A 115,125-nucleotide genomic window follows, 5' to 3' on the forward strand; every position below is an offset into this window, starting at 1 on the left:
CAGACATACATGTGAGACATGTACAGATATGTAGAGGTCATGTCAGACATACATATGAGACGTGCTGGTATGTGCAAATTAAGTGAGAGAAACATGTGGGACATGTGCTGGTATGTGAGACATACATGTGAGACGGGCTGGTATGTACATGTCATGTGAGACAGACATGTGCTGGTATGTACAGGTCATGTGAGATATAGATGTGAGACGTGCTGGTTAGACACGTGCTGGTATGTACATGTCATGTCAGACATACCTGTTAGACATGTGCTTTTATGAAGAGGTCATGTGAGGCATACATATGAGACGTGTTGGTATGTACAGGTCATGTGAGACATACATGTGAGACATGTGTTGGTATGTAGAGGTCATGTGAGACGTGCTGGTATGTGAGACATACATGTAAGAGAGGCTGGAATGTACAGGTCATGTGAGACATACATGTGAGACATGTGCTGGTATGTGAGACATACATGTGAGACGAGCTGGTATGTACTGGTCATGTGAATCATACATGTGAGACATGTACTGGTATGTACAGGTCATGTGAGACATACATGTGAGACATGTGATGAAATGTACAGGTCATGTGAGACATACATGTGACACATGTGCTGGTATTTGAGACATACATGTGAGACGAGCTGGTATGTACAGGTCATGTGAGACATACATGTGAGACATGTGCTGGTATGTACAGGTCATGTGAGACATACATGTGAGACGTGCTGGTATGTACAGGTCATGTGAGACGTGCTGGTATGTATAGGTCATGTGACACATACATGTGAGACATGTGCTGGTATGTACAGGTCATGTGAGACATACATGTGAGACATGTGCTGGTATGTACAGGTCATGTAAGACATACATGTGAGACATGTGCTGGTATGTATAGGTCATGTGACACATACATGTGAGACATTTGCTGGTATGTACAGGTCATGTGAGACATACATGTGAGACATGTGCTGTTATGTACAGGTCATGTGAGACATACATGTGAGACATGTGCTGATATGTACAGGTCATGTGAGACATACAAGTGAGACATATGCTGGTATGTGAGACATACATGTGAGACGAGCTGGTATGTACAGGTCATGTGAGACATACATGTGAGACCTGTGCTGGTGTGTGAGACATACATGTGAGACGAGCTGGTTAGTACAGGTCATGTGAGACATACACGTGAAACGTGCTGGTATGTACAGGTAATGTGAGACATACAGGTGAGACATGTGATGAAATGTACAGGTCATGTGAGACATGTGCTGGTATGTACAGGTCATGTGAGACATACATATGAGACTTGCTGGTATGTAGAGATCATGTGAGACATACATATGAGACATGTGCTAGGATATAGAGGTCATGTGAGATATACATGTGAGATATGTGCTGGTATGTGAGACATACATGTGAGACGTGCTGGTATATACTGGTCATGTGAGATATACATGTGAGACAAATGCTGGTATGTACAGGTCATGTGAGACATACATGTGAGACATGTGCTGTTATGTACAGGTCATGTGAGACATACATGTGAGACGTGTTGGTATGTACAGGTCATGCAAGACATACATGTGAGACTTGTGCTGGTATGTACAGGTCATGTGAGACATACATGTGAGACATGTGCTAGTATGTACAGGTCATGTGAGACATACAGGTGAGACATGTGCTGGTATGTACAGGTCATGTAAGACATACATGTGACACATGTGCTGTTATGTACAGGTCATGGAGACATACATGTGAGACGTGTTGGTATGTACAGGTCATGCAAAACATACATGTGAGACTTGTGCTGGTATGTACAGGTCATGTGAGACATACATGTGAGATATGTGCTAGTATGTACAGGTCATGTGAGACATACATGTGAGACATGTGCTGGTATGTAGAGGTCATGGGAGACATACCTTTGAGACGTGCTGGTATGTAAAGGTCATGTGAGACATACATATGAGACGTGCTGGTATGTAGAGGTCATGTAAGACATACATGTGAGGCATATGCAGGTATGTACAAGTCATATGAGACATACATGTGAGACTTGCTGGTATGTACAGGTCATATGAGACATACATGTAAGACATGTGCTGGTATGTACAGGTCATGTGAGACATACATGTCATTAAATGCTTTATTTAATTAAATACTTTCTATGTGCAGTCAGGACATATTAATATCTGTTTTGAATGATCTCACCAGTATTGCCAGTGCCCTCAGAGTGAGCCACCACTTGTCACAGGACATGATCGGTGATGCTGATCTCTCCTAAACTCATTCCACAACAAAACCTGAAAGTTCTACAGGCACCACCTGTGGGACAAAGAAGTGTTTAAAGGTCAACACATTCAGCATTATGAAGAAATGTTAAGTATGTGTACATAATTTTTAACAGATTCTTCACCACTGCCAGATGCCTGTCTTTCTGTCAGCGAATGTGCGGAAAAAGTTATGCATGGTGCACGGATTTTGACGCAAACTGGTGCACATACTGGCCTTGGCACAACGTCTAATATATAGCATTTTGGTGCTGATCCGGAACTGGATTCGGAAGTCTTAAAGCGATTCTTCACTACTGCGTTATACGACCCAAATGTACGGTATTACCTCTTTGTCTTCAGTGTATTGTACATTTGGCTGTTTCGGGGGTTTGCGCTCTCTCAGTGTCGTCTAGTGAGTTTGTGGTTGGTCATGAGCTACGGCCCAATACCCGCAACGGGATGCGTTTCAGAGAGTACAAAAACGCAGAGTATTGTAAATTTATGTCTACATTTGTCTAGGACAAAGGTTTGCACAATCGAATGGACATCTATTATTTTTACATACGCCGTACTGGAGAATTTTTAACTCATATACCAGCGGTGAGGTTTATGGAGGAAAACAGAGTACCAGGAGGAAACCGTCTCTTTTCGCAATGTATTCTCAGTTTACCTGAGAAAACTATACTGATTTCAAACCGTATAGCAGAAGCAGCGAGAATTGCGTTCGCAAATGAGCAAAGGCATGAGAGTCGCGGATATCCAGCGCTTTAGCCTTCTGAACAAGCGACGGCCCATTCACCTAATACTGAGGGGAACTTGAATACAGTGCGATGTAAAATGAGAGAGAGAGAGAGAGACCTCAGCCACTGCAGCACTTGTGTTTCATGGCCAATCATACTCCTAAAGATGTGAGGGACTACATGAGAGAACAAAAGAGTATATACTACTGAATCGCCGTGTTAACAGTGAGGCTTTCTTCAGAATGATAGGATTGACACATGAATACGCAAATCTACATGTAGCTCAAATACAAGATTTTACCTGACATGAAATTCATGCCCAAAAATTTATTAAACTTAGAATAGGTTTGAACTTGACCCTTTGCTACAACTGTAACATACAACTGATTCAATCTTTTGCTGAATGGGATATGTAGCTACCAAGAACAGTCCTATTTGAAAATTTGTTCACATAAATGTTAACTTTAGGGAAAAGCTACAACCTTATAAACAAACAGGCTGGTCAACTCTACCTGACCAAAAGCTCGGTGTAAGCTTGAGTGTATATTTATTTATTTGGTGTGTGTTCTACTCTGTACTCACGGTTTTTTTCACTTATACGATGTGATGTTATCATATCTACATGAAAACCAATTACGCTCAACGTAGGCCTATATGTATTTAGTATAACCCTGACCTGCGTCACGTGACTACGGTCAAATGAGCAACTTCTGTATAGACATGAATAAGAATTATAGCTTGCGCAATCACAGACTTCGTATTATGGCGTCCTACAGGTGCACATGTACCTACCAGCACCTGTAACACATAAGGCTACCTTGTTGAGATCAAATTGTGATATTTCCAGTCAGGTTCTGATATATATAAAAAAGACCCTGATTGACAGTTCAGTCATTGTGTCAGTTCAAATTGGAATTATCCTGACTTGTTGAAGACAGAATCTTTTGTTCTAATCAGATTTTAAGTAATTCTTAATCGAGAAATAAATATCTAGGCTGTATCCCTTTTCTTTCATGTCTCCGGCGTCAGTGTCTAAAGTTTTTAGGTAAGACATTGTCTCGCTTTTTTAAAGTGAAATGTCATGAAACAGTTTGCCTTACCCTTCCTTGCACTCCTTAAGTATGCATATTAAACTCTCGCCGTAGGCCCTTGTGTGTCCATTACTTACCTTAAACCGTATGGTATTGTAAATAGGTCAGCAGAGACTCTGATCCACTTCCTGACTGTCTGGTATTGGAAACGTAAAATTGTACAGGGCGTATTTACAGAAGCCTGATAAAGACATCTCGTCCTGCGCCTCGCCAGGATTCCGGCACAATCACCGTTCGGGCGACAGCCGTAGTGTCCTCCTTACACCACCTCGCGCCTCAGGTGTCGCCACATGTGACGGGCCACGCAAGGCGAAGACGCTACGGTTCTCATGTTGAATGAGTGAGTGCTTGGGGCTTAACGTCGCGCTCAACAATTTTTCAGTCATATGACGACGATTCTCATGTTGCGGGATAAATAGCTAGGGCATCACAGTTGGGTGATCGCATGCATCCGTTTGACGGAATTGGGCACGTATTTTGGGGGAAGCATTCTTAATCATACCATCAAGATGACAACCTGGGGATGGCACGAAGCACGGTGATGTGAAGTGAGGGCAAATAGCTTCGTGCCATAGTGCCATCATTTCGCACCATCGTGCCATCACTTCACATTACCGTGCTTCGTGCCATCACCTGACGATGGGACGATGGTACGATGGTACTATGATGGCCTTATTCGGCTTCCGTAGTTGACCCGTATAAACGCTGGTATTTGTTATCAGCATACCCTGTAATAGTTGGCAATTGGTCCCACGTAACCCGTAAAATTCGGCTTCTTTTCAGTTTAGCTTTAAGTTAAGAGTTTTATAATAACTATTCATGTAAGTGCATAAACAATAGCCTCTAACACACACATCCACCCCTATCACCATGTCGTGGGTAAACTTAAATAAACAAGTAATGCGGTGATGGTACATGCAATATATTAGACGGCACAGGGCCCAGTTTCACGAAGATGTCGTACATGTATGATAATCGCACATATAGGACAATGGTACGGTAACAGTGACGTACAAAATAGCATACGACACATGTACGATAAAAACAATGTCGCACGCCGCTTTGTGAAGCCAGGCCCTGGTTAAAGTGAATCAAGAATCTTACAATACATGGTTTCCTCATGGTCTGTCATAGGCATCATAATACTTTCTAGCACAAACGCCCTTTCCGGCTTCAAATACAGGCTGATTAGTAACGGAGGTTATAAAATGCGTAAATCAATCAAACAGTGCTTTAACGGATTGCGCCACCATGCTCTGATTGTTTTCGGAGTTATCAACTGATGTCACAGCTTTTAAGCTCTGGTGATCTTATACAGTTTAACTCTAAACAGTTTAACTTTAAACGGGTTTAATTCTACCAATAGCGGACGTCGATGTCTAGATTAAAGCAGTAGGAACTGGAATTGTACTCTGTGTCATCAAACTGATATAATGATGAGGACAGCGTATGTTAGATGCCATTCTACTGCTTGTCTTGTACTGTGGCTTATAGTGATATGACTGAAATAATCAAATGTAAGCACATTAAAGCACTGAAAGTAACTATCAAAAGAATCATTGTTTTTCTTCAGACAAATATTTTTGTTGCGGTACACGAATGTATTAACAGTTGCACAAGGTGGTATTTTCTGGTTCGTTTTCTAGTTCAGAACAAGTTATATGTTCCTTTGTTGATGTCGTCTCTTTCGGATCAGTATAAAATATTCAGATTCAGTTAAATGTATAGGTCTACTTTGTACATATACATTACATCGTTGTTTAGAAGCTGCATTTGAGCCTAATATTCAGATTAAACTGTAGGAAATTCTCGTGTTTTGGCCTAAAGAAAACACTCTTCTTACCACATGCGAGCTATCCTCCTACACTGAGGAGCGGTTTAAATATCTACCACCCTAGGATTGTTTACCTGTTTGTTTAGTTACCACGAGATTTAATATAATGCTTTTTAAACACTTAGGATCGTTGCCACCTTTTATATGTCACCCTAGGTTTGTTAGTCAGTTTGTTATGTTTGTTATTTTTTTTTTTTGGATATCCAAAAAGTTAAGTATTCAGCTAGAACCTAGTGTGGGTGAAGGGCACAGCCTTTTGCGTTGATCAGTCTAGTTGTTCACCGATTCGGGACGTATGTATTTCATTTGCGGTGTAACGACGTGGGATAGCCTTATGGTAGGAGATAACCGGATTGTCCGGAGTGAGCCACTTTTGTCAGTTGCCATACAATCTTCTTGAATCGAAGCCACAGCAGAAGCAGTGGTAGCACAATGTAACATTTTAAGGCCTCTAGCCTAATCACTATAGACATCTCTCTTATGCCGTGTAGACTTTAGTAATGTACAGACACCAGGCATATCTGCGCTTTACAAGATAAAGAAACCTGTGTCAGTGTTTGAGATGGCATCACGTAGAGAGATAAAAGGAGGGAGTTCCCTGTTTCATACATTTATTAACACCGGCTTAGGTACATGCACGTTCCTTTTACGATACTTTTCCAAGGTGAACAAAGGACGTCAGCGAGCATGTGATGTGTAGGGAAAAAAAAGAGACGGAGCGAAAGGGGCTCGCATAGGGGGCACTGACATAGCACACCTCATCGAATTATTATTATTTCATCGAATACTGGCAGAACATTTTTTTGTCTCACGCACTACACGAACTATTGGTATCTGTAGATTGGTGTTTAAAACCGTGCTCAGAAACATTTCACTAACAGGACAGTGGTTTATGAATTTAAGAAATCGGAGTGCTTGGAGTCATCTACGGATGTAAACCCCCTTGCTGCGGATGGATTCGAACGCACGATATCATTGGTGAAGAGCCTCATAGTCTGGAGGGCGACAGCTTTAAGCATTTAGACATTTGCAACGATCGCTGATTTCAGTGCATAAGCATGACCTCGCCTGCCGTCCGTTAATCACTATACAGCAAGTATTACATTACATCCTTTCATGTTTACCACTCTGGCATTAGTTAGATCTAAACAGTGTTGAAGAGGCCTTTAGACCCAACGCTTTCTGAACTATTCTGCTTTCATTAGTCTACAGTCGATTTCTTTTAGCAAATCGCCTATTTTCAGCTGTCTGTAAAGTCAGTCATACTGGCTACCAAAAATACTTTTCCTCAGTAACACCTCACACCACAAGCTCTACACCTTGAAATGTTGTAGGTCTACATTATTGCAAGGAAAATGCAGTTAGAATTCTTTTCCTAATTCATGGTGTTGAACTGCATTAGCTTTCTTTCAAAGGCAGGAACTCATCGCCTCTGGTGACGTCATAATTATTCAAAAACAAGTGACATGCTGGTCAATGAACGTGGAGAGATCAGTGGAGGTAATGCGGGTCTAGGTAGTGGACTATGGGCGCGGGGAGTAACCTGTTTTACAATAAAACGCAGAAACACAGCCCACACTTCTGTCTCAGCGAATAGACAACCTTGTTTTATTATCACAGAATTTCTTAACATCCAAGTCTTTAATCATATTACCATGAGATCATATACTACAAAAGATAAGATAAGATTCATTTATGAGTGTAATATTATACTAAAACATGCGAATAAGGTCAAATATGGCATTGTCAGAAACAATGTTTAAATTAAGTCGAGAACAGTTTAGGTGTGGAAATTCGTCAAAAAATATTAAACTCTTCCCAATATATCCAGCATGCCACTTATTTTGGAGTAAACATAACGTCACCTGAGTTCTTGCCGTCGAAACCGAGCTTGTGCATTTTAACATTATTAATTAGATAAACTCTTCTGATTTCATTTTCTGTGCAAGAATTTGGACTTCCAACGTATCCATGCGTACAGTTTGCTTAGTTACGTGTCACTGACTAAAATTTTGGTAGCGAATGTGACTGATTTTACATGCAGCTGAATATAGGCATCTGACTAAAAAAAGTAGACTATAGTGCAGGCAATGAAATTAATTTGTGGATGAACAGCCCGTGTCAGCTTGTGAACTCAAGATATATTAGTGCGCAGTGATAAGTAACTCGAGTATTCTGATTTTTGTGGACTGATGTTTAGCTTCGTGTTTTGTTTGACCCAGAGTCTTTACGAGGAACTATGTTCCTGTGAATGTATATGACGTATATTTGAGAACGAAATATTCGGCGAAACAATTTTATTTATTTATTTGACTATAGCTTAACTGATTTGGAAATTTAAATTTTCCTGTTTTCGGGCAGTACCTGTTGTGTCGTGCAATTGCAAAACATAATCTCATTCTACAACACTGAATATATGACCTGTGTCCAGCCGTGGTTTGAGTCGGTGAGTATATATTCAGGAGGACTGAAAAATAAAGAAGAACTGAAATAGGCAGAGACCCGTGATTATAAACGTTAAAACCTTATGTGCTGTATTAAGTTTTGTATGTTTTTGAATGTACTGCTAAATCAATAGGATTAAAATTTTATTTCTTTAATACATTTCTTTAAACGGAATCATTTGGTGCTAGTTTCTTTGACCACTTATTTAGTCATCCATCGCACCTCGTTTTGTCAAACACTCCAGGAGATCGCATGTGAGAACCTTTTATGTCTAGTGTTCCGGGATCGTAATACGACACACCGGTTGTTGACGACAGCTTAGGTGGCATATCGAAGTCTCTGTCATTTAACCTGACGTATCATATAGCTGGAATGACCTTTTGGACGCGACATAACAGACAGTGAAATAGACGCTGTTGCATATACTTCATCCTCAAGAAGTTTGTTTTTGTTACCCTTGTCTTGCTGTTCCAAGATACCTAATAGCACTACACACATCGATGTGTGATGGACAGCACGTAAAGTAGGTGCCGTTATCTGACATGTAGAATTGTTGGTATCAAAGCCGCTATCCTTTAGGATGAAGAGACGGCCCATCAGAGCTAGCTGACGACGTACATATGTGGTAAAAAGGCAAACTCAAGGCTTGATTTTCAGACATCGTACAAGGTTATTGAATGCTGAATTGTTCTACAAACAACAAACAGTAATTCTAAATTAAAAAATCTACCATGGAAACCCGCCTCGAAGTAGGGACACGGGGATCAAACCCGGATCGCGTCATGCACAAAGACTTCAAAAGGTGGTGCTTGTTGCTTGACCTTCAACACTGACAGGTTACAGGAAGAAAACAAAACCGGATGGCCCGGTATCAGTGTAATGTTATGGCGTTATTTCTGAAGTCGTCGGCAAAGAACAAATAACTTTTGGCAAATCTTCAGATTCCATCCATCAGACAAATTTACAATGGAACTTCGATTAACGTTCATCGGGTTAATTATTGTGATGAAACATGCTGAAAGACGTTCAAACATGTGACCTTTCTGAAAGATTGGAGATTATATCTCATTAATGTTACTGTCAGAGCAACTCTTCTGACCTTGAACCAATCTCTAGCTCTAGATCCACATCTAGCGATAGGTCAAGGGGAAATACCAATACATGTAGCTATCACTTTAATCGTATTGTCGGAGCAACTCTTCTGGCCTTGACCTGTTAGGGTATCGGTCTAATAAGCCAAAATCAATTCCCGATAATGAGCCTAACCTGGGTCAAACAGAGTAACATTCTCAAACACTCAACTGGTTGGTTTAACAATTTAATAAATCAAGAAGGAAAATAATGAGTTAAACTACAAATAGCAATGTACAGGATATATATATTAAGTGTTACAATAAATGGCGGCAGCTTACTAGTATGTATAAGAACTTCAGGCCTGAGTTACGCTACAGTCCTTAACTTGACTTTCCGTCATTGTCCTTTCCCGCCCTGGAATATTCCAGTCCTGTCTATGGACGTCCGTTTCTTCTTTTATGGCGCAGTTTGTTGATCTCCCCCAAACATAACACGGTTAAATCCTCCGACTCGTCTTACCAAGGGGGGTTGATTCTCTTCTGGTATCGAGACCACAGATCCTCCAGCAATCATACACGATGGTCACAGTTCGCAAATAGCAGAATGTCCGCCAACAATCATCCGTTAGTCCTAGTCCGGCTAATCCAAATTAGACCGGCTTTTCCACTCCACAGGTACTAACGATTTCTTCTGACAATAGCTGTGATGTATCGCCCGTAACTCCGTCAAAGAAGCCTTATAGCGCTCCAAATCTCTGTTGATAACTATCACTGACTCTCTCACTGACTGACTCTCTCAAAACCTACAAATCTGCCGCCTTATATACTGTCATCGAAGCTTTGAGAAAGAACAAAGAAAAAGATAAACACGGTCATTTTCCAGAAGCATCGGTCAGTCGAAACTGACTGGCTAGGAATTTACACGATGTTGTATATTTAGACTACCCGGCTGCGACTGAAATGAACACGTCACGTGACTAAGCCGCCCTAGAAAATCTACAGTTATAAACATGCAATGTATTGTTACATGACAGACCTAACCTCTAGCGCTAGATCCACCTCTAGCAATAGGTCAAGGGAAAATACCAATACATGTACAACTGTGTATCCGTAACCATATATCCTTAAATGTTTTAATGTTTTGTTTGACTACCCAGCTTCCAGTGTTCTAAATCCAGTCGAATCTGTTGGTGGTTCATTCCCAGCCTCTGTTGAAACCAGTTAGAATGTGAATATTCAGTCTAAAATTAATATGAGGTCACAATTATGGGTAAGGGACACTAGAGGTCCTATGGTAAACCACCGACCTTGGACAAATTACTGACAAAGTTTTCTAAGTGTGATGCATAGATCTGAAAACGTGGTCTTCATTAAAAAGTTAGTTATAAAGCTGTTTATATATCGTCACAAGGACCCATGAACAAAGAGAATGGGACTGAATGAACCCTCAACTCGTGTTCCTAGTGAAGTAGCTTACCGTGAGGAGCGGCTATGGTACCAAAGTAGACAGTAGTTTCCCCCAAGCGTATTCACAGAGAAAAGGTTCAGAAAACCCATGCCAGAGGCCGTCGCAGTCAGGATGTAATTTGACAAAGCTCTGCTTCAGAAAGCCAAGACACAGGGTATAAGGCTTGACATGGTTTCTGCCGTGCTTTCTTGACATACTCATGGTGGCGTTTGCTAAATTCATCTAGTGTCTTTCGAATTTCAGTTTCTGGGTTTGTAGCATGTGTGCCGTCTGGCTGACACATCATTTGCATCTATTTACCGTTGCGGCGTCATATGACTAAAGTTAGATTTTACCAGTTATGGTTTTTAACATTCACAGCCTAACATGGTCTGGTTCAAGTGATGTAGACAATTAAAAAAAGCAATATAGATCACTTGTATTCTTAGGTGTAATATTAAGTTCTACAAAGGTGCTATCATTATGGTCAATAACGTCAAACTTTCTTATAAATATCAGTCAAAATCCAATACTGTACATGAAATGTCTTAGTTGACCATTCCCACCCTCAATGATTTATTTATTTATCTGATTGGTGTTGTACGCGTACTCAAGAATATTTCGCTATACGACGGCGGCCAGCAGTATGGTGGGCGGAAACCGTCACCCTCAATGATGAATGAAGGACGATATCGTGTCTAATGAGCTCCGAGTTATATCATGACCCTCACAGTAATCCTCTTCGGGTTGATGGATTCTGTTCACATCGCGGATAATTCCAACACCAAAGGCGGAATAAGACTCACAGGACACCAAGAAGAATAAATGAGTGTAAAACTAACGAGAAATTATTTATTTCTAAAATCGTTAAAACTTTGTTTCCGACTTTCTCCTTGTTATCATATATACAGTACACATATAGTTGTAAAAGTGTATTTGCGATCCTTAATTACTGAACTAACTTACCAGCGATAACCAGCCGTCTTTCAGGATCTGCACGATTCTCTTCTAAATCCATCAGAGTCAGTGTGTAGTTTGTAGGACCAGAGTAAGGTTCTCAGTGAGTGAGTGAGTGAGAGCTTGGGGTTCAACGTCGTACTTAACAAATTTTCAGTCACATGACGACGAAGGAATCCTTAGAATGCATGTAATGTGCCTCTTTGTGGCAGGACGGATTTCCATCGCTCTTTTATCTAGTGCTACTTCAATGAGACGCCTTACCGAAGGCAAGTAAGCCGCCCCGCCCGTTAGTGGGGCCCGGTCAAGGCTCAGGGGGAAAGGTCATTGTAGCAAACTACCGTCAAAATAGACCATTAAGTACAAGCACGAAAAATAATAAACGAAAACAAATCAACGCAGTTTACTAGCTTTATTTAGGTAAAAGAAGACTTTCAGCGGACCTACCGATACATTAACACAAAAACGCAAAAAAGCAAATATCAAAACCACATACATTATAGAACAAGTCTAAAAACATGTAAGGTTGAATTGACATGACCATGTACAAAGCCATCTCGGATTTGCCAGTTAAAAGCTTACATTTTGTCATTCTTATGAACTCTGCACTGATATGATTTTCAAAATGGTGGAATACGTCGAAAACTACAGGGGGGGCAAAATTAACATTTAATCTCTGACTCTTTATCGATATCGTTAATTCATTTACCAATATTCGATAAATCATTTATCGACATCGATAAATAGATTAGCGATATCGACATAAAGTGTTCCCTGCTGGTTTCAGTGGAAATGACTGCTCCGTCTATGTTGCTACAAGAGGAAGGCTGAGAAAAATGCATGTATTTACAATAGCCGACTAAGGAGAGTCCACGAATAAGGCAGTAGAATCAAGGCTGTGTCACCTATATCCGTGATCCAATTCAACAGAACCACGGAAACACGAGTGATGCGGGTACTCGTGTAATACCTGTACACATTTGAAAATTTCCTTCGATTTACTCGGTTTAGCAAATTTTTTTAAAATCCGGCTTAATATATTACGAGATTTCAGGAAGAAGCAATCATTATAAGAAATACTCGTAGGCCTGTTTATCGATATCATTAATTCATTTATGAATTGATATGTATTATTCATTTATCGATATCGATAAATACCAATAAAATTGTATATTGTTTATTATCGATAAATTGTTTTTTGTTTTATTGACATGAATAATTCCTTTACGAATATAGATATATCGTTTATTCTGCCCCTCATAGAAAACATGTCGTGCGAATCACGTAATCACGCTTCTGTTAGTTAGATGTTACAAAATATGTAACAAGTAATTTGGTGGATTCGATTCAGCTTAAAAGCTGATTCGCCTTTAAGTTTCATTCGAACAATAAATATTTACCAGGGGCCGAACTGAGGGCAGTCTTTTTGTGTATTTATACTTCAAAAAATTTCTCTGGTAAACTGTCACAGTGACAACCACACTTTCCAACACCAAACAATAAAATAGCATTGAGAAACATTACATTTAGGAAACAGTGTTCTAAAGAAACAAAACAAAGCAAAACAGTCACTAAACATTATGTAAGGTGATATACAATGATTACATCTATATAATAAAGCATAAAAGATTGAAACAGACTCGGTCAGTTGTATGTAACGAGTTTGGGCAAAGTTCGGGTTTTGAGAATATTTGAATATCAACAGGTGTCTTTAAAATTACACAAAAACGAAGAATGCCTTTTCTTCTGCAGAACTTCACCTTAAATAAACCTATCCGAGCGTGCAAAATTTTGTGAACTACCATAAAAGCATTGTTTATAAAACCATATAAATTTATATATTCTTACAAACCATTCATTTCTGTAATATTACACGAATGTCTATCGAAAAAAAAACTTAGAATATACAGATGCAAAGCAAAACTTCGTCTCAATGGTCACTTGTGTCAAAATTTGCGAGCGTATTTAGGATAATGGTCAGAAACTGAAAATATATACAATAAAAAAGTAAACAAATTTCTAAATGATTTATGGCCAACAGTAACAATTTTTTTTATCAAAAATGCTAGGCCTACATGTATTATTGATTTTTTCCGATGTGTCAAATAGAACATTTCAATCTGTTCAATGCTATATAAAATAGTTTTCAACCATACCGTCGCAACGTTAAAATGTGTAAGAACTGAACGACGGGAGACAACTCCCATTAAAAACTACCAATATAGCCCTGTCGGAACGTACCTCAATACGATTTCATTGCTTCTCTCCGTTAGCGCGGGTAGCGATTTCTACCTGCAAAGCTTAGTTTATCTTAAAAATGTAACAAGTTCATTCGTATGAAGTGTGACATTTGTCATCCAGTCAGAAGGATTACATTTTTCAAAACATGCTTCAGTTAAAAAAAAAACATGGTTAATTTCAACAATGACACACATGGAGAATAATTATTTGCGTGTTTGCTTAATTCTAATATCTATGTCAAGAAAAGCATATACAGGTGAAAACCAGCAACCCTTGGCTTAAACGTCGTGTCAAAGACAAAATGAAGTAAATCTTAGAATTTTGACCTTTGTTGACGGCATCGGAACCCAACTTAAGGCAACAGGTCGTTTCTTTTGCCTTTGTCACAGAAATATCATTTTATTTGAAAACCTTGATTATAGTAAACGTGTTCGTCATCCGGGCAATCATCCAGCATTATCCGTTTGATGATTTCACACACACAGTCATGGATGAAGATGTACTGAGCCTGCAAAAGGGAAACATACACGGTAGAAAACAAGCCGCAAGCATTTTGTAAGTACTTTTTTCTAACCATTAAGTTTAATGAGCAGTCCAACAGTCTCATGGTTTGCAGGATGGTATTTTCCCAAAATGAGAGTCTACAGCAACTACAACTCATTTGTGCAATGTAAAGTTTGAGTTACGAGCATTAGTAAACTTAGACATCTGGAATTATTTTACATTCACTTGTTGAAACTGCTATCCAACAAAATCGTCTTCTTTAAGGTATTAAAATATCTGATTTGACTATGTGTGTCTTCTGAGGGCCCTCTTTGCGGTGTTGCCTGCTAGTGTGTTTGAGCTCAGGGCACGAGGCTAATTTCACAGGCATGACAGGGGCGAATCATGGTTCTGTTGCATTTCATACCTTTGGCAATGCTTGTCTTCCCGGCCAGTGAAGTATATATTGCTTGGTTTGTCCGCCAAAGATTTTGTCAGCGTTTATTTGTTATGCCTGTCTGCCATCGGCTTTGTAGAAACAATTATTGACTGAATTACCATGGCGCTACTAATTTTAAAGTATTCGTAAGGACAATTAGAATAAAATCCTAACTGGGATAAACTGACAAAAGACTGGATTGCACCGGTTACACCATTAAACAACTATCACACCATCGTGAGTGTGATGTCCTCCATGCTGTGGCTTTGTACTGAATGGAATTTTGGCCACAGCAATGGGTACCTGACCACTGTTTTATAGACGTAATACTCTTGAGATCAGTGTGAAGGACCACCTCAAAAAATTAATACATAGCAGTAATTCACTACATGGTCCACAAAGAAGAAAATGTTATTTTTCGTATGAGTTTTCGAAGTAATATCTTCATGCCTTAATAAACCGAGAAACCCAGTTTTAAACGCTCAGTGCACTGCTTGCAACCAAACCACAGTAAGTATAGTGCTTACCTCAGTCTGTACCATGCGTGGGCGGTGACCTCTCATGTTCAGAACGATGCCATAGATGTCAATGGAGGGATCAGAGTCAGCTGTAGGGTCACACATGTTCTCACGAATCTGATCGACAGCGATGAATGTTCCGGATCGTCCAACACCAGCACTGTGTATCAAATACATGTGTATTAAATTCATATAAATGTGATATTAATGCTAATTGTGGTTAATGTTACTACCAGTGGTAAGGGTAATGATAGTTAATGTTACTACCAATGTTTATGGTAATGGTAGTTAATGTTACTACCAATGTTAATGGTAATGGTAGTTAATGCTATTACCAATGTAGTAGTAACGGCAGTTAATGCTACTACCAACGTTAATGGCAATGGTAGTTAATGTTACTGCCAATGTTAAAGGTAATGGTAGTTAATGTGACTACCAATGTTAATGGTAAACCAAACGTGCTTCTACGGTGAGCTGTTTTGGCTGTTCTTTCATTCATACGGTGATACGAGACTCAACACAATCATATCATTACATATGCATTCACACACATTTGTTAAAATCTTAATATCTAATACTATTCTTGAGTACAGCGTACATCAAACGAATAAATAAATAAATAATATCTAATAACATGTGCTCTGTGAATGTCTTATTATTTTTTTTCGGGTGGGGGGGGGGTGGCAAATCCGACTATAAACTGCTGAAGACATGAGTATGTTATTACCTGCAGTGTACGAGGAGGGGTCCACTCATGTTCGGTCTGACATGGCTTCTGACATCCTGAAGGAAGTTCACCATATCTTCACAGTTTGACACTCCAAAGTCTGGCCACGTCAAAAACTGAAAGTGTTTGATTTTGCGGACAGTTGTATCCTACAAACACAAAACGGAATACGAAACTCGAAAAGCATACATTTATTCGTTTGTATAAATGTGGTAAACGTAATAGGTAATGTAATGGTACCACTATCGGAGAGAAAAGATGAAAAACAACTGGTTTGTTTACCTCTGAGGACAGCGATAGGCCTTACAAAATATCACACAAAGGCACACGAAGACGCTTGAATAAGTTCAATACTTTATTTTATTTATTTATTTGATTGGTGTTTTACGCCGTACTCAAGAATATCTCACTTATGCAACGGCGGCCAGCATTATGGTGGGAGGAAACCGGGCAGAGCCCTGGGGAAACCCACGACCATCCGCAGGTTGTTGGAAGACCTTCCCACTTACGGTCGGAGAGGAAGCCAGCATGAACTGGGCTTGAACTCACAGCGACCACATTGGTGAGAAACTCCTGGGTCATTACGCTGCGTTAGCGCGCTAACCAACTGAGCCACAGAGGCCCCTACTTATATTTTAACAAAACAGGCAAATAATACAACTTGCAATAACATACAAAACAATACAAATAATTAACAAATGTGTAGTCTCTTACTGATGAAAGTGTTGAAATCCGAATGGAATATTCCGGCTTCCAAAAGCGTGTAAGTAAACATAAATATGAATCCACACCTAACAGATATTTCTCAATCGAGGGATGACAGTCCGATCAGTGACAAGCTTTAGTGGCGGACAATGGTTTATTCCTCAACTGCCTGTGACGAGGTATCTTCTCAGAACAGTAGCGTTCTTGATGCTGAGCTGTCGATGTATGTTTCTCTCATAGGAAATATACATAATGTCACTTTTGGGGTAGACTGTGGTGAAATGTACGTAATCGCACAAAGAGACAATCAGCGATACGAGCTCCAAAATAATATCTCAAAAAATAGCAAGTGGCGACTGCTTTCACGTGAACTTGATTAAATGACTGAGACCTTCACAATTTCAACGCTCATATTTATAGACTAACGTAAAGAAAATTCTGGAAGGTTTGATCGTAAACATGTTTACAACACCAATACATATTTCCAGAATGTATACCGTATGCACAATGACACTAAACTTATCAACACCGAAACCTGGCGAACACTCGACTGAATCATAGTGCTGGCTATAACATACACAAAGGGGAAAATGTAGGTCAGGCGATAACAAATAAAAAAAAAATAATAATAATACAATGTTTAAAGACGGGGCTCGTAACAATTCTCCAACTAAAGAAAAGATAACTGTACAGTATGGTGATCTTTGCAATCAATAAGTATAACATATATACAATATTTACAAAATGATGTTATAAGGGATACACAAATGTCAATCAAGCTCTGGATAGCAGGTCAGTCACAATGTTATCCTTACCAGTCATATGTACAATTCCAGAACATAAGGCTGTAAGGTCAAACACCATCGTAATAATCTCTGATTTTTTGTTCTTTAACTTCTCTAAAAACACCAAATATTTGTGATCAGTATACACAGTGACATTACCAGAGCAACTGGTCAAATACACATCAAACTGTTGTAAAGCCAACCACGAGGCCTAATACCCCTTTCTCTATGGTGGAATAATTTTTTGATGCCCATTTAACTTCCTAGAGAAGTGACTCACAGGCTGTTCTATCCCATCCTCTCCTTCTTGGAACAAAACAACTCCTACTCCGATGTTACTAGCGTCCACAGCTATCTTAAAAGGACGGGTAAAATTTGGACCAGTCAACATAGGAGGGTTAGATAGAATGTTTTTTTTACCCATCAAAAGCTGACTGACAACAATCCGACCATACAAACCTGACATTCTTTTTAAGCAACTGAGTCAATGGTGCAGCAACATCGCTGAGATCGGGTACAAATTTGCGGTAAAAACCACACGCTCCAAGCACTCTAAGAATGTCTTTCTAAGAAGTAGGCACTGGTAAATCAGGTGTGGCCTGGACTTTAGCTGAACGAGGGACTACTTGTCCATTGCAAACCCTATGGCCAAGGTATGTCACTTCTCCTTTGGCATATTCTGTCTTCTTAAGACTAATCACTAAACTTAATGCAGACAATCTACAGAATATTTTCTCCCGGTGTTAACAATGATTTTCCCACGTGTCACTCACAACAAGAATGTCATCTATATACGCTGCATAGAATTCCATCCCTTCTACAACGTTACTGGCTAACCTCTGAAACGTCACCGCACTATTTTTCATGCCAAATGGTGTGACACGAAAGTGATAAAACCCCGAAGGAGTAGCAAAGGCAGATTTCTCTTTAGCCCTATCTGTTAATGGCACCTGTCAGTAACCCTTAAGAAGATCAGTCTTAGCAATAAACTTGGCATTTCCTACCATATCAATACAATTTGCAATACGGGGAATAGGATAAGATTCCGTCTTGGTTACAGCATTGGCGTTTCTGTAATCCATACATCGAGCTTAGGGAAAACTACAACTGGTGCAACAACACCAGCCACTCTGGCTAGGCTCTATAATGCCATTGTCTAACATGCGCTGTAATTTCCAAGATCAGATGAGACCGAAGTAGCCAAAGTCATATCCTATACCAACAACGAAATAGAATCCCTCCATCTATTCCAAAAACCCTTGATAAAGTGGACCTACATGGAGCCTGGACAGAAACAAAAGCTAGGAATCCTTTTCTTCTGGCGAATGATGGTAGAACCAGCAATCTTCAGCATCTGTGCTCAGCAGATAAGATATTCTGTGATGGGAGTTTTTATTCTACACGGAAATCCTTTAAGCAGCTCTATACCACTGATACATTTATCGACGGACATATGTTGCCGCTTGTTTTCGGATTGCTTCCCAATAAGACCCAGGACACATATGGGAGGATGTTCCAGTTTCTGAAAGATGCAGCTATAAAGCACGGCAATGTCTTCAGTCCTCCTTCCATCCAACTTGACTTCGAGACAGCTATGCACAGAGCAGCCATAGAAGCTTGGCCAGGTATAACAGTTAAGGGCTGTTTTTTCCCATTATACCCAGTGTATCTGGAGAGGAGTACAACATTTAGGTTTCGCCAGTCTGGTCCAGACTGGCGGCGACCTGCACCTATTTGTGAGACGAGCGGCAGTTTTACCATTAATGCCCAGAAACCTAGTTGAAGATGTTTGGCTTCAAGCTCTGGCATTCCCCAAACACTGCACCAGCTGGACTCTTTGCACACTATGTCACTGAAACTTTAATAGAGGGAGCCTTCGGTCAAGAGACATGGAACCAATATGACACAAACGGACCAAGAACTAAAGATCATTTGGAAAGACCATCGACTATCGAAAAGCTGAATCTCATGATGAAGAAAGCCCATCCGAACATTTTTTGAATTCATCACCATTATCAAGACCGAACAAGCAGCAAAATGAGGTGAAGATTTTGCAACTTGAAGGTCGGGCAGCTCCAGCCATTGTAGACCTACTACCCCCACTAAGTATCCGCATGCGGCGATAATCGAAGTTAATCATACCAGCTTATAGCACATCGGGGGTCGTAGGCGTTAGTGGAATAAACTAAAACACCAATCAAGTAGTTAAATAAACTCTGCTGTGAAATTTTCAGCATGGACGCTCTTACACAAAGTAACTTCTAATATGCAAATATAGCGAAACAAATGGATTTGTATGTTTTGAACAGACTCATCGGACCTGTCTGAATGCGCAATTCAGCAACTCGGCTGTGCATCATTAGACTGTGTTATAGGAATACTCGAGGCTGACATTCAGATATTTAATTATCTGCACTGTCAGTGGTATTAACTTACTAAATTTTGTGCCTGTGGGCTCGGTATTATTCACGCCCGACCATCTCACATTTGAAAACACGTTCCCATTTGCAATAATGAGGCGATACTTACATGTATATTGGTTATGGTGAATTCCCGTAGCTCATAGGTGTTGAGGTTGGAGTACGACAAGCGTTCAACAGCAATATTTCCATACTCATGATTTCCGTCTTCATCTTGCCAGTACTGCACGCACTTCACCTGTAACACGCCAACACATAAAATATATACATGTATCACATTTAATGGTTGGTTAATTCAAGTCTCCCGAATGGAATGATCTGCTATTTCATGTAAACAATAGCGTTTTAATAATGGTCTACCGAACAATTACATTAGATATATGGTGTCTTCGGGAAAACTTTAGATTTTGTCATGCCTCATATTCCTTTGATGGATATTGATTATAAATAGCTTATTATCTCTACCATTCCTTTCTCTTTCACTTTCGTTAACATGACGATGATGGTGACTTTCTGTTCCCAGATCATTCTCCAGAAATCCTCCACCGTCGTCTCCAAAGGACCTTGGGCAGCAATGTACTCTCTCTGGGAATGGTAACCCTGTAATGGAAGTCATATCATGGCTATTACAGAGTTAGGCAGCTTACGGCACACAACAACCTACGTACACATCAAAGCACTCTTTGTAGAAACCTTAAATCATACCTGTACTCAAATATTTTGTTCAGATCAAAAATGGTGCAGATTAATTACTTAATTTATTTATTTGATTGGTGTTTTATACCATATTCAAGAATATTTCATTTATACAACGTTGCCCATCATTATGAATGGAGGAGATCGACTACAACCCCTGGGAATCCACAACCATTCGAAGGTTGCTGGAAGAAATCAGTTTAGCCAGGCAACAGCCAAGTGAGAATTTCAGTGATTTGTCAACACCTGACTTTTAATTACTAAACACCATGGACTGAGATAAAGGTGATGCATTTTGAACTGTAATAAGGCAGTATACCGAATGCGATCCACGAAAGCACATTAGCAATATCTATATGTGATGGCCTCCCAGCACAATGTCATCGTATAGGTGAAATACCGTTGAGAAGGGCGTTAAATGCCAAACAAATAAATAAATAAATACATAAATACATAAACAAATATGTTTGATGTCTGTACAAATCGTGACCGCGTCCTCTTAAAACAATGTGTTTTTCTAGCGGACTTACATCAGAGGCGATCTGATACAGTTTATAATTCTGCAAAACTGAGTAAAACACATTAACAGTGAAAGTATAGGTTTCTGAGGCGACTGATGCGTGCAGGATCTCCATAAAATTCGAAAACAAAATGTGGCAGACGAAGACCAAACTGTAACGGCCAGGGACTACACAGGTTTATTGATTAATTGATTGACTGACTGGTGTTTAAAGAAAGACTTAAGAAGTTTTGCGGTTAACCTGGTATTAAATTCCAACACAACAGAGAATGGGAGTCATTGCTATATGCAAATGAAGCAAACAGGAGGAGATGGTTACGCTAATAAATATGATTTCGGATTGAATGTCTTTTAACTAAAACATAAGCCTTACCGGAATGTAGTTAGCATTGATATAATCTGACGCCTCGTCGTCTTCCACCGGTAGCAGTTTTACCCTGGTATCGTCAACTACATGTAGCCAAAAACCGTGATTGTGAATAAATATATGAGAAAAAAAGGCAAACATACATCCTAGAGTTTTTGGCATCAAAGTTTCGCGTCTAGACAATTTCGGTGGCTTTCAATAAAGTAACAATTTTAATTAACACGTAGATATTGGGTCAGTGAATGTTTGAACTGAAGCACAACCTGAAGTCTTATGATCGATATCAACCGGTTAACTTATTGGCATCACAATCGACACTGAGGTCATGTCATGTTAATCTGTGTAGAAACAATTTTTATGGAAGTTCTTGGAACTATATGGCAGTAAAAAGACTTGATTGCGCCTGTCAAGCCGAAAAAAATTTTGAAGTTTTTCCAATTGGAAATCCAGGGTCGTTGTGTAAAGACTAACCATCTTTGATTTTACAATTAATAATATATGAAATAAGATGCGGGTCAATCCCTTCTTAATACATCACCGTGACTTCATACATCATCTATGTAAATCTAATACGAATTTCTTACACGGCAGGACGTCTATGTAGCGGTTCTTCAGCATATTATCGTTCAGAACCGCAGCAGTGACAGGTAACTTGGGACTTCTTTCTTTCAGCCACTATGTAAACCAAGCAGTAAAGAAAGACACCATGGAAGCATTATATAGAAGAATTCATATTCATGTGCACATCAGTTGTACATAAAAATACGGACCATTGAATAATGACGCTGTAAATCGTTTCCCCTTTTCCATTCATCTTTAACATATGTAATCTTAACTTATTTAGAAAGATCGAACCTATTCGGAGAGATTGTGTACCACTGAAAACTGGTTTAACTTATGATGGTAGAATTTACTAAAAAGGTTACATCTTACCAAATATTGTCTGGAATAGGCTAAGTTTGAATCCCTGTGTAACTCTTCTACAGTCTGAAAGAGCTCAGCCAAGGGAATTGGGCTGCAAAAGGCAACGTGTCGACAAAATTAATTTTTTTATATATATCCTAGTGACAACTTGTTTATACGTGTCAGTGAAATTCCAAATATACGAACTGGGTATGCTCTTCGATGGCAAAGGCATGCTTCAGAAAAACCCCACAAATATCCTTATTCAATCTAATTTCACGACACGATGTATGTTAACAAAATGATCAGTTTCATCGATTCGCTATCAGTATTCATCCATTTTCCATGAAGACTAAGACAAGTCACAAGAACTGGGGCCGATTTCACATAGCCAGTTCTGACACAGGTCAAAATGTGAGGTATGATTTTAGAGCTTTATCTTAGGCATGCAACATAAAGTTTGACCACCTCATCAATGTTGTCTTAAGACGTATGGGTGAAAATTTCAACTTTCATAACAAAAACTAAGTTTAGTGAAAACGTTTTAAATTTTGATTTAAGACTGACATGTCTTTGTGGAATCGGCCTTTGTGGAATTGTGGTGCTTATCTTTAGTGCTCCGGAACATATATTACTTTTGCTGCTTTTAAGAATTTACACAAAGAGTTAGAATAAAACCCTAACTCAGGTAAAATGAGACCGGAGTACGTGTAAACATTTGCCTACTGTCACACAGTCGTTGGTGGTCTGCTGCTCTAGTCGTTTGGCATTTGATGAATATGATTCAGTAAAAACTCTGAGAGCTTGGCAAGTCTTACTTTGCTGTCTGGAGATCGTCGAGTGGTTGTTTGACTATCGGAGTGAACGGGACTGGGCAGTCACTGTCTGAACCAGAATCACTGGGGGTCCTGAAGAGAAATACCATTGTGTAAATTACGTTGGCACCTATCTAACCTTTATGTACGCTTATTTTCTTTTACGAGATTATGGATTTGGAATATAAAAATGGACCATTTTGTTTTTGGATCTTCGTGAGAAACACGCACAAACAGCATCGATGACCTCTACAGTACCAACAAAAGCACACATTAATCTCACACTCACATCAAAGTTATCTCCCCTGCGTATAATGGCACCATGTTCCTTACAGGGCATGTGCCGCTCTATACGCTCGTTTTACATCACCGATATGCCGAAATCTCGAACAACACCGACGTCACTGGGGTCATACTGATAAGGCAGGAAGTGATGTCAGAAAACACAAAATCTTTGTGTCAGCTTTTGTTTATATTAACACTTTACGCACCTGCATTCTCTTTTTCCCGAGTATGTTCAACATCATACTAACAATCACCTGACGCAATTTTATTGATGTAAAGCGTGCATCGAGAGCGGCACATGCGCTGTAAGGAGTATACAATGGCACCTTCTTAGTTCTGTACAGGGTTTCATTTTAAATAATGTCAAACACTTTCAACTTATTAAAAGTCTTATTTTGTGAAAACATAAAACGGAAATAAATGTGATTCTTGTAGATTAATCGTTTCTCTTTTAACTGAAATGCGTGTGGACGTAAAACGACCAACACTTTAAAATCGAATAATGAGCAAACACACAATGTAGGACATCATTTTAAGCTTTACCTCTCTCTGTTCTTCTGACGACGAGCTCGCTTGAAGAGGACAACGACGAGAACAATAGTGACGATAATAAGCACTCCACAAGATGCACTCACGGCTGCTGCTACTGTTACATAGGGCTCTTGCAAAGGACTGGCTGAAAAAATAAGTTCATTTTACAAGACAGTTGAAAACTACTTCAAGATTTATTTATTTATTTATTTGATTGGTGTTTTACGCACTACTCAGAAATATTTCACTTCTACGATGGCGGCCAGTATTATGGTGGGAGGAAATCGAGCAGAGCCCGGGGAAAACCCACGACCATCCGCAGGTTGTTCACAGACCTTCCCACTCACGGCCATTACTTTAAGAGGCAACGGCGGATGTACATGTATGTAGGTAGGTATTCGTGTATGTATGTGTGTGTGTACGTGTGTGTGCACGTGTACGTGTGTACGTGTATGTATGTGTGTATGTATGTATGTATGTATGTACGTATGTATGTATGTATGGGATTGCCCTTGTTACGTCACGGCAGTACACACCCTGCAGACATGTGGGGCTTCTCCATGTTCACAACACATACCACAGGAGACAATCACTGTACTTTTACAACTAATTTCCATGTCGACGTGTGACTACAGTAACACAAAGCAGGATACTTTTACATACATAGCCTAAAACAGCCTAAAACAGCAACAGAACCCAAACAAACGGAAAAGAAAAATGTACATTTTTCACCCCCGGAATGCAGAAATTGTTAAGTTGCTGCTTGTTTGAAACAGCAGGCTGTGTTACTGTAGGGTGCCGGTAGCCTTTCCCTACAACTGCCCTCCAGCTCACTTCACATCCCGACAACAGACCGCTGTGCACGCATGAGTGAATGTCATACCTTGAACTCGCTGATGCGAACCCAGGCTATTATCTCGATTGTTACAATCACTAGTGTTGATCGGCAGACTCGCTCGACTTGGGTATAAAAATTATGTTCTGTGGAATACGAAACCGTGCCATATTCTCCATGGGTACTACCATAATTCTATGGACGGCAGACAGTACCGCGTTTGTATCATCTACGGTGGCCGGTATTTATTTATTTATTTGATTGGTTTTTTACGCCGTACTAAAGAATATTTCACTTAAACAACGGCGGCCAGCATTATAGTGGGAGGAACCGGGCAAAGCCGGAGGAAACCCACGACCATCCGCTGGTTGCTGACAGACCTTCAAACGAACGGCCGTAGAGGAAGTCTACATGAGCTGGACTTGAACTCACACCGACCGCATTGATGAGAGGCTCCTGGGTCATTAGGCTACGGTGGCAAATCTGTTATCTTTAAAAAAAAATTGTTGTAAAACTGTTTTACTTAAACAATTTCCATGGTGCTAATTAAGAGGTGTACACGTGGAGGTAATTACAGATTAAGTCATACCATTGCTTCTGGAAAAGTGGGTAGGCCTAATGCATGGATTTGTCAGTGCATTGTGGAGCTTTTCAATACATAATTCCGGCAGGTTCTCCTGGCATGACGTCACCTAGCCAGCGCTCCGCGGATGGGAAGATAGGCAGACGGTCCAACTTTAATATTTTTGTTTAAATGGAACTAGTTAACATAATATTTTTAAAAAGGCTGTTAAAACAGCCTAACATAACGTAAATATTGCGCCTAGCAAACGCTTAGTATGAAAAGTCGTTAGGTATCTCTTTTAAAAAATTTTCGATTGAACATTAGATTGTAAATCTACTCATACATGAGGCTATGTAACTGCTCTAAGCAGCTAATTATTTAGGTAAACATAGGTAAGACACGCAACTGTATTACAATGGTAAACATTATGAAATTGTTATTGATATGTATTACAAGAATAGTACCTTCAGAAGTTTGATAGCCAGATTTGTACTCCGTTTCGGTGCATCCGCCATGAGTGCAGGAAAATGCCTTTACACTGTTCATATAAGTAAAACAGCTAATATCAAACTACATGTCCATCAGTTAAAGTGAATTTTGTGATGACTGCAATCTACGTAAGAAGAAATTTAGAAATTGCAAAAGCTTCTTCAACAATCCGGGTATAAGTCTGATTAATAATACATGTTAACCGAAATATAACAAATATCAGCCACATATGGAATCATTTACAACAACGGCTTTAACGCCTACTTTGGGAACACTCGGAGAAAAAACAATGGAAGCGGAAACACATTTCTTCCTGAACGCAATTACAGAATGCTTTCATTAGACTTTTATACTCTCGGCTAAAACCAATGTGGAACCTGATCAAGGACCAATGAATGAAATACGAATAATTTCGAAGAATAAATACGAAGAATAAATTCCTTGCACGAGTCGAACCGCTATGTGATACGTTACTTCATTTGATAAGTTAACATTTAATATCAGCCAAAATTCCAATTTTTATCACAGACACTTGTTAAACTTTCTGGAAGTTTCTTGAAGATAATTTTATGGAGATGACCTGTAACGCTCTAAGATAAAATATTACAAATTTAAACATTCATCAGGTAAATCTTATTTTCCTTGTGCATAAGTTAAAGCAAAATCCTTGCTGCCATATGAAATGTTGTTTTCCAACTTGTCAATAACATTACGTGGTTTTCTTCTTACGGTTACTATAGTAACCCATAACCAGGGTACTAAGAAAAACACCTCCTACTAGAAGTATTCATTGAAAATGCACCATCTTTTAAATACAAAGACAAAATTCCTAAGTATGCTCTATTATTCAAGCCTTTTTAAAGGCAAAAGTTAACACAATCTCACCATCTTTCGTCATCATATCACAGCTTTATGATTCATGCAAAATGACATACCTATATTTCGTTGCTGGCTTCAATGGACCATTACAAAACGTGTCAATAGATTCAGTACAATTTCCATCATTTCCAACTGTATACCGGAAAGAACCTGTTTCCCCTTCTGACCTGCTCATTATATCTAAACAAAAGTCAACAAGTAGGGATAACAGCGAACGTGTTGGATGCGTAAAGCTTAAAGTAATGAACATGACTACGAAACAGTGGCTTTGGAATCGTTATAATGTTTGCATGATACACAATGTTATAAAAATTCACTCCACAATACCCACAATTGCACAACAACCTCTGAACTAGGTATTAGAGATGCAGATTTGCTGACTCATTAGCCTAAAACACGTTTGAAAAGGGTTGTTCAAAGAGAAAAGTTACCACGTCGAATGTACCAATCAACCGGAGTAGCTCTGTAAGGAATGGTGAAATCTTTGCTATTCGCTTCGTGCCATTTCGCATAGTTCATGTAGAATGTATCCGCCAAACTCTTGGAGGTAGACTCTGGAAGTAGAGTATATGGAATGAACCGTCCGCTTCTGGCAAGTCACTGGAGAGCTTTTTCCACATATCACACACATTGCTTCACCCCACATCGGGACCAAGTTTCTCAAGCTGTACTATATTAACATAATTTGTTTCGCTATGATAATGACTCAAAAATAAGTGTTGTACTCGCTGTGAGTTTAAGTCCAACTCATGCTGGCTTCCTCTCCGGCCGTACGTGGGAAGGACTGTCAGCCTCTGCCCGGTTTCCTAACACCATGATGCTGGCCGCCGTCGTATAAGTGAAATATTCGTGAGAACGGCGTAAAACACCAATCAAATAAATAAATAAATAAATAAATATGTTTTGCAAAGACTGTGTCATAAGGGAAGTGTTTTATGAGCATATCAATTTATATTCAACAACGAGGGGCCTTCGTGGCCGAGGAGGATTAGCACGCCAGCGCGGCGCAATGACCCAGTAGTCTCCCATCAATGGAGTCGCTGTGAGTTCAAGTCCAGCTCTTGTTGGTTTTCTCTCAGGCCGTACGTGGAAAGGTCTACCAGTAACCTGCGGATTCTCGTGGTTATCTCTGGGCTCTGCCTGGTTTCCTCCCATCATAATGCTGGTAAGATAGTAGTGTAATATTTCCAGTAAAGTCAACATCCGCCGTGACCATGTTAAAATATGGATTGTCAGTTTTTAATTATGTATGATGTAGTATCCAGCATAATACTCTTGTATCTATCTTCAGACGCTTTTGTTAATAGTAAACAGTTAATATTTCAGCGTAACTTACCTCCTTCAACAGAACTCGTCTGGATTACGATTAACCCGGAATCGACGATTTTCCCATTGGTGTCATCAGTGAAGAAGTCCATCCTGAGATTCAGCTGAAAGATTTGGACGGATTGGGGGACGGTTTTTTTGGTGGAGACGTCCGGGCAAATAACGCACTCAGTAGGCACAGGAGGCGCTGTGTCAAGGTGAAAACATCGTCAGTTTACTCAATAAAAATATACAAGATTTACAATTAAGGAGTACATCTGCGTGGCTGATTACTGGCTGAATTAACTGAGAAAAATGTGTTGATATGTTAACATGATACAAGACTTACATCATCGACAGCAAAACCAGAAGCAGTGAAGCAGTGAAAACTCTCGTGAATTTTATTCTAACTGTTCGTGTAAATGTTTACAATTAGCAGCAAATTACACGCGCACCAAGGCTTAAGCAGATAGGAAAACATTGCAAATTATTAGGAACCATTAGCCACTTTGACAAAAAATAACAAAGTTTGATTTTCTCCATTTGTGAAAAATGTCGTGAAGAGCGATATGACAAATTGTACGTATGTACTAACGTCCACGAGGTGCTAAGTACTCGACGTAAAGTATCTCTCCCATAAATCTTTTGCTAACGGCCACCAGCTGTCAGAAAAAAAGAAAAATATATTTCAAATTCAAATGGAACGTTCATATTTATTTGATTTCTGTTTAACGCCATACTCTCCGGCGGTACGTGGGAAGGTCTGACAGCAACCTGCGGATGGTTGTGGGTTTCCCCGGGCTCTGCATGGTTTCCTCCCACAATAATGCTGGCCACTGTCGTATAAGTGAAATATTCTTGAGTACGGTGTAAATAACGCCATACTCAAGAATTAATTCCAGGAATAACAGATGGATTATTTCTATCCGGAACTACATTATTCAGCATCTACGTGCAAACAACAGTCCTCCCAATGTCTGACCCTACCAATTGTTCAACACAGAATCAGTTTAACTTCACATGAACTTCCGACTCGTTCTTGACTTACCGAAACGTTGTACTCTTCACCTGGTTCAACCTTCACTACTTTAGAATACACTTCATTGTCTGACTGTGACCAAGGGATGGTGAAAGACGTCACATTATCGGAGACCTTGGAAAGAAGCAAATCTTGTTTTACATAACACCCATCATTATTTTTACTTTATTCAGCCTCATAAAATTATGCAAATAATATCTGAGCAGGACACAAAGGCAGCTTAAAACTTCGTACATTTTTACTTTCTTATATCACCAGTGCATTTCGGAACGTGCACAGGGGGGCCAACACGTCTCTTTCACAGCTGATGAACTGTGGTTTAAACCGGTCTCTCCGATGTTCAAATGCCTAATCTGACCGTCCTCACATAACTGACAAATTCTGAACAAGGAGTAAAGTTCTTATTAGTCAATCAGTCACCCTCTTCAAAAAAATTAAGTATTGTAAACCAGCAATATTCTCAAATGTCGTACATATGTATGCATTCTTATCTCACATATATAGTCGCCTGTACTACTTGTTAGCTGTATGTAAATGACAACGATGTAATCCACAAATCAGTTTAAAGAATTCTCTGTCAAATGCCTTGTTTCTGTCTTGATTGAATTTAAGGCAATGAAATTCTTTTACTGTTGGACAAGGACTCAAATGTTATATTGTCTTCACAACCCTGATTTACATTCTATTATCTATGTGCTATTTACACCTAAATAATTATAGTGGAAGGAAACCGGCCAAAGTCCGGGAAAAACTCATGACCATCCGCAAGTTGCTTGCAGACCTTTCCACATACCTTCGGAGAGGAAGTCAGCATGACAACCTTGTGCACACTGCACTAGTGTCTCCAGTAACAATTATTCCATTCCAGTTGCTCTCCACACGATATTTTTAAAGGTGGAATTGTTCGGCTAAAATTATTTAATAACTCGTCAGATGCGTCAACACATTATAAACAACATTTGTTAAACAGAATTCCACGCGGAACAACATACACTACCTTTTTCCGGTATTCCAGTACAAAACTTGTGATATTGGCATTTCTGTCTCTCAGCTTTGGAGGCTCCCAAGTTACATTCACGCTGGTTAGTAAGCCGTCCGGTACAATGAAATGAAGGTTTGTCACACGGCCCGGAGCTGTTAAACAAGAGATTACATGTTTGATGTAGAAATCTAAATGACAGGCATGGCAATAGATGATATCCCTTCATGTACCCTGGTGTAGCGTGAGATCTCATACCAGGAAAATACAGTACAGATATATATGTAGCAGAAACAATACGAACCTGCCTCTGGGGTCCTGAATTCCGCTGAGTCAGAAAAAGGTCCATCTCCAGCCTTTGTTGACGCCCGCACCCTTATTCTGTATGGCCAGTATTCCTTCAAATCAGTAAACTCACCACAAAGGGGATCCATGTCTGAAGTGAATACACGGGTGACTACATTATTGAAAATTCCAGACTAAACAATATTTCAAATTTTAAAATCATACATCTGCCAAACTGATTTTAAAATTTACATGGAAAGAGAGAGAGAGAGAGAGAGAAAAAAAACAAACAAACGAAAAATAAAAACATACAGATTATCAGTACACTGTGCTGAACTGCATCGTCGTATCGCGCGATAAAATCGTTTACAATTTACAAATACCATACGCTTGTCAAGCATATTAAACAGATGACGATCAGATTACACACAATTACATGTACGCTACCTTACCTACAATGACCAATGCTTCAAGTACGTGTAGCACTCTTGGTCACTCATAGAAAAGCTATCGTTTTTAAACCCATAACTTAATTAGGGAGTATATAAATACCGCTAAAACTCGTGAAATGTGAAATGAATGACGTTACAATAGGTCACTCTAACTGACTGAACAAAGTAAGAAGTAGGCGGTCATTGCCATAGATGGTGCCAACAAAAGTCCCCGGAGCAGACCCTCCGGATTTGGTAAATAACTGACGGACTTTCTCACGCTTGACAGAAATATTTTCACCACAAATATCATGTGATTTCAAAATATGTTGTCAGGTGACATAGAGCAAGATGCTTTGTTTGATGTCTTTCCCAGTTGACGTATGAATTTCCCACCACATTGTAATAAGGAAAACAAGAAAAAAAAATACAAAGAAAAAATGTTTGGGATGAATGATATGTTAGATGGCAACTACAGGCTGTTCCATCATCTGAACATATTCTAACCGACCTTGGATTACCTGTCTATCTAGCCATAGTTTCTCTCCCAAATCCACCAGAGTCAGTGTGTAGTTTGTAGGACCAGGGAAAGGCACTGGCTGACTCCAACATGCTCTGTCCACTAGTCACTGTCACATTTGTGTTCTTTATTACTGACTTCACTTACCAGCGATAACTTGCTTCCTGTCTTGCTGTGGTTCCTCTCCCAAATCCACCAGAGTCAGTGTGTAGTTTGTAGGACCAGGGAAAGGTTTTGGCAAACTCCAACATGCTCTGTCAACTAGTCACTGTCACACTTGTATTTTTTATTACTGAGCTCACTTACCAGCGATAACTTGCTCTCTATCTTGCTGTAGCTCCTCTCCCAAATCCACCAGAGTCAGTGTGTAGCTTGTAGGACCAGGGAAAGGCTCTGGCGGACTCAAGCATACACTCACAGTCTTAGTTCCTTTCACTGTTACGCGAATATCATACACCGCAGCTGGCACTGTAGAAAACAATTGAGTTTGTTTCGAGCGAATACCAGCACATTCAGCGGATATGTGAACACTGAAATGACTCTCACTATCAATCAAACGTAAACTTCAGTTCTATTCTATATTACTGAGACTTGTTATTTTTCTCTCAAAATTTTGGTTAAATGCTGCCGAATCACTAGGCACTGAGAGTAATCCGTTGATTTATGCAATACTTCAAATGTATTTCGGCCTATTGATATATACGGTAAATAAATGAAATGACACTTGCCTGTAACGGTTACATTAATTTATTATTATTATGGATAGTTCGTTTTATATTAAATATGTGTTATATTAAATACCCATTTGTCTTTACCTCCCGCTTCTGTCATAACGTTCAGTCGGCTAGGTTCAGTTCCCGACAGAAATGTGACATAGAGGGCTAACTGATATTCAGTGTAGGGAAGCAGTCCAGTGATGTTGTAGGTGATATCAGCATTGTTAACATCGAAGACCTCTGATCTCACGGATACGCAGGGAGAGGTAGGTTTTGGCTTAGAAAAAAAAAACAAAAATTCCACGCCATTTAAACGATTTTATTCACCGATATTTGGTGGAATTGTGCCAAAATAAAATATCCCACTTTATCATCCAGGTGAGAACTGCTATGATACTGTATTTGGTTGAGGTTGCACAATGCGATATTTTACATTTTAAAAGTTTAATAGTTACTTTAATTCAGGAGAGTTTTATACAACTACTCGTTATGTTGTCTGTCAGCTCAATGGTCTGTGTCCAGTTTTCCACAGACCTGCATATAAACTTACGAAAAGAAGCTCAACAGCAAAATACACGGTCTGAACACAGCTTCCACCCCGTGACACCTCTATTTTGTAACTTTTTATGTTGTTATCTGTCCTCTGCCAGTTCAGCTGTATACTCCGGGAAGTTTTAGACTGGACTGAGATGTTGACAGGGGAAGGGTCTGTTTGACAGAGACATGTACATGTATAAAGTACAAGTGAAAATTCTCCGCCACAGCGAAATATGTAAACTTCATAACTACAGACAAATGTATAATTCATTTGTGTGGTATCTATCTGTGGTGATCCATTTTCCCTCGAAATCGGATTAAGATTCCGATAGCTTTTTGGTCTTTAGCAAGTGAAAAGCAGCTTTATTTAAAGTTAATGTATGGTAATTATTTCTTTTTAAATATATTTATTGTTTACAGATAAAGGTTTCCGCGTGAGGATCGAAAACCAGAATAAACAGGTAAAAATGCCGGGAAGATGCCTTTACTCCATCATTTTTCATAAAATATAAGAAAATGAAACCATAAAAATAAGCAAATGTTAGGCCTACGTACTTGATACTGTCTAGCACCGGACTAGCCTCAAAGATGTTAACAATCCTTAAAGCCATAGTTTTCTCTATTATAGCAAATAAAATAATATTACCCGACACAGGCTTACACTTCTAGGTAGAGCAAATGCGTCTCAAGTGATCTTGGTGCTTGGTGCTTACGCGCCTACTACATGTACAAGATTACACCTACAACTTTATACCGAAATGTTTTTCATGTGTTTTTCATTCGTTTTCTTGTTTTGTCTATTCAGTCATCATGCTCCCGGTACAATAGTGCTCATGATGACCAGTGTGAACGTCCTTTAAAGGTTAATATGCAAAGAGTTTGTCAATAACAAACGCCCCAAGTACAAAATACCGCTATTTTGAACTATGCGGAATGAAAAATGTCCGTGGCAGAATAAAGAAAAATACAAATGTCACATATATTGCAGCGGCCAACCTTGTACAAGTAGGATATACCAAGCAGATGTAATGATTTATATTTATATGATTTATTGTGATTATCAGTTCGCTCACTATTTATATACGTAAGCTAGACGACGCCAAAACTTATATACTTACTTAACGTTACGCTTGTAAGTTCCACGTACGATGAGTTTAATTGTCCAGACTGTGACTTCACCCGCATGTTGTATACCCCAGGCATTGGAGGTTTGAATACATGCCAGTATTCATCAGTGGTATTCCGGTAGGGAACTTCATCTTCTTTTGACCAGCCCAAAGTGTCATGTATTCTCACATAGAATCTGTCTACAATGCCTCCTCCATTCCGCCATCTCACAGCAATAGTCTGATCTCCTGAAGAGGGAGTGATGGACAGAAGAACCGGCCGGGAAGGGGCTGGAATATAGAAACACAGTATATACAGTTTGTGATATTACTGTGGACACTCATACTCATTAATATTGCACTTATACGATGAAGGTCAATGTTATTGGCGGAGGAAGCCGGAGTTCCCGGTAAAAAGCACCAACCTTTGACAAGTTACTGAAGAACTTTTTCACATGTGAGGTACACATGTACTTATTATTAAGTACAGGAATTTATTATACCTCACGTCTCAAATGTCTAAAAATCCTGTTTCGTTATGACATTTAATTAAGAATATCGGGATACATTATTCCTCGAGAACTGGTCAACTTTTAGCAACGCCAGGTCCTTCTAAGTGTGTACATGCAGTGGTGTCATCAAGTATCAGTTGTCTCAGCATAGAAAAGAAGTGGATTTTTATGGTATGCACGTGTACTCACTCAGTGTGACCGTGAGTGGTGAAGACCTGGAAGACTGGACACCTCTGGACTCTGCTATCAGCCATAGAGTGTAGGTCTGACCTTTGACCAGACTATATGCGGGAATTGTCGAAGTCTGTGGTTGGTTACCAAATACCGATTCCTCCTTAGTGACAGCAGCACCACTTGAAGGCTGGGCAGTCACAATGATGTTGTAAAGCTGACCTGTGTCTATTGTCCACCTGACCCGGATACCACCAGACTCTTCCACGGCACTGGTTAACGTGGGTGTTGATGGAACTAGAAATAAAAGAAAGTGTTGCACGTGTTTCATGTATTGGATCAAGCTACTTTATGAGGATCCTTAAAGAAGGTGGCGTCCTTAGCCATAAAAGTGGTGAACTTTTGTTAATATTATTTCGATAAAAGGGTAGAATTGTTTCAAATGTAAACATTCAAATAACTTGACTGTTGAGTCTGTAAGGGTACCACTGTCGGAGAGTATAGATGAGAAACAACTGACTTGTTCATCCCCCAGATAACCGATAGGCCTTACACAAGATCAAACAAACAAACACAAAGACACTTGAATACGTTCAATACATATATTTGAACAAAATAAACAAATAATACAAATGACATTGATATACAAAACAATACAAATAATTACAAAATATATGGTTTCTTACTGATGACAGCGTCTATATCTGGATGGAATATTTCGGCTTCCAAAAGCGAGTCAGTCCACGTGAATATAAAATTCACAGTCAAGATGAATTCCTCAATATACTGATGATATTCCGATAAATGTTGTATTCTTCAACTGCCAGTGAATATGTATCTTCTCGGCTTTTGACAGTGGCGTCCGTGATGCTGAGCTGTGGGTATATGTTTTCTCCGAAAAATACACAAAGTCACCTTTAAGGTAAGCTGTGATGAAATGTACGTAATGGCACAAAGAGATGATGAGTGATACAAGCTCCAAAATAACGTCTCCAAAAATAGCAAGTGACGAAACGCTAGCTCACAACGTGCAGAAAATGAAGGACAAATGACACCAATAGATATTTCCAGAATGTACACTATATTTACAGTGACACTAAACATCGAAGCATCGAGATAGATGGACTGAATTTATTGTGCAGGCTATAACGTACAAAGAGAGAAAAACGTAGGTCAGACACTGACAAATATAAAAAATGATAAAATGTAATTCAATGTTTACAGGCGTGGTTAGTAACAAGTCATAACTGCAACTGACTAGTGTTTAATGCGGTAAACCAGATCATTCTATCAGTCCGCGGAGATCAGTTTCATGTGTGGAGGAAAACTGAGTGTACAGTGTTTAAGCCATCGGCTTGTGGCAGGCAAGTGATGTGGTACAAACTTTATGTAAGACTATCCTAGACGACCCGAGAGATTAAATCTATCGACCGCTCAAAAATTTCTATAACATGGCTGGGACCTAACCAACACCTCATGCTTCCAAGAGTTTGACAGTAAGCATTAAGCACAACGGCCTTTAAACAGAAGAACCACATTTATGGTACGTTCACACTACGGTGCGGTCCGATACGGTAGTCATTCTCCTCATGCGGTACTTATTCGGCTCATGCGAATTCCACGTCAAGTCGTTCAACGCGTAAGGATTTCGATCAAAGAATTCACTTGGTGACGTGATTTTGCTTGATCTGAGTTGCCTTTTTTCCATGCACCAGATACAAATTAAGGCGTTAGACATCAAAGTGAAAAATCAGTCGTTTTTCCATGAAACTATTTGACAGTGTGGTTTACCCACACTTGTGTATTGAGTGACCACACATAAAATGTCAAATAGCTAAGGGACATTTATGAGCAAGCCATTAAAGCATGTGAAATCTCAAGAGATAAAGCAAAACCAGCAAACTTTATTAAGTAAACATGCCCATAAATGACACATCTGTATGCAGGTGCAAATAAAACGAAAACTGTATCTGTTTATTTACTTACTTATTTATTTTTAAACTGGTGTTTAATGCAATACATTAATATAAGATTGCTGTTATTTTTCTGGGGGAGGGAGAGTAATCTACACTTTTCAACGTGTGACGTCCATACATGCCTACATGTGTCACAATGGTGGAAACAAGTCGTCTCTTTTGTTGTACAAGCTCTGTATTTGTGTGTATGACTTCTCTTCTGAGCTTCGTCTGTTTGTGCTGTGACGAACTTTCATCATACTTCTACTGTACTCTTCACGGCGACTTAATACTTTGCTGTTAATCAGTTTTCAAGGGAAATATCGACGTCTATATTTCACCAAGTGTTCTCAAATACGTGTTTTCACTTTCAATTTAACATCTCAGAAACTGTCATATTCCTGAAGTAGATGGCAAGTCTTTTACTATATGTGGGAGAAGGTTTGTTAACATTCAACCAAATAAGAACAAGTTATACTACCCAGTCTTACCGTATACCGGAGTAGTTGTCTGCAGAGGGGCTGGAGTGGTAACGACGACAGAGCCTGTGAAGGAGAGTAGGAGAGTCAAACAATCAAGGATACAGTCAGTTCATTTATCAGATGAGCACAGGTGTTCATTGGTTGTGAATTACACATAAGAATACCTGAATAGTCACGAATTACGCCCTGTTTATTGTTCTCCCACAGATATTCAAACTCGGCTAAGAAGCACTTCTGCTTCATTCAAACTAAGTAACTAAATTGTCATGGGTACAATCATTGTATTCTTGAGAATGGCGTAAAACTCCAATAAAATAAATAAATAAATAAATAAGTAAATCTAACAAATTTTCATCGAACAAAACTACTCAAAATCAAGTGAATCGTCAATGATTTACAAATTTATCTCGGGAATGATAAGAGCGTCTTTTACGAAAAGTTATTTTTGTACATATATTTATCAATTGCTCAAAAATTGTCTTGTTGCTTGTTACTTGTCTAATCTCCATCCTATGAAAATCACAGCTTGTTTACATGAGGCTGTAGGCTATCAAAAATGAGAGTAAACGAGATCCAAAGTGTACCTTGTTGCTCTCTGACAGTAGCTTTCACAGCTGTAGCAGGAGAGCTGCACACAGATCCAGTTCTTGTTCTGGCGGTGACAGCGTGGGTTTTATTAACGGTTAACGGATTGGACAGATTGACTAACAGGACTTCTGGTCCGAACGTGTGACGACTGAGGTTTACTGATCCTGACGACAGCTCATTTGTGCCGTCGTATATATACACATTAATCCCGTCATAGTAACCAGGTGAAAGGTTGACAGATGCGGCAACTTTGTGTGTAGTCAGCAGCGTAACGTTGACTTTAATAGGTGGCAGGGGTGGTGTATCTGTGGTGGAAATAAAGCACACTTTCAAAATTCGGATCTGGCTGTATGCAAATGCTATTACCAGCAGACATTCCGTAACATGAAATCCAGCATTGTCTCCGGGCAATCCGATTTAATTCAGATCTACATTCTGCCCCTTTGGTTTAAGTTAAAAGTCTTTAAGCTCGACGTTATAAGTACCAAAAATAAAAAATTAATGCAAACTAGTTTTAAACCACAACATCCGTTCCAATGACTACAGGGTTCAACTTCACGTCGGCAGTGTTTCAGTCATATTGTAGCGCGAATATGTTAGAACGAAACAGTTGTATGTCGACAGGAGAACATCACATCAGAACTAAAAGTAAATTGAACAACATAAAATAAATTCGTATAAAATTTGAAAATAACATAAAATCTACTTTTGTATACTTACCTTCAAAATGTGTTTTAAATATTTAACTGCATCATCGACAGCAATCCAGTCAAATAAAACTAATATAGTCAACTGTCACACGGAACAGTCAATTGTGGTTTAATAGATATGGACCTATTCTGTCTACAAAGCCCACATGAGATCTTTGTGGATCATTGAGAAATCACCGATGGGGCGATGCCCTGTAAGTTTTTCAGGAACAGAAGGATAAACCGAGGACGACGAACGGCAGTCGCAAGGAATCGGACAAGAGAAGTAATATATCTTTAGGAGTTTTATATATAGGATGGGGCTTGTGAGGAACTCGCAAGGACATCATGTGATAGTCTTAAAATCTGTGATAATCTTAAATTAGTACAGTAACGTATTACTTGATGAACCCGAAATACCGTCCCCAAAGCGTCTATGGTCTCACGTAGCTAGTAATACATTTGTCCGTGCTAAATGCTCCCGATACGCCCTATGACGGGGAAAGATCGCCATGCCATCCTTATATTTGGCCAATTTTCCAAGAAATTTGGATCTGTACAGGCGCCTTGTCATGTGACCGAAATGACCGCCTTTACGTCAAACTTGCCCAGAGGGCTCGTGTCCTGTTCAGGTTCCGTAACCTTGATGTAGGAAGTTAAATCTATCTGTAATTGGAAGGCACTATATAAGCTGCATACACCTGTGTCTTTTACACAAAGATAAATCAACTTACCAACATCTCAGGTATTTTTCTAGTATTGCAGTAAAATGTGTTTAGTAATTGGTAATGCAATGTTTGCGCTGTCAACCCCAATTAATATCGATGATTTCTTGTGGAACGGTGTATAAAATTGTGCTGTTTACATCGATAATTGAACCAATATCAAAGTCAAAGTACCCCATTATGTATGGCTGGAATTAAGCGCCCTATGTTTAAGAATATTTCATAAATACGAGTAAATCATCGGCTTCAGCCAAGTGACTGGCTTGTGATGCACACATGTTTGCCTTTATAACTGACTGTCTGCCACGTCGGTTGGAAGGCATTCGTCAAAGTTCTGAATTGCTCTTTTCTCTTAGGGGAGGTTGGTGGGGGGATTCACGTATGGATATTTGTAAAGTTTATGTTAAGAAAAGATGCTTAAAAACAAGGCACATAATTATGTCCAAATGAACCATTTCTTAGTCATAAAATATTGAATGCTTCACGAGAAATGGAAATTTAAACATCAAATTTTCTGTCCTTGTCTTGCGTTAATCCATAGTCATTCATTCATTCTATCTTAAACATTGCGTTTTGTGGGAACATGAAAGGAACAAAAACTATGCGATGCAAGTCAGCTTCTTTTTAGTAATTCGCAAAAAAAAAAGAAAAAAAAGAAAGAAAAATCAATTAAAACCAAAACAACAGCACACTTTTCGGAAAACATTAAAAGATAAGAAAATATTTTGACAGATAACATTGTTTGAATACATCTCATTGTTTAATATTCAAAGCAAGGCAAAGTGGTATGAAGATGTGGAAAGTTGGCACCAGATTCGTTTGTCTGTATTTGGTAATTGAATAAGAAATATTGTGCTGACACTAGATTCGAAATTCATGCAGATCTCAAGTAACCTGCTGGACATCAGTATGAGCTAGTCATTTGAATCCATCTACAGTAATGTACCATTCACATATGGTGCTAACGTTTAGTGTAGACTGAAAAAGACCAGGGGTCGACAAACACATTTCGGACTTAAGTGAAAATTTAAAACCTTGTCACAATGTTTGCATTTTTATTATGAAAGTTGAAATTTTGATACATTTATCTTGAGATAACATTGAGGAGGTGGTAAGGGTTTTAATGTGCATTACTCAAAAATAAACTCTAAACTCATATATCAAGGTTTGGCTTAGGTCAAAATTGGCTTTGTGGAATCGGCCACTGGGTATTAAGTTGCGGTTTTTAAAAATTATTTGTACCTATAGCTCACGGAAGTATGTATTTCTTTGAAGTGGGTTTGGACTTGATTTTGAACAGGATTTAATTGATTGGTATTTTATGCCGCACTCAAGAATATTTCACTTATACGAGGTCGGACAGCTTTATGGTGAGGAGAAAACGGGGCAAACCTCAGAGCGACCGCATTGGTGAGAGGCACCTGGGTCATTTTGACGTGCTGGCGTGCTAACCTCCTCGGCCACAGAGTCCCCTAATTTAAACTGTCAGTGACCAAAGCAGTTGTAATCTATAGTAACTCCGTATGTCATCTCGCATTAAATATAGGCCCATGATATATAGGCACACATATTTACACATAGCATGATTTATTTATTTATTTATTTATTTGATTGGTGTTTTACGCCGTACTCAAGAATATTTCACTTATACGACGGCGGCCAGCATTATGGTGGGTGGAAACCGGGCAGAGCCCGGGGGAAACCCACGACCATCCGCAGGTTGCTGGCAGACCTTCCCACTTACGGCCGGAGAGGAAGCCAGCATGAGCTGGACTTGAACTCACAGCGACCGCATTGGTGAGAGGCTCCTGGGTCATTACGCTGCGCTAGCGCGCTAACCGACTGAGCCACGGAGGCCCCTCACATAGCATGAACATGTATACATACACATGTATACATACATAAATACCTACATGTACACATAGATACATACATAGCAGACCAAACATTGACATAGAACTGGGAGTTGTTGTTTGTTAATGAATTTTCTCCACATTGATATAACTAATTAGTTAAGTTGGCCTCTAATGGCTGACATTTTTTTTATCGAATATGTTAACACTGTCGCTCATAGATGCTAAAGTTTTTTCCATACTATATTGTTTCTGCAATAGGTAAAGAAAGTTATTTATATTTAATCTAGTATTCCCAAATTTATTATCATATACGTATTTCTTTGCAAAAAGTATAATAAGATTTGTTAATTAAATATTAATTATTGTTGAATTTATTACTTTGTTAGGTAGTCCTGTAACTCTTGTAACTCTTCCCAGAAAGATTTTACCACTGATGCTCAATGGTTTCTTTTTCCGTCCTGTAAAAACTACAGATATCAGAATCTTTCTTTCCTATTTGATAAAGATACGAGTTTGTACAGATGATGCCATGGAGAAAATTGTAACGAAAATTCCTCAATTTTGCTTCTGCTGTACAAGAAAGAACCACAATATTGATTGAACAGCACCTGTCAGTGATTATGATTTCTAACAGAATGTCTTCACAAAAGTGTAGATAAAAGTCAAAACAACTTTTAAATAAGTAATCCGTTAAATTTAACGGAGGCTCTGTTTTCTGAGTCATGTTAGAATGTATTCTGGCATTTGCAGCAGACTAATGTTAAATATGACATATACATTAGATTAGTTCAACAGATATATTGTATTACCTTAACAGCATGTTATGGTACAATAACAGAGTACATTCTAACATCACTCAGACTATCTTTTAAAATCAAAATGTGAAACAGATTTCTTTTCAGTAAAACTTTTTTTTTAGTCAGGATTCAAGATTTGGCATAAACTCCAAAATGTCCATGTATCAACGTAAAGATAGATATCAGAGTGATTCTTATAACCATTCATTATATAGCAATGATTATAAAATTTGACCTACTTTCACTGCCACAGCCAAGCGAATCCGTCACTGCAAAAGTATGTCTTGTCACCTAAAAAACAAACGAAAAAGAGAAGTTCTAATTTTGGCCACGTATATTAAGGATCTTTTGATACATTCTGTCCAACGAATTGCTTGACAAAAATGTGAAGGACATTAAATGTACTCCAGATGAACAATAAATCCTTTGTTTTATCGACATGTCACCAAGCAGTTTTGTTGTGCCTCTATTAAGGCACATATTGACGTGTTTTGACGTATTTCCTAAATCACGTGCGGTATAGAAATCATTAACTTATGTTGTCTTCTTGAAAACAGCTCTATGTAAAACACTTTTTTTTACTTGCCTACATGGTTAATATGATCTTTGTTAGTTTTAATCAATGCTCTTTATTATCAAAATCAATTGGATTATCTCACTCACGGTGAACCGTCAGAGGAGAATTTCGGATATGAAGCCAACATATTTTGCATAACCATACGGTCTTTAATATTTAGCCATACTGCATTCATTATTAAGGTGAGATGCTTTTTAGTCTTAAGAATATGAGATACTTTTGTGCGTGTATAGATATAGTTTCTCTCACAAGAACGGTTACAATGGTCAGAGTGAGCCAGAGGCCATTGTAGACTTTCCGCATGTCTGGATCCATGGCAGGGTTTTCCAAATATCATGAATCGCGAGACACATTGGTATACCTGTCAAAAACAAACAGATGTTAAAGATGTGTACAGTAGCCAGCTCAGAAAAGTGAATATGAACATAGACTTTCGCGGTGTACAAGGGCAAATGTATCTATCGACCATACAGTAGTTCAAGAAATATCTAAAACTGTAATCTGACGAAATTATCGTGTATTTACACAATGGCTTGCATGTGTACACAGTGTCTTCTAATGGTGATATGTATCATGGAGTCAAATAAGTTATCAAACTTGACAGTATCGCTATCTGGAGTTTGAAACACGTTTGGAAGAGATGTAGACGTGTGTACTATTCAAACAGACTAACAGTAGCTGTAACAGTACTCCATTATATCCATTAAAATCTAACCTATCTGATGATAAGATGCCATCTTACCTGTCGTCTTCAGTCTTTTATGGCTGAGGTTAACATTACAGGGGGAGACAGAGAGTAAACATTACCTGGGCCTGTATGTCGTCATTTACCACACTGATTGTGTACATTTGCATTCATCATCGTTTCTTCCTGCTTATCCAGTTAGTCGTAACTTGTTAAATAGATAGACCACATATGGAACAAAAAAAAGGTTAAAAATATATTTTCTTGTCATGTCGGCTATACAGTAAAGGTGTGCTATAGAAAAGAGTATAACTACTTTGAACTGGCCTTTCCCCATCTATGTTATGATTGTGATTCAGTATTCACCACTGGCGCACGTATACAAAATATATGAATGATGTATTAATTCTGAGGTGTAGTTTATAATATGCCCCAGTACTCCTGGTTTGTATACAAGTGAATAAGTCAGTGGTTGTGTGAAATCTGAGAGGAATACGTGAGGAAAGGATGTACAAACATGTGCATATATGTATAGCACTGTTGAGGTACTATACTGGCTGAAGAGAGAAACAGCGACATGCTACACACGATGCAATGCCCTATAGTTACCGAGCAACATGTTATGTTTGGAAGATCGCACTGTACGTCAACAAAAATTGTATAGTTTAGAGAAGTTATTGAGTGAAATTCACCCTTATGTTTATATCTTTTTAACAGTATGGCGGTGGTGCTAGGCACGGAACTGTACATTAGAGTACTGCTTGTGTTAAAATTAAGCAGCGTCTAAATTATTACTGGGTTCACCTCCGAATGTTAGAATTTGCGATGGTTTTCTCCGGGCTTTGTCCCGCTTTCTTTGTACTCAGGCTTAGCAGCAAGGAAACGAAACTGCTCCACATCTTTCACAAAAAACAAATTTCTCTCATATTATTTTTTAGCAAATTATACTCGTTTATTCAGATGAAGCCATCGTGATATTCATGACAGGGAGGAAGAGGGAAGTTTAATCAAATTTTGAGTCATCATTACATTACCATATCTTTCAGCTCCTTGTCAGATCTTGTCCAAATCTTTAGAATCTTACATTATTTATCGACGGTTGTACAACATGTGACCTGTGAGAAAGCTGGGGATGGGTGCAGGTGTGGGGTGGAGGGTTGGGACTAACGCGTCTGTCTCATTGCAGCCCATTGACCAAACTGACGTTGTGGGTTCGAATAACGCTTTGGTTGGTTTGACTATGCCTAAGTGAGGAATTTTGTCAGGTGTGAGACTAACGGATTAGTTTCGCCCTGTGCCGTCCGTCGAGTGATTATAATTAAATGGCTACCATTCTGATAGTCAGTAGTCAAATTTTTTTTACCGGTATACTTGATTGCTGGCGACTTTGTATTGTTCATCATCCTCAGGTTAGAAATCGTTTGGATATATTATGTATAAAACTAGACACACTGCTGCATTTTATTGTACTAAATGACGAAGTATGATTCGTTTGGAGCAGATTTCAAAATTGCAGCGTTAAAATAAAGTGTAATAGCGAAAATGGCTGAGTATGTGTGCGTGTACCATGTTTAAATGCTTCGCCCCCTTTGCTTTCTTTTGCACGTACCAACAGTAGCTAGACTGTGTAAAGGTAAGTATGTATGCTGGATAGGTTAGTCTTATGTTGAGGTAGGTAAACACACGCATATAATAGCCCTAGGAATTATGCATACCGGTAAACAGAATCGCCTTCCAGACGAGTGTTACAGATGTAAATGTTTGTGTGAATCTACAGGTATAACGCACGGCTTTGATGAGAAAGCATTCTCAAGTAAGATATTGGACTTTCTTTGACAGAGACCACCTAGAGTCTTCTTTTTGTGTAGTTCTTTTCAAACATTTGAAATACAAACCATTTGCATGCAGAGCAATTCATTCCATCCCAAATATTTGTGAAAGTATTCAACGAGAAGTGGTTGCCATGGCGATATATTTTCATCTTCATGGTACTGCGCACACAGGACTGCTCACGAGCCGGGGATTTAAGTCTGGTTGGAAATGGAAACATTTTGAATGTGGAACTCAACCTGGAGCAGGGTCCCAGCACAAAAAGGCGACGGCCAAGAGATTGAAGGCTCTTTAACACCAGATGGGTTGAGAAGCATGCTAAGCAACATGCACGAGAGTAAAATGAGAAATCATAACAATGCGTATTAAGTGATTAAGTTATAATGCATTTTTATCGGCATATTTTCTGAAACCCAAACCAGAGGGCGGTCCTTGTTTCAAGCGATGAAAAAGGTTTTCAAGAGTAGCCAAGCATGAACTGATTTCCGGGACTAAAACGGACAAAACATAGCTTCTCAAGCACACAATACACAAGTATTTCAATTTGTTTTACCAAATCAAAGTAATCTTTGATTTGATTTGATTTGATTTATTCACCAGAAAGCAAGTAGAAAAGGAAGAACATCTCAATACCTCTCTGTACCTAAACCTCTTGTACCCGCATGGTTATATATAAATATATATACACACATACATATACATACATATACATACACACCCGCAAACACACAGGCACACGCATATGTATGTACATGTACGTATATTCATACAAATACATCTTAAATATTATCGTAATGTGCACAGTATAAGTAGGCCTATATAATAATGGTTTTTCTTAATCAAGGTTAATACAAACAGGTATATACACACACACATAATTACATATATACGGATACATCAGTTTGTCAACATAATACAACTTATAGCACTCTGGCGTGAGCAGAAACCCCAAAGGGCTTATTGTATCCCATAACATGTTTAAATTTAATTGACAAGAGATGCTAACTGGTTAATACTCATATGTTGGAATGAAGCACTTGCACATACGTACACGTGTACCTAATTATGCATACACATAGTAGTTACTACTGTAGCACCCACTCCTAAATGTAAGGATATACAGACAGTAAAGAGAATTTACATTCGTAAATATGTGTACAAATATGCACACGCACACATGTGCACTTATGTATTAATATTCATATCAATCAAGGCGACAACAATATACTATCAAGTTAAGCAAGCAACTACGTGTCGCAACTGAGTTAATTCAAAACGTATGTACAATTGTGGATGACTTGGTGTAGTAATGATTATAGCTATATGCTTCATCAGCTGTATATTTTTCTCAGGAGTAAAGTTTTCAAAGACGATTTAAATAATGATAAAGAGGTGATTCCTTTTAAATTGGAGGGCAGTTTATTCCATTCGATCGGTCCTTTTATTTTACAAGTGTGTAGGGATAAATTGCTTCTATGAAATGGTCGGTGTAAGTTAAAATATGATGTTCTAGTTGGATAGCAGTGAATATCAGACTGTTTTGTAAAGTAAGTACGGGTGTATAATGGAGTAATGCTAGGATTGTAGAAGTATTTGTGAACTAACTGGAGTGTCTGAAAGGTGTTAACCGCGGTAACAGGTAAGATATTATACTCAGTAAAAATAGGCGCGGTGTGTTCGTATTTATGAGAGGAGGTAATAATGCGTAATGCTCGTTTTTGAAGACGGATCAGGGGAAGAAGATGTGTTTCATAAGTATTTCCCCACACCGCATTGCAGTACGTAATATATGGGTTAATAAGTGCATAGTACAAGATGAACAGAGTATTTTTCTTTAGGGCATATTTAATATGATTTATCACCCCTAAATTACGGGATATTTTTTTGCAGATATTATTTATGTGGTTTGTCCACGTTAATCTTTCATTGAAAGTTATACCTAAGAAATTGAAGGTCTTGATTTTTTCGATATTTACGCCTGCTATAGCCAGGAAAGGAGTATCGTGATTATTTATTCTGCGATTGGGAGCGATGTACATAAATTTGGTTTTCTTAATATTAAGAGACAGTTTATTGCAACATAGCCAATCGTAAATTTTTCAATTTCACGATTAAAAGTTTCCAGGAGGTGTGCTGGATCATCATTGCAAAGGACAACACTAGTATCATCAGCAAACAATATGATATCAAGTAGAGATGAAACATCTTTAATGTCATTAATGTATATTAAAAAGAGAAGGGGTCCTAGGATTGAGCCCTGAGGAACACCAATATTCATGTATTTAGTAGTTGATCGGCAATCGTGGTATAAAAGGCAATGTGATCTGTTTTTCAGATAATCATTAAACCATATATTACTAAGACCTTTGACACCATAATGGTCGAGTTTTTTCAACAATATATTGTGGTCTACAGTATCAAAAGCCTTTGCAAGGTCTAGAAAAAGAGTGATGCTGTACTTATTTGTTTCTTTAGCAGTTACTAGTTTATCATATAGAGCAATTATTGCATGTGTAGTAGAGTGATGCGATCTGAAACCGAACTGTTGACTGTATATAATATCGTTCATTTCGAGGAACGTCGTCAGACAGTTAACCACCAGTTTTTCGATGATTTTGCTGAAACACGGTAAGACAGATATTGGTCGGTAATTTTTAAACTCCTTCATTTCACCCGATTTATACACTGGTGTGAGTTTAGCACTTTTCATTTTATCAGGGAATATTCCAGTTTGAAGCGATACGTTTATTATATGGGTCAGCGGTTTCGCTATTGCTGTGGCACAATACTTTACAACTGAAACACGAATCTCATCTAGTCCAGGAGAGCTATTCTTCAGTCCCATGATAACATCTACAACTTCTGCTGAGGTACAGGGATCGAGAATGAAATTTGGTACTGATGGTGTTTTGAGAAAAGTTTCAAAATTTTGCCCCATCTGCGGTATCTCCCCAGCAATAACACTTGGGGCTGTGTTAAAGTAACCATTAAAATTGTCTGCTATGCTCTGAGGATCACTGTCTTCAATATCATTTATATAAAAAGATTTAGGTAGTACATTATTACGTTTCGTCTGTATAAGTTCATTTATTATTTTCCATGTGCCCTTTATGTTATTGTTAACCAGATTAAATTGATTGTCATAATAAGATTTTCTGGAAATACGAAGTGTGTGATTTAATTTATTTCTATATGTTCTGTATTGCTTACTTATCGTGCTGTCATTATGCTTCAGGTGTAGTTTATACAACTTATTCTTTTCTTTGCATGAATTTAAAATGGCTGAGCTTATCCAAGGTTTTGTTTTTTATTGCTATGTTTAAATTTACGAAGTGGAAAGCACTGATCATAAATGGATTTAAATTGCTCTAGAAAAGAGTCATATGCGACATTGGTATCGCTTTCATTAAACACGTGATTCCATTTATAATTATTCAAACATGCTTTAAAGTTAAGCTTATTATTTTCAGAAAAAAGACGTTTATAGATTGGGATAGGTTTGCTTTCGTTCTTATCATATAATGGCTGACTGCTAAAATGGAAAATGGGAAAATGATCGGTTATATCAGTCAAGAGAATGCCGGAAGTCAATGCACTTTGGTGATGATTCGTAAATATGTTGTCGATCAAAGTTGCAGTCCTATCGGTTATTCTTGTGGGCTTTGTAATTTTGGGGAAAAAATGGAACGATTTAAGGTTTTCTAAGAAATACTTTGACGGTAGGTGTGTGTCTGCTTTGAATAAATCAATGTTGAAATCACCAAATATTGTACAGAGTTTGTTTTCAGGCTTGATGGTCTCCAAAATTGAGGACAGTTGATCGTTGAAACAATCAACACTTTTATCCGGTGGCCTATAAAAGATACCTATGATTTGTTTATTTTGTTTTTGAGTAGTTTCTATGAACAAACTCTCATATTCGCCATCATCATCAACAAGACTGAGATCTTCTCTAATAAAACATTCACCCAGGCTGGTATGGACAAAAAGAACTAGGCCTCCCCCTTTTCTTTTAGAGCGAGATGAGAAGAACGATTTATAATTAGGGATATCATAAAGGTGTTCTGTTCCTGGGTTGAGCCAGCTCTCAGACATTCCTATGATTGAAAAAGGATAATCTAGACTTATGATGTAGGGCAAAATCTCAGAGTAGTGTTTTTTTAAACTTCTTGCATTTAAGTGTAACACAGAAAATGGTTTGTTTTTGCTATCTAAGAAAGGTCTTGACAAAGTCTTAAAAGACTCTTCAAGAAAATAATTAGCCTGGTGATCGTGGATCTCTCTCCAGTAATCTTGTTCCTCAAAGGAATCGTCAGTTATATACTGGGTGCCATCGATTACATTTATATGTAGTAGGTTAAAACAAAGATTGTCAAGGTTTAAAACTGCATAGGTCGATTTTATCACTGGGTTTACAGGATTGTTATGCACAGTGGAGTCAGTAAAATCTATGCAATCATAAAAAGGTAACTGTTCAAGAGTCGATGTGCCCTCATCATTGTTATTATCAGCCATAATATTGCAAGACAGATTTCAATGATATGGCTGATGAGAGGCATACATACTTTAAGGTCCCAATTTGAATATACACAATAATATAACAACAGTAGTGAAATAAAAAGGTGCAAACATATACACAGTGATCAAAGCGCTCACTGTACATCCTCGCTGATCGATGACTCCTGTAGGCCATGTGCAGGGATAAGATTTTAAGAGGAATAAAAAAGGAATGAAACAAGAATAAGTAAACAAAATAAAAATATAATAATTGATTACTGGAGTTTAGATTTTCTAAGACATAAAAGACAGAATTACTACAGTATGGCAGATGAGACATTCAAGTCTAACATATTTTGAGATCCAATTTACAGCACTTGTGTTACACACAAACTGACACTCTGATCAAAGGGAGATTAACGTATCACATGGTATTAATAAGAGTAATTCAGATGAATACTATCAGAACAGGTTTTCTCATTGTTGGTCAAGTACCAAGATATTGAAATGCAAGATCTGTACGTCATGGTCAAGCAGGGTGTACGTGCAAATACATAAAGGCAGTGGCATTTAATATATGATATTTATCTAATTAATTGTAATAGTTGTCACTCACAGGTGGTCAAAGGGAGATAAATGTAGTGCAACAAGGAAATGCAATACACGCCATGTAAATGATATGAGTTAAGTATCATCATTATTAAGTACATAAATGTGGAACTGAGATAAACGTCTGCGTGGCACTGTTCAGTAGTGGGTGAAAGGATGTGTTCAATTACCACATGTATAAGGAGCAAAATGATCTGATTTGTTTGTCAACTGAACTCACTTTGTCCCTGGCACCCGACAGATGACCTAACAATGCACAGCAGCAGACTGAGGGGTGCAGTTTTCAGATGGTTCAGTCTCTCATTATTTTCCATGGACCAATGCCGTTCATAGGCCTACTTTCCAGGATAACATCAGTATCAACCACTCTAATTCGTGTCTGTTTATTTTCCGTGGACCTAATTTTGTAGGCAACGTTAGCCAATCTTCCTCGTTCTCTTTTCAGTTCTAGTGGAAGATCAGTTCTAACTGACATTTTCTTTCCTCGCAAAACGGACGTCGCCTGTAAAATCTTGTCCCTGTCACTTGTGTGCACCAATCGCATTATGATGGGCTGATGTGGGTTGGTATTACTTGGATGAATTGATTTTGGTAATCGATGAACATTGCCGATTTGCAGTTTTTGTGACCATTCTGCATCTAGCCCCATTTCGGTTGATAAAAATGCCCTGATAAACTGATGGGTATTTTCGGTTTCACTCGTTTTAGGAACGCCATAGAAGAGAAGGTTGTTTTTTCTATTATGTGTCTCCAGGCGAAGTAATTTTTTCTCCAATTCTGCGACGTAATTCATTAGTTTTTGTTCTGTGGTTGGGATGGACATTTCGATTTCGTCTACTTTGTCACTTAACATACTAACACTGTCCTCCACATTCGAGAATTTTCCTTCCAATTTGGTTACCCTTTCGTTTATCTGTTTCACATCCTGTTTAATGTTTTTCACATCTGACTGAATTGAAACAAGTTTCTGATTTAAGGCTGTGTTCATAGTCAGGATAGTTGCATGTAAATCAGCAAGTGTTACTTGGACAGAGCTTGGATTCTCACTGGCAGTTGTTGTTGTTTCCTCAGGCTTGGGTGACGTTGTTGTTGAAGCAAATAATGTCCTCGATTCTCCTTCGTCTCCAGCTTCATTATTTGATTTACCCATGCTTCTGGTACTCGCCTGAGTTTTTCTGCTTGTTGGTTTGTCTTTTGGGGGCATCTCTCACCTACTTTTAGGACCTATTAAGTGCGTAAAATCCCTGCACACGGCCTCAGAGAAGCCAAACCTTTTTCACCAGTCAACAACTCTGTCCGCCATATTGTTAAACGTAAGTAGGTTTTCAAGTCATTCAGGCTTTATCTGTTCGGAATATTATTCTTCGGAACAGTTTTTCGGGCCATTCAGGCTTGAGTCTTTATAGTATGTGCTCGGATTATTATTATTATTGTTATTATTATTATTTGGGGTTCAATCCGTTCAGCCTTATTATTATGCTCACAAAAATGGTGGAGTGTTTTATGACAAACGGACATTTATAAAACATCAGCATGTTTCTATGACCTGAATTTGTGCACCTTGACTTTTGGAAACTTTTAATCACATCACTGGGCTGGCATGTTGGAATTTGTGCAAACAGACAAAAAATATTTTTCTCCTTGGTCATGTAAATCTTGCAAATAATTTCTACACTGTTGAAAATGTCACTCTGATGCAGTTTTATGGAGTTATTCCGAATGTGGAATTTTTGCAAAACCAGAAATGACATGGTTAAAACCGGAAGTGGGTATCCCTCCCTAACAAATGAAGCTAGAGACACAATCTTATGGCAAGGCAAGGAGACACATTTTACAGAACTGAAAGTGACGTTTGCCAACTGGAATTAGTAAAAAGTCACACTTTTTTGCAACTAGCCCTTCTCCAACTTTAATTTTTTTTTTGGGGGGGGGGGGGACGCACTAAATATTTCAGGGGGAATTTGATATATATTTGATTATATTATTACCATATTATCACTAAGGTTTCAATATTTATAGCCAGCATTAGTTAGTGTCAGTCACACGATAATTACCTATTTCAGTAGAAATGTTTATCTCATTCACATTGCTGAAAACACATGTCGCTGTGGGTACGAGAGCGGATTGGGTAGTGGGTGGGGTGGTGAGTGGCGTCCGAATCTCGGCACCCGCAGTCATGATATGTGTATGCAAGTCTTTATAATTCCAGCTGGTAATACGCTCGTCGAGTTTTCATTTGTTGAGGAATAGAAAACAGCAAGAAACCGTGTAGCCGTCTGCGACTGGTCATTTTAAAAGATGTGCCGGTTACCATATTCAGGATGTCGTCACCCAACATGCTTTGTCTTACTTTTCAACAAAAATACCCAACCAAAGCCATTAGTATATACCACGGGTTGTTTGTTGGTTCAGAAGCTTAAAAAGCCGTATAAGTGAAATGATCTTGAGTACGGCGTAAAACACAAATACAACAAATAAATCAAATAAATACAACGCGTGTTCGAATCCAAATCTCGCTGCTTCGACTGTGTTTTAAAACCATAGGTATTATCAGGTGAAAAGATTAAAGGCTGCCGTTTACTCCATTTCCTCAATTCCTACACATGACCAACTGTCATTCAAGCGAAAAATTCTTGAATACCGCATTAAAGACCATCGTTTATTCACGATGGAAATTTTGAATATCTATTGGCAGGTTTGCGTGGTTAAAGATTCTGATGTCTTTCTGATCACACTCTGAATCGCAATAACTCGTTTATTTTTCGGAATACATTGGCAAAATTGCTGGAAAGTAAATATTTCGAGGAAATACGGAATGTGATACCCTAAGACATTTTTTATTCGCAGCTGCAAACTTTTGTCTCTAATGCATGGTATGGTGCTAGTGTGGGTCAAAAACACACATTTCAGACGCATTTACCAGCGCCATCTATACTGATAAACCTTTGTTGCTAGCTATGCAAGCCTTTATGATATTTCCAACACAATGCCACACATGTTTGTAGGTCTGTATGCACTAGCGCCAAGAAGTAGACTAATTTTTCAAAAGCTGAGATTGAACTGTACATGGTATGGGATTTTTCTTTCAGGGGACACCAATGCTTATTGACATTTTAATAGGCTTTAGGCTTTTAAATGTGGGAATTATTGCAACAACAACAACAAAAAAAAAAACCACTTCATCATACACATGGCGTCTGTGTACGGAGAAACGGTTTTCTCTTACATGCTAAAATAGGACTCGTGCTATTGTGTTCCTTGCGACGGCGACCTTAACATCTTACATGAGCACCTTGTTTCACAACGATTTTGTTCTCACTAAATTTTAGCTTGAACAATGAGACTGAAACTTATCTGTCTATCTATTATGGATAATTTCGGTTTAGTTTTTAGGGCTTGTAAGTTACTCGAGGATGACGAAAGGAAATATCGAGATGACGACAGGAATAGGAGAAGCTTATCAGTACATCTGACACGTGGAACTAAACCTACAGAATCAGTGATCTGTTTTGTGTAATCTATCTTATCTGGTCATAATATCGGTTTATTTTCCGTAAGACAATGTATATGTCCTTCCTTTTCCGTATGAAGGTAAAATAACATTCATTACTACTTTCATTACCAAGTTATGTAAAATGATATTCCCCGAACTAAACAGTTAGCCACGGATTAATGCGTATGATGACATTAGTCTGTATTTTTTACGCTTCAATAGTGATATACTCCGGGCTTACGTGATACTCCACCGTCTGCAGCTGGCCTAATGCACCATTGAAACGTCTCAATATTGTTCCCAGAGAGTTACTGCCCCTTATATTGCTCCAACCCGGTAGAGATGCTCTTTGCACTCACTACAAAAACACTGAGAATCAAGTACTAGACATTGACATAGAAGAGGTGACGATCGACGCCAATGACACTTTGGCTAAGAAATTTTCACTTTTCTGAGAATTTACAGAGGCTGTTCAAATTTAAAGGACGCTACAAACAAAAGCCAAGTACCTACATTCGTGACACTTAATTATTATCCTGCATTTATCTCTGAAATGAAGACTTGTGATATAATGCACATTACTCAAACTTATAGTCTTTTTCTTTCAGCGAGTCACCTATATTCGCTTGTCTGTAAAATCAGTCATACTAGCTACAAAAATTGCCTTTAATCAGTGTCACGTAAACACCCAAGTTCTACGTACTGATACGTAGGACGTCCATGTTATTACAGAGAAAATGTAGCTAGAACACTTTTCTAATCCATAATGTTAAAGTCCATAGGTTTAGTTTCGACACCACATTGCCTCGGGTGACATCATTCAAAAGCAAGTTGCATGCTGGACAATGGGCGTTGAGGGTAATTTGTTTTACAATGGCTGCAGCAACAAGCGGTTAGAACAAACTGAACACAATAAATAGATTAAATCGTTTTAATTTCCAAAAATCCATCTCTAAAACCATACTGCCGTGAGATCATATACTATTTATTCATTTATTTACATGATTGGTGTTTTACGCCGTACTCAAGAATATTTCACTCACACAACGGCGGCCAGCATTATGCTGAGGGGATTTTGTTAAAGATTATATCATACTGAAACGTCTACAGTGAAGTCGACAGCAGTCTATGTAACTGCTAGAATATCCAGCATGCCACTTGCTTTTGAATAATTATGACGTCACACGAGGGAATGGGTTCTTGCCGTCGTAACTGAGCTCGTGGACCTTAACATTATGAATTAGAAACAGTGTTCTAACTTCATTTTCGTTGCAAGAATATTACCTTCAAACACATCCCTATGTAGGGCTTGTGCTGTTAAGTGTCACGAACTGTTCAATTTACGATCTCAGTGAGTAGAAAATGGATTAATTTTTATTTTACAGTTAGTTGGATTTATATTTCCGATCTCTGGCTTGGCCATGGCTGACACATTCGTATAGAGCATTGGTTTCACTGCAGAAGATCGGTCACTGATTTATGAGGCCACACCTTGGACGCCAGCTCTCGCTAGCTTGTTATGTGCACAACTGCCGTCAGCTTCTAAATTTAGCTTGCCACGGTTTACATGTGCTGAGTTCAGGGCCTGCTGTCTGCCTTTGCCTAAGAATGTTCCAGAATACCCTCAGTTCGGGGCCTGTTTGTTTACAACAAGTGTGCAAGAATTTTCTTATTCTAGATAATTCCACCAGTCTATATAAGACCTATAAAAGCAGGTCAAAGGGGCAGAAGGGAGAATTATTGAGAGTTTTGGATGCTTTCGCTGTGTGTTACTTTAGTAGGCCTTTTGTGCTGAATTTGGTGTCTTTATAGCCTCTGGCTTTGTTATATCCTATCTCCACCGAGCACTTGTTTAGTCTGAACTTGTATATTTAATTTGTGCTCTTGTGTACACAGCGCTTATTAGTACACGGACCCTGTCTGTGGAATTTTGTGTATATTTCGTCATACACTCAGTTATAATGTGGATTTTGTCTCTTATGAACATTGCCTCTGTGCAATTTTTAAGCATTGTGGAGTATATGTGTCCGTTTGGACTTGACACCGTTGTACATGTAAGTACTTTATTATTTGTATAAATACTGCTATCCTTTCTTCTTAAACTTAAGTACTTTAGTATTTGTAAAAGTCTTGTTATCTGTTGTTGTTAAACCTAATAAACTGTTGTAAAATAAAATCTGCTGGTTTGGGTTACTTTTTTGTGCGGCTAAACTGTCGTGTATTTCGAACAAGCCATCTCTTTATAATACAGACAGTTTGGGTCGTAACAAGTTGAACTTCGACTTTAAGTGAGGGTAACTAACGAAGCTAACTACGTGTACTAATACTGAAAGCTGGATACTTTTATGTTGCTACTGTTGGAATTGCTTAGTCTCGTTACATATGTCCAGCTACCATTTTATACAATTGCAGATTGGTACATTTCTAGAGGAGGTGACCAGTATCGTAACAGTCTGACATATATGCGTTTCACAAATCGTTAGATTGCACTCAAAACATAAAGCCTAGAGTTCACGTTTGAGAAGAATTTACATGGTTGTAATAATGCTCATGCCCTGACTAGGAGATGAAATCATAGGAAGCGATCATTTTGTGATACTGATGGGACCCGTGCGATTTTGACGATTATTAAGTAACATCTTTGACCTAGGGATAACTGAATTAAAAAAAAAAAACGGCCATACTGTGATCAAGTTGGACTCAAGGTTCCGAAACTAAAAATGACCTTTCATTTGGTCTTACACCAAGTTTGAATTCATTACGATGAACAGTTTTCAAAACAAGCTCGGAAAACTATTTGGACAAAAATAATTGTATTATTGTCCATTTTGAACATTTCAGGTCGGAACTTAAACGTGGTGTGTAACTTGTTATAGGAAAGCCATGTAACAAGTTCCATTCCGATATGAAAGACTGTTGTGAAAAAAAGTTCTGAAACAAACAGATTGTTAAACAGTTGTTTATACAGAGCCCAGTGACGATCTCCTGTCAGACAAATGTCTTTTCGGTAGACTATGTCAAGAGTCAGAATCCCTTATAACATGGTCAACAGTTTCGTAAATCATGATGTTCATGAATTGCTGAAAAAATAGACTGCACTGTTCGATCAGATTTAAGAATTGTGTGTAAAATTTATATGAATTTCTAAGATAAAGGAGCATTCAACTGTTTAGATTCATGATTCTTGCAAAGCTATGCTAAAGGATAGCTTTTTGTAACAAGGCCATAACATTCTACCTTCAGTATTGGATGAGTTTAATTTATAGAGATTTACCTGTACATCTGTAAACACGACAGCAAGTGTATGGCACATATCCTCAAACTTAGGTCGTTCATGAGGGTCGCCCTTCCAACACTTCAGCATTACACTGTAACTACAGATATCAGTACTCCAAAAGACCATCTGTGAAAACAAAATTACGTGTCTTTGTACATGCCGAACCCCGGGAGCTCAATGAAAAGCGAATAAACCTGCTTAAAACTTAGACAGCATATGCTCAAAAAACTTTATCCGCTTGTAATGAGCTACAGACATGAAGTCGATAAGGAAGATTTACACTTCACTAAATACTTCACTATGAAGATGTTATTCTCTAGGGTCTCTATTGATGCCCATCTGTGCGGTGGGAAGTTCCTCTGAAAACAAATACATAAGTTTTTATACTAAGAATATTTCTTACAATATACTGTGTAATCACAGTTGGTTTTGTAGTTTGCGCTCTGTGGGCTGACGTAAAATCAAACCTTCCCAGTTAATAGCTAGTGTTGGCTAGATTTTAGTCTGCCAGATAAAATTTGTGCACTTGTTTTTACCATTCACATTTTGATAGATATATTAAAATGTGAATCTCTATAAGCTGTAATGGACGACCTGTTCATGTTTCTCCGACCAGTTATATACTGGATAGCAAACAGCTCTTTCTAATATGTACTAGGTGTACAGACACGATGTAATATACCGCACAATTTCCAGCAGACATAAAATAAAGCGTAGTAAGATACTTCTGCCTCTGCTTTAGCACTTTCCTCAGCTGATCTAGCTTGCTGTAACCCAGGGATTTTGGCTGTAAGATACTTTGCAACGAGAATGGTTCAAGTGCGAAGGTCTCCATAGGGAATCTGCAAGGAAAACCGAGGCTGTAGACTGATGTTGCATTAACTATGGCTTATAGTGTGCGTACTGTGTAATCCTGAGATATACATGCATTACCTGTTGATCGGCCCCGATGGCTTCGGGGGCGACAGATCAAGGGTCAATCCTGTGTTGGGTCACATCTCAACCTTAAACGAGGAAGTTGTAAATTTCTCGCTTGGCATTCAGTATTAAGGGGATAGTGCTATTTGTTTTTTTTCATGTTATGCACTTCATTCATTATTCGTCACAAACAAAGAGTGTACAGTAGCTTTCTGTTAGACCTGTTTGCCAATTTCTGTGGTGACCTTAGCTAAAAATATTTATTTGTTTATTTGATTGGTGTTTTGCGCCGTACTCAAGAATATTTCACTTATACGACGGCGGCCAGCATTAAGGTGGGTGAAAACCGGGCAGAGCCAGGGGGAAACCCACGACCATCCGCAGGCTGCTGTCAGACCTGCTCACGTACAGCCGGAGAGGAAGCCATACTAAAGATATAGCACAGATCTGACTCGCTGGTAAATATACGGACGGCTGACATGGCGTATACGGTACCTTCAGTTTCAAACATTTGACCGTACATCTTTTCATTTACCGCTGCTATTAATACCTGATCATATATCGTTTTATGACAGGTAATATCTCTGGTGAGGCCTACTCTTCGCCTTGAAACTTGAAGAACATAATCAGATGATATTTGCTTATGCAGAAAAGATACCAGTCTTTGCTTACCTTTCGACGAGTTAGCAGGCGGTAGACTCTGACTACAACAATGATCATAAGAACGACGACTCCACATGACATCCCGGCGGGCAGCACTGTTGGACTGGATCTATTTTGTTGTTCTGAGGAAACAATAGTGATGAAAATGTGTGGCTGTTGCAGAATGGCAACTTCACATGTCAAAATAATACATAATAATCAGGGATTTATTTAACCATGATTTATAACCATGAATGTTGTCCGTTTCGGTGCAGCCGCCATGAGTGCATGCAAATACCTTCACAATGAACGTAAAAGCCAAACAGCATGCCCATGGAACACGTAAGTGAAACAGTATATAAACTTAATATACAAGTAGAACAACATTTCAATGGACATATAAGTACAAGAACATGCACACTGAACGTTTAAATAAAACAGTATGTACACTACTAAAATATGTACGTAAAACTGCATGAAATAGACTGTGTATTGCTTTATGCACTAATGTCCGTAAAGGTTTGCAATACCGGGTAAGTTAGAAATGTCAATCCAAAATAGTCCTTCAAACCTTTTTATCAAGTCTGTAGGCCTAAATACAATTAATGACGGTGCAACCTGAGAACAAGAGCTGCTGGGACGTTAGACAAGTAAAGACGTCTGATATAATAATGTCCAAGAACTTTGTCTACACAAAACGCCATACCTGCATTGTCTGGCCGGATGTAAGGTTGAAAAGACCAATCAATCCAAGTAGCTCTGTATGGAATACTAAAAGTCTTAGCTGTTTGCTTCGTGCCAGTTCGCGTACATCTTGCAGTATGCATTCATCGCTTTTGGGGAAGTCGGCTCTAGAAATAGGGAAACGAGAATAAACCATCGGGTTTTGGAAAGCAACTTCATCTGAAAAGGGAGATCAATGCCCATGCTGTATTACAGGAAGGCAAGTGTTCTTCAAGACACTTTATCTTTAGGACTATCTTAACCAGCCTAGCAGGTTGTTATATGATGACGACGAGAGCTCACTCTAAGCACGTTAGCCGTGTCTGTTCTGTGGAAAGTGGTTTATAAGCGTCAATATTTATCACGTGTTTATCAGCATTCCACGTACCTAGTAACCAACACGGTATTACTCCAGTAAAACCTATGGTCTTCAGATGGCTATACAAATCTTCGAGCTTTTTGTTTCTGTTCTTTCTTTATTCTAGACAATGCGCAAACCGCAGTTACCCACCTGCTTTAATAGAACTCTGGGTTGTTAAGCCATAGTCGACGATTTCTCTTTTGGAGTCATCAGTGAAGAAGTCCGTTCTGAAATTCAACTGGAAGGCGTGGGCAGATTAGGAGTCGGGGTCTTTTGTGAAGACTTCCGGGCATATCACGCACTCAGTGGGCTCTGCTGAAGCTATGTCATGGTGAAAACATCTTGAGTTTATTTGATAGAAATATGCACGGTGTGTAATTTGGAATGAATGAATGAACGCTTGGGGTTTAGCGTCGTACGTAAGAATTTTTCAGTCATATGACGACTCATTAGGTTTGTCTACACATACTGTATCTCCTTGTGGCGGGGCGAGCCCATACCGTGGAGACACAAAAGTGCCAAAGTGCTGACACCTTTAAAATACCAGGCCGAAGACACCAGGCTTGACACTCCATCCAATATCATATACATATTCTGACATTGGGCCAACCAGTGCTGTTTTCTTGCTCTGACCTCTCAGTTTTAAGCGCCAAGCAAGGGAGCAACAAGAAACATTTCTAAAGTATTTGGTATGATTTTTTTTTAAATTTAAAAGAAAGTCTGAGTGATTCTAGAATGTATTCTGTTATTCAGCAAATTATTCTGTTAAATATAATACACATATTCCATTAATTCAACATGACTTTTCTATTATACTAGCACCTTAGTTATAATTTCCTCTCTGGAATTTATTTATTTATTGATTTGATTGTTTTCACGCCGTACTCCCTAAATTTACAGAAAATATCACTGTGGTAATGTATATTTGCTTAATATATAAAGGTAACCAATTAGTAGGAAGTTCACTGAGCAAACTGTAGCGAAGTTTCAAACCTGACATCTTTAACATCTGTACATGTATACTGGTATATTAAGTCACAAAAATGGAAATACACACTTGTATATGAATTTCTCAATCTTTCAATTTCAATGAATATGTATAAGATGAATGTCTGACACTTCTCTATCATATTTAATTCGTTTGATTGGTGTTTTTTACGCCGTTCCTAAAGAATATTTCACTTATATAACAGCGGCCAGCACTGTGGTGAAAAACCGGACAAAGCCCGGGGGGAACCCACAACCCTCCGAAGGTTGCTCACAGACCTTCCCATGTACGACCGGAGAGAATGTCTCAACCATACAAAACACACTACAAAATATGCAAAACGATACTTTTCGACCAGATATTATGTTTTCATAAGAAACGAATTTATATTAGTCTGCAATGCAATAAAACGGTAACGATAAATTGTCGCATGTGAACTTGTGAAATACATTTAGCTTTTGTTTGTGAGTGAGATGGTTGGGATTTATTAAGGTGAACAAAATGTAGTAAAGCATCAAAGTGGATGAACCATTAATCCCTATGACAAAAACAAGTTTACAATACCGATACATATTTCCAGAATGTAAACTTTGTTTACAATGACTCTAAAGTCATAAACACCGAAGCCTCGAGCGCGAGGGCTATACTGTACACAGAAGGAAAAATGTAGGTGCAGACACTGTTCTGGCCAACCGAAAAACAAATAAAAAATCTATAATAACAATGTTTTAAGATGGGGTTCGTAACAGGACATTTACAATTTACAAATACCATACACTTATGCATATTAAGCAGATGCCAATCAGATTATACAGAATAACATGTATGCTACCGTACCAACAATGACCAATGCGACCAGTGCGTGTAGCACTGTCGGTCACTCATAGAAAAGCTGTCGTTTTGAAACCCGCCGCGTAGTTAGAGGGTAGAAATACCGCTAAAACTCGTGAAGTGAGAAATGATCATTTGTAATGTCATTGGTAACTTGAACTCGGTGAAAAACTCTGTGTATATATCCATAGCTTTGCTCACACTTGGCAGAAGGATTTTCACCCACACAGCAGTATAAGCACATGGATGAATATATTTTGTGATCTCAAAATATGCTGAGGTGTGAGGTGACTTACAGCAAGATGCTTTGTTTGATGTCTTCTCCAGATGACCTATGAATTTCCCATCACATTGTCATAAGGTTAACCTCTACATGCTTTACATGTCGGTGTTATGTGAACAACTGCCGCTAGCTTTTAAATTTAGCTTGCCACTGTTTACATGTGCTGAGTTCAGGGCCTGCTGTCTGCCTCTGCCTTAGAATGTTCCAGAATACGCTCAGTTCGGGCCTGTTTGTTTACATCAAGTGTTCAGGATTTTTCTTATTCTAGACAATTCCACCAGTCTATATAAGACCTATGAAAGCAGGTCAAAAGAAAAAAGGAGAGTTATTGAGAGTTTTGGATGCTTTCGCTGTGTGTTACTTTGGTAGGCCTTTTGTGCTGAATTTTGGTGTCTTTATAGCCTCTGGCTTTGTTATATCCTATCTCCACAGAGCACTTGTTCAGTCTGAACTTGCATATTTAATTTGTGCTCTTGTGTACACAGTGCTTATTAGTACACGAGCCCTGTCTGTGGAATTTTGTGTATATTTCGTCATACACTCAGATATACTGTGGATTTTCCCTCTTATGAATATTGCCTCTGTGCATTTGTGCCTGTGTGGTTTTCAGAATTTTGGAATATATGCGTCCGTTTGGACGTGACACCGTTGTACATGTAAGTACTTAAGTATTTGTATAGATATTGCTATCCTTTCTTTTTAAACTTAAGTACTTTAGTATTTGTGTAAGTCTTGTTATATGTTCTTGTTAAACCTAATAAATTGTTGTAAAATAAAATCTGCTGGTTTTGGTTACTTTTTTGTGCGGCTAAGCTGTCGTGTATTTCGAACAAGCCATCTCTTTATAATACAGACAGTTTGGGTCGTAACAGTAGGAAAACAAGAAAGAATTACAGAGAAAGAAAAGGTCTGGGACGTATGATGTGTGAGATGACAACTGCACACGTCTTTGTGACTACAGGTTGTTCCTGAGGACCTAATCACTCGTCGTCATATCACTGAAGTAGTGATAAGTAGCACGTAAAAACCACAGCTTACATATATTATACATATCTTAGAAACCTTAGACTGGACTTGAATCACATGTCCAAATGTTCAGATTCTTCACATTCCATCCAATCAGACAAATTTACAATGGAACATCGTGACTTTTATCGGGTTAGTTATTGTGATGAAACCTGCTGAAATTCATTCACACATGTGACCTTTCTGAAAGATTGGAGATTACATGTAGCCATCACAGTAACCGTAGTGTCAGCGTAACTCCTCGGACCTGTAGCTTGAGATCCAATTCAAGGGACCATTTTTTATTATTAATCGAGAGTAAAAATATCGTATTGTGCCATAAGTTTGCATGTTATGGTAAATGGGAGATAACTCAGGGTTTAATGGCGTAAGCATTGCGCAATCTCAATTGACTATTCTGTAAGGGACACTCCCAGCGTTGAATACAACTCTTCATCTCAAATGTTGTTACATCTTCGCCATTTCCCTGTCTCCAGGTAAGATAACTGTAGAGTAATTGTGCTATAGTTTTTCATAAAGAAATAATGTTTTAGTGTTGTAACTCTCTTCTACGCAGATAAGCAGATTACGTAAAAATTACATAAGTAAGTTGTCAAAGTGCTTTATAATTTTCAGCGCGAGCGGAAGTTACAGAGGTCATGATCTGTTAGCGTTTCCCAAACGCAGTATTGTAATTAACTTCCAGTAAATTTTCACACTGGATCAGAGATTTTGTCAGTAATTGAAATAGATCTATTCTAAATTCATTTGTTGACCTTGTTGGTCATTCTTGCTAGAATGCTAGATATTGATTTTAAACAGCATTTACCACACAGGCACTACCTACTAATGTAAGTTCATCAACTCAAAAAGTGCAGTTCAGGGGACATAACTCTTCAGTACAGGTTAATCTATAGTGACGATGTATATGATAACGGATCAGGCAAATTTCTGCTGTAGTAAATGAGAACTGAAAAAGTTCTCTAAGTGTGATGCATAGACCTGAAAACGTGGCCTTCATTAAACAGTTAGTTATAAAGCTGTTTAGATATCGTCACAAGGACCCATGAACAAAGAGAATGGGACTGAATGAACCCTCAACTTGTGTTCCTAGTGAAGCAGCTAACCGTGAAGAGCGGCTATGGTACCAAAGTAGACAGTAGTTTCCCCCAAGCGTGATCACAGAGAAAAGGTTCAGAAAACCTATGCCCGAGGCAGTCGCAGCCCGGATGTAATTTGATAAAGCTCTCCTTCAGAAAGCCAAGACACAGGGTAGAAGGCGTTACTGTCATGGTTTCTGTCATGTTTTCGTAACCATATTTATGGTGGCGTTTGCTAAATTCATCTAGTGTCTTACTGCGATTTCCAGTTTCTGGGTTTGTAACGTGTGTGCCACCTGGGCTGCACATCATTTGCATTCATTTACCTTTGTGTCGTCATATGACTATAGTTGGATTTATCACTTACGGTTTGTAGCATTCACAGCCTAATTTGGTCTGGTTCATGTAATGTAGACAATAGTTAAAAAAAGAAAACGGACGCATAGCTTCTACATTGTTTCCCCCTTCCTGTGGAGACGGGGACAGAGGGTGGAGAAATTAATAACTATTATGACCATAATGCTGTGTGTCTCCAAGGTAAAATTTGGCAGGAATTGTAATGATAAAGGTCTTCAGGGATAAAGCGGACGATACGACATGCATTATCGCGGATCACCCTGTGTCATGATGATGTATATGTATCATACCGTCAAACTCTTTCATATTTAAAATTTAAGCTGTCAAGGGTATTCTGGTCATAATACCACTCAAAAGTGGCTCACTGGCAGTATCTTCTGTCATTGGAACCCAAAAGGAAACCATTATTATTAACTCTTTAATGGAACATTCTTGCTTTTATTCACATCTGTTAATTTGTCTGCTGATATACGTCGCATGTATTTGGCAGATTGCGGCCCGTGGATGCAAGGAGGACAAGTCAGTAATTCATCAAACTGTATGACTGTTTTGCCTTGAGAAATAATGTAATCCGTCACTCAGGTTGCTTCAGTTTTAACATCTTATACAGCAGTCAAATGACAATATGCTCATTTTTTCCTTATTTACAGCACTGCTTGTAAGAAACAAGTGCGCCACATGTGGGAAAACATGTCTCTAAAATGAACCAGATTATGACAATAGTAATAACCGTTTGTTGTTGAAATTGAACATCCAAAGTTTGTCTTTTTCCAGAGCGTCTCTTGTAGCTCTCGAGACTGGGTGAACTAGAACTAGCACGAAGATGACATGGAAATGGTTGGTAACCATGAAAAAGGGCTTAGTATTGCAGAGTATTTTGATTTTACCTATTATATATACTTTGATTCCGTTTTGACCAAGCTAAATTTGGGGACTGTGAACTTGGGGGAGTTTTGAGAGATGTGGGGATTGCAATAGAACGAGTATTCCACTAAATATATGTTTAACTTTACAGAAATTTCTTTTAATCTTACTTGTAGTCATCCCATACACAAAGGCATCTGGAAATATGTGAAAAACAGAATAAACAATGAGGTTTACTTTGCTGTGAAGTATTTTATATTTATTCCCGCTATAAAACAGTATAGCCATATACATTGTAAAACCGCTAATGTTTCAAAGATAAAATAACCAATAATTATTAAAATGAGGAATCCGAACAGTCACATTACAATGTGTTAGAACATAAACCAAAGAATCATAAAACATAATGTCAAAGAAGGAAAGAATTTCTGTTTGAAGTAATATAAATACCAGAAGTTTAATATTGCATTTGTTGATTTTGATTTGTTGGCAGAATTGTCCGGCTATTTTTGTCATTTGTTACGGTAATAACCAAACTGATTGTCTTGTGATGATGTTACTAAACACTGCTGAAATAAAAATAGTTGATATTTATGCATCATTATGTAGACATGGAAATGTTAGCTTAAGCTATGCGTAGATTGGAGAAGACAACTTAATGTGCATTTCATCCAGCCCTAATGAAGTAATATAAAGGACTGACAGCATCGAGACTAAAACCAGAGCAGCGACGACAGTGATAGTCGGCAGATGGTCACACGTAACCGTTAAACTGCAACCTCTTGTCAGTTTACATGCATCTCAGTCAGGGCTTTATTGTAACTGTGATGTTAGTTGCATTTCATTTGACTTCACTGGTCTAGAATTACTCATCATTCACATTTAATATACAATTACATTAAAACAATGCAAGGGACCAGGCTTCGGGTATGCCTAGTCCACCAGCAGATTCCTGATTCATAAGTCTGGGAAATGGCCTAGCTATATTTTGACCTGGAACGTCTACCTTCGTTGACGGTTGTTATACGAAAGTCTGTTTCGAAACATGGATACAGGAATACAATATAAGCGGCTCACAAGTAGATCAACGGGGAATATTACAAACATGAACCAAACTATGGTTAATTTAGACATAATTTTGTGACACTTTGTTGTTAAAATGGAAGGTTGGTCCCTGCCCGCGTACTGGACATGGAAGTGATCTCTACTATCATAAAAGACTACCGCCTACATTGTAAAAGGAGGGGTTGTATGAATTCATGAACATTTGTACATGTGCCGATGATGTCATGTAAAGATTATCAGCAACATTAGATAGATCTGATTTGCAATAATTTAGAATATTGGGCATTTGAGCTTCAGATCCAGAAGTGATCCCTCTACAATACACTAAATGTAGAATCACATCAACTTTCGAAAAAAGCTGCTGTAATTACTAAGGTATTTAAATTCTATTAGGAATAAAACCCTAATTATAACTGTGGTAAAATTGTCAAATTTCACGAGGTATTTGAAACTAGACGACGAAATAACCCATTGTCATTAAATGCTATGGCTAATAATTTGTATATATAGTCAGGATATGCTTATATCTGTTTTGAATGATCTCGCCAGTATGACCAGTGCCCCCACAGTGAGCCACCACTTACATGACTTGTCACAGGACATGACTGGCGATGCTGTTCCCCCTAGACTCGATCCACACATTCCACAGTAAAACTAGGGAGTTTCAGTACCAGACATGTCAGAAATAGTATAACTAGCCTACATAACACAAGTATAACTCCTACTTCAGCATCATATTTATTACCTCATCCAAACAAGGCTATATTTTTGTCGCCTATTACCTTTACCAAAGTAAGCTATATTTTTGCGGGCGTTTATTACAACTGCCAATTAATGTTCATTATCTCTTCCAAACATGACTATATTTTTGCCGGCGTCTATTACCTCTGCCAAAGTAGGTTATATTTTTACCATTGTTTACGACATGTTACGCCTTTGGTGTTTTACGCCGTACTCAAGAATATTTCACTTATACGACGGCGACCAGCATTATGGTGAGAGGAAACCATCCGGAGGTTGCTGGAAGATGGAAAGAAGGCCAGCATGAACTGGACTTGAACTCACAGGAACCGCATTGGTCAGAGGCTCCTGGATCATTGCGCCGCGCTGGTGCGCTAACAATTTCGGTCACAGAGGCCTCCGTAAATGCTTAAAATGTAGCCACTTATATCTCTCCAAGACTGTGGCTTAAGCAGAAGACCATAATTTCGGAATCAGTACGAATAAGCAAATCACTACGCAGATCATCAAATTTGGGGGTTGTCGCCTGCTTTTTTTACACACAAACGAAAAGTAGTCCGGCAGTTGATGTCAGATTGCTGACAGAAAAACGGGAAATAACACGGGTGTTTGCAATTAAAGCCAGAAAATTGAATGCATGATATCCACCGGAAGAAGAATTGTGCAATTTTGTGCCTCCCCCCCCCCCCAAAAAAAAAGATAGCATCGCCCATTCCATAATACATAGAAATGAATTGTACTGCTTGGTCTAGTATTGTGTTTGTTGAGATGAGCAGAAATTTTTCTGTGGATTTTATTAACTTGCCATTTTAATCATTATCTAAAGGAAATTCGAAATAAAAAAATTGCTCAAAAATTTTCTTCTCCGAAATTATATCAGCACCTCAATCATTTCAATCTTTGCAAAGCGCGTGCGTTGATTGTCAAAATTATATTGGCCATTTCCATCACCGGAACTTTCATGTATATTCTTGCGTTTGGCATGATTCATCCAATACATAACTCATTCATACACATGTATTGGCTACGTGATAAATTATTTACAGAGGAGAACGAATTTTCTTGTGCCATTTTTGTCGTCCAAGAATATTTAAAAAAAAAACAACTAGACTTTGCATTCCGTGTAACCGCTTCATCTCAGAAAGCAACGTTAGAGTGAAACCTATCACACAACTACAATACTGACAGCCATTGTATAAGAAAAAAAGTCATGAGTATGGTATTATAACATAAATAAGTAAATAAATACCACACAATATTGAACGGTTCTCTTAGCGACCAACCACAAGCCACAAGATAATCGCTGAAACTATTTCTTTGTGAACACACATGCCTGTATATTAAGTAAACGAAAACAAATCAACACAGTTTACATACTTTATTTAGCTAAAAGAAGGCTTTAATCGGACCTACCGATACATTAACAAAAAAATGCAAATATCTAAACCACATATATTATAGAATATATATGTAAACATGTAATGTTGAATGGACAATACGACGTTTCATCTCGGATTTGTCAGTTAAAAGCTTACATTTTGTCATTTTTATGAACTCTGCATTGATATGATTTTCAAAAATGATGGAATATGTCGAAAACTACATGGGTTCAAATTAACATTAAATCTGTAACTCTTTATCGATATCGCTAACTTACTTACCGTTATTGATAAATCATTTATAGATATAGAACAATCTTTTATCGACATCGATAAATGGATTAGCGATATCCGTAAAGAGTTAGAGATTAAATAGAGTCCCCTGCTGGTTTCAATGGAAATGACTGCTCCGTGTACGCTGCTTAGAAAGAATAACTGACAGAAAATGTCTTTATTTACAATAGCCGACACAGCAGAGGAAGTAAGGCAGTAGAATCAGGACTGTGTAACCAATGCCGGTGATTTAATCCAGCAGAACTACAAGGAACACGAGTGACACGGGTACTAGTGTAATACCTGCTCACAATGGGCAGTTTTCATTCGATTTACTCGGTTCAGAGAAATGTTTTTAAAATCCCGGCTTAAAATATTACGAGATGTCAGGAAGGAGCAATAACTATGAGAAGCAGTCGTATTTGTCGATATCGATAATTCATTTGTCGATATCGATAATTCATTTATCGATATCAATAAATACCACTCTTTGTAATTATCGATAAATTATTGATTGTTTTATTGATGTGGATAATTCATTTATGGATATCGATAATTGTCGATTAAACGTTAAATCGGCTCCTCATAGAAAACATATTGTACGAATCACGTAATATCGCTTCTGTGAGCTAGATGTCACAAAACATGTAACAAGTTATTCGGTGGATTCCGAAGGATTCAGTGAGAATATCGACCTTCCATACTGAATATATGTGTCTTCTGACGTTCAGTCCCTCTAACAAAATGCCTGTCTATACATATGGCTTTTGTCATTCTCTCTTGCGGTTGTGTACATCCATATTTTTAAAAACAGCATACGTCTCGATAGATGTATTAGATGATACTGTAAGTGTTATCATTGATTCATAATATCATAAAATCTGATCCGTCATTAAGTTTCATTCAAACAATAAATATTTACCAGGAGCGAACTGAGGGTAGTCATTTTGTATATTTGTACTTCTAAAAGTTTCACTGGTAAACTGTCACAGTGACAACCGCACAGATGTATATAACACCAAACAATGAAATAGCATCGAGAAACAAAATAATGTTCTAAGGAACCAAAACAAAGCAGTAACAGTCACTAAACATTATGTAAGGTGATATACAATGATTACATCTATGTAATAAAACATAAAAAGTGAATCAGACTCGGTCAGTTGTATGTAACTAGTCTTGGCAAGGTCCGGGTTTTGAGAATATTTGAATATCAATAGGTGTCTTTAAAATCACACAAAAACGAAGAATGCCTTTTCTTTTGCGGAACTTTACCTCGAATAAACCTATCCGAGCATGCAAAATTTTGTGAACTACCATACAAGCATTGTTTATGAAGCCCAATAAATTTATGTATTCTTACAAAACATTAATTTCCCTAATATTACACGAATGACTATCGCTAGACGTATGCCACAAAAATCTCATTTAAAATATACAGATGCAAGCAAAACGTCGCCTCAATGGCCACCTGTGTCAAAATCTGCGAGCGTATTTAGGATAATAGTCAGCAATTGAAAATATATACAGTCAAAAGTAAACAAATTCCTAAATGATTTTTGGCCAACAGTAACAAAAACACTAGATCTACATGTATTATTGATTTTCTCCGATGTGTCAAATAGAATATTTCAATCTGTTCAATGCTATGTAAAATAGTTTTTAACCATACAATTGTAACGTTAAAAGGTGTAAGAACTGAACGAAGGGAGACAACTCCCATTATAAAATTACCAATAAAACCCTGTCGGAAGGTACGTCGATGCGATTTCATTTTTTCTTTCTGTTAACCCGGGTAGCAATTTCAACTTGCAAAGCTTAGTTTATCTACAAAATGTAACCAGCTCATTCGTATGAAGTGTGACATTTATCATCCAGTCAGAGGGATTACATTTTTCAAAACAGGCTTCAGATAAAAAAGAACATTAGAACAAAAGAAGTTAATTTCACCGATCTGACCAACAATGACACATATGCAGAATAATTATTTGCGTGTTTACTTAATCCTAATATCTATGTCAAGAAAAGGATATACAGGTAAAAACCTGAAAGTTTAGACTTGCTACCGGTAAGAGAATGGGAACATTTGTCTGAAATCATACAAAGGGTTATATATTTTACTTTTAAGCTGAAAAATATACTCCAAATTAAAACCATGCACTGATGTACATATTTAAAATTAAAACCAACGTTACACATCTGAGTTTATATTTGTGTTATAGGCCAAGTAAACGTATTAGAATTCCAGACTGGGATGATGTTAAGGCGTCCTTCCTCACATTTGCAGGACTTCGTACATCTATATGCAGACAATGCTTGTAAATCAACAAACAGAATTCCTTGTCTATTGAAGTCTTTCTAACAACTCCTTTTTTATATGCTTTATGGTTAAAATTTATATGCCAAATAAATGTGAAAAAAGGTTTTGGAAAACAATGTATATAGAAGTGAAAAAATTGATATTTGTGCCTTTTCTCACATTGATATGCATGTGCGATTTTACCATAGCTGTTGTACAGCTATCTATTTATGTTTTTATTTGTGTTACACATCTGTTTGTGTTACAAATCGTTTGTTTACCCCATTAAAACAAATAGAATAAAAAGCGCAATACCAGTACAGAGTTACGTGTGAAATGTCTAATGCCTATTTTGCCCCCGACGAATATGGCTTAAAACGGACTTTTCTCATCTGAGCATTTTTTCACCTATACTCTCGCAACCGTCGACACATGAGGTTCCTGGCTATGTTTATAATGAAAGTTTAACTAGTCTATTTATTATAACATGATCGTTTGTACATTATTCATGGAACTATACTGAGACTCTCACCTGAACCTCCAAAGTTAGCTAGTCCATTTTGCCCCACTTCTCCCAAGCAGCAGCCGTTAATAATTAATTGGTCAAGTTTATGGTTAATAGACTTCTGACATAAGCCTGCACCAGCGCAAGAAATGGTTTTATTTTTTTAAGAAAACATAGTGGAAAAAAATTCATGGTGACTCAAAACAATGTGTAGGCCCCTACTCCCTCATTCTCAATTAATGAATGAGGGAATTGTTGTCGCCTAGTCTCGAGAGTTGTTTTTGCACGTGTATGCAGATCCATAAATCACTGTGTGTTCCAAGACATTACACTATTGCAGGTCAGGATCCAAAGTCCGCTTTGTTCACAAATCGGTGTGCATTTTAAAACGAATGAACCTTAATGTAACGTTATTGTCACCGTATGTAGGCTGCCCAGAGATGTTTGAGCTCAGAAAACGATAATTATATAATACTACAGATATGCCTAATTAAACTAATTAAGTAATAGAAGTCAAAATTCCTGACTAAAGACTCACTGTTTTATGCGCTGAAACATGCGAAAACGGTTCAGTATTTTCTCTGCAGCTTTTGTACGTTATGTCTCCCGTTTTCAGCATTGAATTACTTATTTGTACCATAAAATAGAAGTTAAATGACACCTATACATGAATGACACTCATTTTAAACTATCTTTGAGGTATTATTTTACAACAAAGAATCAAATCATTTCCGCTGCGAACTGATCTTCCCATGTCTTCCTTTACCCATCCTCAGCACAGAGCACAGTATGTAGGCGTAACTTACGTTTGGGCCTACCTAGTCCTATACAAACAAAAGATATGGAATAGGCCCTATTAACCATATAGGCCGCACATCACTTATTATAAGAGCGCCAATAACCTGTCACAAACAGGTCATGCTCTACCATTTTTCTTGTGAGATAAGAGGTAAAAGTAACTCAAAGAAATGTACGTGATTGACAGGTTCGTTACCACCACATACGAAACTACCGCATATATGCATGTAGGCCTATGCATGTAGTTATCAAAAATTTCTCTATTGGTTCCACGTGTCTTGAAGTATTATGGTGGATATGTTCGAACCACGTTCCATTTATTCATTTATTTATTTGACTGGTGTTTTAAGCCTTATAATTTTTTACGCATTATGGTGAGAGGAAACCGGGCAGAGCCCGGCAGAAACCCACGACCATTCGCAGGCTGCTGGTAGACCTTTCCACTTTTTCGGTGAGGACGAACCACGTTCAGAATTTAGGGTCTGAAACATCACACATCGGTGACATGTCCAGTGTCAGGGTATTATGTACATTTTGAGTTAATACACTTTTGAAACCCACAGTTTAGTAGACCTGAATTAAAACGTTGCCTTTACATGCGTCATCAGTCATGAAGTTGATAGATGTCAGCATTACAGTATTATATCACTTGAAATGTTCGTTACTTCTGGTAACCAGAATATGAAACCAGAGGTTCAAGCAAGCGACTGTCAATAAGTCTACCAAAATCCCACAGACACCCAGAAGTCAAGCCAGGGGTGACATTCAGATAGCCGGTCTCTCAAATGCACAAGGCCGTAAAATTCGCCGGCAGTTAATTCTTGGAAACGCTCTCCTGTTAGAATTGAAGAACGCCAATGAAGAAACAAATGAAAGAAGAAGGAAAGTGAATGTTTTGAAGTCAAATGTTTTTGGTAAAATCATAAAGAAGTACAGGAGCTCAAAAACTGGGTTTGGACGAAACAAAATTGAAAAAGTTCGGCAAAAGTGGGTTAACATAACTAAACAAAATATCGACAGGAAGTACGGAAGATGACATAATTCGTTCACAACTTAGGAAATCTGCTATGAAGAAATCTGACATACAGAAGACACGGGTTGTAACTGATTACCTGTTAAATCTTCACGCAAAATTTCTGTCAGAAAACCCATCATTGGCAACGTTTTGTAGAATGCGTCCGAAACAAATTTTGTTAACAGGGTTTATAAGCCTGTTGCCGGTGTACTTAAACACCAAAATATGGCCGTTGTACCCACAGCTATGAAGAAGGGGCATGTAACACAAACCCGGAGGCTTACTTTTAAGGCATCGAACCAACAGACATGGATATTAATTCCAGATGGAATGCCAGACGCCATGAAGTATAAATGGAGGGTGAAAGAGGGTATCAGTTACAGAAAAATTAAGGGAAAAGTCAAGAATGTCAGAAAGGATACTCGAGTCCGAGATTTGATAAGATACGACGGAAGCTCTGCCCAAGCATAATATTATACTAGAGATAGACTTTGCGGAAAGCTTCAATTGTAAGTCAGTGGAGGAAATCCATGCAGTCAGCTTATTGGAACCAGACTAGCTATACTCTGCATCCGATTTTGGCTTACTTTCTGAGGGAGAAAAGTGAGCTGGAACACAAAACCTGTCCATTGTTGTTTTTGACGAACTTTCATATTCCACCATGACTGTTCACTCAATATTGAAAGCGATAATACAAGAGATGAAAGCGACTGAGCCTCACATACAAGCTGTGCATTACTGGACAGATGGTCCCACAAGCCTTTGCCGAAATAAGTAAATATTTTCTACCGTGGCAAATCCTGAAGAGATTAACGGGTAGCAAGCACAGTCGAGTTTTTTCGCGGTGGGTAATGGCGAGAGACAGTGTGATGGTCTTGGTGGCACTAATAAGGCAATGGTTGACGACGCTAACCGCTCTGAGAACGTGGTCTTTCAGGGTGTGATTATTTTTTCAGATGGGCAACAAATTCCAACATGGCCGCTATTAAGTTTCTGTTTATATCTTCACAGGTTTGTATGCAGGTGTCAGACAGACTGGCCGAAAGAAATGTGGTAGCGCCTCGACACTTGTGTTGTATTGACACAAACTTGTGTTTTAAACTAAGAAAATTTCATTTTACAGAAGGCATTTTTGACACTGTAGCAAGTAGCAGACGGTCCAAGATGGCATGAAATATTAAAAATGAACAACATACTGTCGTTTAATTGCCTTTCCAGGACATTTAGAACGCCTAGACATGTTGGAAACGGTCTAAGATAGCACTGAATATACAGATTAAACAAAATACTGACCTATATTGCCCATTACTGGGCGTCTGCGACTTGCGTTGCACGTGTTGTGATTCCTGGCTTCCTGACCACAACTATGCACCTTTACATACATGTACAGTTTCAGTTATGTTGCAAACGAAATGCCCTTTGACACTGTGGCAAGTTGCTGACTTGAGGAATATTGACTAAAGGACCTTTAGGACTTGAACTCTGTGTTAACTGACCGTAGAAATGTACCTCAAGGCCCGGTTATAGTTTACAGAACACCCATTTCAAGAAGGTATTTTTGACACTAAAATCGTTTGAAATGTGAAAATATATCTTATATTTCCAACATTGTAGGATTGCAGTAAGAATGAAATTTGTGTCTTTTTGGATGAACTTTTAACTACCTAAATAGCACTGCATTATACATGTAACATTCATGTACAGTATGTACCAATAACCATCTGAATGTTGTTTTACACAGTAAAGTTGGCACAATATTGCAACACATCCTTTAAGCTCCATATTCGCCGCTGAACAAGCTGCATTCTGGCGAATATGGTATTGAATGTTGTGTTGGAATCTTGTGCCAACTTTACAGAACGGTCCGGACATATTCTGCTTCTGACATTACCCGGGCTGATCTCCCCTTGACCTAATAAACACAGGAAGATTAATTAACACCTACATGTACGTATTTATATACAGACTCCAACAGTTTAACCCCTCTACCGGAACTTAATTTCCAACAGACATATGTACAATAGCAAATTATTTGCTTTCATTTATCTGTGGACACATGGCACTAAGACCTCCCTATAAAACTACAAATGAAAAACGCGAAGCATTAAGTCTCAATTTTTAGGAAGAACATGCCTGATCGAGGCCCTCGAGAATGGATAACTCAGACAGAAAAGTTGAAATATTTTTGATCGTAAAACACCGATAAACAAATAAAAACAAAACTGACTGTCGATGTAACAGTAAGAAATTCTTAACAGGGGTACAACTATCTATTGATCCATTAGACCGTTGTGTGCGGGGTCAGTTGGTGTATCCTCATATTGAATTTGAAATCAGCTGGATCCGTACATCAGTTTTGGATAATTATTGACAAGGTCTACCTGGACTCTCAGGTGTTCTGCAAGCTCATATCTCGAAAACAGATTATAGGAGAATCATGAGTCACAGTGTAAATGTTTGTATGCATGTGACACCCCTATGCATCCGTCCACCTGACATGCGCGTCATTTTCGTTCCGTGGGTCACGATTTCTATAATTTGCTTACGTATATATCTTAAATAACATGAATCTGAAAAGTTGCACCGAATATTGGGTCGGTGCACATAATTACCCTGGGCGTATGCTTCAGTACAGAGGTATATGGTGTATGATTATCAAAAGCAGGGGCGTGGAGCATCTCACTTTCTTTTTACTGGGAGGCCTCTGTGGCTCAGTCGGTTAGCGCACTAGCGCAGCGTAATGACCCAGGAGTCTCTCACCAATGCGGTCGCTGTGAGTTCAAGTTCACTTCATGCTGGCTTCCTCTCCGGCCGTACGTGGGAAAGTCTGACAGCAACCTGCGGATGGTCGTGGGTTTCCCCAGGCTGTGCCCGGTTTCCACCCAGCATATTGCTGGCCGGCGTCGTATAAGTGAAATTTTCTTGAGGACGGCGTAAAACACCAATCAAATAAATAAATAAATCTTTTTACTGTAACTCATCCTTTTTTACTCAGATGTAATGAAGGACACAGTAACCTGACATGAGTAGAATGTTTGCGCTGCCCTGTTGCATCTGCTGTAAAGATGAAACATTTCCATTCAAAATGTGTATATACATACAACTTCAGTCTGTTGCAAGGTAACTGGTATTTGTGTTAAGTACATATTATAAGGCACTACGACCCGATATATCTTTGTACCTACGTAAGTGCTTTTAAACTGTCACTCAACAACGGAAATGGTAAGCACCTTAATAAAAAATCTGCCAATCTTACAAAGGCATGTTGTAATCTCATGTAATTTACACTTCTTCAGAGTTGCATCATTTAGCGTAAGATTACTTGTCAGCAAAACTCTAAATGTTTAATTATCAGAGAGATAGGGCTGAAGATAAGTTTTCATAAATAATAAACGTATAAATTGTTTGTTTGGTACAGTAGTGAACCATAAGGGGTATACAAGTTTATATGATGCAGAAAAATGCAGTAGTAAAAATTTTTCTCGAATGACATATTTAATAATATGTATAGAACAAAAGCTGTGTTTCGTTTAGGTAAATATATCACAAGCACTACATAACAATACAAATGAAAATTAGTCAGTGATACTGGTGATTTAGTTAGATACATGGATAAACACACAGTCTATGGCACCTGTTACCGAGGCGATAACATACTTGTTAAATCATGCATTCACAAAAAGGACATTTGTTTGACATTTTATCTTATTCCCCAAAATATTTGATAAAGCTTAAATCTATAATACATACTGTATTTTGCAACATAATATACATATATATCTCTCTATATATATATCTGTATATAAACTAGTGCTCAAAAGAAAGTATACACCAAAACAAATACATAAAAATCGCGCAAAGTAAAAAATTGAGAAATTATCCATGATGAGCCCTATTACCCGTGTAAACGCCGATCCATCCAGGGAACAAACTGGCCCAACAAAGCAAGATTTGCCTAAACTTAGCATAAAATCGAAAAATGGCCCTTCCACGTGTAACACGACATGAACGTGCATTTTGGCGGTATAAATGAGTCGACGGGAAACGTTAGGAACACAGTCGTCAGAAAAACACCAGAGGTATGCCACGTTTGAGCCAAGTTGAGCGAGAGAGAGCTGTCAGCATGGCCCAGCAAGGAGCGACCAACGCCGCCATTGCCAGAACCTTTGGTTGCACAAGAGCAACTATCGTCAGACTTATGCATCGACTCCGGCAGACAGGCGTTACATCCGACAGGCCTAGGAGCGGTCGACCACGCGTCACCACCCCCGCTGAAGATCGACACATCCGGACCATTCACCCCCGCAATCGGAAGGTAACAGCAACGTCAACGGCGGCGACGGCACTAGGGCACCCAATTAGTCGACACACAGGCTACCGTCGACTACGTCAACACGGTATTAGGGCACGTGGACCGTATTGTGGAGTTTATCTGACGCCTCAAAATCAACGTCGTCGGCTGATATGGGCCAGGCGCGTTCTACGCTGGCAGAGGCGTGAATGGGCACGGGTAATGTTCTCCGACGAGAGCAGGTTTTGCGCGTACAAAAATGACGGTCGGGCTAGGGTATACAGGCTTGTAGGAGAACGTTTGGTGCCAAATTGCGTTCAGCAAGTTCGAGCGTTTGGAGGTGGTAGTGTGATGGCGTGGGGAGGCATCTGCGGCGATCTGAAGACGAGGCTGGTGGTGATTCATGGGAACCTCAATGCTCGCAGATACACGGATGAAGTTTTACGACCGGTTGTAGTGCCATTCATCCACCAACAGCAAAGAGGAATTTTGTACCAGCATGATAATGCAAGACCTCATACTGCAAGATTGACGAACAACTTTCTACAGAACGCCAACATCGATCTCTTACCATGGCCGGCATGTTCACCCGACCTCAATCCAATTGAGCACTTGTGGGACCACCTGGGCAGACAAGTCAGAAGACTGCCAGTGCCACCTGTGACCGTTCAACAGCTGGAAGAGTGTCTCCAACAAGAATGGCAACGAATCACACCTAACGTCATTCGACGCCTGACGTCATCAATGCGGCGACGTGTTGTGGCCTGCATCAATGCCAATGGAGGCCACACTCGCTACTGAGCATGATTTGAATGACATTTCCAGAGGGAAAAATGCTTCATTTGAATTTTGCAAATGTGTAAATGTTCTGTTGACACCAAATCTCTTTGACTGACCATCAAACCAAACCTTCACCATTTAATGAACTGTATGTATGGACGTATCAGGTGAAATGGAATATTCTTATGGAATTAAAAATAATTTCAAACATATTTCTTTCCGTTTTTATTTGATGTCTGATCAAACATACTTTCTTTTGAGCACTAGTTTATATATCTCTATATCTATATCTCTATACATATATATATATCTCCCTCTCTCTCTCTCTCTCTTTCTCTCTCTCTCTCTCTCTCTCTCTCTCTCTCTCTCTCTCTCTCTCTCTCTCTCTCTATATATATATATATATATATATATATATATATATATATCTTTCTATATATATGTATATATATATATTGTGTATAGTACAGTGACTAAAAATAGTTAAAATTCATTACAAATAGCTCCAAAAATTTCGCAAAACTCAGTATAATTTATATATGTATAAAGTGGTGAATCCATTTTTGAATTAAAACATACCTCTGTAAAGCAACATATCTTTCATCAAGAAAGACACAAATGTATAAAACTTTACAAAATATATTAACACCTGTTGTTTTTCCACTCACATTCTAAATCTATTGCTTTGCCCATAAGGGGTAAACCGAATACCTCAGGACAACATTTTAATATTCATTCCTTAGTAGCTGCTGTCTGCCCACGCTTCTTGAAAGGTGAAGTCAAGACTTTCGTATATTCCAATGTTCATGTATTGCTGAAACGTAAGAACAAGGAAAGAATGGGTGAATGACTTATGTGACTGATATACTTTCAGTCATTTTAGAAAAGTGATATCCACTAAAGGCATGTTGTAAGAGTGAAATAATACTTTTTCAACATATGTTTGATAGCCGCCATTGTGTGGGTGAAAAATTATTCATCATGGCTTTATGCAACAATCAAATAAACAAATAAATATTTTTGATAAATGAAAATATTTGTGGAAACTTAATTCCTAGTCAACAATGATTTAAGAGCCTAATACTAGGGCCAACACCGAAAAAGTTAACCCGTTAACTTTATCAGAAAGTCTGATATCTGAGAGATGCTAGAATGTATTCTGTTGTCACAGCATATTTTTTTGAATATAACACATATTCTAATAATTCAACATAACCATTTTATTAGGCTAACAGGTTATTACGTTAAATATGACACAATACTGTAATAACAGAATACATTCTAGCATCATTCAGACGGCAGACATTCTGTTAAATTTAACAGATGAATTGTTTTGACTTATATGGACTATGAAAGTTCTGTCTCATACTAATTTTGGATAGTGTGTTAAATCATTTGTGTGACATTTCGCACAGGTTATCAGCACAACAGTTACTCCAAGAGAATAAGAGCAGCCCATCTCTAGACAGAAAGTTCCACGAAATAGATTTTTAGTTTCCAAACAGTAACTTCACTCAGTAATTTGGAGCTTTTTGGGACCACACATCAAAGCGCTTGTGACATTCAGTATTCATACTATTGTGCCTTTTCATAATATTTATACGGACAAGACGTCAAGGGGTCAGACCAGGGAAAACATATTGTTCTCTCCTGTACCGGTGTATAAGGGGACTAATGTAAGATTTTCCACTAAAAACTGTAAACGTGTACCTGTACGTGTGCTGTCATATCGGCCAGTCTGCGCGACAAATCCTGAAATGAAGGTCGTTCAGCAGGGTCGTCTTTCCAACACTCTAACATTACATTGTATCTGTGAGGGTGACAGAATGACCATGTTATCAGCAAATCTATAAACTTGAAAGATAACTAAAATATTCATGAACAATGGGTTATGAAAATATAAAGTAAATGAACAAGCACTCTGGAAGTCTATATTGCTTTTAGCATTAGCGGTTTGATCCCTCAGAATAATGGCTATGTTATAGTCTACAACGGAAACGGCCATCATTTTGTTCATATTAGACGGCACTGTCCGAATCTCGAACTTGACCTATAGCTTGTAATGGTAAAGTCGTGCACAAAGTATTGATCCTATGCGACAGACCGTTTTGATAAAATATACCAGCAAATGCTGTGTAGCTTACGGACAGATGGGGTCCCCAATGGACGGGTAGGAGATAAGTACAAAATTAAGTAGGACAATAGGAACAGCCATAAGCACTTATATCAAAATTCAATCACGGCAATATTTAAGCAAGTATAACGCTTACAATGGAATTTGGCAGGATTTAGGGCAGGCCAGACGACAGTTTTGGCTGAGAAGGCGGCGTATCTCCTTGGACTTCATCTTCCCATAAGGTGTCGCTCCGTAGGTCATGATTTCCCACATCAATACACCAAATGACCACCTGTGGAAGACAATAACCTACGCCTTGATATATTCCAGATAGTCGGTCAGTGTAAAAGGTGATACTATGAGATAAAATCTACAAAGGACAGTTTCAGTCTACGTTGTGTATATAGTCTGTACGTTGATTTATATTATCCCATTTCAGAGAGCTGTTTGGAGTTAAACGTGAAAATCCTGAGTGCAGTCCCTTTGTCCCGTCACAGTGCCATTCAGACAAAGTAACTGCTGTTAGGGACTAAAGTTCATTTTCACCAATGTTCAGTAACCTACCTTGCTTGGTACTTTATGGACTAAAACAAAACTTAAATTAAACAACTGATTACACACCTACGGTATAAAGATTTTGTTTAAGCAAAACGCTTAAATGCTTAAGTAAAATAACTTAAGCAGTTTAGCCTGAACTAAGATTAAAACGTGTCCGGCTTAAGTTCTATACTTTTGAACAGCTGGTTCATGACTATCCTATTTGCCCTTTCCATGATGTACAACGTCTACAGTACACAGTTCAAAGGGCAATTTCATGATGGAATGTCACATATTTAAGTCCAACTGCGGTATACGGTAAATTCAATTAAAAGCCCTTACACTTCACTTTGTTGTGTGTAGACCTTCCCCTCCAGAGTCTCAACCGAAGCCCATCTGCACAGCGGAAAGGTGAACTAGAACGAAAAATTATTTTCAGTATGAACTCAAGCATACTGTAAGATAAAATACATGTATTTCTTCGATACAAAAGTTGCTTTACACTTCAACTGACACTTAACATTAATTTTTCAGTAACTAAAAATACAAAACAACTTCGCTCAACTAAGGATATACCTGGATGTAATTATAGGCTTACTCTTTGAATTTACCACAGAATTCCTATCAAGTTTACCTTATCCACGTCTTTTGGCTCGAATCCGACCGGTCTTGCATGCTGGAAGCCGGATATCTTTGCCGTCAGGTCTCCACCAACCAGAACGTTCACAGCTCGTAGGTCTCCATGAAGGGTCTATGGAGGAGATGTAGCAAAGGGAGCTTACTCAGTGCTGACAAAAACCAGGAAACATTTTATCGACACTAATATATATTTTTCGTTATTTTTGCATTTCCGTTTGGTTGAATTATGGCATTAAATACTTAATGTTCTACAAACTGAACTATCTGGACGAAAAATCTAATGAAAAATAAACTAAAAACAACAAATGTTTTGGGCATTATGATTTGCCCTCGCTTACTAATACTTGGATAAACTTGGCAGAAATTAAGTGTCGCACCCACATAAAGTTCATGGTGGTTGCAAATACATAATGGTTTTGGCACTTGACCTGCGTTTCACCTATACCTCTAGCTGTGATAGATGCGCCATACCCTCGGCCACATTTTCAGCAAAGAGCAAGAGATTAGCTTCTGTCAGTTCTGTATTTGATCCACTTCGTCTTTTATCCCTCAGAAAACTCTGTAAATCGCTCCTTTCTTCAAAGCCGTTGATCATGAAAACGGTGTTATCTGCAAATTGGAACACATAGACACCATTAACAGACAAAGTTATCTAAAAAGTTACGGCTGTCTGTTATCACGAAATGAACCTGTATATAAGCCATTCAACACGACTAAACAACTAACTACCTCTGGTCATTTCTTTATCCCTGTTACAATTTGCAGAAGAAATTGCAGCCACGTGTTAAGTTAAATGCTATCGGTCGAGTTTTCGGCAGGATGACACGACCTGATTTAATAATAGGTAGATATATTATAGAGACACTTTTCTTGAGTATGGCGTAAAACGCCAATCAAATAAGTAAGTAAATAATATGGTGCCAGAACACAAGCCCACCCTGTTCAAGCAATGCACGTTTTCATTTGTGCTTGGACGTTAAAGACTTGACAAACAGTGATGTGCTAACGTATGGCAAGACCAGGCTCTCTTCACATTAAATGACAGTAGTGACCGTAGTGTGATTGCTTGGCCATATTCGAACTATGGCGTTACTGATAACACCGGTGAGTGAGTAGATGAGACAAGGACTTACCGTCTTGTATGGAGTAACCCAGGAAGCACACGACGTGTGGATGGGCTCCAATATTCCGCATAATATCTATCTCTGCCTTACATCGCTCAAATGGATTGGCCCCTTTAATGCAAAATATGAACATACTGTAGTCATCAATGCACTACACCTTGACTCTAATTTTATTAATTTTTAGTGTATTGCTCAATTTTTCTGTAGACGAAGCTACTTGATGCGATCCATAAGCATGGTAAGAAAAGAAGAGAGTCAAAAAGAAATAAAGGCAAATTAATTGTAAGCAACTGTTCATCTCTGGTATTACCTCTTTTTGACTATTGCAATGTTGTCTGGACAATTACAAACTTGTTTGCAAGTTTCGCGGAACAAAGTTGCCCGAGTTATTTTAGGTCGCGCTAAACGTTGACATTTATACCGAATGCTCTCTGATCTCGACTGGTTAAATGTAAGAAAGAGACATGACTACAACACGAGTTTAGTAATGTGTGCATGATGCAGTGCCTGTCAACCTTAGTGATCACTTTAAATTGCACTCAAGCGCACGTGGACTAAGACTGAGACACAGCCAAAATATTGTAAGATGTTTAACTGAGAATAAAATAAAATTAGCTGTCGTGGATCAACAGCTTACCAGGTAGGGTGAGGGACTCTCCATCAATAAGTTGTTTTAAACAGAGATTACTAAAATGTCTATGATCTATGTTTTAAATTTCCCATCTACATTTTTATTTGATCTCTATAAATTTTGTATATATCGTGTTTTACAGAAAGTTTTGTGCTTGTTTTTATTGATGTTTTCATTTTCGTGTGTTTTAAGCTGAACTCAAGAATGTGTCACTTGTGCGAGTATTTGTCACATTGAATTAAAAATTGGTATGTGACTTCACCTTGGCAGATTATGTACATCAAGTTTTGCGATCTTTTGTTCTTTTTCAACGAACCTACGACCACTTATGGCTGGTCAGTATTGCGAAATATAACTAGGTACATTGCTTCAAGGAAAGAAGTAATAAGTCATTTACTCTTCGGGGTTTTGGCAAACTTCGTTTATTTTCAAGAAAATTATGTTGACAAGTTTGTTGTGGACTTGAACATAATTGCTATTCTAACGTCTCATTGGGATGGACTGAACCAGCACTTTGTTTAGCATGAGTCACAATAACAACTAAAGTACAGGCTTGTTTTCCTATGTGAACTCTTTTTTCTCGAAACAATTGCATCAGCTAAGATGCTCATAATTACATTTCAATTTACCTGTGATTTTTCTGATGGCGACGCTCCTCTGATGCCCATCAGTCTCCTGAAGTGTTCCTTTTAGCACTTTATGTTTACCTTTGTTCACATTTTCATTAGAAACTCTCAGACGGAATGTTGATATCGCAAGTTGATCAAATCGCATACCCTCGTATTTACTCTCTGCATTGACTGGAGCCTGGAAAGTGATCAAGTGATTAAAAAAGAGATTTCCCGCTTAGAACTGAGCGAATATTTGTAATTTATAAACATATGTTTTCAATACCGATCGGGCCAAAAAACTGTAGCAAAATGTGACTGTGGGAGCACTTCGTGACCATGTTTTTAACATCGCTCATCATTCTTACTACATTATTTCGGTTACTTTTCTGCAGAGATTAAAAGCTGACATTCAGTCAGGAGGCTCTTCATGTGGACACCCCTACCTGTTAGGCATGTGGGATATTTTTTAGTACAGAATGTAACATCAAAGACACATATAAGTCAATAGAAGCAGATACAAATAAGGTATATCACGGATTTCACCTGACTTTTACATTATTAGCCTATACTTTAACCAGTATTTAAATTATCCTTCAAAACGAAAAGAACGGCATCTTAAATACATTACGCAAGACGTAGCCTATGGTTCTAATAACAACATACGATAGGCCATCAAAGTGTTACTATAACTACAACTGTCTTACTGGTTTCATAGTCTCGTAAGGGTCCATATTCAAGTCTTCAGGCCTAGGTCTCTGACGACGACGCCTGAAAACAAATATCAAAGATCACTTCATTCCCTATCAATCCTTCTGCAAAAATTCACTGTAAAAAGTCATCGCTGAAAATACAAATTTCAAATAAAAAATGAGGGTCACCAAATTACTTTTTTCTCAGAGGACAAAATAACTCTAAACATGCAAACATTAAAATGAACCAGGTCAGCTGTTTCCTGATGAACTCAAATGTCAAGTTCCTGTCAGTTAAGGGTCTTGACCAGAACGTTCAGTATGAAAGCGATTTTGAATGTAAACTAAGTATATAACAGAAGTAGACACATACAAGTATATGCAGAATCCTGGTGGTAAAATGCTGATCAATGCTAGCCAGTACACATAATGTACAAGGAGTCCATTACAGGCATTGATGTACATAATCATGTATATATGTATATCTGTTATCTGTAATTCTGTTACTGACAGAATGTTACTACATCATGGAAAAACCCATGTGTATGAACATGCCACAATGTATGCTAATGTCCATAAAAATCATTTTATTAATTTCTGCTGTTGAATACATACGTGTCCTTCTGTTTCTGACGTTTAGATCGCACTGTGATCACAACAATAACGATGAGGAGAATGATTATCGCCAGGCCACATGAGACGCTGACAGCAATGGTTACTGTCTTGTAATCCTTTTCCTCTGCAACATCAGATATAATCAGATCTTGAGCTCTGTGAGGACTCTGCTATGTGTTTAATACACGCATTATTTCACTGTTCAAAACATCACATATTAAGGTCACATTATGACACATGTTGATTAAGGTATTAGACGCTGACATTTTACGGACAAAGGGTGTTCATCAATTTCATTTGATAAATAAAAAAAGGTTTCAAACATGTATACTGGTGCACGCATATCTTAAATTATAGTTGAAAAAATGATACAGTCCTTACCAATGCTCTGATTGAGGAAACACAAAGAACATGAAATGTTTTAAATTCTTTATTAGAATAAGTATTGCAGGACGAATATTGATACAGTATATAGATCGTACATGTAATACATTATTTATTATGCTACTTATTATGCTGTTCATAAGTACATAAAATAAAGCAGTTCATATTCATGAAAGGTATATCGACATAACGCCATCTACAAGTCCCCATTCTACACACTTCAATGCATTGATAAGGTAATGATGATGGACACACGGATGGATGAACTAAGTCACAAATAGAGAGACAAGCAGACAACCTGATCGCTATATCCATCCATAACATATGACGAGATCTTCATATCTTACGCACAAATCAACCTGATTTTCAAGCCTGAACTAAGATTTCACAATGTGACCAGCACCAAATTTATTCTTACCTAGGACTAAATGGAGTGCAGCTTCACTGCAATACCAAGACAGTATCAAAACATAAGTTCATCCCCTCAATGTAACATGTACTAAAATAATATGGAAAATACATGAACGTTTGTTTTCATAGCATACGACTCGAACAAGTTCAACATGCTAAAAAACAAGTTATGATTTTCAAGTCAAATTTTCATCCCATTAATTTAATGGCACTTGTGCATCTACATCTACATACATGTAAATATATCATCGATGCTTTCATTTTTTATCCAACAACTTTTATATCCTTGTTTATGTGGCCTGTCGAAGAAACCAAAATCTCTTCTAGTAAGTTGAATCATGATACGAACACTACTGTTGACAGTTTGATTAAATCATAAAATCATACATCATGTTTCATGATGGTGTATCTTCAACTTCATCATCTTCAACGTCATGTAATTGGCACACAGGACTGTTGGCATCGGCTAAAATGAAAAAAAAAAAACACACCAGCTACATATATGCTTGTATCAGCTTTAATGTTTCATGTGTTACATTGGTATCGTTAGAAAGAGCAGATTTTATAGTATCTGTGTTCTTCAAATTGTTATTTAATATAACACTATTTCACAGAAATTACGGGGCTTTTCGTTATGTTGGCATCGGAAAAGTTACGCTATGTTAGCCATATTAGTTTCGCTGCTCTATGCATGTCAGGCAATCAAAATGTAGGAGTGTTGGTGGTTAGCACAGCCTACTTTGTCTACACGCTATAACAGGGCATCGATCATGGCGTCTGACAGATGGTCCTTGAGGTCTACGACAGTCAAGACAAGGACAAAGCCAAGATCAAGACAAGGCTCAGAGGATTAGCTAGAAGATACCCCGGATGAAAATTTACAGCTACTGAAGTACACAGACAGCTATACAGTCTCAAAACAGTCTCAAATGTATATTCGATCCCGCGGGAGAGTTGCTCGATCTGGCGGGAGAGTTGCTCGATCCCGGGGGGGGGGGGGCAGATTTGGTCGATCCCATGGAAGATTCGCTCGATCTGGCGGGAGATTTGCTCGATCCCGCGGGCGATTTGCTATCTTTAGTATATTACGCAGGGATGATTTAGTGTTATACTGAGCACTGTGACTATGGGAGTTAAAGAGTTACTGTTGCATTAAAATATACTTGAGGATTACGGTTAGGTAGAAATTCCAGCACATATACCTGTCGTAATAGTTTTAAATTGCTGAAGACTGTTCACCGTCTATAGCCGTGTCAACAAGTCGCCCAGAGTTATTCTCCCTGAAACTCTGTCTCGCAAATGGTATTGCAGATTCTGAACAAATATTTGCTGATTTGACTGTATATATGTGAATAAATAGATTTCACTGTTTAGTGTTCGAACTGGAAAAACAAATCTTCGCATCTTCTATTAGGCTGTTCTTGCCTATTCACTGAAATAAGTTGTAAGTCTTGAGTTTTCCTCCAGGAGTTATCCCGGAACAATACAGACTGGGAATGCATTTGGTGTATTAAATAGAATAACGACATTGAATTAATGATTGGAGTATTGAGAGTAAATCCATATTTCTGTATTGGGGTCTCCAAATACTTGAAGTAAATATCAGTCTTATACGTTACAAAAATATGAAATTTTTTTTTACCTCGGAGTTGATAGAGATTAACTGGTGATAAGCAGAGAGCAGAGCAAAGCCTGTATTATTAATCTCTAAAGGTCATAAGACCAGGCTATAAAGAAAAATCCGCTACAGTACTATCCAAAATTAGTAAAATTACTTCTAAAAGAGTCAACTGTTGCCAACAAGTCTCTCATAAAAAACAACAACAACTAAACCAAAACAAAAACTCGCAAATATTTATTATTGCTATAAATTTCTATTTGCTACCCACAGGGAGCATCTCAAAATATCATAGCATAACAGTGGCTTCAGAAACTCAATACTACATGTAAAAGTACTAACCTTGACGAGCTTTCAGTATGATCGCTGCTCTGAAAACACGCGCGTTGAAATGTGACAATCCATGTATTCTACTAGATGTTGACAGTTTATGCGGAGTTTAAATTTTCCACACAAAAAATGTTATTAAAATATGCACATTATGGTTTTACTTTGAAACTTTGAAACTGGCATCACATAAATTTTGAATAATATGTCTAGAGAAAAGATTTTCATAGCAAAAATGATACCGGTTACCAGGTACATGGTATTAATTTGACATATCTCTGATATTCTATATTACATAAAATATATTTCAAAGCTTAAATTTTTTATTCGTTTACTTATTTGTTGGCGTTTTAGACCGTACTCAAGAATATTTCACTTATACGACGGCGACCAGCATTGTGGTGGGAGGAAACAGGGCAAGCCCGGGGGAAATTTCACAGCCATTTCGCAGGTTGTTGGCGGACCTTCCTACTTACGGGTCACTACTTTACGATGCAACGGGTGGATGTACATGTATGTATGTATATCGTGTATGTATGTATGCATGTGTGCGTGTGTGTGGAGGGGGGGGGGGGGGGGGGGGGGGGAGATTCCTTATCGCTGCAGATAGAACGTTTTAAAACGAAAGAAAAACTGTAGAATTTGGTGATCAAACATCAGAAATCTATCCACCACGATTGGAGTTGTCCTTGTGACGTCACGGCAGTACACACCCTGCAGGCAAGTGGGCTTCTCCACGTTCACAACACATACCACAGGAGACAATCGCTATACTTTTACAACTAATTTTCCTTGTCGACGTGTGACTGCAGCAACACAACGCAGGATACTGTTACATACATGGCCTAAAACAGTCACAGATTGAGAAAGTATGGACCAGATATCATGAAAAGCACCTTTCCATTACAGGGGGACTCGGTTGTAGTCATGTGAGACTTACTAACTCAGCTCTGCCTACTGCAGGAGAATGCCGCAGGAATAGGCTTTCATGAGTACTACCATAATTCCGTGGACGCCAGACAGTACCGCGCTTGTATCATCTATGGTGACCAGTATGTTAGCGAAAATCTGTCATGGTATACGGCCCAGTCGCTATGCTGTATACGACTTCAATTCTGTTCTGCAAAATCAATTCTGTTAGCTTTAAAAATATTTGTTGTAAAACTGTTTTACTTACATAATTTCCATGGTGCTAATTAAGAGGTGTACACATAGGGGTAATTACGGATTAAGTCATATCATGGCTTCTGGAAAAGTGGTTAAACCTAATGCAATAATTTTGTCAGTGCATTGTAGAACTTTTCGCTACATAAACAAGTCAGGTTCTCCTGGCATGACGTCACCTAACCAGCGCTTCGCGGCCGACAAGATAGGCAGGCGGTCCAACTTTAATATTTTTGTTTAAAGGGAACTAGTTAACATAATATTTTTTTTCATAAGGCTGCTAAAACAGTCCAACATAGCATAAATATTGTGCCTAGCAAACACTTAGAATGAAAAGTCGTTAGGTATCTCTTTTAAAAAAAGTTCGGTCATATGACGACGAGGAGTCATTAGCACGACGGATTGAACATTAGATTGTAAATCTACTCATACATGAGGCTATGTAACTGCTCTAAGCAGGTAATTATTTAGGTAAACATAGGTAAGACACGCAACCGTTTTACAATGGTAAAACATTATGAAATCGTTACTGATGTGTATTACAAGAATAGTACCTTCAGAAGTTTGATAGCCAGATGTGTACTCCGTTTCGGTGCAGCCGCCATGAGTGCAGGAAAATGCCTTTACACTGTTCATATAAGTAAAACAGCTAATATCAAACTACATGTCCATCAGTTAAAATGAATTTTGTGATGACTGCAATCTACGTAAGAAGAAATTTAGAAATTGCAAAAGCTTCTTCAACAGTCCGTGTATAAGTCTGATTAATAATACATGTTAACCGAAATATAACAAATATCAGCCACATATGGAATCATTTACAACAACGGCTTTAATGCATTCTTCGGGAACGCTCGGAGAAAAAACAATGGAAGCGGAAACACATTTCATCCTGAACGCAGTTACAGACTGCTTTCATTAGACTTTCATACTCTCGGCTAAAACCAATGTGGAACCTGATCAAGGACGAAGAATAAATTTCGAAGAATAAATTTTGAAGAATAAATACGAAGAATATATTCCTTTTACGAGTCAAACCGCTATGTGATACGTTACTTCATTTGATACAGTTAACATTTAATATCAGCAAAAATTCTAATTTGTATAACAGATACTTGTTAAAGTTTCTTGAAGTTTCTTGAAGATAATTTTGTGCAGATGACCTCTAACACTCTAGGATAAAATATGACAAATTTAAACATTCTTCATGTAAATCTTCTTTTCCTTGTGCATAAGTTAAAGCAAAATTCTTGCTTCCATATGAAATGTTCTTTTCCAACTTGTCAATAACATTATGTGGTTTTCTTCTTACGGTTACTATAGTAACCCATAACCAGGGTACTAAGAAAAACGCCTCCCTCTGGAACAGTTCGTTGAAAATATACTATCTTTTAAATACAAAGACAAAACAGTATGCTCTATTATTCAAGCCTTTTTAAAGACAAAAGATAACACAATCTCACCATCTTTCGTCATGATATCACAGCTTTATGATTCATGGAAAATGACATACCTATATTTCGTTGCTGGCTTCAATGGACCATTACAAAACGTGTCAATAGATTCAGTACAATTTCCATCATTTCCAACTGTATACCGGAAAAAACCTGTTTCCCGTTTTGACTTGCTCATTATATCTAAAACAAAAGTCAGCAAGTAGTGATAACAGCGAACGTGTTGGATGCATAAAGATTAAAGTAATGAACATGACTACGAAACAGTGGCTTTGGAATCGTTGTAATGTTTGCATGATACACAATGTCATAAAAATTGACTCAACAATGCTCACAATTGCATAACAACCTCTGAGCTAGGTATTAGAGATGCAGATTTGTTGACTCATTAGCCTAAAACACGTTTAAAAAGGAATGTTCAAAGAGAAAAGTTACCACGTCGAAAATACCAATCAACCGGAGTAGCTCTGTAAGGAATGGTGAAATCTTTGCTATTCGCTTCGTGCCATTTCGCATAGTTCATGTAGAATGTATCCGCCAAGCTCTTGGAGGTAGACTCTGGAAGTAGAGTATATGGAATGAATCGTCCGCCTCTGGCAAGTCACTGGAGAGCTTTTTCCACATATCACACACATTGCTTCACCCCACATCGGGACCAAGTTTCTGAAGCTGTACTATATTAACATAATTTGTTTCGCTATGATAATGAATGAAAACCAAGTTTTGCACTCGCTGTGAGTTTAAGTCCAACTCATGTTGGCTTCCTCTCTGGCCGTAAGTGGGAAGGTCTGTCAGCCTCTGCCCGGTTTCCTCCCACCATAATGCTGGCCGCCGTCGTATAAGTGAAATATTCTTGAGAACGGCGTAAAACACAAATCAAATAAATAAATAAATATGTTTTGCACAGACTGTGTCATAAGGGAAGTGTTTTATGAGCATATCAATTTATATTCAACAACGAGGGGCCTTCGTGGCCGAGGAGGATTTAGCACGCCAGCGCGACGCATTGACCCAGTAGTCTCCCATCAATGCAGTCGCTGTGAGTTCAAGTCCAGCTCTTGCTGGTTTTCTCTCAGGCCGTACGTGGAAAGGTCTACCAGTAACTTGCGGATTGTCGTGGTTATCTCTGGGCTCTGCCTGGTTTCCTCCCATCATAATGCTGGTAAGATAGTAGTGTAATATTTCCAGTAAAGTCAACATCCGCCGTGACCATGTTAAAATATGGATTGTCAGTTTTTAATTATGTATGATGTAGTATCTAGCATAATACTGTTGTATCTATCTTCAAACGCTTTTGTTAATAGTAAACAGTTAATATTTCAGCGTAACTTACCTTCTTCAACAGAACTCGTCTGGATTACGATTAACCCGGAATCGACGATTTTCCCATTGGTGTCATCAGTGAAGAAGTCCATCCTGAGATTCAGCTGAAAGATTTGGACGTATTGGGGGACGGTTTTTTTGGTGGAGACGTCCGGGCAAATAACGCACTCAGTAGGCACAGGAGGCGCTGTGTCAAGGTGAAAACATCGTCGGTTTACTCAATAAAAATATACAAGATTTACAATTAAGGAGTACATCTGCGTGGCTGATTACTGGCTGAATTAACTGAGAAAAATGTATTGATATGTTAACATGATACAAGACTTACATCATCGACAGCAAAATCAGAAGCAGTGAAAACTCTCGTGAATTTTATTCTAACTGTTCGTGTAAATGTTTACAATTATCAGCAAATTACACGCGCACCATGGCTTAAGCAGATAGGTAAACACTGCAAATTATTAGGAACCATTAGCCACTTGGACAAAAAATAACAAGGTTTGATTTTCTCCATTTGTGAAAAATGTCGTGAAGAGCGATATGACAAACTGTACGTATGTACTAACGTCCACGAGGTGCTAAGTACTCGACGTAAAGTATCTCTCCCATAAATCTTTTGCTAACGGCCACCAGCTGTCAGAAAAAAAGAAAAATATATTTCAAATTCAAATGGAACGTTCATATTTATTTGATTTCTGTTTAACGCCATACTCTCCGGCGGTACGTGGGAAGGTCTGACAGCAACCTGCGGATGGTTGTGGGTTTCCCCGGGCTCTGCATGGTTTCCTCCCACAATAATGCTGGCCACTGTCGTATAAGTGAAATATTCTTGAGTACGGTGTAAATAACGCCATACTCAAGAATTAATTCCAGGAATAACAGATGGATTATTTCTATCCGGAACTACTTTATTCAGCATCTACGTGCAAACAACAGTCCTCCCAATGTCTGACCCTACCAATTGTTCAACACAGAATCAGTTTAACTTCACATGAACTTCCGACTCGTTCTGGACTTACCGAAACGTTGTACTCTTCACCTGGTTCAACCTTCACTACTTTAGAATATATTCACTGTCTGACTGTGACCAAGGGATGGTGAATGACGTCACAATATCAGAGACCTTGGAAAGAAGCAAATCTTGTTTTACATAACACCCATCATTATTTTTACTTTATCTAGCCTCATAAAATTATGCAAATAATATCTGAGCAGGACACAAAGGCAGCTTAAAACTTCGTACATTTTTACTTTCTTATTTCACCAGTGCATTTCGGAACGTGCATAGGGCCAACACGTCTCTTTCACAGCTGATGAACTGTGGTTTAAACCGGTCTCTCCGATGTTCAAATGCCTAATCTGACCGTCCTCACATAACTGACAAATTCTGAACAAGGAGTAAAGTTCTTATTAGTCAATCAGTCACCCTCTTCAAAAAAATTAAGTATTGTAAACCAGCAATATTCCTAAATGTCGTACATATGTATGCATTCTTATCTCACATATATAGTCGCCTGTACTACTTGTTAGCTGTATGTAAATGACAACGATGTAATCCACAAATCAGTTTAAAGAATTCTCTGTCAAATGCCTTGTTTCTGTCTTGATTGAATTTAAGGCAATGAAATTCTTTTACTGTTGGACAAGGACCCAAATGTTATATTGTCTTCACAACCCTGATTTACATTCTATTATCTATGTGCTATTTACACCTAAATAATTATAGTGGAAGGAAACCGGCCAAAGTCCGGCCAAAACACATGACCATCCGCAAGTTGCTTGCAGACCTTCCCATATACCTTCGGAGAGGAAGTCAGCATGACAACCTTGTGTACACTGCACTAGTGTCTCCAGTAACAATTATTCCATTCCAGTTGCTCTCCACACGATATTTTTAAAGGTGGAATTCTTCGGCTAAAATTATTTAATAACTCGTCAGATGCGTCAACACATTATAAACAACATTTGTTAAACAGGATTCCATGCGGAACAACATACACTACCTTTGCCCGGTATTTGAGTACAAAACTTGTGATATTGGCATTTCTGTCTCTCAGCTTTGGAGGCTCCCAAGTTACATTCACGCTGGTTAGTAAGCCGTCCAGTACAATGAAATGAAGGTTTGTCACACGGCCCGGGGCTGTTAAACAAGAGATTACATGTTTGATGTAGAAATCTAAATGACAGACATGACAATAGATGATATCCCTTCATGTACCCTGGTGTAGCGTGAGATCTCATACCAGGAAAATACAGTGCAGATATATATGTAGCAGAAACAATACGAACCTGCCTCTGGGGTCCTGAATTCCTCTGAGTCAGAAGAAGGTCCATCTCCAGCCTTTGTTGACGCCCGCACCCTTATTCTGTATGGCCAATATTCCTCAATATCAGTAAATTCACCACAAAGGGGAGCCATGTCTGAAGTGAATACACCGGCGACTACATTATTGAAAATTCCAGATTAAACAATATTTCAAATTTTAAAATCATACATCCTCCAAACTGATTTTAAAATTTACATGGAAAGAGAGAGAGAGAGAGAGAGAAAGAAAAACAAACAAACGAAAAACAAAAACATACAGATTATCAGCACACTGTGCTGAACTGCATCGTCGTATCGCTCGATTTTACGACCTCGCCCTCATTTATCATATGCCTGTCATAAAAGCTAATTTGGGACATTAAAATCGGGGTATGTACCTAGTACTCTGTTGCTTTGCGTAGTATCTGCTAGCGCGATGGCCTGCACGACGCTACCAAAGCATCTATAGTAGATTTCAATAGTTCACGACCGCATTTTATATAGAGAAAAACAGAGAAATAAATAACAGACAAACGCAAAGTCGTGTAAAACGATGAAAATGTAATTTTCTGTACGTGTAACTGTACTTTTAAAAACATTTTTCTATCAACATACGGTCAATTTTTGAAAAGCCAAAAGCCTAAACTTCATCTGAATTGCGAAATGGTACTTTTTGAAATAAAGTATAGTCCAGATTTGTATGTGCCAAAACATTGATCTTCTTTACAGGTAAAGATGTAACTTGAACAATTTACAAAATTAGTGAGTTGTACGAATTCAAGTGGAATTTGCAGTTTGAGAAGGATGCTCCCAGGAAAATCCCTGCAGTTGTACTCTGTTTCTTTGGCGGTACTGCTCTAGTGCATTTGAAATGATGTGGCTCCCGCATACCGGTACTATAAAAAACGACAGCGTTATTGTTGACGCTTGTAACATTTTTGTGACCAGTGAGATGCTATACCATTATGAAGGAGTCGGGTACATGTAGTTTTACTAGCACTAGCACAATTCCAGTTTAGAAAGACAGGGCTTTCTCAGCCATAGGTCACCTGGTGCAAAAGTAGTTCAGCACCTGCGAATGTTCAGAGGATGGTGATACGGAAAACTACCGCACGGTTCTGTACCAGGCGGGTAATATGCACATGTATATGATAAAATTTTTACAACGTTTACAATTTACAAATACCACACGCTTTTCAAGCATATTAAACAGATGACGATCAGATTACACACATAATTACATTACATAACTTAATTAGGGAGTATATAAATACCGCTAAAACTCGTGAAATGTGAAATGAATGACGTTACAATAGGTCACTCTAGCTGACTGAACAAAGTAAAAAGTAGGCGGTCATTGCCATAGATGGTGCCAACAGAAGTCCCCGGAGCAGACCCTCCGGATTTGGTAAATAACTGACGGACTTTCTCACGCGTGACAGAAATATTTTCACCACAAATATCATGTGATTTCAGAATATCCTGAGGTGTCAGGTGACATAGAGCAAGATGCTTTGTTTGATGTCTTTCCCAGTTGACCTATGACTTTCCCATCACAATAAGGAAAACAAGAAAAAAAGAATACAAAGAAAAAAATGTTTGGGATGAATGATATGTTAGATGGCAACTACAGGCTGTTCCATCATCTGAACATATTCTAACCGACCTTGGATTACCTATCTATCTAGCCATAGTTCCTCTCTCAAATCCACCAGAGTCAGTGTGTAGTTTATAGGACCAGGGAAAGGCTCTGGTGGACTCCAACATGCTCTGTCAACTAGTCACTGTCACACTTGTATTCTTTATTACTGAGCTCACTTACCAGCGATAACTTGCTCTCTATCTTGCTGTAGCTCCTCTCCCAAATCCACTAGGGTCAGTGTGTAGCTTGTAGGACCAGGGAAAGGCTCTGGCGGCTTCCAGCATACACTCACATTCTTAGCTCCTTTTACTGTTACGCGAATATCATACACCTCAGATGGCACTGTAGAAAACAAATGAGTTTGTTTTGAGCGAATACCAGCACATTCAGCGGATATGTGAACACTGAAATGACTCTCACTATCTATCAAACGTAAACTTCAGTTCTATTCTATATTACTGAGACTTGTTATTTTTCTCTCAAAATTTTGGTTAAATGCTGCTGAATCACTAGGCACTGAGAGTAATCCGTTGATTTATGCAATACTTCAAATGTATTTAGGCCTATTGATATATACGGTAAATAAATGAAATGACACTTACCTGTAACGGTTACATTAATTTATTATTATTAGGGATAGTTCGCTTTATATTAAATATGTGTTATATTAAATACCCATTTGTCTTTACCTCCCACTTCTGTCATAACGTTCAGCCGGCTAGGTTCGTTTCCCGACAGAAATGTGACATAGAGGGCTAACTGATATTCAGTGTAGGGAAGCAGTCCAGTGATGTTGTAGGTGACATCAGCATCAACATCGAAGACCTCTGTTCTCACGGATACGCAGGGAGAGGTAGGTTTTGCCTTAGAAAATAACAAAAATTTCACGCCATTTAAACGATTTTATATATAAACGATATTTGGTGGAATTGTGCCAAAATAAAATATCCCACTTTTATCATCCAGGTGAGAAATGCTAAGGTACTGTATTTGGTTGAGGTTGCACAATGCGATAATTTACATTTTAAAAGTTTAATAGTTACTTTAATTCAGGAGAGTTTTATACAACTACTCGTTATGTTGTCTGTCAGCTCAAAGGTCTGTGTCCAGTTTTCCACAGACCTGCATATAAACTTACGAAAAGAAGCTCATCAGCAAAATACACGGTCTGAACACAGCTTCCACCCCAAGACACCACCAATGTGTAACTTTTTATGTTGTTATCTGTCCTCTGCCACTGCAGCTGTATACTCCGGGAAGTTTTAGACTGGACTGAGATGTTGACAGGGGAAGGGTCTGTTTGACAGAGACACGTACATGTATAAAGTACAAGTGAAAATTCTCCGCCACAGCGAAATATGTTAACTTCATAACTACAGACAAATGGATAATTCATTTGTGTGGTATCTATCTGTGGTGATCCATTTTCCCTCGAAATCGGACTGAGATTCCGATAGCGTTTTGGTCTTTAGCAAGTGAAAACAGCTTTATTTAAAGTTAATGTATGGTAATTATTTCTTTTTAAATATATTTATTATTTACAGATAAAGGTTTCCGCGTGAGGATCGAAAACCAGAATAAACAGGTAAAAATGCCGGGAAGATGCCTTTACGCCATCATTTTTCATAAAATATAAGAAAATGAAACCAAAAAAATAAGCAAATTGTAGGCCTAGGTACTTGATACTGTCTAGCACCGGACTAGCCTCAAAGATGTTAACAATCCTTAAAGCCATGGTTTTCTCTATTAGAGCAAATGAAATAATATAGCCCGACACAGGCTTACACTTCTAGGTAGAGCAAATGCGTATCAAGTGATCTTGGTGCTTGGTGCTTACGCGCCTACTACATGTACAAGGTTACACCTACAACTTTATACCGAAATGTTTTTCATGTATTTTTCATTCGTTTTCTTGTTTTGTCTATTCAGTGATCATGCTCCCGGTACAATAGTGCTCGTGATGACCAGTGTGAACGTGTGAAGGTTAATATGCACAGAGTTTGTCAATAACAAACGCCCCAGGTACAAAATACCGCTATTTTGAACTATGCAGAATGAAAAATGTCCTTGGCAGAATAAAGAAAATACAAATGTCACATATATTGCAGCGGCCAACCTTGTACATGTAGGATATACCAAGCAGATGTAATGATTCATATTTATATGATTTATTGTGATTATCAGTTCGCCCACTATTTATATACGTAAGCTAGAGGACGCCAAAAATTATATACTTACTTAACGTTACGCTTGGAAATTCCACGTACGATGAGTTTAATTGTCCAGAATGTGACTTCACCAGCATGTTGTATACCCCAGGCATGGGAGGTTTGAATACATGGCGGTATTCATCAGTGGTATTCTGGTAGGGAACTTCATCTTCTTTTGACCAGCCCAAAGTGTCATGTATTCTCACATAGAATCTGTCTACAATGCCTCCTCCATTCCGCCATCTCACAGCAATAGTCAGATCTCCTGAAGAGGGAGTGATGGACAGAAGAACCGGCCGGGAAGGGGCTGGAATATAGAAACACAGTATATACAGTTTGTGATATTACAGTGGACACTGAGTTCATACTCATTAATATTGCACTCATACGATGGAGGTCAGTGTTATTGGCGGAGGAAGCCGGAGTTCCCGGTCAAAAGCACCGACCTTTGACAAGTTACTGAAGAACTTTTTCACATTTGAGGTACACATGTACTTGTAATTTATTAGACCTCACGTCTCAAATCTCTCAAAATCCTGTTTCGTCATGACATTTAATAAAGAATATCGGGATACATTAATCCTCGAGAACTGGTCAACTTTTAGCAACGCCAGGTCCTTCTAAGTTTGTACATGCATTTGTGTCATCAAGTATCAGTTGTCTCAGCATAGAAAAGAAGTGGATTTTTATGGTATGCACGTGTACTCACTCAGTGTGACCGTGAGTGGTGAAGACCTGGAAGACTGGACACCTCTGGACTCTGCTATCAGCCATAGAGTGTAGGTCTGACCTTTGATCAGACTATATGCGGGTATTGTCGAAGTCTGTGGTTGGTTACCAAATACCGATTCCTCTTTAGTGACAGCATTACCACTTCTTGTAGGCTTGGCAGTCACAATGATTTTGTCAAGCTGACCTGGACCTACTGCCCACGTGACCCGGATACCACCAGAATCTTCCACGGCACTGGTTAACGTGGGTGTTGATGGAACTAGAAATAAAAGAAAGTGTTGCACGTGTTTCATGTATTGGATCAAGCTACTGCATGTCTTGTTCAACTGATATTATGGATATTACCTGACTATTGAGAATAAGTTTGCATACCCGTATAGTTTTGGACACAGTCAATGGTTAGAATGGACAATCACTTTGTAATTTTTGCAAAACCTATTGTTGTTAAAATGTTTGGTAAGTTAATATTATATTTAAAGATAAACAAAAAAACAAAAGTTTAACTTCACAAAAAATTATTTGAGGACAAAAACTTTGTGAGGATCCTTGAAGAAGGTAGCGTCCATAGCAATTAAAGAGATGAATTTTTGTAAATATTATTTCGATAAAAGGGTAGAATTGTTTCAAATGTAAACATTCAAATAACTTGACTCTTGAATCTGTAAGGGTACCACTATCGGAGAGAAAAGATGAAAACAACTGACTTGTTCATCTCCCAGATAACCGATAGGCCTTACACAAGATCAAACAAACAAACACAAAGACACTTGAATACGTTCAATACATATATTTGAACAAAATAAACAAATAATACAAATGACATTGATATACAAAACAATACAAATAATTACAAATTATATGGTTTCTTACTGATGACAGCGTCTATATCCGGATGGAATATTCCGGCTTCCAAAAGCGAGTCAGTTTACGTAAGTATAAAATTTACAGTCAAGATGAATTCCTCAATATACCGATGACAGTCCGATAAGTGTTGTATTCTTCAACTGCCAGTGAATGTGTAACTTCTCGACTTTTGACAGTAGCGTCCGTGATGCCATGCTGTCGATATACGTTTCCTCGGAAATATACATATAATCGCCTTTAAGGTAAGCTGTGATGAAATGTACGTAATGTCACAAAGGGATAATGAGTGATACAAGCTCCATAATAACGTCTCATTAACGAAACATTAGCTCACAAAGTGCTCTGTGCAGAAAATGGAGGACAAATGATGAATGTCGAATGGCGTGAAACCCGATATATCCAAAACCCAGCAATATCCTTCACAGTGAATGAGAGTAAATTTGACTGCTCTCAAATGGACCTTAGTAAATTACTGCTTACATGTGGATAATAATGAATGAACTCCGTCGGAAAAATGTAGGTCATACAATGACAACCATAAAAAATGAAAAAATATAATTCAAAGTTTACAAACAAGGTTCGTAACAAGTCATAACTGCAACTGACTAGTGTTTAATGCCGTAAACCAGACCACTCTATCCGTCCACGGAGGACAGTTTCATGTGTGGAGGAAAACTGAGTGTACAGTGTATAAACCATCGGCTTGTGGCAGGCAAGTGATGTCGTGCAAAGTTCATATAAGACTATCCTAGAACACCCGACATATTAAATCTATCGACCGCTAAAAATTTCTATTACATGGCTGGGACCTAACCAACACCTCATGCTTCCAAGAGTTTGACAGTAAGCATTAAGCACAACGGCCTTTAAACAGAAGAACCATATTTATGGTACATTCACACTGCGGTGCGGTATGATACAGTAGTCATTCGCCTCAGGAGGTACTTATTGGGCTCATGCGAATTCCACGTCAAATCGCTCACCGCGTGAGAATTTCGATCAGAGAATTCACGTGATTTTGCTTGACCTGAGTTGCCTTTTATCCATGCATCAGGTTCAAGTTACGGTGTTGGACATCAAAGTGAAACAGCAGTCGTTTTTTCATTTTTTTGACAGTGTGGTTTACCCCACACTTGTGTATTGAGTGACCACACATAAAATGTGAGATAGCTCAGGGGCATTTATGAGCAAGTCATTAAAGCATGTGGACTCTTAAGAGAAAAAGCAAAACCAGCAAACTTTTGTTAAGTAAACATGCCCATGAATGATAGATATGTATGCAGGAGCAAATTAAACTAAACCGTATTTATTTATTTATTTACTTATTTATTTATCTTTAAATTGGTGTTTAATGCAATACATTAATACAAATTGCTGTCATTTTTCTGGGGGAGGGAGAATAATCTACAGACCATAGATAATGTACTGACGAACTTTTTAAAATGTGACGTCCATAAATGCCTACACTGGTCATAATGGTAGAAAAGACAAGTCTTCAAGATACTCCGTGCTTTCACCCGCGTCTCTTTTGTTGTAAAAGTTCTGTATTTGTGTGTATGACTTCTCTTCTGAGCTTCGTCTGTTTGTGCTGTGACGTACTTTCATCATACTTCTACTGTATAGATGGCGACACAATACTTTGCCGTTTATCAGTTTTCAAGGGAAATATCGACGTCTATATTTCACCACGTGTTCCCAAATACGTGTTTTCACTTTCAATTTAACATCTCAGAAACTGTCATATTCCTGAAGTAGATGGCAAGTCTTTTACTATATGTGGGAGCAGGTTTGTTAACATTCAACCAAATAAGAACAAGTTATACTACCCAGTCTTACCGTATACCGGAGTAGTTGTCTGCAGAGGGGCTGGAGTGGTGACGACGACAGAGCCTGTGAAGGAGAGTAGGAGAGTCAGACAATCAAGGATACAGTCAGTTCATTTATTAGATGAGCAAAGGTGTTCATTGGTTGTGAATTACACATAAGCATACATGAATAGTCACGAATTACGCCCTGTTTATTGTTCTCCAAAAGATATTCAAACTCGGCTAAGAAGCACTTCTGCTTCATTCAAACTAAGTAACTAAATTGTCATGGGTACAATAATTTCTTATAAAAAATGGTGCAGGATGGTTGTGGGTTTCCCCCGGGCTCTGCCTGGTTTCCTGCCACCATCATTCTTGCCGCCGTCCTATAAGTGAAATATTCTTGAGTACGGCGTAAAACTCCAATCAAATAAATAAATAAATAAATATATAAATCTAACAAATGTACCTACTGCTAGTTAATCTGTACATTACACAATTACCACAAGCTGTAAGTTAGTTCTGTTGATTGATGTACAGATTATCAGCAGTTTTTTCACCAGTGTGTAGTTAACAGCATTGCCGCACTGGACGTGCTATATCAACAAAACACAATGTTCATCGAACAAAACTGCTCAAAATCAAGTGAGTCGTCAATAATTTACAAAGTTATCTCCCGAATGATAAGAGCGTCTTCCATTTATTTCCACCCAAGTTAAAAGTTAGCAATCTTTCTTTCACGAAAAGTTGTTTTTGTACATATATTTATCAATTGCTCAAAAATTGTCTTGTTGCTTGTTACTTGTCTAACCTCCATTCTATGAAAATCACAGCTTGTTTAACTGAGGCTGTAGGCTGTCAAAAATGAGAGTAAACAGGATCCGAAGTGTACCTTGTTGCTCTCTGACAGTAGCTTTCACAGTGTTAGCAGGATAGCTGCACACAGATCCAATTCTTGTCCTGGCGGTGACATCGTGGGTTTCGCCAACGGTTAACGGATTGGACAGACTGACTAATAGGTATTCTGGTCCGAACATGTGACGACTGAGGTTCACTGATCCTGACGACAGCTCCTCCCCTTTGTCGTATATATACACATTAATCCCGTCATAGTAACCAGGTGACAGGCTGACAGATACGGCAACTTTGTGGGTAGTCAGCAGCGTAACGTTGAGAGCAATAAATGGTGAGAATGATGTATCTGTGGTGGAAATAAAGCACACTTTCAAAATTCGGATCTGGCTGTATGCAAATGTTATTACCAGCAGACATTCCGTAACATAAAATCCAGCATTGTCTCCGGGCAATCCGATTTAATTCAGATCTACATTCTGCCCCTTTGGTTTAAGTTAAAAGTCTTTAAGCTCGACGTTATAAGTACCAAAAATAAAAAAAATTAATGCCAACTAGTTTTTTGAATATTTAACTGCATCATCGACAGCAATCCAGTCGATAAAACTAATATAGAGTCAACTGTCACACGGAACAGTCAATTGTGGTTTGATAGATATGGACCTATTCTGTCTACCAAGCCCACATGAGATCTTTGTGGATCATTGAGAAATCACCGATGGGGCGATGCCCTTTAAGTTTTTCAGGAACAGAAGGATAAACCGAGGACGACGAACGGCAGTCGCAAGGAATCAGACGAGGGAAGAAATATATCGGTAGGAGTTTTATACATAGGATGGAGATTGTGAGGATCTCGCAAGGACATCACGTGATACTCTTAAAATCTGTGATAATCTTAAAATTAGTACAGTAACGTACTACTTGATGGACCCGAAATACCGTCCCCAAAGCGTCTATGGGCTCACGCAGCTAGTAAAACATTTGTCCGTGCTAAATGCTCCCGATACGCCCTATGACAGTGAAAGAACGCCATGGCTTCGTTATATTTGGCCAATTTTCCAAGAAATTTGGATCTATACAGGCGTCTTGTCACGTGACCGAACTGATCGCCTTTTACGTCAAACTTGCCCAGAGGGCTCATGTCCTGTTCAGGTTCCGTAACCTCGATGTAGGAAGTTAAACCTACCTGTAATTGGAAGGCACTATATAAGCTGTGTCTTTTGGACAAAGATAAATCAACTTACGAACATCTCAGGTATTTTTCTAGTATTGTAGTAAAATGCGTTTAGTAATTGGTAATGCAATGTTTGCGCTGTCAGCCCTAATTAATATCGATGATTTCTTGTGTAACTATGTATAAAATTGAGCTGTTTACATCGATAATTGAACCAATATCAAAGTCAAAGTACCCCATTATGTATGGCTGGAATTAAGCGCCCTATGTTTAAGAATATTTCATAAATACGAGTAAATCATCGGCTTCAGCCAAGTGACTGGCTTGTGATGCACACATGTTTGCCTGTATAACTGACTGTCTGCCACGTCGGTTGGAAGGCATTCGTCAAAGTTCTGAATTGCTCTTTTCTCTTAGGGGAGGTTGGTGGGGGGATTCATGTATGGATATTTGTAAAGTTTATGTTAAGAAAAGTTGCTTAAAAACAAGGCACATAATTATGTCCAAATGAGCCATTTCTTAGTCATGAAATATTGAATGCTTCACGAGAAATGGAAATTTAAATATCAAATTTTCTGTCCTTGTCTTGCGTTAATCCATAGTCATTCATTCATTCTATCTTAAACATTGCGTTTTGTGGAAACATGAAAGGAACAAAAACTATGCGATGCAAGCCAGCTTCTTTTTAGTAATTCGCAATATACAAAAAAAAAAAAGAAAAATCAATTAAAACCAAAACAACAGCACACGTTTCGGAAAACATTAAAAGATAAGAAAATATTTTGACAGATAACATTGTTTGAATACATCTCATTGTTTAATATTCAAAGCAAGGCAAATTGGTATGAAGATGTGGAAAGTTGGCACTAGATTCGTTTGTCTGTATTTGGTAATTGAATAAGAAATATCGTGCTGACACTAGATTCGAAATTCATGCAGATCTCAAGTAACCTGCTGGACATCAGTATGTAGCACCGAGCTAGTCATTTGAATCCATCTACAGTAATGTACCATTCACATATGGTGCTAACGTTTAGTGTAGACTGAAAAAGACCGACAAACACATTTCGGACTTAAGTGAAAATTTAAAACCTTGTCACAATGTTTGCATTTTTCTTATGAAAGTTGAAATTTTGATACATTTATCTTGAGATAACATTGAGGAGGTGGTAAGGGTTTTAATGTACATTACTCAAAAATAAACTCTAAACTCATATATCAAAGTTTGGCTTAGGTCAAAATTGTTTGTACCTATAGCTCACGGAAGTATGTATTTCTTTGAAGTGGGTTTAAACTTGATTTTGAACAGGATTTAATTGATTGGTATTTTATGCCGCATTCAAGAATATTTCACTTATACGAGGTCGGCCAGCTTTATGGTGAGGAGAAAACGGGGCAAAGCTCAGAGCGACCGCATTGGTGAGAGGCACCTGGGTCATTGTGCCGTGCTGGCGTGCTAAGCCCCTCGGCCACAGAGGCCCCTGATTTAAACTGTCAGTGACCAAAGCATTGTAATCTATAGTCACTCCGTATGTCATCTCGCATTAAATATAGGCCCATGATATTTTTTTATTATTATTACCTGAGTTGCAACATATATACATAGTCCACATACATGTATCATTTATACATCATATACGTGAAGGCACACATATTTACACATAGCATGAACATGTATACATACACATGTATACATACATAAATACCTACATGTACACATAGATACATACATAGCAGGCCAAACATTGACATAAAACTGGGAGTTGTTGTTTGTTAATGAATTTTCTCCACATTGATATAACTAATTAGTTAAGTTGGCCTCTAATGGCTGACATTTTTTATCGAATATGTTAACACTGTCGCTCATAGATGCTAAAGTTTTTTCCATACTATATTGTTTCTGCAACAGGTAAAGAAAGTTATTTATATTTAATCTAGTATTCCCAAATTTATTATCATATACGTATTTCTTTGCAAAAAGTATAATAAGATTTGTTAATTAAATATTAATTATTGTTGAATTTATTACTTTATTAGGTAGTCCTGTAACTCTTGTAACTCTTCCCAGAAAGATTTTACCACTGATGCTCAATGGTTTCTTTTTCTGTCCTGTAAAAACTACAGATATTAGAATCTTTCTTTCCTATTTGATAAAGATACGAGTTTGTACAGATGATGCCATGGAGAAGATTGTAACGAAAATTCCTCAATTTTGCTTCTGATGTACAAGAAAGAAGCACAATATTGATTGAACAGCACCTGTCTGTGATTATGATTTCTAACAGAATGTCTTCACAAAAGTGTAGGTAAAAGTCAAAACAACTTTTAAATAAGTAATCCGTTAAATTTAACGGAGACTCTGTTTTCTGAGTCATGTTAGAATGTATTCTGGCATTTGCAGCAGACTAATGTTAAATATGACATATACATTAGATTAGCTCAACAGATATATTGTATTACCTTAACAGCATGTTATGTTACAATAACAGAGTACATTCTAACATCACTCAGACTATCTTTTAAAATCAAAATGTGAAACAGATTTCTTTTCAGTAAAACTTTTTTTGAGTCAGGATTAAAGATTTGGCATAAACTACAAAATGTCCATGTATCAACGTAAAGATAGATATCAGAGTGATTCTTATAACCATTCATTATATAGCAATGATTATAAAATTTGACCTACTATAACTGACACAGCCAAGCGAATCCGTCACTGCAAAAGTATGTCTTGTCACCTAAAAAACAAACGAAAAAGAGAAGTTCTAATTTTGGCCACGTATATTAAGGATCTTTTGATACATTCTGTCCAAAGAATTGCTTGACAAAAATGTGGAGGACATTAAATGTACTCCAAATGAACAATAAATCCTTTGTTTTATCGACATGTCACCAAGTAGTTTTGTTGTGCCTCTATTAAGGTACATATTGACGTGTTTTGACGTATTCCTAAATCATGTGCTGTATAGGAATCATTAACTTATGTTGTCTTCTTGAAAATAGATTATGTAAAACACTTTTTTTTACTTGCCTACATGGTTAATATGATCTTTGTTAGTTTTAATCAATGCTCTTTATTATCAAAATCAATTGGATTATCTCATTCACGGTGAACCGTCAGAGGAGAATTTCGGATATGAAGCCAACATATTTTGTATAACTATACGGTCTTTAATATTTAGCCATACTGCATTCATTATTAAGGTGAGATGCTTTTTAGTCTTAAGAATATGAGATACTTTGTGCATGTATAGATATAGTTTCTCTCACAAGAACAGTTACAATGGTCAGAGTGAGCCAGAGGCCATTGTAGACTTTCCGCATGTCTGGATCCATGGCAGGGTTTTCCAAATGTCATGAATCGCGAGACACCTTGGTACACCTGTCAAAAACAAACAGATGTTAAAGATGTGTACAGCAGCCAGCTCAGAAAAGTGAAAATAAACAAAGACCTTCGCGGTGTACAAGGGCAAATTTATCTATCGACCATACAGTAGTTCAAGAAATATCTAAAACTGTAATCTAACAAAATGATCATGTATTGACACAATGGCTTGCATGTGTACACGGTGTCTTCTAATGGTGATATGTATCATGGAGTCAAATAAGTTATCAAACTTGACAGTATCGCTGTCTGGAGTTTGACACACGTTTGGAAGAGATGTAGACATGTGTGTACTATTCAAACAGACTGACAGTAGCTGTAACAGTACTCCATTATATCCACTAAAATCTAACCTATCTGATGATAAGATGCCATCTTACCTGTCGCCTTCAGTCTTTTATCGCTGAGGTTAACATTACAGCGGGAGACAGAGATTAAACATTACCTGGGCCTGTATGTCGTCATTTACCACACTGATTGTGTACATTTGCATTCTTCGTCCTTTCTTCCTGTTTGTCCAGTTTATCGTAACTTGTTAAAAGGACAAACCACATATGGAACAGAAAAAGGTTAAAATATAAATTTTCTTGTCATGTCGGCTATACAGTAAAGGTGTGCTATAGAAAAGAGTATAACTACTTTGAACTGGCTTTTCCCCATCTATGTTAAGGCAGTGATTCAGTATTCACCACTGGCGCACGTATACAAAATGTATGAATGATGTATTAATTCTGAGGTGTAGTTTATAATATGTCCCACTACTCCTGGTTTGTATACAAGTGAATAAGTCAGTGGCTGTGTTAAACGTCTACATACGTGAGGAAGGGATGTACATACATGTGCATATATGTACAGTACTGTAGAGGTACTATACTGGCTGAAGAGAGAAACAGCGACATGCTACACACGATGTAACGCCCTATAGTTACCGAGCAATTTGTTATGTTTGGAAGATCGCAATGTACGTCAACAAAAATTGTATAGTTTAGAGAAATTATTGAGTGAAATTCACCCTTATGTTTATATCTTTTTAACTGTAAGGCGGTGGTGATAGGTACGGAACTATACATTAGAGTACTGCTTCTGTTAAAATTAAGCAAAATCTAAATAATGAATGGGTTTACTTCAGAATGGAATGTGAAAAAGTGCGATGGTTTTCTCCGGTCTTTGTCCCGCTTTCTTTGTACTCAGGCTTGGAGACAAGGAAACGAAACTGCTCCACATCTTTCAGAAAAAACAAATTTCTCTTATATTATTTAAATGAAGCCATCGGGATATTCATGACAGGGAGGAAGAGGGAAGTTTAATCAAATTTTGAGTCATCATTACATTACAATGGCTTTTAGCACCTTGTCAGGTCTTGCCCAAAGCTTTAGAATCTTACATGATTTATCGACGGTTGTCCAACATATAACTTATGAGAAAGCTGGGGATGGGTGCAGGTGTGGGGTGGAGGGTTGGGACTAACGCGTCTCGCTCATCGCAGTCCATTGGCCAAACTGACGTTGTGGGTTCGAATCCCGCTTTGGTTGGTTCGACTGCTGCCGAAAGTCAGGAATTTTGTCAGGTGTGTGACTAATGGATTGATTTCCTCCGGTTACGAACAACAATATGTCAGGTCGTAGTCGTACAAATGAAATATTCTTGAGGAAAGTGTATATCAATGACCAATTTCTTTAACATATTTGACATAATCCATCCCATTGTGCTGTCGACTGTGTCGGTCGCAACAGTTAAAAAACAGTTCAAACAATAATATCCCACCATGCCTCAATGCACATGTCGTATATGCGGATGTGCCGTCCGTCGAGTGATTACAATTACATGACTACCATTCAGATTGTCAGTAGTCAGTTTTTTAGTACCGGTATACTTGATTGCTGGCAACTTTGTATTGTCCATGATCCTCAGTTTAGAAATCGTTTGAATATATTAAGTATAAAATTAGACACACTGCTGCATTTTATTGCCTGTTCAGGAGCCCCATCATCAACCTAAAGCTGACTATTTTCGACTTCAGCTCTTCAAACATTACCATAATCTTCCCTGAATTTTCTTCACATTTATAGTGATTTTCTGCGTAAACTTCATAGTAATGTCGTATAAAATGACCAGATATGATACGTTTGGTGCAGAGTTCAAATTTGCAGCATTAAAATAAGGTATGTATATGTAACATGTACATAAACTATAGTAAAATGCTTCGCCCCTTTGCTTCCTTATGCACGTACCAACGTCGGCTAGGCTGTGTAAAGGTAGGTATGTATGCTGGATAGGTTAGCCCTATTTTGAGGTAGGTAAACACACGCATATAACAGCCTAGAAACTATGAATACGGATACACAGAATCGCCTCCCAGACGCGCGTTAGAGATGTACACGATTGTGTACATATGTAGAGATGAATGTGTGACTCACGGCTTTTATGAGGAAACATCTCACGTAACCCATTGGACTTTCTTTGACAGCGACCATTTAGAGTCTTCTTTTCTGACTAGTTCTTTTTAAACATTTGAAATACAAACCATTTGCATACAGAGCAATTCACCGCATCCCAAATATTTGTGAAAGGGTTCAAGGAGAGGTTGTTGCCATGACAATATATCTTGAATTTCGTTTGGCATAGGTATTGCGCTTACAGGACTACTGACGAGCAGGCAGGTTTAAGCCTTGGGGCTGGAGGTGAAAACATTTTGAATGTGGAACTCAAGGGTGAAGCAGCGTCCCAGCACAAAAAGGCGAAGGTCAAGAGATTGAAAGTTCTTAAACACCAGATGTGTTGAGAAACACTCAAAGTAATATGCGAGAGAGTAAATTGAGAAGTTTTAACAATGCGTATCAAGTGTCCAAGTCATAATGCATGTTTATCGGCATATTTTCTGAGACCCAAATATACCGCAAAGGGTGGTCTTTGTTTCAAGCGACGAAGAACGTTTTCATCGGGAGAGTAGCTAAGCATGAAGTGATTTCCGGAACTAAAACGGAAAAAACAGAGCTTGTCAAGCACACAATACACAAGTACTTCAATTTGGTTTGCCAAAACCAAAGTAATATTAAACGTAATTCGGTGTTCAATTCATTCAGGCTGTATCTGTTCCGAATATTATCAGATTGTATCTGTTCGGAATATTATTCTTAGGGTTTCAAGCCATTCAGACTTGAATGTTTATAGTATGTGCTCGGGTTATTATTATTAGGGGTTCAAGCAGTTGAGCCTGATTATTATTCTTAAGATATGATGGAGCGTTTTTTGACATTTACAAAACGTCAGCATGTTTTTAGTTAAGGACCTGAAGTTGTGCACTTTAACTTTTGGAAATGTTTGATCACGTCATTTGGCTGCCATGTTGGATTTGCTCATAAGGACTTTCTCAGTTGAAAATTCTCGGATGAAGCTCGTTGTTGAATGAAAATATCACATGTTAATCCTGCTAATAATTTCTACAATGTTGAAATGTCATTGTGATGCAGTTTTGGGGACTTATTCCGCAAGAATTATGTGTAAAATTTGTATGCATTTCTAAAATATAGGAGCATTCAGTTGTTTAGATTCATGATTATTGCAGAGACAAATTTGTCAAGACGTGAAAACGTTCCTAAGGATAGGTTTTTGTAACAAGGCCATAACATTCTACCTTCAGTATTGGATGAGTTAAATTTACTGAGATTTACCTGTACATCTGTAAACACGGCAGCAAGTCTATAGGACAACATCCTCAAACTTTGGTCGTTCATGTAGGTCGTCCTTCGAACATTTCAGTGTTACACTGTAACTATAGACAGCAGTTTGCTGACTCTTAATTTTACTGTGATATAAATGAATTTCCATGCCCCATGGCCAAAAATTGATTAATATGAAGGCTGCCACTGTAGGATACTAATTCTATGACAATACATGGGAAAATATTAACACTGATACGTGTTTAGTTATCGAAGTCTACATTTCAAATTTACTGTTGATTAGTCATACTGAATGTTTTTAAATAAAACAGCTTTTAAAATCATTTGATAATCCTACTTTTCATATACAGTTGAAGAACGCCCAAAAATTCTAAAAAGCATCTTGTTTACTACAGTTGACCAAAAGGTCGGGTTCAAAGCTGTTGTGAGAGAATGCGGAGGAGGAGATATATTAGCGACGACAAACGTATCAGCACTGATGATAACGAGGACACTTTGATATAACTCTGACAACATCGAAGTATAAATGTGAGAAAAACTGTTGTTATGAGGAGGATAACTAAGCCGAAAAGTCAAGTTTATTATCGTCTGCACCTTCCAACAGAATAATACACTAATAGGCCTAAGTAAGTGTAAACTAATTGAGGGGATTTTATCACGAAACTATTTTAATACTGAGCAATTGTGTCAGCATCTTACAGCGGAAACTGGCAGAATTTTGAGTAGATCAATCGTTAATCCTTGTGAAGATTTTTAGTTTGCGCCCTGTGGGCTGACGTAAAACCAAATTTTGCCAGTTAAGAGCTATTGTTGGCCAGATTTCAGACTGTGAGATAAAATGTACGCACTGGTTTTCACCATTCACATTTTGATAGATAACTTAAAATGTAAAATGTGAATCCCCATAAGCCGACCAGTTATATACTGGATAAAAAAAACAGCTCTTCCTAATATGTACTAGGTGTACTGTACACGATGAAATATACCGCACAATTTCCAGCAGACATTAAATAAAGCGTTATGAGATACTTTTGCCTTGGTGTTAACACTTTTCTCAGCTGGTTTTGCTTGCTGTAACCCAGGATATCGGCTGTAAGATCCTTGGCAGCGAGAATGTTTCAAGCGCGAAGGTCTCCATGGAGAATCTGTAAAGAAAACCGAGGCTGTAGTTTGATGTTGTATTAACTATGGCTTATAGTGTGCATACTATGTAACCCTGGGATATACGTGCATTGTTGTATGCATCACATTACCTTTTGATCGGTCCCGATAGCTCAGTTGGTAGAACGTAACATTCGGGGCGATTGATCCAAGGTCTATCCTACGTCGGGTCACATGTAAGACCTTAAAAGAGGAAGTTATAAATTTCTCGCTTGGCCTTCAGTATTAAGGGGATAGTGCAACGACTGGTTGACCCATATTAGTATAATGGCTCGGGCGGGGCGGCTTACTTACCTTCGGTAAGTCGTGTCAGTAAAGCAGCACTGGATAAAAGAGCGGTATAAATCCGTCCTGCAACAAGGGGGCACATTACACACACTCTCAAGGAATCCTTCGTCGTCATATCAGTGAAATATTGTTAAGTACGACGTTAAACCTCAAGTACTCACTCACTCTCATAGCCTTTTGGGCCACAGGACATTGAGGAAATATCAAATCTGTGAATATTTTGTCATGCTTAGGGTTTAAATAATAAAAGGTTTTATTGCAGGATAAAAAATAAAACCAGCATCTGGTGACGTTTATTCAGTTTTGACCGATGCGCCATTCCCCGGGCCACGTCTTCAGTTAATTGCAACAAATTTGTCTCTGTCAGTCCGCTGTTTGCAGCGACTCGCCTCTTCTCCCTTAGAAATGTGTGTAAATTACCATTATCCCCGAGCCCGTGCAGCATCAGAACTGTGTTATCTACAACATAAGGTTAGGTGGAATTCATGATCAGCACCTGGCACAAATCCTGTGTGGGGCTCATCCGAAAGTTTCCCAATTTACTGTTGTACACAAACCAGATTTTTGATGTGCCTAATGACATCCTCTAATACACAAACTGAGTTATAATACAGTGTGTTTGTGAACATATCTCACCAAGGCGTAAGTCAAGTAGACATAACAATAATACCTGAAGTGAGTATTTATAACTGAAAAAAATAACAAATCGGTTTTGACTGAAAACTTTAAGTAAAAAATTGTTTATGAGGCAAGCGTAAATATGTTATAAATCGGGCGGGGGCCCCACTTTCTTAATGTCTACCTTCATATTGTGCATTAATGCCAAGTTGTGTAATTGGCTGATTCTTGCTCTTTATGAATCTTCCGGAAGAAATTAGTAGCAAAGTCTTCATATTTATGTATTTTACTACTAATCCTCTTCCAGCTCGTAACCCAAAAAGGACACAAGATTTGGATGAGCTCCGCATGGTCGCGACTTCTTCTTGGCATCGCTCAAAACCGTAGTTACTTTCAACACAGAAACTGACAAAAGTTGGCATAATGAAACAGACTGAACTTTTCTGTTACCTGCCTTATGCTGATAAGGGAAAGGTAAGTAATCTTGATGGAAAACTAAAAACTATGCTAACACAATGATTGCGTTAGGTTTAACATTATAATTGATTGCTCGCAGAAGTCTCAAATTTCATACATTTTATACAATTTAGTACTGCCAAAAATGCACCGTTTTAAATGCAGACATAACATGGTTTAAAAGTCTCCTATTCCTTCTTTGATGTAATTCATTCGGTGATAATTTGTTAAGTTATGACTTATTACATAAACCATTACATCTGTGTGCTATTCAGATTGAGGAAAGACAGTCTGTTCACGGTTCATGGGCTGCACGAACTGATGAGTACCTCTGATTATTCTCACAGCAACAGTCCACAGATTACCGTTCAGCAACTCCAAGGTTCCCTTCACGATTTTGTGTACACCGTTACTCAAGTTGATGTTTGAGATCATTGTGCGGGATTCTGGTACCATCATGTGGCCCATGTCTTCGTAATGGCTCTCGCCAGGTTTATTTAGCCGTGGCAAAGTGATTCCATGGGATACATATTATAGATATCTACTGGAATTTATCAATATCTAGCCTCACAGAACATTTGAAAGTGAATATTATTCAAAACGTCGGGCGTATGACATAATATACACCTCGTGGATTTGAGGTGGGAAAAGAACCTGTCTCTGTATCAAATTATGAACCTTTGGTTCTTTCTTCAGCTTGCTTTCTGAAAATATATATGAAAAAAATGTATACTGCCTATATGCTCCAGGTTTTTATATGCTCCAGGTTTTTATGTGCTCCTGGTTTTCTCATAGCGACAGCGAAGTCAGTGGAACCGATTTGAGTTTATTAAAATATAATTTAGTAATATTGTATGATAGTTAAAAGTACATGTCGCTGGCGTTGAACATTAAGGTTTTGCATTACTTAGCAAAGTAAATACAACGTCTGACTCTAAAATCTATCTTTTCATGTTTTTCATCTTTTTTACGTTATATACGTCATCCATTATTCGTCACAAACAAAGTGTGTACAGTAGCTTTCTGCTAGATCTGTTTGCCAATTTCTGTGGAGACCTTTACTAAAAATATAGGTTTGTCCATATTACTTAAATAGCACAGATCGTACTCGCTGGTAAATATATGGACGACTGACATGACGTGCACCTTCAGTTTCAAACATTTGACTATACATCTTTTCCATTTACCGCTGTTATTAATACCTATCATATCGTTTTTATGACACGTAATACCTCTGGTGAGGCCTGCTCTTCGTCTTGACACTTGGAGAAGATAATCAGATGATATTTGCTCGTGTAGAAAAGATACTCGTCTTTGCTTGCCTTTCAAGTGACTGTGACTATAACAATGATGATAAGAACGACGACCCCACATGACATCCCGGCGGGCAGCACTGTTGGACTGGATCCAATTTGTTGTTCTGAGGAAACAGTAGTGATGAAAATTTGTGGCTGTTGGAAAATTGCACCTTCACATGTCCAAATAATACATAATAATCAGAGATTTATTTGGTAAGATGATAAGACAACAGGAATTTCTGTTAACTAGAACTTGGGAAGAGTAAATCCCCTGGGTTTTACGGGCAACATACAATGTGTGATTAAGTGTAAGATACGTCAAATGATATAAAGAAAGACCACAGTACCTGGGGTAGCTTTATAACCATGAATGTGGTCCGTTTCGGTGCAGCCGCCATGAGTGCATGCAAATACCTTCACACTGAACGTAAAGGCCAAACAGCATGTCCATGGAACACGTGGGTGAAACAGTATATATACTTAATATACAAGTAGAACAACATTTCAATGGACATATAAGTGCAAGAACATGTACACTGAACGTTTAAATAGAACATTATGTACACTACTGAAATATGCACGTAAAACTGCGTGAAATAGACTGTATTGCTTTATGCAGTAATGTCTGTAAAGGTTTGCAAGACCCGGTGAGTTAGAAATGTTAATTTAAAAATACTCCTTCTAACCTTTTTATCAAGTCTGTAGGCCTACATAAAATTAATGATGGTGTAACCTTAGAACAAGAGATCATTTTAGCAATTTTGTAGTACATTTTAAATGTTAAGCTGATAACACCAAAGTGAGGAAACGTTTCATTGTTTCATGTCTAGCTGCTTGGACGTTAGACAAGTAAAGACGTCTGATATAATAATGTCCAGGAACTTTGTCTACACAAAACGCCATACCTGTATTGTCTGGCCGGCTGTATATTGGATGAAAGGCCATGTTTCCTTTCTTCACCGGTTCATTAAAACTGAAAAAAATATATTATACACAACTCCCATTTATATTGAGTCCGTAAAATTGTTGTGAAAGAAGATGATGATGAAAGAGTAATTTTGTTG

The 115,125-nt window shown here is 38.2% G+C and overlaps 2 protein-coding genes across 2 annotated transcripts; both read right to left on the reverse strand.

Moving 5' to 3' along the window:
- Positions 1 to 16,270: 16,270 nt before the first annotated feature.
- LOC135479157 (tyrosine-protein phosphatase 10D-like) lies at positions 16,271 to 94,010 on the reverse strand. Its single transcript, XM_064758961.1, has 16 exons — positions 93,881 to 94,010; positions 93,595 to 93,731; positions 29,423 to 29,527; positions 28,970 to 29,036; positions 28,406 to 28,582; positions 27,501 to 27,623; positions 27,126 to 27,249; positions 26,166 to 26,239; positions 24,314 to 24,446; positions 23,489 to 23,578; positions 22,701 to 22,782; positions 22,352 to 22,442; positions 21,774 to 21,850; positions 20,650 to 20,784; positions 20,294 to 20,422; positions 16,271 to 16,423 (listed from the first exon to the last, which is right to left on the reverse strand). Exons 1-16 carry the CDS (start codon positions 94,008 to 94,010, stop codon positions 16,271 to 16,273), a joined length of 1,827 nt encoding a protein of 608 aa, XP_064615031.1.
- Positions 78,411 to 91,959, reverse strand: LOC135482246 (tyrosine-protein kinase receptor Tie-1-like). The gene is made up of 14 exons (XM_064762129.1): positions 91,602 to 91,959; positions 90,704 to 90,826; positions 90,328 to 90,451; positions 89,369 to 89,442; positions 84,911 to 85,034; positions 84,311 to 84,374; positions 83,625 to 83,802; positions 82,374 to 82,475; positions 81,686 to 81,849; positions 81,236 to 81,352; positions 80,944 to 81,017; positions 80,219 to 80,356; positions 79,659 to 79,758; positions 78,411 to 78,762 (listed from the first exon to the last, which is right to left on the reverse strand). Exons 1-14 carry the CDS (start codon positions 91,681 to 91,683, stop codon positions 78,688 to 78,690), a joined length of 1,539 nt encoding a protein of 512 aa, XP_064618199.1. The 5' UTR covers positions 91,684 to 91,959; the 3' UTR covers positions 78,411 to 78,687.
- Positions 94,011 to 115,125: the final 21,115 nt, after the last annotated feature.

The sequence above is a fragment of the Liolophura sinensis genome, chromosome 1 (assembly GCF_032854445.1).
Source record: "Liolophura sinensis isolate JHLJ2023 chromosome 1, CUHK_Ljap_v2, whole genome shotgun sequence".
Lineage (NCBI taxonomy): Eukaryota > Metazoa > Mollusca > Polyplacophora > Chitonida > Chitonidae > Liolophura > Liolophura sinensis.

Excerpts from the sequence above, each read along its gene's own strand:
- LOC135479157 (XM_064758961.1), bottom strand. The coding sequence starts at position 94,010 with ATGGCTCCCCTTTGTGGTGAATTTACTGATATTGAGGAATATTGGCCA. Across the intron at positions 27,250-27,500 it reads TGATTGGTACATTCGACGTG|ATATAATGAGCAGGTCAGAA; the intron begins GTAACTTTTCTC and ends ACTTTTGTTTAG. Across the intron at positions 20,423-20,649 it reads AAGTGAAAGAGAAAGGAATG|GTGAAGTGCGTGCAGTACTG; the intron begins GTAGAGATAATA and ends GGCGTGTTACAG.
- LOC135482246 (XM_064762129.1), bottom strand. The coding sequence starts at position 91,683 with ATGGACTTCTTCACTGATGACACCAATGGGAAAATCGTCGATTCCGGG. Across the intron at positions 84,375-84,910 it reads CGTCAGAAACAGAAGGACAC|GCGTCGTCGTCAGAGACCTA; the intron begins GTATGTATTCAA and ends ATTTGTTTTCAG. Across the intron at positions 81,850-82,373 it reads GGGTTACTCCATACAAGACG|ATAACACCGTTTTCATGATC; the intron begins GTAAGTCCTTGT and ends TCCAATTTGCAG.